Here is a 118,665-nt window from a genome sequence, read left to right as displayed (position 1 = left end):
TTCACATTTAAAATGTTTACATTTCACAGAATCAAAGTTTATAAAACATTATGTATATAAAATGGCATCTTCATACTAGTGAACAAATAGCAATTGATAAATGCATTTCATTTTTGGATGGCAAGTGCACATTGTCAAGAAGTTATGTAATTATAAATATATTTACTTACTCTTTGAACCATGAGTTTTACACACCTGAGGCTTAATGTTCACATACTGAACTTCACTGACTTGGTGGTTTGTGGACAGGTCATCAGAGTCATTTACATAAATTTGCTTGGCAGTGAGGGTTCTGAGTAAATTGACAAACTTTTTAAACCATCAAATGATAATCGATTCTGAAAACTACAATAGTAGTTTGCTAATATTGTGTTGTCAGCGAATAACTTAACTTTTATATTAGAAGAGAAAATCTAGCGATAAATGAACTAGACTTCAGAAATTTTCAGTACACAAAGAGGAGCTCCCTGCGCAAGTTTCTCCTAACCTCTTTTTAAGAATTGCTATTCCAGTTGAAAATGTGTCAAATAGCATGTCGGGATAAGGAAACAACTGAGGTCCCCTGGTCTAGATTACAGCATTTGGTGCTTAATCTTCTAGTGCTTGAACAATTTGTGAGAATAAGAAGGATAATAAATCCTCAACTCAGAAGAATATTTATACCCCCATTTAACTTTCCAATGAAATGGAAATGAGTCCTTTCAAAGTCTAGAAGGCTGAACTGTTGGCAGTTCATTCCTGTTCATCTTATCCTGATTTGGGGAAGAACTGGAGAGGATTTTGCTCTTTTTTTTTTTTTTAACCCACAATCCCTAGTGATTAAACAGCAAAGAGTTGATAACCTTCCCGAGGTGAAGAAGGAATGTCCGTTGACTGTAAGTACCTCCTAATACTTTATCCTCAAGCTCTCCCCTCTGCTGAAAGGTAAAGAAATCGGTTCAGGATGGTTCATGCATCCTGCAAATGCCAAAAGGCAATTTGAAGCAGTTCTGTTGAGCAGCATTTCCTTACTTTTCTTCACAATTACATTTGGTCTCCTGTTTAACCTCACTGAAAAGGATTTGTGTATTCGTTTTAGACATAACAAGATTCACGTTAAATTAAGAACAAATAATTAGGAATTTGTAGTAAAGAAAATTAACCCTGTTGAAGGCAAAGAGAAGCAAAGAACAAAGAGAAATAAAATAATAGAAATCCAAATATCACTAGTTATGGCAACGTAAGTACCATAAACTTAGCAGTTTAAGAACTATATGTAGTGTTTACAAATACACTTCTTAAACATAATGATGTAATAGTTGAAAGTAAATTAATGAAAAAATATAAGAAAATGCCAATCAAAAGAAACTTATTAATCAGATTAAGTTGCCTTTACAGTGCGGAAAAAAAGGGGGAGTATTGGTATACAGAGTTTTAATAATGGTAGAGCAATTCACCAGAAATGTAACTCTGAAACAACAGCCTCTAAATATATAAAGCGATTTGACAACTACGAAAAGAGGCCCACAATATCATTGATAACTGGTAGTAGGCCCACAAAAGTATAAACAGAAATGAATAGAACTTTAAAACCTAGATCTAATATAATTATATGAACTATCACTCAGCTATTGGGTAAAACTATTTTACATAAATATGTAATATTTAGTAAACATGACACTATAGCCAAAAGAAATTCCGTATGCTTGAATTGAAAAAAAATGAACTTATAGAAAAGTCAAATCCTGTTGAAAATCAGAACATACTTCTACTTGAATGACAATATAAACCTGCTTTTAATGGCAGCTGTACCCCTTAAACCTCAATCTCTTTTGGACCTAGTCTTTCTCTCATTGCAGTACGTGAGCATGCACATAATAAGCACTCAGCAATCTTTAAGTCAATGAACCTGCATATAAAGTGCAACTTGGTAACTTGCAGCTGAAGCACTAATTTAGAATTTTATACAGGCATACCTCATTTTACTGTTTTTTTTACAAATTGAAGCTTTATGGCAACCGTGTGTTGTCACAGGATGGTAGGTATTTTTTAGCAATCAAGTATTTTTTACATAAGGTATGTATGTATTTTTTTGACTTAATGGTATTGCACACTTAACAGACTACAGTATAGGGTAAACATAACTTTATTTTTATTTATTCATTTATTTAATTTATTTATTTTATTTCTGCACCAAGCATGGCATTCAGGATCTTAGTTCCCAGACCAGGGATCAAACCCGTGCCCCCTGCAGTGGATGCATGAGTCTTAACCACTGAACTGCTGGGGAAGTCCCAAAGATAACTTACAGGCACTGGAAAATCAAAAAATGTGTGAAACTCACTTTGTCATATTCACTTTATTACCATGGTGTGAAACTGAACCTGCAACATCTCTGAGGTATGCCTGTATGCTTTAATGCATATACTTAAAATGATGTAAAAGATGTAATGACTTAAGAATACCAGTAAAAAGGTAGATAACAGCAAAATGAACCTGAAGAAAACTAAAGGTAAAGAAGGAAATAAGAGCTGAAATCAATAGTAAATGGAATAAAGAATCAAAACCTGTATCTGAAAATTATATATATATATATATATTTTTTTTTTTTTTTTTTTTTTTTTTTTTTTGGGTACGTGGGCCTCTCACTGTTGTGGCCTCTCCCGTTGCGGAGCACAGGCTCCGGACGCGCAGGCTCAGTGGCCATGGCTCACAGGCCCAGCCGCTCCGCGGCCTGTGGGAGCTTCCCGGACCGGGGCACAAACCCATGTCCCTTGCATCGGCAGGTGGACTCTCAACCACTGTGCTACCAGGGAAGCCCTGAAAATAATATTTTTAAAAACAGACAAGCCTCTACCAAAGTTAATCAAGGAAAGCAAACATAAGCATTAAAGAGATTGATTTTGAGTTAAAAATCTACCCATAATCCCACTTACAATCCCATCAGAAAGAATACAATACCTAGAAATAAAACCTACCTAAGGTAGTAAAAGACCTGAACTCAGAAAACTATAAAACACTGATGAAATAAACTGAGGACAAAACAAACAGATGGAAAGGGATAATATGTTCATGGACTGGAAGAATTAATATAATTTAAGTGACCATACTACTCAGGGTAATCTACAGATTCAATGCCATCCATATCAAATAGCAAGGGCATTTTTCACAGAACTAGAACAAATAATTTTCAAATTTATATGGAAACACAAAAAACCCCGAATAGCCAAAGCAATCTTGAGAAAGAACAAACTTGGAGGTAGTGCAGTCACTGATTTCAAACTGTACCACAAAGCTACAGTAATCAGGGGAACAGAGTACAGAGCCCAGGAAAGAACCAATATTGTAAAAATGACTATACTACCCAAAGCAATCTACAGATTCAGTGCAATCCCTATCAAATTACCAATGGCATTTTTTCACAGAATTAGAACAAAAAATTTTACAATTTGTAAGGAAACACAAAAGACCCCGAATAGCCAAAGCAGTCTTGAGAAAGAAAAACGGAGCTGGAGGAATCAGGCTCCCTGACTTCAGGCTATATTACAAAGCTACAGTAATCAAGACAGTATGGTAATGGTACAAAAACAAATATAGATCAATGGAACAGGATAGAAAGCCCAGAGATAAACGCATGCACCTATGGTCACCTAATCTATAACAAAGGAGGCAAGAATATACAATGGAGAAAAGTTTCTTCAATAAGTGGTGCTGGGAAAACTGGATAGCTACATGTAAAAGAATGAAATCAGAATACTCCCTAACGCCATGTACAAAAATAAACTCAAAATGGATTAAAGACCGAAATGTAAGGCCAGACACTATAAAACCCTTAGAGGAAAACATAGGCGGAACACTCTTTGACATAAATAGCAGCAAGATCTTTTTTGACCCACCTCCTAGAGAAATGAAAATAACAAAAGTAAACAAGTGGGACCTAGTGAAACTTAAAAGCTTTTGCACAGCAAAGAAAACCATGAACAAGACACACAACCCTCAGAATGGGAGAACCCTCAGAATGGGAGAAAATATTTGCAAACGAAGCAACTGACAAGGGATTAATCTCCAAAACATACAAACAGCTCATACAGCTCAATATTAAAAAACAACCCAATCAAAAAATGGGCAGAAGATCTAAATACACATTTCTCCAAAGAAGACATACAGATGGCCAATAGGCACATGAAAAGATGCTCAACATCACAAAGTATTAGAGAAATGCAAATCAAAACTACAATAAGGTAGCAACCTCACACCAGTCAGAATGGCCATTATAAAAAAACGCTACAAATAACAAATGCTAGAGAGGGTGTGGAGAACAGTTGCACTGTTGGTGGGAATGTAAATTGGTATAGCCACTATGGAAAACAGAATAGAGGTTCCTTAAAAAACTTAAGAGTTACCATATAATCCAGCAATGCCACACTGGGTAGATAAATGAAAAATATGAAAACACTAATTTGAACAGATACATGCACCCCAATGTTCCTAACAGCATTATTTACAATTGCCAAGATATGGAAATAACCTGAATGTCCATTAACAGATGAATGAATAAAGAAGATGTGGTGTATATATACAATGGAAAACTACTCAGCCATAAAAAAGAAATGTTGCATTTGCAACAACCTGGATGGACTTGGAGGGTATTATGCTAAGTGAAATAACTGAGAAAAAGACAAATACTGTATGATATCACTTACAAGTAGAATCTAAAAACTAAACTAGTGAATGTAACAAAAAAGAAACAGACTCACAAATATAGAGAACGACCTAGTAGTTATCATGAAGAGACTGAAGGGTGGAGGGGCAAGTTATGGGTTGGGGATTAAGAGGTACAAACTAACTACTATGGATAAAATAAACAAACTACAGGAACATATTGTGTAACACAGGAAATATAGCCAATATTTTATAATAACTATAAATGGAGTATAACCTTTAAAATTATGAATCACTGTTGTATATCTCAAACATATAATATTGGACAGCAACTATACCTCAAATAAATAAAAATTTTAAAAGGTAACATACTCATTGTAAAAATACTGTAAAAACAGGAAAATACAAAGATTAAAAGATAAATCAACGTTTTGGGGAAAAAAAAAGGACCTCTGTGAGAGGTCTCTATATAATCTACATAGAAAAAATTATAAAACATTACTGAGACATTATAGTAGACCTAAATGAAGAAAAATACCATGTTCAAAGATTGGAAGACTTGATCTTGTTAATGACAGTTCTCCCAAAATTGCTACATAGACTCAATACAGTTCCAATTTCAATGCAATGCAAGTCTAGTCAAAATCTCAGCAGGTGTCTTTTGGAGAATGACAAGCTAATATTTATATTGAAATGCAAAAGGCCAAGAACTGCAGACACTCTTAGAGAAAAATAAAAACAGGGTATTGGCTACAGCATTATACATATAAAGCTATTAAGCTATAGTTAAAGTAGCGTAATATTGGTGCAGGAATGCAATGGAACAGAATAGAGGGCCCACAAAAAGACCATTCATTTGGTGACAGTGTAGAACATTGGACAAAGGTCAGACTATCACTAAAAGGTACAGGGGAAAGTTGTCATCCACATGGGGGAAAACACAACTAACTACTATGTCACAGTATAAAGAAGAATCAAATCCAAGTAGACTAAAGACTTAGCTGTGAAAGTCAAAACTACAGGTTTGTTCATTTAACTGAGGTATAATTAAAATGCAACACTGTATTCGTTTCCAGTGTACAACTTCATGATTCAATATTTGTATCAAAGCTTTTTAGAAGGCAGAGATCACCTACCTCCCCACAGATACACCAGAAATACAACTACACGTGGAACAACTACTACAGAACACCTACTGAATGCTGGCAGAAGATCTCAGACCTCCCAAAAGGCAAGAAACCCCCCACGTACCTGGGTAGGGTAAAAGAAAAAACAAGAAACAGAGACAAAAGGATAGGGATGGGACCTGCACCTCCGGAAGGGAGCCGTGAAGGAGGAAAGGTTCCCACACACTAGGAAGCCCCTTCGCGGGCGGAGACTGTGGGTGGCGGAGCGGGAAAGCTTCGGAGCCGCGAAGGAGAGCACAGCAACAGGGGTGCGGAGGGAAAAGCGGTGAGATTCCCGCACAGAGGATCGGTGCCGACCGGCACTCACCAGCCTGAGGGGCTTGTCTGCTCACCCTCCGGGGCACGCGGGGTTGGGAGCTGAGGCTCGGGCTTCGGTCGGAGCGCCGAGAGACGACTGGGGTTGGCAGCGTGAACACAGCTTGCAGGGGGTTAGTGTGCCATAGCTGGCCGGGAGGGAGTCCAGGAAAAAGTCTGGACCTGCCGAAGAGGCAAGAGACTTTTTCTTCCCTCTTTGTTTCCTGGTGCGCGAGGAGAGGGGATTACGAAGGCTGCTTAAAGGAGCTCCAGGGACGGGGGCGAGCCACGGCTAAAAGCGCGGACCCCAGAGACAGGCAAGAGACGCTAAGGCTCCTGCTGCCGCCACCAAGAAGCCTGTGTGCGAGCACAGGTCACTATCCACACCCCCCTTCCGGGGAGCCTGTGCAGCCCACCACTGCCAGGGTCCCGGGATCCAGGGACAACTTCCCCGGGGGGAACACACAGCGCGCCTCAGGCTGGTGCAACATCACGCCGGCCTCTGCCGCCACAGGCTCGCCCCGCACTCCGTGCCCCTCCCCCCCCCCCCCCCCCCCCCCCCCCCCCGGCCTGAGTGAGCCAGAGCTCCCGAATCAGCTGCTCCTTTAACCCCATCCTGTCTGAGCAAGGAGCAGACGCTCTCCAGCGAACTACACGCAGAGGCGGGGCCAAATCCAAAGCTGAGCCGCTGGGAGCTGTGAGAACAAAGAAAAGAAAGGGAAATCTCTCCCAGCAGCCTCAGAAGCAGCGGATTAAAGCTCCAAAATTAACTTAATGGAAACTGCATCTGTGGAATACATGAACAGACAATGAATCATCCCAAATTGAGGAGGTGGACTTTGAGAGCAAGATTTATGATTTTTTCCCCTTTTCCTTTTTTTGTGAGTGTGTATGTGTATGCTTCTGTGTGAGATTTTGTCTGTATAGCTTTGCTTCTACCATTTGTCCTAGGGCTCTATCTGTCCGTTTTTTTTTTTTTTTTTAATATTTTTTTTTATTTTAATAACTTTATTATATTTTATCTTACTTTATTTTATTTTACTTTATATTCTTTCTTTTTTTCCTTCCTTCCCTCCTTCCTTCCTTCCTCCCCCCCTCCCTGCCTGCTTGCTTGCTTTATTTCTTTCTTTACTTCTTTCTTTCTACTTCTACTAATTCTTTCTTTCTACTTTTTCTTCCTTTTATTCTGAGCCATGTGCATGAAAGGCTCTTGGTGCTGCAGCCAGGAGTCAGTGCTGTGCCTCTGAGGTGGGAGAGCCAACTTCAGGACACTGGTCCACAAGAGACCTCCCAGCTCCACATAATATCAAATGGCGAAAATCTCCCAGAGATCTCCATCTCAACACCAGCACCCAGCTTCACTCAACGACCAGCAAGCTACAGTGCTGAACATCCTATGCCAAACAACTAGCAAGACAGGAACACAACCCCACCAATTAGCAAAGGCTGCCTAAAGTCATAATAAGGACACAGACACCCCAAAGCACACCACCAGACATGGACCTGCCCACCAGAAAGACAAGATCCAGCCTCATCCACCAGAACACAGGCCCTAGTCCCCTCCACCAGGAAGCCTACACAACCCACTGAACCAACCTTAGCCACTGGGGACAGACATCAAAAACAACAGGAACTACGAACATGCAGCCTGCAAAAAGGAGACCCCAAACACAGTAAGATAAACAAAATGAGAAGACAGAAAAATACACAGCAGATGAAGGAGCAAGATAAAAACCCACCAGACCTAACAAATGAACAGGAAATAGGCAGTCTACCTGAAAAAGAATACAGAACAATGATAGTAAAGGTGATCCAAAATCTTGGAAATAGAATAGACAAAATGCAAGAAACATTGAACAAGGACCTAGAGGAACTAAAGATGAAACAAGCAACGATGAACAATACAATAAATGAAATTATAAATACTGTAGATGGGATCAATAGCAGAATACCTGAGGCAGAGGAATGGATAAGTGACCTGGAAGACAAAATAGTGGAAATAACTACTGCAGAGCAGAATAAACAAAAAAGAATGAAAAGACCTGAGGACAGTCTCAGAGACCTCTGGGACAACATTAAACGCACCAACATTCGAATTATAGGGGATCCAGAAGAAGAAGAGAAAAAGAAAGGGATTGAGAAGATATTTGAAGAGATTATAGTTGAAAACTTCCCTAATATGGGAAAGGAAATAGTTAATGAAGTCCAGGAAGCACAGAGAGTCCCATACAGGATCAATCCAAGGAGAAACACGCCGAGACACATATTAATCAAACAGTCAAAAATTAAATACAAAGAAAGCATATTAAAAGCAGCAAGGGAAAAACAACAAATAACACACAAGGGAATCCCCATAAGGTTAACAGCTGATCTTTCAGCAGAAACTCTGCAAGCCAGAAGGGACTGGCAGGACATACTTAAAGTGATGAAGGAGAGAAACCTGCAACCAAGATTACTCTACCCAGCAAGGATCTCATTCAGATTTGATGGAGAAATTAAAACCTTTACAGACAAGCAAAAGCTGAGAGAGTTGAGCACCACCAAACCAGCTTTACAACAAATGCTAAAGGAACTTCGCTAGGCAAGAAACATAAGAGAAGGAAAAGACCTACAATAACAAACCCAAAACAATTAAGAAAATGGGAGTAGGAACATACATATCGATAATTACCTTAAATGTAAATGGACTAAATGCTCCCACCAAAAGACACAGATTAGCTGAATGGATACAAAAACAAGACCCATATATATGCTGTCTACAAGAGACCCACTTCAGACCTAGAGACACATACAGACTGAAAGTAAGGGGATGGAAAAAGATATTCCATGCAAATGGAAACCAAAAGAAAGCTGGAGTAGCGATTCTCATATCAAACAAAATAGACTTTAAAATAAGGACTATTAAAAGGGACAAAGAAGGACACTACATAATGATCAAGGGATCGATCCAAGAAGAATATATAACAATTGTAAATATTTATGCACCCAACATAGGAGCACCTCAATACATAAGGCAAATACTAACAGCCATAAAAGGGGAAATCAACAGTAACACATTCATAGTAAGGGACTTTAACACCCCACTTTCACCAATGCACAGATCATCCAAAATGAAAATAAATAAGGAAACACAAGCTTTAAATGATACATTAAACAAGATAAACTTAATTGATATTTATAGGACATTCCATCCAAAAACAATAGAATACACATTTTTTTCAAGTGCTCATGGAACAATCTCCAGGATAGATCATATCTTGGGTCACAAATCAAGCCTTGGTAAATTTAAGAAAATTGAAATTGTATCAAGTATCTTTTCTGACCACAATGCTATGAGACTAGATATCAATTACAGGAAAAGACCTGTAAAAAATACAAACACATGGAGGCTAAACAATACACTACTTAATAACAAAGTGATCACTGAAGAAATCAAAGAGGAAATAAAAAAATACCTAGAAACAAATGATAATGGAGACACGACGACCCAAAACCTATGGGATGCAGCAAAAGCAGTTCTAAGAGGGAAGTTTATAGCAATACAATCCTACCTTAAGAAACAGGAAACATCTCGAATAAACAACCTAACCTTGCCCCTAAAGCAATTAGAGAAATAAGAACAAAAAATGCCCAAAGTTGGCAGAAGGAAAGAAATCATAAAAATCAGATCAGAAATAAATGAAAAAGAAATGAAGGAAACGATAGCAAAGATCATTAAAACTAGAAACTGGTTCTTTGAGAAGATAAACAAAATTGATAAACCATTAGCCAGACTCATCAAGAAAAAAAGGGAGAAGACTCAAATCAATAGAATTAGAAATGAAAAAGGAGAAGTAACAACTGACACTGCAGAAATACAAAAGATCATGAGAGATTACTACAAGCAACTCTATGCCAATAAAATGGACAACCTGGAAGAAATGGACAAATTCTTAGAAAAGCACAACCTGCCAAGACTGAATCAGGAAAAAATAGAAAATATGAACAGACAAATCACAAGCACTGAAATTGAAACTGTGATTAAAAATCTTCCAAGCAACAAAAGCCCGGGACCAGATGGCTTCACAGGTGAATTCTATCAAACTTTTAGAGAAGAGCTGACACCTATCCTTCTCAAACTCTTGCAAAATATAGCAGAGGGAGGAACACTCCCAAACTCATTCTACAAGGCCACCATCACCCTGATACCAAAAGCAGACAAGGATATCACAAAGAAAGAAAACTACAGGCCAATATCACTGATGAAAATAGATGCAAAAATCCTCAACAGAATACTAGCAAACAGAATCCAACAGCACATTAAAAGGATCACACACCATGATCAAGTGGGGTTTATTCCAGGAATGCAAGGATTCTTCAATATACATAAATCAACCAACGTGATACACATTATTAACAAACTGAAGGAGAAAAACCATATGACCATCTCAATAGATGCAGAGAAAGCTTTCGACAAAATTCAACACCCATTTATGGTAAAAACCCTGCAGAAAGCAGGCATAGAGGGAACTTTCCTCAACATAATAAAGGCCATATATGACAAACCCACAGCCAACATCGTTCTCAATGGTGAAACACTGAAAGCATTTCCAATAAGATCAGGAATAAGACAAGGTTGCCCACTCTCTCCACTCTTATTCAACATAGTTTTGGAAGTTTTAGCCACAGCAATCAGAGAAGAAAAGGAGATAAGAGGAATCCAAATCGGAAAAGAAGAAGTAAAGCTGTCACTGTTTGAAGATGATATGATACTATACATAGAGAATCCTAAAGATGCTACCAGAAAACTACTAGAGCTAATCAATTAATTTGGTAAAGTAGCAGGATACAAAACTAATGCACAGAAATTTCTGGCAGTCCTATACACTAATGATGAAACATCTGAAAGTGAAATCAAGAAAACACTACCATTTACCATTGCAACAAAAAGAATAAAATATCTAGGAATAAACCTACCTAAGGAGACAAAAAGCCTGTATGCAGAAAATTATGACACTGATGAAAGAAATTAAAGATGATACAAATAGATGGAGAGATATATACCATGTTCTTGGATTGGAAGAATCAACATTGTGAAAATGACTCTACTACCCAAAGCAATCTACAGATTCAATGCAATCCCTATGAAACTACCACTGGCATTTTTCACAGAAGTAGAACAAAAAATTTCACAATATGTATGGAAACACAAAAGACCCCGAATAGCCAAAGCAATCTTGAGAACGAAAAATGGAGCTGGAGGAATCAGGCTCCCTGACTTCAGACTATACTACAAAGCTACAGTAATCAAGACAGTATAGTCCTGGCACAAAAACAGAAAAATAGATCAATGGAACAGGATAGAAAGCCCAGAGATAAACCCACACACATATGGTCATCTTACCTTTGATAAAGGAGGCAGGAATGTACAGTGGAGAAAGGACAGCCTCTTCAATAAGTGGTGCTGGGAAAACTGGACGGGTACATGTAAAAGTATGAGATTAGATCACTCCCTAACACCATACACAAAAATAAGCTCAAAATGGATTAAAGACCTAAATCTAAGGCCAGAAACTATCAGACTCTTAGAGGAAAACATAGGCAGAACACTCTATGACATAAATCACAGCAAGATCCTTTTTGACCCACCTCCTACAGAAATGGAAATAAAAACAAAAATAAACAAATGGGACCTAATGAAACTTAAAAGCTTTTGCACAGCAAAGGAAACCATAAACAAGACCAAAAGACAACCATCAGAATGAGAGATAATATTTGCAAATGAAGCAACTGACAAAGGATTAATCTCCAAAATTTATAAGCAGCTCATGCAGCTCAATAACAAAAAAACAAACAACCCAATCCAAAAATGGGCAGAAGACCTAAATAGACATTTCTCCAAAGAAGATATACAGACTGCCAGCAAACACATGAAAGAATGCTCAACATCATTAATCGTTAGAGAAATGCAAATCAAAATGAGATATCATCTCACACCAGTCAGAATGGCCATCATCAAAAAATCTAGAAACAATAAATGCTGGAGAGGGTGTGGAGAAAAGGGAACACTCTTGCACTGCTGGTGGGAATGTGAATTGGTACAGCCACTATGGAGAACAGTATGGACGTTCCTTAAAAAACTGCAAATAGAACTACCATATGACCCAGCAAACCCACTACTGGGCATATACCCTGAGAAAACCATAATTCAAAGAGTCATGTACCAAAATGTTCATGGCAGCTCTATTTACAATAGTCCAGAAATGGAAACAACCTAAGTGTCCATCAACGGATGAATGGGTAAAGAAGATGTGGCACATATATACAATGGAATATTACTCAGCCATAAAAAGAAACAAAATTGAGCTATTTGTAATGAGGTGGATGGACCTAGAGTCTGTCATACAGAGTGAAGTAAGTCAGAAAGAGTAAGACAAATACCGTATGCTAACACATATGGAATTTAAGAAAAAAAAATTTCATGAAGAACCTAGGGGTAAGACAGGAATAAAGACACAGACCTACTAGAGAATGGACTTGAGGATATAGGAAGGGGGAAGGGTAAGCTGTGACAAAGCGAGAGAGTGGCATGGACATATATACACTACCAAACGTAAAATAGATAGCTAGTGGGAAGCAGCCGCATAGCACAGGGAGATCACCTCGGTGCTTTGGGACCGCCTAGAGGGGTGGGAGGGTGGGAGGGAGGGAGACGCAAGAGGGAAGTGATATGGGAACATATGTATATGTATAACTGATTCACTTTGTTATAAAACAGAAACTAACACACCATTGTAAACCAATTATACTCCAATAAAGATGTAAAAAAAAAAATTGGAGGAAGATGGAATTATGAAGTTGCGTGAAAAATGGCAGAAGGTAGTAGAACAAAACGGTGAATATGTTGTTCAATAACGTTCCTGGTGAAAATAAAAAATGTCTTTTATTTTTACTTAAAAACTGAAGGAATGGGACTTCCCTGGTGGCACAGTGGTTGGGAGTCCGCCTGCCAATGCAGGAGACACGGGTTCGGTCCCTGGTCCGGGAATATCCCACATGCCCCGGAGCAACTAAGCCCTTGTGCCACAACTGCTGAGCCTGCGCTCTAGAGCCCAAGAGCCACAGCTACTGAAGCCCGTGCGCCTGGAGCCTGTGCTCCGCAGCAAGAGAGGCCATGGTGATGAGACGCCTGTGCACCACAATGAGGAGTAGCTCCCACTCGCCGCAGCTAGAGAAAGCCTGCGTGCAGCAACGAAGACCCAATGCAGCCAAAAATAAAATAAATTTATTTTAAAAAAAAAGAACAAAGGAACTTTTTGGTCAGCCCAATAATATGCTTAAGATCCTTTCTTTTTGTGAATCTATTGTAAGGTTTTGATTGGTGATTACTCTGGATTTCAAGAATGCCGACCCATAACGATATCTGCTTGCTTTACACTGATAGTCATACAAGTTAAACACATTCTAAAATATCTACATTTTTGTACTCCCCTCCCTCATATTTTTTTTTATTTTAATGTCCTATTTTACGTTTTCATGATTATCTTTTAGTGCTACTTGTAGTTATAATGTTTTACAAAAATTATTTGAGGGCTTCCCTGGTGGTGCAGTGGTTGAGAGTCCGCCTGCCGATGCAGGGGACGCGGGTTCGTGCCCCGGTCCGCGAAGATCCCACATGCCATGGAGCAGCTAGGCCCGTGAGCCATGGACGCTGAACCTGTGCGTCCGGAGCCTGTGCTCCGCAACGGGAGAGGCCACAACAGTGAGAGGCCTGCGTACCACAAAAAATAATAATAATAAAATAAAATAAAATACTTTGGAATAAGCCTGATCAAGGAGGTGAAAGAACTATATGCTGAGAACTACAAAACACTGATGAAGGAAACTGAAGATGATTTAAGCAAATGGAAAGCCATCCCATGCTCTTGGAAGAATTAATATTGTTAAAATGGCCATACTACCCAAAGCAATATACAGATTTAATGTCATCCCTATCAAATTACCCATGACATTTTTCACAGAACTAGAACAAATAATCCTAAAATTTATATGGAACCATAAAAGAACCAGAATTGACAAAGCAATCCTAAGGAAAAAGAACAAAGCAAGAGGCATACCTTTCCCAGACTTCAGACAATACTACAATTAGCTACAGTAATCAAAACAGCATGGTATTGTCAGAAAAAAAGACATATGGATCAATGAAACAGAATAGAGAGCCCAGAAATAAACCTACACACCTACAGTCAATTAATCTTGCCAATTAACAATCTTGCCAATACAATGGAGAAAAGACAGTCTCTTCAGCAACTGGTGTTGGGAAAGCTGGACAGCCTCATGTAAATCAATGAAATTAGAACACTCCCTCACACCATATATAAAAATAAACTCAAAATGGTTTGAAGACTTAAATATAAGTCGTAACACCATAAAATTCCTACAAGAGAACACAGCAAAACATTCTCTGACATAAACCATACCAATGTTTTCTTAGATCAGTCTACCAAGGCAATAGAAATAAAAGCAAAAATAAACAAACAGGACCTAATAAAACATAAGCTTTTGCACAGCAAAGGAAACAGTAAACAAAATGAAAAGACAACCTATAGACTGGGAGAAAATATTGGCAAGTGATGCAAACAACAAGGGGTTAATCTCCAAAATATACAAACAGCTCATTCAACTCAATAACAACAACAAAATCCATTTTAAAAATGGGCAGAAGACCTAAATAGACATTTCTTCAAAGAAGACATACAGATGGACAATAGGTACATGAAAAAATGTTCAACATCACTAATTATTAGAGAAATGCAAATCAAAACAACAATGAGGTATCACCTAATACTGGTCAGAATGTCCATCAGTAAAAAGTCTACAAATAATAAATACTGCAGAGAGTGTGGAGAAAAGGGAACCCTCCTACACTGTTGGTGCGAATGTAAATTGGTGCAGCCACCATGGAGGCTCCCCAAAAAACTAAAAATAGAGTTGCTATGTGATCCAGAAATCCCATTCTGTGGCATATATCCAGACAAAGCTCTAATTCAAAAAAATACATGCACCCCAATGTTCATAGCAGCACTACTTACAAGAGCCAAGACATGTGAACAACCTAAATGTCCATCGACAGATGAATGGATAAAGAAGATGTGGTATACATATACAATGGAATACTACTCAGCCATAAAAAAGAATGAAATAATGCCATTTGCAGCTACATGGATGGACCTAGAGATTATCATACCAAGTGAAATAAGTCAGAAAAAGAAAGATAATAGCATATGATATCACATATATGGAATCTAAAATATGACACAAATGAACTTATCTATGAAACAGAAACAGACTCACAGTCATAGAGAACAGACTTGGGGTTGCCCAGGAGGAGGGTGAGTAGGGGAGGGATGGATTGGGGGTTTGGGACTAGGAGATGCAAACCATTATATACAGAATGGATAAACAACAGGTCTATTGTACAGCACTGGGAACTATATTCAATATCCTGTAATAAACCATAATGGAAAAGAAAAAAAATAAAATAATTAAGTAAATAAAATCATCTAAACCTCCCCCTCAGGAAACTAGAAAAAAAAAAAAAGAGCAAGTTAAATCAAAAGTAAGCAAAAAAAAAAGAAACAATAAGAATCAGCAAAATCCAAGGTTCATTGCAGCACTATTTACAATAGCCAGGACATGGAAGCAACCTAAGTGTCCACCGACAGATGAATGGATAAAGAAGATGTGGTGCATATACACAATGGAATATTACCCAGCCATAAAAAGAAACAAAATTGAGTTATTTGTAGTGAGGTGAATAGACCTAGAGTCTGTCATACAGAGTGAAGCAAGGAAGAAAAAGAAAAACAAATACCGTATGCTAATACATATATATGGAATCTAGAAAAAAAAATGGTTCTGATGAACCTAGGGACAGGACAGGAATAAAGACAAAGACGTAGAGAATGGACTTGAGGACACGGGAGGGGGAAGGGTAAGCTGGGACAAAGTAAGAGAGTAGCACTGACATATATACACTACCAAATGTAAAATAGATAGCTAGTGGGAAGCAGCTGCATGGCACAGGGAGATCAGCTCAGTGCTTTGCAACCACCTAGAGAGGTGGAATAAGGAGGGTGGGAGGGAGACGTAAGAGGGAGGGGATATGGGGATATACATATGTATATAGCTGATTCACTTTGTTATAGAGCAGAAACTAACACAACACTGTAAAGCAATTATACTCCAATAAAGATATTTTTAAAAAAAGAATTAGAGAAATCAATGAAATTGAAAACAGTAAATCAATAGAGAAAAATCAACAAAACCAAAAGCTAGTTCTTTGAAAAGATCAAAAAATTCATATGAGTCTAGCCAGGCTAACTAAGAAAAAAAGAGAGAAGTTACAAATTACTAATATCAGAAATGATAGAGAGGACATGACTACAGATCCCATGGACATGAAAAGGATAATAAAGGAATACTTTGAACAACTCTACACCCACAAATTTCATAACCTAGAAGAAATGGACCAATTTCTGTAACACATAATCTGCCAAAACTCACGCAAAAAGAAACAGACAATGTTTAGGCCTATATCTATTAAAGAAATTGAATCAATAATGGATAACCTTCCAAAACAGAAAGCACCAGGCCCAGATGTGTTCACTGGTGAATTCTATCAAACTTTTAAGGAAGAAATTATACCAATTCTCTACAATCTCCTTCAGAAGACAGAAGCAGAGGGAATACTTCCTAACTCATTCTCTTAGGTCAGCATTACCATAACACCAAACCCAGTTGACAACATTACAAGGAAAGAAACTACAGACCAATATCTCTCATTAACACAGATGCAAAAATCCTCAACAAAATATTAGCGAATTGAATTAAAAAGTTATATAAAAAGAATTATACACCATGACCAAGTGAGATTCAACACTCAAAATTTAATTAATGTAATTAATCACATCAACAGGATAAAAAGAAAATCACATGATCATATCAATAAATGCAGAGAAAGTATTTGACAAAATCCAACACCCACTGATGATAAAAACTCTCAATAAACTAGCAGTAGAGGAGATCTTCCTTAACTTGATAAAGAATATCTATAAAAAACCTACAGGGACTTCCCTGGTGGTCCAGTGGTTAAGACTCCACACTCCCAATGCAAGGGGTGTAGGTTCGATCCCTGGTTAGGGAACTAAGATCCCACATACCGCGTGGCGTGGCCAAAAAAAGAAAACAAAATTTAAGAAAAAAACCTACAGCTAACATCATACTTAGTGGTGAGAAACTAGAAGCATTTCCACTAATATCAGAAACAAGGCAAGTATGCCCCCTCCCATAATGCCTTTTCAACATCATACTGGAAGTACTAGCTACTGCAATAAAATAAGAAAAGGAAAGAACACATGTACAGGTTTGGAAGGAAGACATAACTGTCTTTGGTCACAGATTATTCTATCACCTATGTAGGAAACCAAACAACAACAACAAAAAACCTTCCTGGAACTAATAAGTGATTATAGCAAGGTTGTAGGATATATGGTTTATATACAAAAGTCAATTGCTTTCCTATATACCAGCACTGAACAAGTGCAATTTGAAATTTAAAATACAATGCAATTTACAGTAGCATCCCCAAAATGAAATACTTAGGTGTAAATCTAACGAAATATGTACAAGATCTATATGAGGAATACAACAAATCTATGATGAAAGAAATCAAAGAAGAACTAGATAAATGGAGAGATATTCTGTGATCATGGATAGGAAGGCTCAATATTGTCAAGATGTCAGTTTTTCCTAACTTTGATCTACAGATTCAATGCAATCCCAACTGAAATCCCAGCAAGTTATTTTATGGCTATCAACAAGCTGACTCTAAAGTATATACTGAAAGGCAAAAGACCCAGCATAGCCAGTGCAATATTGAAGGAGAACAAAGTTGGAGGACCGATACTACTAAGGGTATTGAGTCATATAAATCTACTGTAATCAAGACAGTGTGGTATTGGTGAAAGAAAAGACAAATAGATCAATGGGAAAGAATAGAGAGCCCAGAAATAGATGCACAGAAATACAGTCAATTAATCATTGACAAAGGAGCAAAGGCAACAGAATGAAGCAAAGATAGTTTTTTCAACAAATGGTGATAAAAAAACTGGTTATCCACATGCAAAAAAATGAGTCTATACACAGCCTTTACAGCCTTCACAAAAATTAACTCAAAGTGGATCACAAACCTAAAAATAAAACTATAAAACTCCTAGAAGATAACACAGGAGAAAACTAAGATTACCTTGGGTATGACAATGGCTTTTTAGATACAACACCAAGACACAATCCATGAAGCAAATAATTGATAAGCTGGACTTCTTTAAAATGAAAAACGTTTGCTCTTCCGAAAGACATCTCAAGATAATGAGAGACATGCCACAGACTGGGAGGATGTTGCAAAAGAAACAATGATAAAAGACTGTTATCTAAAATACAAAGAACTCTTAAAACTCAACCATAAGAAAACAAACAACACGATTAAAAAACCAAAGCAAAGAGTTCAATCCATATCTCACCAAAGAAGACAGACATACAGATGGCAAATAAACATATGAAAAGATGTCCTACATCATGTATCATCAGGGAAATGCAAATTAAAACAAGATGCAACTACACAGCTATTAGAATTTCTAGGCTAAAATCCAGAACAATGATAACATCAAATGCTGGTGAGGATGTGGAACAGGAATACTAATTCATTGCTAGTAGGAATGAAAAGTGGTACAGCCACTTTGGAAGACAGTTTAGAAGTTTCTTACAAAACTAAAATACACTCTTACCATAAGATCCAGCAATTGCTTTCCTTGGTATTTATATTGAAAGGAGCTGAAAACATGTCCACAGAAAATCCTGCAAGTGGACATTTATAGCAGTTTTACTCATAATTGCCAAAACTTGGAAGCAACTCAGATGTCCTTCAATAGGTAAATGGATAAATAAACTGTAATATATCCAGACCACGGAACATTATTCAGCGCTAAAAGAAGTGAGCTATCAAGCCATGAAAAGGCATGGAGGAAACTTAAATGCGTATTACTAAGTGAAAGAAGCTAATCTTTAAAGGCTACATTCTATATGATTCCAACTATTCAACATTCTGGAAAATTCAAAACGATGAAGAAAGTAAAAAGATCACTGGTTGCTGGGGTGGGGTGAGGGGGGTGAACAGAAGGAGCACAGAGGATTTTTAGGGCAGTGAAAATACTATAATGATGGATATATGTCATTATACATTTGTCCAAACCCATAGAATATACAACATCACGAGTGAATCCAAAGGTGAACTATGGACTTTGCATGATTATGATGAGTCAAGTAGGTTCATCCTTATTAAAAATGTACCTTTCTGGTGAGTGATGTTGATAATGGGGGAAGCTATGCATGTTTGAGAGGAGGGAGTATATGGGAACTCTCAGTACCTTCCACTAAGTTTTCCTGTGAACCTATGACTGCTCTAAAACATTCTTTTCTTTTTATGTCGATATAATCCCTGATACTAACAGAATAAAGGATAAACACCACAACCTCCACCCCCCCCCCAAAAAAAAACCCCACAATGACAGCAAATTACAGGAACTTCTGAAAGTTTAACAGCAAAAGCAAGTCTAATTGGAAGACTGGACTCTGGAACCAACCGCTCAAGCATTGTAATATATAACCCTAAAGGAAGGATTTCCAGGAACGAAGGGAAAAGTTGACTTTTCTCTGAACAGCTTTTATACAGCTTGCAGGTAGACAAACTTACGTAAACCTGATATATCCATTAATGTAGAAGAAAAGAGCTTTCCATTTAGAAACTGACCTAAGTTTGTGGAGTAGTTCTCAGTTTGTTACATATCCTTGCTGAATATCACCATCTTCTCATCTGCATAAAGTGTATCATACCAACCTCAGAGGTCTTTTTTTGTTGTTATTTCTGAGATATACATTTTAAAGTAATAACAAGAATTATGACATAACATTATACAAGAACATAAGATTTTTATAAATTTCTAAAACTTTCAGGTCTTTTTTTTTTTGCGGTACGCGGGCCTCTCACTGTTGTGGCCTCTCCCGTTGCGGAGTACAGGCTCCGGACGCGCAGGCTCAGCGGCCATGGCTCACGGGCCCAGCCACTCCGCGGCATGAGGGATCTTCCCGGATCGGGGCCCGAACCCGTTGCGAGCAGGCAGACTCCCAACCACTGCGCCACCAGAGAAGCCCGTCGGAGGTCTTTTTTGATCAATACATTATCGCACGTGTGTGAGAACTCTCAAATGTGTTATTCTACAAATGGCATTATAATTAATAGAAATTTACCAAAATAAATAATGGAGTCAATTTTCTTAAAGCACCGTATCCATTCATTACAGATATGAAAAACTGTAGTAAGCACAGAGGTGTAAACGGGTGGTTAAGTCAAGTACTGACTTTTTTCCCCTATGCTGCTCCGTCAAGTTTAAGCATTTGGAATTCAAAAATTGTTTTAAACCCTTTACAGAATTGGAAGAAGTAGCTTTTCAGACCGTGAAGTGAGTAACTGACCAGTTGTGAATATCTCATATCTTAAGCTACCTTTTTTATCCGTCTTGCGCGGATCTTCCAAGAGCCGAACTGCCAACGCTCCCAACCAAGTTCTAGGCTGCAGAAGCACTTCCGGTCCTCGGCCCGGAGGCGAGCGGATAAGGAGCCTGCCACGCATGCGCGCCCAGGAGCAGCTTCTGCTGATCGCCCCGCCTCCTTACGTCCCCTCCAACCTCGCTAGAACGGCAACCGGCGGGAGTTTTTCAAAATGGGAGCGCGGAGGCGCCGCCCAGGCCTCGGAAGGTGCCCGGGACACCTTTCGGTGGCTGTGGTGTCGTCGCCGGGAGCGGCGGCCTAGAGAGCCGAGCCTGATGGACGCCAAGACACGCTGCCTACTTGGAGCGCTGCCTCGAAAGGACTGCGTAAAGGGAGTTAATCCAGGGAGCACGGACCGCGGCCTGGAAATATGGCGACCTGCATCGGGGAGAAGATCGAGGTGAAAAGACTCGGCAGTCCTCAGTAGGGCGGTTGGGAGTCGGAGTGCCGGGACTCGTCGAGACCCTGGCAGGAAGGGGATAGAGCGCAGCTAACGGCTGCAGGTTGGACGCCGGAGTGCTTTGGGAGGGTCCCAACCGCCGGGGGCCCGGCTGTTTGAGGGCGGAGCGGCCCGCCCCTCTGAGACGCGGGGATGGTGGGACAGGTGTGTTGCTCGCGGCCCCGCCCTTCTGTCCCTAGACACCGCGGCTTCAGGTCAGCGATCCCGCCGGAGCTGCCGCGCTAGAGCAGGGCAAGGCTATCTTCCCCTTCTCCAAGGGGATGGCGGTTACCTCCGGCGGGAGTTGCGGCGGGATTCCGTTCAGGGTCTTAGCTCTCGGGGGCAGGCTGGGGGTGGGACGAGGATGCTGAGGCTACGCTGAGGCTGAGGAACCAGACCATTAGGGTGCTCTATCCAGAGACCAGCCTGGAAGCTCAGAGACCCGCAAGGCGTCAACATGCTGTCCACCCCAGACACCTGCTGTATCGAGGTGTGATACCTGCTTGAATTTTGAATGCAAATAATCCTCCCGATCCATTTTAGCCTCTTTTTTCCAGCCCCTTCCTATTTTTTCTTCCTTTCTGCGTCGAAAATCATTACACATATTCTTTAATTTTAACTTTTAAGGATTTTAAAGTTGGAAATCTGCTTGGTAAAGGATCATTTGCTGGTGTCTATAGAGCTGAGTCCATTCACACTGGTTTGGAAGTTGCAATCAAAATGGTAAGAATATGTTAATCAGTTTCTCACTTCTACTTTGCAAGTAACTAGAGAGGTTTGCTACTTGAGATGTTAGAAACTCCTTACCTGCCAGCCTTTTCTTTATGCTGTAAAAAACCCATTGCTTGGGCAGAAGACAGTAGTTCCAACAGTTAAACTTAAGGATCTCTTAGGAGATCCTTAACCATGCTTAAATAAGTGTTCTGTCTTTACTCATGTTCATTAGATTTGGTATCTGTTCTAATTATATGTACTTAGAGTAATTGGTAGCAGTAAAAGAACAAACAATTTGTTTATAATAAGAAGAATACACTGTGCATAGTTCTGTATTACACTGTAAAAAGCTAAAATACTATTCTTGATTGTTAGAAGTCAGTCTAATAGGGGTAACATAAGGAAATTAAGAAACACCTAAACCAGTAGGAAAAGGGAAGATTTGTTTTAAAGCTTTGCTAAATTTTATTTGTTGTTATTATCATAGATATGATGGTTGAGCTATTAAATTCTTTAAGTTGGTAGAGTGTATTAGAATGCATTGGGCAAGTTTATTGAATGTCCACCCTGTCAAGCACTTTGCTAGGTGCATGGGGAAAATAGACAACGAAATAAATTGATCTCAAAAAGAAGATAAAAGGACTTCAGAATATTTTATAGTATACTTTCTCTTTTCAAAGTTAACATGACAACTTCACATTTGAAAGTCTATCATCAACATTTAAACCTCTCATGTTATTTTTAGATAGATAAGAAAGCCATGTACAAAGCTGGAATGGTACAGAGAGTCCAAAATGAGGTGAAAATACATTGCCAATTGAAACATCCTTCTATCTTGGAGGTAAGATACAAATTTTATAAAAGTGGCCAAGGGCATTGAATTTTTCTGTATTATAATTTATTATGCCCTTTTACATTTCAGCTGTATAACTATTTTGAAGATAACAATTATGTGTACCTAGTATTAGAAATGTGCCATAATGGAGAAATGAACAGGTATCTAAAAAACAGAAGAAAACCATTCTCAGAAAATGAAGGTAGGCTGTGCTTCTTTTTTTTCTTTCTTTCATTTTTCTTAAAAAAAATTGTTTTTGGAAAATACAAATTTTACTCTTTGTAGTTTTGAAGAATGTACTGTTTTATAATATTTAGTAAAACTGTTTCAATTATTACTTTGGGCTATAAAAAGAGATTTTTCCCCCCCAAATTAAGAAAGTTGTTAATTCATATAAATAATTCAGGCATTACAGAAATAAAGTAGAAGAAGAAATTTGCTATCCATCTTTTGCCAAAACAACATTTTAAATTAAGTCATTGGTCACAGTTGAATGTGTATCTTTTCAAATTTAGAAAAAGCTTTTTAGGATGCTGTTGATGACTATAAAGTAGTTTCTAAGTCAAACACAGTACCTGTTGAAACCATTTATTTTAGAAAATGTCAAAAACTTAAGACAGTAATATAATGAGCCCCTATGAACTTACCACTGAGCTTCCAAAACTATCAACTCATTGTTTCATCTGTACCCTTCTTATTCCCCCAATTCCTCAGAGTATATTGAAGCAAATCATAGACATCTTTTTATCTTTAAACAATGCAGACTTTAAAAAAAAAACAAAAAACGTAAGCACAAAGTCACTATCACACCTAATAATTCCTTACTGTCAAACACATTGTCAGTTTCAGCTTCCCTAGTTTCTTATAAGTAACTTTTTTTACAGTTCAGATCAGGATCAAGTAAGGTCCGTATATCATCACACAAATGATTGTTTTCAAATTATCTTACCCTGCTAACTGACATTGCAGGCTAAGATTGAAAGCTAAGAAAGGTGGTTGCTGATAGGCTTTTTGTCCATTTGATCTATATTTAACCCATTTGGAAAACAATTTGGTCATATGTGTTAAGAGTTAAGGAAATGTTCATATCCTTAGACTGAAAATAAGAACATAATACATAATAAGAAAATAAATTCATATACATATTGATGATGAGTACTGCATTTTTCATAATACTGTATAATAGTAAGGCCTTCTTAAATAAGACAACTTGCAAAAGATAGGAAGGAAATGAATTACCAATTTGACTAATTAAAATTAAGAATGTGTATGACGAAGGATACTGTCAACAAATTTAAAAGTTAAAGATAGGAAGAAAATATTTGTATAACAAATGGCTGTCCAATTAATATTTAAAATATAAGGCATGCCTTAAAAGAAAAGATAATTGTATAGGAAAATGGACAGGGGATGTAAGCAGACTGTTCACAGAAGAGAAAGTATAATTGGCCAATAAACATACGAAAAGATGCTCAAAATCAGTAGTAATCATAAGAATGCCAACTAAAATAACGAGTACCATATTTTTACCCATTGGATTGAGACTACCTAATTTCAACAAGGATATGCTTGAAAATAACAGCCTTTTGGAGGGCGATTGGCAAGGTATTAAAATACTAAATTTTATCTTTGAACCCAGTGATTCTACTTCTTGAATTTACCATAATGAAGCACCCCATTTATATGCACAAGAAAACAAGCATGTACAAGAATGTTTATTGCTATATTTTTTTATAATCTTGAAATGACCCAAATATTAATCAATAGCAATTTAATAAGATGGAGATCTATGTGTACTGACATAGAAATATTTCCAAGAAATATTGTGAAGTGGCAAAAAAAAGTAATAAACTATATTTTTATACCATTTTTATATTTTAAAAACATTACAGTGTATTTCTATGGATTTAAGTGTACATAAGCACATGGAAGAAAAGTTTAAAAGAATATATATAAACTGTTAATAGTGACTACTTTTTAGGAGGGTTTGGGAGGACATCAAAGGAAATTCAGCTTGCTTTTCTTTTTTCTCTTTTTTACAATTTGAATTATTTATGAATTGTTTATAAATATTTTCTCTTTCTATGGACTTCTGGTTACCCTAGTTAACTCTGGTCACTCCCAGTTCCTAATAAAATTAAGCTTCCCTTAACTGTATTTAGAAAACTCATTAGTTGGAAAGGACAGAGTTTAAAAGGAGTGCCTAGTTGTCTTAATAGGAATTATTAAAGAATATTATGAAATTATCAGAGTGGTATTTTGGCTGGTAAAACTAAGCTACAAACCAGTTTACTAATTGTCATACTGGCATATGTACTTGGGTTTCATAATGTATTCTAAATACTGAATCTTCAGATTTTCTAAATTGTAAGTTTTAATTTTTGCATTCTAATAGCTCGACACTTCATGCACCAGATCATCACAGGAATGCTGTATCTCCATTCTCATGGTATATTACACCGGGACCTCACACTTTCTAACCTCTTACTTACGCATAATATGAACATCAAGATCGCTGATTTTGGGCTGGCCACTCAATTGAAAATGCCACACGAAAAGCACTATACTTTATGTGGAACTCCTAATTACATTTCCCCAGAAATTGCAACTCGAAGTGCACATGGACTTGAATCTGATATTTGGTCCTTGGGCTGTATGTTTTATACGTTACTTATTGGAAGACCACCTTTTGACACTGACACCATCAAGAACACGTTAAATAAAGTTGTATTGGCAGATTATGAAATGCCAACTTTTTTGTCAAGAGAAGCCAAGGACCTTATTCACCAGTTACTTCGTAGAAATCCAGCAGATCGTTTAAGTCTGTCTTCAGTATTAGACCATCCTTTTATGTCCCGAAATTCTTCAACAAAAAGTAAAGATTTAGGAAATGTAGAAGACTCGATTGATAGTGGACATGCCACAATTTCTACTGCAATTACGGCTTCTTCCAGTACCAGTATGAGTGGTAGTTTATTTGACAGAAGAAGACTTTTGATTGACCAGCCACTCCCAAATAAAATGACTATATTTCCAAAGAATAAAAATTCAAGTGATTTTTCTTCAGGAGATGGAAGCAGCCTTTATACTCAGTGGGGAAATCAAGAACAAGAAACCAGTAATAGTGGAAGGGGAAGAGCAATCCAAGAGGCAGAAGAAAGGCCACATTCTCGATACCTTCGTAGAGCCCATTCCTCTGATAGATCTGGCATCTCTAATAGTCAGTCACGAGTGAAAACGTATACAATGGAACGATGTTACTCAGCAGAAATGCTTTCAAAATCCAAAAGATCAGGAGTAGATGAAAATGAAGAAAGATACTCATCCACAAACAGCAATGCTAATATTCTTCACTTCTTTAAAGAAAAGACATCCAATGGTTCTGGATCTTTTGAAAGACCTGATAACAATCAAGCACTGTAAGAATAATTCTATCAAAAAGCATTTTACTTTTCAATAAACATTGTATTAGCACAAACATGAAGCTGCATCTAACTAAGGGTGACCTTTTTTCTAACCTTGTCAGATATTCCTGGGGCACTTTTAACTATGACTTCTGTTTTTTAATAGGAAGAGAATCAGAATGATGATTTTGAATTGTGGTTAAGAATCTCTTAAAATGAGTGTATCTGCTCATGAATGTATTTGTAGTATGTGTTTAATACTTGGGAATTTCTAGTGTCATTTTAAATTTTATATGAAGCAGGTCTCCAGTGCAATGTATCATATATTAAACATGTCTGATTCCTAAAGTACTCTTAACAGTAACTGTACACACACACACACACACACACACACACACACAAATAGAGAAAGAGAAGTTGACCCTAAGTGATGAGTAATCATATTGACTGCTTCTCACATGAAGGCAAGTTTTTAGTGACTAGTGTTTTTCTTTTTCTGATCTTTGATTTTTACGTTTAAATTAAAAGAGGACAGTAGCCATATAGAAATGTTGTCACAGTGCCATGGGCATTTTGGCATGGGAATTTAGCTTCATAGACACAATTTAGTTATGCAAATGTTGGGTTCTACAGTTAATGTAAAAATTTTTAGGTATTCATATCAGAAGAGCGCTCCCTTTTTTAGTGTTTTTTTATCTTAAAAGGTTTCTACCTTTTAATTTTTTATTAGTTTATGGGAAATTTTTTTTCTTTGTTTAGCTCCAATCATCTTTGTCCAAAAAATGGAAAAACTCCTTTTCCATTTCCAGACCAGACAGCTCAGACTGAAATGATGCAACAGTGGTTTGGGAATCTGCAAATAAATGGTGAGTTTTTAATGGACTATTTAATAAAAAGTTAATGACTTGGCCACTTACCAAGCATTGCAGTTTTCTATTTGGGTTTTCTTAAGAAAATAGTACATTTTCAATAAACTGTTACAATAATAGTAATAATTACTGTTAACACAGTTTGAGTACTATATCAGCCACTGTCCTTAATGCTTAACATGTATTATTAACTTATTAATAATTCTCACAAAAACCATATGAGGAAGATACTATCATTAGCCCTGTCTTACAAATGAGGAAATAGTAGTACGCAAAGGTTAATTTGCCAAGCTGCACTGTCCATAAATACAAGAGAGAGGAGTCTAACCCAAGCAGTCTGGCTCAGAGACTTTACTCTTAACCCCTCCTCTCTTGCAGCCTCTCTGTAATAAGTACCTACTATCAGTGCCTATAAAATAATCAAAAGATGGTTGACTTTATTTTTAAGTAGAAGGTGATGTGGACCATCATAGTGTACCAATGGGACCTCACATACACTAAAATACACAGCTACTAAAACCTAAATACTTTTAAACAGCTTTCATCCAAGTCATTATTTATAGATACAGAGTTTGAAAGTTAAACATTTCTCATTATTGAACATGACATTCACAGAAGGTGGGTTGGAAAATAATGATGGAAGAAAGAGAATAAAAAAGAAACATGGAGAGGAGGAGAGAATTTTTTACTAAGTATCATGTTACCTCAGACAAGTGCGTAATATGGCTGTAATTTAAGCAGAGAGTTGTTATGTCACCTCAAGAGTCTATTTTTTTCATGTATATTATTTTCAAGGGCCCAAAAGAGAATTAATCTTCTCATGTGTACTTGTTAAAGATGATAATTCAAGTTTATGTTTTTTAAAACTACAGAACTGCCATGTGCTTAATCTTACACTTAACCTTCTATTGTGTTTATAGATACTTTTATTTGGTAAACATGGACATATCTGAAGTAACTTTGTTTATAATACTCTAGTAGTGCTGCTACAATTTTAAAGTATATTATTTGATGTAGGATATTTTCTGTCATAATGGGAGTTATGGAGGGAGGCACTTAAAAGTTATTTAAGGGGAAAGCTGAGATAAGATTTTTATAGTTTAGCATTGAAAAATTGCCTTACAAAGTTTTATATAGTCTAATCATTTTAAGGGCTTTAAAAAAAATAATGTTCCCATGTGAACGCTAAAACTATATAAAATTTAAATGGATAGAGTTCAAGAACTGTTTTAGAAATGTGGGTACAAATACATTTATAATATTAAGTATTAATAATAAACCTATTTCATATATTTTAGAGTGTTTTGGTTTTAGTTGCATATTTTGTAAGTAAAGATGAAATAGTCCGTAGCTTAAAGAGAGTGAATTTACATGTTATGTAGAATGATTACCTGGGAACTCCTCTCAAATCTATTATTTGTTGCAGCATTGGCAGTTGCTTTAGTATTAGTAGGTGACCCTAGGTGACTAGTTTTTGCTTTGATTGAAACATTAATTTCATATTAATATCTTTTCTTTCTTAGTCTTAGACTAAAGGTATTCCTTTGCAGTCTGGCTTAAAATGTCCTTTTAAAGTCACTATTTTATTATGCCATATCTTTTTGTTGTTTTCTTTTTTGGCCGAGCCGTGCAGCTTGTGGTATCTTATTTCCCCAACCAGGGATTGAACCTGGGCCCTTGGCAGTGAAAGCGCCAAATCCTAACCACTAGACCACCAGGGAATTCCCTTATGCCGTATCTTAAACTGAAAAATTACAAGCTTTTTTTTAAAACTAGATTTCTTTTGTTCCTCAGGAAAAAAGAATGCTATTGTAACCAGCATGACATTGTTTTGTGTAGACTTGACTTCTTAATTATTCACTAAATTGCTTTATTCTATGTATATTATAGCTCATTTAAGAGAAACTACTGAGTGCAACAGCATTAGCCCAAACAGAGATTTCCAGGGCCATCCAGATTTGCAGGACACATCAGGAAATGCCTGGACTGATATAAGAGCCAAAAAGAGCCCTGATGCTTCTGATAATGCGCATTCTGCAAAACAGTTGAATACCATGAAATATATGACTGCATTTCACAGTAAACCTGAGATAAGTCAACAAGAATCTACTTTTGGCTTAGATCCTTCTTCCGAACAAAGCAAGACGAGGGGTGTGGAGCCACCATTGGGTTATCAGAAACATACATTACGAAGCATTACATCTCCTTTGACTGCTTACAGGTTAAAACCAATCAGACAGAAAACGAAGAAGGCTGTGGTATGTCTATTATTTTTCTAAATCACTGGATGATATTTTCCTTGAGTATATGGTTTCTGGTATCAAACATAATAATATCTTTTCAGTTCCCTATAATGTCCCTGTATTTTTGATACGTACTTGATAAACTCACTTAAAAGAGACTGGGTATTTATGGAAAAATAGCTATTGTTTCCTTCTGGGTACTTTAAGAATGGTGAATTGATAGTAATTTTTGAATTTTGAATTATTGATAATGAAAAACATTTAAAAGTAATACTGGCTAAATACTGTGTTAAATATTATCCACAATCCTAATAACTAAGTTAATATTTAATACTATCTTTTGCTTTTGTTTTCATTGTTTCTACATTTAATCTAGTCTCAAAAAGATAAACTAGAAAATATCACTTTTTTTAACATCTGAAACTATTTAAAGAAAAGGAGTATGCACAAAATTAAGTATAGCATTTTTTTAAAATATCATGTGTGCATTGGGAATGGTGATTTTGATTTTTTAATTCTGTCTTCATCCTGTTTGTCCCTGTTTTCCCTTTCACCCAGTCTTGCCTTTATTTGGCGTGCTATTGTCTTTTCAAGCCCTTAAATTCTCCACCCTACCTTCTGCTTTCTTTCTGTTCACTGGTTATCATTTCACACTTCATTATACCTTCTTTCCTTTGCTCCTTATGTTTCACAGTTGTGCTGAAATACACCTGTGGTCTAGACAATTGTAGTGAAGCGGCTATTTGATTTTTACTTTAATTTTTGTTTCTGCCATGGTTAAGTACTTTTCTCTTAACTAATATGTATGTCAGAACTGTTCTGGTAAATAAGAGAATTGTTACTGATTTTAGTTTTGTTTTTTTTTTAGGTGAGCATACTTGATTCAGAGGAGGTATGTGTGGAGCTTCTAAAGGAGTATGCATCTCAAGAATATGTGAAAGAAGTTCTTCATATATCTAGTGATGGAAATATGGTAATGTGGATTTCCTTTATTATCTTGCAGCTTCATCACTTAAGCATTTATCATTCCATTCGTTCTATAATGATATTTAAAAAACAATTTTTAGTCGCTTTTCCTGATATGATAGTATCTCTGGAATTCAAAAACTAAAATAGTATACTACATACCTTTAAATAAATTAGTGTGGTGTAAAAAATAATTATAACCAGGAACAAAATCTAAACTTTAGGCTTAAGTTTAAAAAGCAAAAAAATTACTTTTAGAGAACATTTAGCATTTTCAATAAAAATAATATACATGTGAGCTCTTTTTATAATTTTAGTAACAAAATATAGTGCTCTAACTTAATGGCATATAATCAGAATTCTTAAAAATTTTTTGCCAGATCACTATTTATTATCCAAATGACGGAAGAGGTTTTCCTCTTGCAGATAGACCGCCCTCACCTACTGACAACATCAGTAGGTACAGTTTTGACAATTTACCAGGTATGTAAATTTACCAGGGAATAAGTTTAGATAATGGATTTATATATACATAAACTCTATACTGTGGGTATCATAAATTGTAAATATTTTGGCTTCAGTTGGGATGCAGGTTATGTTCTTATAACTTTATATCTGGTGAGATGTGCTATACCTTACTAATCCAATATTTAGTCATATTCTGTTATAATGGTATTTTATTGTTTACTTAAGTAAAAACTAACTCTAGAATATTAGTCATGTGTCACACAAATTTAATTTGTACACTTGTATAGTTACAGTTTGTCTAGAATCATGTTAAAAATTCAACATGAAGTATCTGGTTTTTGACTTTTGAAATCATTACTGTGCTACATAATGATCACTTGTAATTGTGGTTAACCAAATTTGGCTCCCGGTTTAGCTTCTGGATATTATGAATTGGGAAATTAACTACTGAGTAGTAAGACTTCCCTAAGGTAACTTAGAAGCAAATAAGAGAACCTATCTAATCTAACTCTGTTAGAAATTAAGACACATAGACAAGACTATCAAATATTATAAATGACCATAGTTACAGGGAACTGCTAAAATTTACTACTCTATGTTTTACTAATATAAAAAGTGCTACATTTCTTTTCCTAAAGTCATTTGGTTCTGATATCTCAGGTAGAACTCTTTTCATTTCATTTATTAAAACTTTCCTGGAGTCATTATCTTACTTTTAATAAGGAGTCAGTGATTCAAAGTAAGAGATTTTTAAAATAATCATGAGACTGGGACTTCCCTGGCGGTCCAGTGGTTAAGACTTCACCTTCCAACGCAGGGGGTGCGGGTTCTATCTCCTGGTCGAGGAGCTAAGATCTCATATGCCTCATGGCCAAAAAACCAAAACAGAACAGAAGCAATGTTGCAACGAATTCAATAAAGACTTTAAAAATGGTCCACATCAAAAAAATCTTTAATAAATAATCATGATACTAATCATCAGATTTTGTTATATACTTCTTAGGAATTTTATTATACTGTCTTTAGTTTTCATTAAAATAGTAGGCTTACATCTCTAAAATATTTTTATTTGGGTAATGGAACTGTTAACTTTGGGTAATGGGATTCTTAACTTTCAACTTGAATTTTTGAGGAAGAGTAGAAATAAATGTTAGACTGTTATGGAATTTATGTCAACACTTTATTCCCTAATGTTAGGTAACTTTTTTGTTTTCTCTCCTTAGAAAAGTACTGGCGAAAATATCAATATGCTTCCAGATTTGTGCAGCTTGTAAGATCTAAATCTCCCAAAATCACTTATTTTACAAGATATGCTAAATGTGTTTTGATGGAGAATTCCCCTGGTGCTGATTTTGAGGTTTGGTTTTATGATGGTAAGTGCCATTTAGAAATGGTAATTTTTTTCCCTTTAGTTTGTAACTTAGTAGTTGTGGGGTTTTTTGTTTTTTTGTTTTTTGTAAACTCAACACAATGAGATTTATATATTTTATTTATGGCTGCGCTGCATGGCTTGCGGGGTCTCAGTTCCCCGACCAGGGATTGAACCCAGGCCACAGCAGTGAAAGCTCTGAATCCTAACCACTAGACCACCAGGGAACTCCCCAACACAGCGAGGTGTGTGTGTGTGTGTGTGTGTGTGTGTGTGTGTGTGTATCCATACATAAAAATTACACAGCACAGTATACGATATGTCAAATGTTAATCAAAATTTATATATACTTGCTTGTAAACAATTTATTTTCTAATACGTATATTAATTCTCTTTCCCCTTTTGGCTCCAGTTTAACAACATTCTGATTGATATTATTAAAAAAAACATGAAATAAATAATATTCTGTTTCTTACTAGAAATTTAAACGGACACATACCAAATTTTTAGGATAATAAATATCACAAAAGGATAAGGTTGAACCAGAGAATTTTATTTTCTAAATCTATAAAGATGTTTACTTTTTAATCTGTAAAGTTTCCTTCTTTAAGGGACACATAGTACATACACTCACACAGTACACATAATTATAGCTGTCCTTCACTTATGTTTTTGTATGAGAGTAGTGGTTTTTTAAAAATATAAAAGTATCAAACTTAAGCCAGTTATATGTGGAAAAGAAAAATGGCCTATATTTTTTGAATACTACTTTGAGAGCCTCATTTTATTAATGGCCAATAAGTGAATATAAATGTTACCTTGATCTGGGAGTCATTATGTACTGGGTATGATAATGAATATAAATCTAGTAATATTTAAAGAAATAATAAAGGGTTTTCTGCTTAATTTTTAAGGAGCAAAGATACACAAAACAGAAGATTTAATTCAGGTGATCGAAAAGACTGGCAAATCTTACACCTTAAAAGGTGAAAGTGAAGTTAATAGCTTGAAAGAGGAAATAAAAATATATATGAACCATGCTAATGAGGTATGTACCGACTTTTAGTAGGTTTTTTCTTACCAATTAATAATAATACAAATGACATAGATGAAGTAATGACAGAAAGCACTCTTTTGAAATAGGGCCACCGTATTTGTTTAGCACTGGAATCCATAATTTCAGAAGAGGAAAAGAAAAGTGGAAGTGCTCCCTTTTTCCCAATAATTGTAGGAAGGTAAATGTTTGAAAATTTATTAAATATGGCTAAAATGTGTAGAAATTTTTTTTTAAAAAACAGTTTAATGTTTACATTATGAACATTCTTTTGTTTTCTATAAATTGAAAGCTTTAAAAGAATGTATTTGACATATCTTTCTCCTTCAGAAAACCTAGTAGTACTAGTTCACCTAAGGCCTTAACACCTCCTCCTTCTGTGGATCCAAACTACCCAATGAGAGAGACACCATCTCTGAATAGAATGATCATAAATAGTGCAACTTCTCCAAAACAGGCACCAATACTTAATCCTTCTGTAAGTAAATATATGTCACTTCTGTACTTTAAACTCTTCAATGATTGCCTAATGTCCTTGATATCAAACTAAAACACCCTACTGTGGCCTTACTATCACCTACCTACTTTTCCAGTCTCATCCTGAGCTACCCCACACTCTCTGTGCCTAGTTCCTTGATTAAGCCAAACTCTCAGGGCCTTTTCACATGCTCTTCACTTGACCTGGAACTCTTTTCCTGAACGTCTTAATGGCTAATTCTTTCTCATCTTTCAGGACTCAGTTTAAATATTACCTCAGCAAGGCCTAACCTGACTCCTCTGGGAAAAAGCTAAATATATTAACATATATATTGTTTTATTTTTACTAGTAAAATATCATTAACTGCCTTAATATCCATGATAGAATCATGGTTAAACAAACTTATATTTTTACTCAATGAACTATCATGCCAATAAAAACTATATAGCAATGTAATAAAATGCAAGATTAAAGAAATAGATCTGTTTGTGTATATGGGTATGTGTGTATTCACACACACAAACATACATACTATAATTGAAGCTATGAAAAATTATACCTTGGGAAAAAAAGACAAAAGAAATCTACCAAAATCAAAACAGTAGTTCTGTGATTTTTTTCCCTATTTTATACTTTTCCAATTTTCTGTAATGTGATTGTATTTTTTTTAATTTTTGTCTTTTAAAAATTAATTTAAGATAATGAAAATCTGGTCATCATCTACTTTTGCTGAAGTTGGCTTATTAGAATGCTAAGGAATAATATCTTTCTTTCTTTTATTGTTTGTAGATGGTTACAAATGAAGGACTTGGCCTTGCAGGTGCAGCTTCTGGAACTAACAGCTCTCCTAGTAGTCTAAAAGATTGTCTCCCTAAATCAGCACAACTTTTCAAGTCTGTTTTTGTGAAAAATGTCGGTTGGGCTACACAGGTGAGAAGTTAGATTTCTCTTTGCAAGACAGTTTTTACACTTTTTGCATTGATTATATCATTAATAATTTTCACATTTTTTTATTTGTATACAGATGGAAAGCTCTAGATATTGTTGGTAACAAATTGCCTGCTAGGGCCTAGGTGACCTGTTCTTGCCATTTTTTTTTTAATTAATTAATTTATTTTTGGCTGTGTTGGGTCTTCATTTCTGTGTGAGGGCTTTCTCTAGTTGTGGCAAGCGGGGGCCACTCTTCATCGCGATGCGTGGGCCCCTCACTATCGCGGCCTCTCTTGTTGCGGAGCACAGACTCCAGACGCACAGGCTCAGTAGTTGTGGCTCACGGGCCTAGTTGCTCCACGGCATGTGGGATCTTCCCAGACCAGGGCTCGAACCCGTGTCCCCAGCAGTGGCAGGCAGATATTCAACCACTGCGCCACCAGGAGAGCCCTTGCCATTTGTTTTTAAAGTAGAGGTCATGATGATGGCTAAACATTAGGATTTGAGAATGCCCAGGGCATCGTGGGAAAGTATTTGTAATCTATATTAATAGAGTAATTTTTATTTGGCAGAAAAGAATTTTTGCATTTAAAAATTAGGTCTACATTGAGTTTCAAACTTAAAGAATTTTATGTAGGTGTAAACTTAGATTTGTATATTTTCTGAAAGCTTGAACTTTGGAGATGTTTGAGCACAGCACATGTAATTTTTACTTACCAGTGAAGTAAAATATAGCCTAGTTCTTTATGGGGGGTAGGAAATATCGGGAAGGGAACTCAGCATTTGTTGAGTACATGCCATGTGGTACCATGTTTTCCACATACATTGTCTCATTTCCCAGAATAAAACCTAGTAAAGTTGATGCTATCTCCTTTCATAGATAGTAAAATTATGGCTCATAATGGATGGTTGACTTGCACATTCCTACTAGTTAGTTTGCAGAATCTGGATGTAAACCCAGGTCTGTTTGATTCCAGTGTCCATGTCTTCTCTGTACTCTGTTTGGAGTGGCACATTGTAAACATCAGTGACTAAAGAAACCAGTTTCAAAAGCAAAGATGTAACATTCTCAAGCAGAATAGAAATTCTTTTGGCCTAAGAACAAAGAATAGAGGGAAATTCTAATTTAAGAAAGTGTTGCTTGGTTATTTCCTAAATCTCTTCTTGGTTAGAAATACTATGGGAAAGGAAAAAAAAAAAGGTTGCTCAGATATCCTAGTGGAAACGAATGGGAAACAGGATTTATGTAGAATAATTTTAATTTATGATGCCCTATCCATTAAAGGAATAATCTGAAAAAGAGACTAATATTCTCAAATGTTACTACCATCACAGCCCCAAATTTGTAGTTACCTGAAGGGTTGTTTTGTTTTCTTTTTAAACTATATGAAAATCCTTTTAAACATGAGTACCTTTTAAGAACTTCATATCCTCTGTAGTAATTTTGCTTGCTTATTACTTTTCTAGTTAACTAGTGGAGCTGTGTGGGTTCAGTTTAATGATGGGTCCCAGTTGGTCGTGCAAGCAGGAGTATCTTCTATTAGTTATACATCTCCAGATGGTCAAGCAACTAGGTAAGTTCTTAAAATACTGGTTGAGATTCAGCTCTTTGCTCTAATTTTGTTTTATCTATATGATGAAATAAATGACTTAATAAAGTTACTGTTTTCATGTTGACAAAGTTCATATTATTATTTAAACTGTTAAATATTCATAGCAGCTCATATAGTCTAATGCATATTTTATGAGTATTTACAGGAATGCAGGGTAATTGGTATGGATTATCCACTCCAAGTGGTTAGACTCCTTTAGCCTTCTTATTCCTTCAGTCTAACTAGGTTGGCCCTTTTCATAAGTAATGGACTTCTAAGTTCAAATATACTTAGACAATTTACATAAAAGAACATAGAAACAAGGAAGCTTTCTTTTAAAAGGTAACCAGATTATTTTTCCCAAGTGAAAGGCTGTATCCCCTGATCTAATGTAAAGTGATTAATGTTAAAAGACTTTTTTGAATGTATATATTCATTCTAAATGAGGATGTATGCCAGGCTAATAAGTATGCTAACAAGGAGGATCTGGGAATAGTAACAATAAGCAGTAGTTTGGTCTCCATATTTCAAACCATAACTTACTGAAAAGAGGTAGGGTGCCGACAGTGCCAGTACAAACACGCTACTTTATGAAAAGTGCATATTGTAGAGAAAATACTTGGTACAAATATAACTTGTGGATATCTACCAACTGCTTTTGTGTGTATATATGCAGTACCATCATTTAAAGAACTCATAAAGTGAGAGGTTTTGTTAAATCAGCTCTTTCAAATGATCCAGAAAGTGGAAAGGTACAGATATAAAATGGGTAGAACCCATGTTCAGAAGATAAAAGTTCAGATTTTACTTGATATGGTCATTTGGAAATTTTTAATATTTAATAGAAATGTATTTATAATGTGTTTAGCTTAGTATTTTCTTTAAATTAGGGTCTTCAATTTAATGAAGAATCCAGATTTTCAGCTTGCTTTAGAAATTATAAAGTCTGTTCAAGTTTTTTGACCTAATTTTCTTTTTATTATTTAAATACATTTAGAAATTGGTCTATTTTAAAAGGAAACAGGGACTTCCCTGGCGGTCCAGTGGTTAAGACTTCACCTTCCAATGCAGGGAGCTGTAGGTTCAATCCCTGGTCGGGGAGCTGGGATCTCACATACCTCGCAGCCAAAGAATAAAAACATAAAACAGAAGCAGTGTTGTAGCAAATTCAATAAAGACTTTTAAAAAATGGTCCTCTTTAAAAAATAAGTAAAGGAAACAAATTGAGTATGCTTAATTTAAGTATCTAATAATTTTGTATGATCTCTCTGAAGTGCCTTTGCCATTGAAGAATTACTGAAAAATATAATGTGACTTTTGGTACTCTTACAAACCAAGTGACTAAGTTATAATTTTATCTTTTTCTCTTTTGCTTCACTTAGGTATGGAGAAAATGAAAAATTACCAGAATACATCAGACAGAAATTACAGTGTCTTTCTTCCATCCTTTTGATGTTTTCTAATCCAACTCCTAGTCTTCATTGATTAAAGCTCCTTTTAGATATATATATGTTTAATAAATAACGTTTTTGTTGGCTTTCAAGTAAAGTGACTTTTTTCATTTTAAAAAACTTCTTCAGAAAGCCTTTCTATAAAAGAGAATTTTAATCTATACCATAACAGATGTATTCTAATGAGAGAACAAAGCAGAATGAAACTTGAGTCACTTACAAAATGTGGTCGTAGACTAAAATAGGACACCTAACTTTGCTCTTAGAACATATACTCCTAAAATTACTGTGTTGACATATTTGTATTGAACAATCTTTTAAAGCAAAAATATAAATGGTGTGTGGTATATTTGTGCTTTTATTTTTTTCCCTACTTCTTAGACATGTTAAGAATCATGGACAAAACGTGCTGGAGTTTCTGAATTTTGAACATGTAAATAATGTGTATTTATGTTACAAGTAACATATGTAAACATGTATATTTGTTTTATATTTATTTTTGTAGCACTAGTTTGTGATGAAACATTTCTGAAAATGCATTTTATTAAAAAATAATAAATACAGTGTTACTTTATCTTTTGATTTATTTAATTAAATACTTAATTTAGGGACTTCCCTGGTGGTGCAGTGGTTAAGAACCCACCTGCCAATGCAGGGGACATGGGGTTCAATCCCTGGTCCATGAAGATCCCACATGCTGCGGAGCAATTAAGCCCGTTCACCACAACTACTGAGCCTGCGCTCTAGAGCCCACAAGCCACAACTACTGAGCCCACGTGCTGCAACTGCTGAAGCCTGCACGCCTAGAGCCCGTGCTCTGCAACGAGAGAAGCCACCGCAATGAGAGGCCTGCACACCGCAACGAGTAGTAGCCCCCGCTTGCTGCAACTAGAGAAAGCCTGCGTGCAGCAATGAAGACCCAACGCAGCCAAAAGTTTTTTTTAAAAAAGAAAAATATATAATTTAAAATAATTTACATAGTAAACTCATTTTTAGTTTTTTTGCCTGTTTAAGACCCAATTAAATTTTTTTAATTAATTTTTCAAATGGTAAGTACATTGTTTCTCTACCTTTATCTGAAAATATCTGTATATTTTAATGATAAACATTTTAACACTGAAGACCTCAACAATGCAATTAACTAACATGAGGAAAAAGAATATTTGATAGTGGGACAGCAATTCTTAATGAAATACTCAAGGTAAAATAGGAATAGAATGAAACTACTTAAATATAAAGACTGTTAATGCTTCCTGCTGATTTTTATAATCAGAGAAATATTGGAGCCAATTCCATTAAATAGTCAGGAATACCCAATGTCACAATTATTCAGCATTGTTTTGGAGGTTGTTACCTACAGCAGTGAGAAGAAAAATAATAATTTGTAACATAAGTTGCACAGTTAATAAGAAAAAGACAACCCAATAAAAAAATAGGCAAAAGATATGAACAGATAATTCACAAAGGAGAAAATCCATATAATGAATCAAAATCCATATAATATACTCAACCACAACTGTAGTTGGAGAAATACAAGATTAAAACAAAAATCATTCCCCTTTATGAAAGATTCGTAAAAAATAATAATAGTGGTACAATGAGCAGGGCTTTCTCAGGTGGTGTTGATTACGGTGTAAATGATAAAGCAATTTGGCAATATCTATTAGAATTATTTTAATACATAGGTAATCCAACTTTGAGGAGGAAAATTATGTAAACCCTTCTCTTAGGGATAAAAATATGATTAGAGGGCTTCCCTGGTGGCGCAGTGGTTGAGGGTCCGCCTGCCGATGCAGGGGACGCGGGTTCGTGCCCCGGTCTGGGAGGATCCCGCGTGCCGCGGAGCGGCTGGGCCCGTGGGCCATGGCCGCTGAGCCTGCGCGTCCGGAGCCTGTCCTCCGCAACGGGAGAGGCCACAACGGTGAGAGGCCCGCGTAACGCATAAAAAAAAAAAAAAAAAAAAAAAAAAAAATATGATTAGAGGAAAGAATTTCCTCTTAAAAATGGAAATAATTAAAGGAAGTCCTAGCTTAATTTTGAAAGCTAAAGACTCAAATACATTTTGCTTTGACAGAATTTAGGTGTATTTTTTTTATCATCTCCTTAATAAGTCTTAATGTGTCTATGTTTCAGGTATTTCTCTTATATATACTATACAGCTGAGTTTTTTCAATCCAATGTAATAAGCTCTGTAGTCTACTTTGTTTACATTTATTATCATTTCTGATTTATTTTCACTGTTTGTCATTACAGTTCTATTGCATTTACTTCCCATCTTATTCTGTGTTTTCTACTAACCATACTTCTTTGCTTTTATTTTCCTTTCCTCCCTTCTTTCACGTTGAATTTCCTTTTCATATGCATATTTAAATTTTCTTTCAGCAGATTTTTCTTGAATTAAAGTTTTTAGAATTTGTTCTGTTTCATTGCTTTTGGTTTTCTTCTTCAAGGACTTCTGCTATATGTATGTTAAATCACCTGTGCCTAATTTTTATATCCATCACTTTCTCCACATCATTTTTTTCTCTTTAATTTTCCTCCATCTTTAATTTCCCTTAAGAAGTTATCTATGGCATCTTATTTACTCTTGTGTTCCTTCTAATTTGTTCTTCATATCTGAAATTATTTTTTAAGTTTTGTATTCTTTCCTGAGCTCGGCCAGCAATATTTTCATACCTTCCTATTATCTTCTCTAGTTCATTGGGAAATTTTCCCATTTCTCAGTTTTTCAAATTACAATGTTATTTTTTAATCTTTCCATTACTTCATAATTTCTTTCATCTCATTTTATAACACATTCTGTTTTTATCTGTTTTATGGGCATATCTGTCTGGCATGCCTTTGTTGTCTATGACAACATTAGTTCAACTGCACTTTTCCTGTTTCTCCTCAGTACTTATTCCAGTAAATGGCATCTGCATCACTAGCTGTTCATGTCAGAATCCTGGAACTCATTCTTAACACCTTCTTTTACCTCATCTAATCACCAGTTAATCCAAGTCTACCTCTAAAATATATTTTACATGCTTTAAATTCCCAATTCCACTGTCAGTTCCCTAATTCAAGTCACCAGCATCACTCATCTGAACTACTGCAATAGCCTCCTGCTCGTCTCTAAACATCTATGCCTCCTATATGAGTCAGGGTTTTTACTTGCAAACATCAAAATCTAACCTAGTTAGTTTACACAGAGAATATATTTATTAAAGGATATCAGCTCACAGACCTTCGAGGAGGGAAAGAGATTCAGGCTTTGCAGCTAAAAACAATGGCTGAATCATAACGTAGGAGCTTCCCCAGAAGAAGACATCCTAACAACGCTGCTCAGCACAGATCCCACAGCCATGCTGATGAAGCTAGGGGACTAGGTTCTGGGAGCTCTGACGGCTTTCTCGAGAATTTAGCCACTGACCTTGCTCCCTCACTAAAGTAAGTTTTGCTTATGTTGCTCACTTCCTCCTTTTGCTCAGTTCCTTATGAAGTTTCACATTGGAGGAGTGTACTGGCAGAGCCAGAAACACAAGCTCATGGCCTGGCTGCAAAGGTAGAGAGAACAAATGCATTTTGGCTTCTATCTAAAAGGAGAGGCTCAATGTGAGAAATTCTCCAAATGTAGAAGGGTCTGCAGGAAGTGAAGAGTGGTCACATACATGATAAATGTCCTCCACATCCATTCCAATTCATACTTCACACTGCAGCCAGCTCATTCTAAAATACACAGCTGATTATGTTATTAACTTACGTTAAATTAATTGTGGAAATTTAAAAACAGAAGTACAGATATACCAGGATAAGGAACCTCCATGTGTCTCCCACCCAACTTCAACAAATATTTTGCCAATCCTGTTACATCTCTCTTACTGATATCCTTCCCCCACTGGAGTATTTTGAGGCAAATCCCAGAAATCATATAATTTCTATCATAAACTCTTTAGTACCTTTAACAGATAAGGAGCTTTTAAAAGCATAACCAATAACACACATCTCAGAATTTACAGTAATTCCTTAATATTTAATGGTAAGTCCAGTTTCAAATTTCTCCAGTTACCTCAAAAATACCCTTTTACATTTGACTTAAAACAAGATCCAAAATAAGATCTATATAATGCATTTGATTTATATATCTCTGAAGTTTCTTTTCATCTATGACTGCTGATCTCTCAACTTTTATTTTTTCCACGGCATTTTTTTTTTTTAATTTTAAGAAACTGGACCATTTGTCTATAGAATATATCATCTTCTGGGCTTAGATGATTACTTCCTAGAGGTGGCTTTTAGTTGTATCTTTCGTATTTCCTATAAACTGGTAGTTTACATCTACAGGCTTGATTAGATTCTGACTCAATGTTTTTCGGCAGGAACGCTTTCATAGGTGGTGCTGAGTACTTGCTGCATCAAATCAGGAGGCACGTAACGCTTACCCACTTTTAATGATGTTAAAAGTGGTCAGTGCGTTCAGGTGTTGGCTTCATCCATCCTTTGGAAAGTTCCTCAATAATCTTCCACCTCACTAGTTTTATCATTCACTGATGAATGGTGCCCATATCTATAATATTATTTCACTAAAGGATGCTAGATGGGGGTTTTTCTAATTCTATTATTCCCTTGTATTTATTAGCTTGGATTATTCTATAGGAAATAACTTTCCCTCATCAATATTTTATTACCCTGAAGTTTAGATACAGGAAAGGCAGAAGAGAAGCTTAAGTCTTTATTTCCTGGTTTTTAGAGTAAAGAGTTAAAGCCCTAGCAACCTCCAAAGGTGACCAGTGTGTTTCTTACTTTTAATATCATTATGAACTCACAGATTTTCACACATTTGATGTGTTTAAATTGGCTGCAGTTATTATTCTTCTCAATGCTTTAATTGTCCCATTTTTGGCTAGTATAAGTCCCTTTATTTGATTCCTGGGTCCTTTTGGCAAGACAAGCCACAAAATGGAGAATGCCTAAAAATAAAGTCAAACAGAGGTACACAATGAAATGTATCACCTCACGCTTGTTAAAATGGCTATCAAAAAGATACAAATAACAACTGTTTGCAAGTATGTAGAGAAAGGGAACCCTCATGTCCTGTTGATAGGAATGTAAATTGGTGTAGCCACCATGGAAAACAGTATAGAGGGTCCTCAAAAAATTAAGAACTACCATGTGATCCAGCAATTCCACTTCTGGGTATATATCCAAAGAAGATGAAGGCAGGATCTCAAAGAGATATCTGCACTCTCATGTTCATTGCAGCATTATTCACAACAGCCAAGATATGATGCACAACCTAGGTGTCCATCAACAGATGAATGGATAAGGAAAATGTAAGTAAGTGTGTGTGTATGAATATTACTCGGCCATAAGAAAGGAGACCCTGCCATTTGTGACAAGATGGATGGACCCTGAGGGCATTATGCTAAGTGAAGTAAGTCAGAAAGAAAGGGACAAATACTATATGATATGACTTGTATGTGGAATCTAAAAGAGACAAACTATTAGAGGCAGAGAGTGGAATGACAGTTGCCAGTGGCTAGGCCATGAAGGAAATGGGGAGATGTTGGTCAAAGAGTATAAACTTCCTGTTATAAGATGAATAAGTTCTAGGGATCTATTGTACAGCATGGTGATTATAGTTAATAACACTGTATTATATACTTAAAAGTTGCTAAGAGAGTAGATAGATCTTAAATGTTCGCACCACGAAAAAAGAAACAGTAATTATGTGATATGATGGAGGTGTTACCTAAAGCTATGGTGGTTATCATTTTGCAATACGTAAGTATCAAATCAATATGTTGTACACCTTAAACGTATACAATGTCATATGTCAATTATATGTCAATAAAGCTGGAAAAAAACAAATGACAAAGGGAAAAGATAACCATCTACAAACCAAGGCGAGGCCTCAGAAAAAAACCAACCCTGCTGACAACTTGATCTCAAGCCTTCTAGCTTCCAGAACTATGAAAAATAAATTTTTGTTATTCAAGCCACCCCCCCCAAAAAAGGTACAACAAACAACATAAAGTGCAAATTATAGTGTTTACTCTTAGATTTGAAATATTTATAACTTAGAGTAGGAAACATTTGGAAAAGTATTTAGAAATATTTTTGCATTTTTGGATAATACTGATTATCCATATAGATAGTTCTGTACTAGTCCCTTTTAGCAGCATTCAACTTATGTGAGGTAGTGAAGTGTACATAATGTGATTTAGCCAATTTCTAGTAAACTCGGTAAACTGTTAGATTACAGCTATTTTACCTCAGATTTATTAGCCTGCCTATATTGGGGCTGTCGGGCTTATCCAAATTTAAAATTCTGCAGTTCTGAGTAGCTATGCAGACACAGATTGAAAACCATTGGGTCTTCCCTACCACTACTGAGAGAGAAAAAATAAATAAGGTAATAGTTTTTCTCTAGAATTTAAGGGAATTAGAAAATGCCAATAATTTTAAGTTTGCTGTTCAGTATATGTATACAATAACATATATCTGGCTTATGTTTCTAAAGTGAATTATTTATTAGGACTTGAAAGAAAAAAGTAGTTATCTGTACTACAGGTAGCAAAATCCATCTTAATCTCTTAATCCTTTTTATTGCTCAAATATGAGCATTATTCATACATATCCATTAACTTAGGGGTTAATTAGTAAGATCCTGAACTAAAATAAGACGGAAAGTGTAGTATTAAAAATCATGACTTATAGAAGCTAAGGGAAGATGGCAGGCATGGTAAGTATAAAATTTAAGTCATGATTTTACTTCATAAGGAAAACTTTATAATAACAGAAAATGCATTTTTTAATAAATAAAAAGGAGATAGCTGTGAATAAAAGTACCTCTATTAGGTAAAAGATTTCTATAATTTCATTCTATTACAGGTAATTCATACAGAACTCTCCTTATGATTTCACTGCATATTCTCTTGTTATTTTAATGACGCCTCTGCAGTTTGACTTGAGTATAACTTCACATTTATAGACCACTGTCTATTCACTCATGACTTTATGCCACCCCCCAAAAAATGTCATATGAAGACTATTTCTTTTTTGAGATAAGGAAACTATGATCCAGAATTTTTATATTATCTTGCTATTCATAATTACACACAGAATTTCCTATTTTATTCAATATATGTTCTTGTTATTCAACATATGCAATATCTACAACCTGACTTTAGGAAACTGACTCTTAGCAATCATCTAGCAGAGCCTTAAAAGAGAAAGTTCCACACAGCAAGTACTTTCCACCACAGTCTTAGCTAGGTTATTCTTGAATCCTTCCATGCCTTACAGAAAAAGCAATGAGTCTTCTGTAAACCACACCCAGGAGTGTGATGGTGAGCACCACCATTCCACACACCAGGCTGAAAGCCCATCGTGGACCCCAGGCAGCGTACACTTGGCTGATGAAGACAGGTCCAAGGATCCGTGCTGCACTTCCAGACGCTGTTAACCAGCCCATGTACACACCCTGTTGGGGGAGAAGCAAACTGATACTCAGGTGTAGTTATTTTAAAAGCAAGGATGATGCTAATATTACCAAACTATGACAAACACAAAAATCACTTCCTCTGTTATTTTTAAATTAAAGTACCTCTCTATAAATACAGCAAATAATGAGCAATAAACTTATCTGATATACTGTTTAGGAAAATAAAAGTGTAAAAGAACGAACACTGTCTGCTGAAATGATTCATAAATTTACTTTTTAAGGCTACCATTTATTCTGTACTTGCTATTTTCCAGACACTGTGTCAGGTGCTCCACATATATTGTTTCCAACATTCACAAATTTCTATGATTGGTATTATCCCCACTTAACAAATGTGGAAGCTAAAGCTCAGAAAATTCAAGTAACTTATCCAAGAGATATGAAGCCCTGTTTGGCTGACTCCACTGTAGTAATTTCCACTATACCACAATGTCACTGCTCCAACTACTGTATCCAAAACTATAGCCCATACAATATACCCAAGAACGTGCAATGCAGCATTACTTTTAATATCCTCCAATTGTAAATAACCTGTCAAGCGTGGATTAAGTAAATAAACTATGGTACATTTAATAAATGGAATGCTAAACAGTTGCTTAAAAGAATATGGTCTTATACAGAATAAGATCTTATAACAAGAATAACATCTCTATACACATTGACATGGAAAGAAGACCACGGTATATTAAGGGGAAAAAAAAATCCAAGGTGTAAAAAAGGTATATATACATGAGATATAATTCATTTTATCTTTTTTTAAAAAGGCATGAGGGTGGATATGTTTGAAAAGGCATAAAAAATATCATGACGTGTACAAATGAAGTAAATAGTGGTTGACTTTAGTGTGATGGAGGTAAGGAGAGCCTTCCTTTTCTGCTATATACATTTCAAATTACTTGAATTTTGTTACAACCATCATATATTGTTTTTGTAATTAATATGCTTTTATTCTTGATTTTGAAAATGTGAAAATATAACTTTATAGATTAAAAAACCCAGAAATTACCAAATGTTTTACCTATTTTTATAGCTTTAATACACTGATGTTAAAATATTTTTCTTTGCTTTATTTCAATAAACATTAATTTCTACCTTGAAAATGTAAAACTATCAATTTAATTTTTATAAAGAACAAGATACTATTTTCATTTTGTTGCCATTTAAATAACTGGTACTAAAAAGAAAAGTCAGAAGTAAAACCTGGAAATAAGCTAAATATATAATAATAGGAAAATGACTAAATAAATGATGGTACATACATAAGATGGAATATGTCTCCATTAAAAATAATTCCCTAAAAGAAAATTAAATGTCATGGGAGAATATTTACAGCGTATTGTTGTATTTCTTTAAAAAAGCAGATTACACGGACTTCCCTGGTAGCACAGTGGTTAAGAATCTGCCTGCCAATGCAGGGGACACGGGTTCGAGCCCTGGTCCCGGAAGATCCGACGTGCCGCGGAGCAACTAAGCCCATGCGCTGCAACTACTGAGCCTGCGCTCTAAAGCCTGTGAGCCACGACTACTGGGCCCATGCGCCTAGATCCCATGTTCCACAACAGGAGAAGCCACCCAGTGAGAAGCCCACACACCAAAACCAAGAGTAGCCCCCACTCGCAGCAACCAGAGAAAGCCCACGCAACAAAGACCCAACACAGCCAAAAACAAAACAAAGAAATACAGAATGGTCACAAAAAATGTGAGTGCTTACAAGTATACCTCACGCAATTGCAGTTTCATGCTAGCTGACTCACCTGAGGTTTTGGCCCCAGAATTTTTGAATATAATGTATATGACATAACATTGCAGGATGGATAGCCTATTCCAATTAGCACAGCTGATGTGAGGAACTGGGCCAGATGGATCATGGGGGTGTAGAGGCACCAGGCTTGTTCAACTGGGCAACCAGTTGGTCCTTCATTGTGATCTTCTCTTGGAATCTTCCAAAGAGTAATAATTATTTCTCCAAATGTGGCATTAGGGATTGAATTATTATGTAAATCTGTAAGAACAAAATCAGTACAGTGTATTACTTGTTAATTTAAATGAATAACAGGGGCTAACATTATAGAATTATGTATAGCTATACCTTCCCACTGTATTTTGGGAAACTGATGTCCCCAAGGTAACAAGATAAAGAAGCCAACCCATACAACAATGAGTCCTCCCAGCAGAATAGCACGCTCGCCAACCCTGTTAAAGGAGAGAAACTGTTACTAAAAAATGAAACATTGTATTATAACATAGCTTCATTACTTTTAGAATTTTTAAGACTATAAATAAAATAATATCTTGATACTTTTAGTGATATACTAATTAAAACGAATGCAAAATATAATTTCCCACTAAAAGGAACCAGGACTCCTCTGAAAACTGGCTGATATCAGGTCTGGGACAGAAAATATACAAGATGAGCCTGGACATCTTATCATAACAGGAAGAACAGAAATTACCAGTGACTACTAGGTTATGATTACAAGGACTCAGAGGGAATTCCCTGGAGGTCCAGTGGTTAGGGCTGTGAGCTTCTACTGTAGGGGGCACGGGTTCAATCCCTGGTCGGGGAACTAAGATCCTGCAGACCTCACGGCGTGGCCCCCCACCAAAAAAAAGGACTCAGAGCCAATTTGAGGAAGCTGGCTAAGAATATGACAACGTGAACACCAAAAAGAACAGTAATGACAATGGCTTGAAACACATCACAATGTTATTTATAAATTCATACTATATTAAAATAAAATACTCTTGGTTATTTTTAGAGGATGTTAGGGAACCCACTCAGTATTTTAAAAATCAGTTAATAAAAGAAAAGGATCACCCTATCTCTCCTACAAAAACTGTACCTCAGGATAACCAAATAGGTAGTGATGGAAAAGTTCTCTTTATAGAAAGTGTTCCAGCAAATAAATAAAGGAATGATAGAATTAAAATACCAGCATTTTACACTGATCTATTAATAAATTAATGGATCTAAGGAATGGTCAATGGCCACTTACATCATAAAAAGAGATAAACAAAACTTTACATTTCTCCTGATGTAAGCACATACCACCACCTATAAAACATTCTTGCCAAAAAACTGAACTCAAATCTCATCAAGCTTCTAGATCTAAGTACCAATTTTCAAGAAATATAGTAAACACAGGAAAATATTAAAAAACAAACAAAGACACCACAGGGATTTATTCAACAAGATCCAAAATGTGGGAAACTATAGGGCAAACATCTTGGTTGCTTCAATTTGTAAGGGAGAAAAAGAGAGAGATGGAAGAGATGGTAAAGAAACTTATAGATTAAAAGAGACTTAAGAAACGTAAGAGCCTGAGTCAAGTGAGTAAGCTGTGAAATAAAACAATATAAAACAAAACAAATTTTTTTAAAAATTTGAGACAGTGGAGAAAATTTGAATACTCCCTGGATATCTGATGATATTTAGAAATCACTGTTAATTTTTTTAGATGTGATAAATGCTGTCATCATTAACTTTTAGAGATACATACTGAAATATTTATGGAAGACATGAAATGATGTCTAACATCAGCTTCAAAATAATCCAGATGTAGGGGATAGGCAGTGTGGAGTAGGTGGAGGTATAGATGAATCAAGATTGTCCAAGGTTATAACTGTTGAAGCTAGGCAATAGATATTAAACATTCAGTACATGATTCTCTCTGTACCTTTGTATATGTTTGAAATTTTCCATAACAAACAATGAAATATACAGGGACTTCCCTGGTGGCACAATGGTTGGGAATTCAATCCCTGGTCCAGGAGGATCCCACATGATGTGGAGCAGCTGAACCCGTGAGCCACAACTGCTGAGCCTGCGTGCCACAACTGCTGAGCCTGCGTGCCACAACTACTGAAGCCCATGCGCCTGGAGCCCTTGCTCTGCAACGGGAGAGGCCACTGCAATGAGAGGCCCGTACACCGTGGCAAGGAGTGGCCCCCACTCGCTGCAACTGGAGAGAGCCTGCATGCAGTGACGAGGACCCAATGCAGCCAAGAATGAATGGATTAATTAATTTTTAAAATAAAATATGCAGACAAGAGCAAAGATTCCTAAAACAAAACAAACAAACCCAACACCTCCCATTACCCTCAGAATACCTACAAGGCTTCACATCTTTCCAACCTGATCTTCTCCCATTTGCCATTTCTCTCATTCTTCTCTGGCCAAAACAGCCTTTCTGCTTGTTCCTTAAACGTACGAAGCACAGTCTTCTGGGGCAAGAGAGTTTCAGGCCACTGCATGGCTGTTCTCTGACTTCACTGAGGTCTCTGCTTGGATGTAACTTCCGTTTGAGCTGCCCTCCATGAGCAGTCAATCAAAACAACACTTCCCCTCTCTCCCAACCCTGCCTTGCCACTTTTTATTCTCTTCCTCTGCTCTATTCTTCATAGTACTTCCCATGACCTGATTTCACATTTGTGTTTATTGGCTTTCCCTCCAGTAGAATACAAGCTCTTTGAAGGACATGAAATTGGATCATCTGTAAGAATGCCTATCAGCAGGACCACTCTACTTCTGTAGCAAGATGTAATGCATGTACTATTATTTAACTTTGAATATGAATCTATGTCTATGTCTATATCTTGGCCCCTCTACTTGGCTCTATAAGGATAGGAATCTTCGTAGTATTCCCCATAACACCTAACCCTACACACCGACTCAATATTTGTTAATTGATTTTAGAACTTTATTAAAGTTCTAAAGTATTGTTAAAATATTTTAGGAATAATTAAATCATTAGAACTGTCTAAATTTATCAACTAATGTTCCACTCCAGACTATATGAATGAACTTAATTTTATACAAGTATTTTTCTTAGTGTGCTCTTTACAGTTATACTTTTACAAAATGCTTCTTTTAAAAAGTGTTCTGTGATCAAAGTTACAAAAAACTTTGCGAAATGCTACGTACTCTTGTCATTAAGGTGATATAGTATATATACTGAAGATTTAGAAGTTTTAGAGTAAAGAAGTTTGGTGATTTTAACCAGAATTTTCCACACTTAACCATTAATCTTTCACAGCAGAACAATGTTTTATGAAATACGCTTATAGAAATACTTTAAATAAAACATAATATACAAAAGATACGTTAGAAGACAATTATTCACTTTGTAAAATATCTTGCTTTACCAAAGAATATACTACATGGTACAGAAATATGCTCCCTTAATAAATTTAAAATCTGTTTGCAAACATTCAAGGACTAAAACTCATGCATAATGACAGAAAAGCTTTATATTACTTTACTAATATATTCATTTACATCATTAGCTCCGTTTCATGTTTCACTTTAAAAAAAAAAAAAGACTTGAAATAAAACCAAAGACAAATAACCTACTTTTTGGAAAGTAATTTTATCCCCATGAAAATAATAACTGCCTCAACTCCAAGAGCAGCAAGTATTATGCCATCATATAACACAGCTTGTTCTCTGGTCCAGGCATACATATCCATTGTTAATGGAGTAACAATTCTAAGAAAAATAAAAAAGAAATTATTCTTCTTTTATTTCAATCGTAGGCATTGTTATTTAAAGTTGAAATAGTAAGATTTAATAATGATACCAACACATTCAAGAATCTGCATCCCTTTTAACAATGACACCAGATCTACAGAAACAAAAATTTTAAGACATTTTAAGTACATTTTGTTGTAACATGCACAAGCTACTAAGTTTGGCTGTTTGCATTTTTATTTTTTAATATTTACTGTAATTATATAAGTAACATGTCCAACACTGCAAAAAGTTTGAAAAACAGGAAAAGGAAACAAACCAACCATAATTCCTACCATTCTAATATAATTAAAAAATCATGGTTGTGTTTTGATTTAAACTGGTCTCTTTTCAATGAAATAATGTTACTATGATTAAGTTATTAACTTACTATGATTAAGTTATTAGAAACTTCTGGGATTTTTTTTTCTCTTCTCTGTCTCTTTCATACCTATCTTTGAATGTACATATTTTTCTCCCTACCTCCGAATGCTGCTCTTCCTTTATATGACTATCTGTCTCCTTCCTTGCCAAGCTTCTTTTCCTACTTTCTGTCTCCTTCTGTTAACTGGCTAAAAAAGGAATTTCAAAATATTCATTCTTTTAAAAAAAATCACCATCTTTAATTTTAAAATCAGATGAGCTGCTTTGGAAGATAGTTCACTCATTTCTCAATAAGTGAAACATAGAATTATCATATGATCCACTTCCTGGTATATACCCAAAAGAACTGAAAGCAGGGACTCAGATACTTGTACACTAATGTTCATAGTAGTATTATTTACAATAGCCAAAAGATGGAAATAACCCACATTTCCACTGACAGATGAATGGATAAACAAAATTGGTATATAAATAACAGTGGAATATTATTCAGCCATAAAAAGGTATAAAATTCTGACACATGCTACAATATGGATGAACCTTGAAAACATCATGCCAAGTGAAACATACAAGACAAAAAATGACAAAAGATGCATGATTCCACTCGTATGAAGTACCTAAAATAGGCAAATTCATAAAGAAAGAAAGGCGAATAGAGGAAACCAGGGGCTGGGTGAGGGGGAATGGGACTTAGTGATAAATGGGTGTAGCACTTCTGTTTGGGATGATAAAAAGGTTCTGGAAACGGGTGGTGGTAATGGTTGCACAACACTGTGAATGTATTTAATGCCACTGAATTGTGCAATTAAAAGTAATTAAAATGGTACATCTGAAACAAATACATTATTATATACAAATCTGGCCTCAATAAAAACAAAAGAAAATATGGCAGAAAAGCTCTAAGAATCATAGCAGACTACAAGTTTAATACATGTCAAATAACATGGTTCAAAAATGGGAAATAAATATACAAGAGAATAAATTATATCCTTTAAATTGAAAAAAAAAGTTAAAATAGTAAGTTTATGTTATGTATATTTACCATAATAAAATAAATACCCCCAAAATCAGATGAGCTAAAAATTCCATGTATCTCAATAATTAAAAAAAAAAAATCAAGTATATCTAGCATAAAATGTACTGGCATAAAAATGTAACAATATATCAAAAAGTGAAAAAACAAATTGTCAAATGATAATATCACATATTCTTGTTGGTTTAAAGACACACACACACACACACACACACACCCACACCCCTTAATACTTACAGTTGTATAGAAAAAAATGTTTCAAAACAACACACACTGAAGTATTAGCAGTGGTTACCTCCAGGGAAAGAAGTGGATGTGGAAATACAGTTGTAGTGTTTGGAATATTTACAAGAATATACTATTTTAATAATGGAAAAGTATTTTAAAAATTAAAAAGCCATATGACAAGGGACGTCCCTGGTGGTCCAGTGGGTAGAACTCTGCATACCCAACACAGGGGGCCCGGGTTCAATCCCTGGTTAGGGAACTAGATCCCGCAGGCATGCTGCAACTTTTAAGAGTTCGCATGCTGCAACTAAGAGTGCACATGTCGCAACTAAGAAGTCCGTATGCTGCATCTAAAAAGATCCCACATGCTGCAACTAAGACCCAGTACGACCAAAATAAATAAATAAATAAATATTTTTAAAAATAAATAAATATACTTTTTTAAAAGCCATATGGTAACTAACAGTCAACAAAGCCTACACGAGGCACAGATTTTGTAATATACTAGCTTTCTTCAGGATCAGAGCTTAAACAGAGTTAAAATTTCTAGACTGAACCCAACATATATAAGTAGGGTGCTGCAGGACAGAAGGGAGTGGCAGGATATATTTAAAGTGATGAAAGGGAAAAACTTACAACCAAGATTACTCTACCCAGCAAGGATCTCATTCAGATTCAACAGAGAAATCAAAAGCTTTACAGACAAGCAAAAGCTAAGAGAATTCAACACCACCAAACCAGCTCTACAACAAATTCTAAAGAAACTTCTCAAGGAGGGAAACACAAGAGAAGAAAAAGACCCACAAAAACAAACCCAAAACAATTAAGAAAATGGTAATAGGAGCATACATATCGATAATTACCTTGAATGTAAATGGATTAAATGCTCCAACCAAAAGACAAAGACTGGCTGAATGGATACAAAAACAAGACCCATATATAAGCTGTCTACAAGAGGCCCACTTCAGGGATTTTCCTGGTGGCACAATGGTTAAGAATCTGCCTGCCAACACAGGGGACAGGGGTTCGATCCCTGGTCCGGGAAGATCCCACATATTGCTAAGCAACTAAGCCCGTGACCCACAACTACTGAGCCTGCAAGCCACAACTACTGAGCCCGCATGCCACAACTACTGAGGCCCATGTGCCTAGAGCCCGTGCTCCACAACAAGAGAAGCCACTGCAATGAGAAGCCCACACACCACAATGAAGAATAGCCCTCGCTCGCCACAACTAGAGAAAGCCCAAGCGCAGCAACAAAGACCCAACACAGCCAAAAATAAATTAATTAATTAAAATAATAAAAAAGAGAAGACCCACTTCAGACCTAGGGACACATACAGACTGAAAGTGAGGAGACAGAAAAAGATGTGCCATGCAAATGGAAATCAAAAGAAAGCTGGAGTAGCAAGACTCATATCGGATAAAATAGACTTTAAAATAAAGACTGTTAAAAGAGATAAGGAAGGACACTACATAATGATCAATGGATCAATCCAAGAAGAGGATATAACAATTAAAAATATTTATGCACCCAGCATAGGAGCACCTCAATACATAAGGCAAATGCTAACAGCCATAAAAGGGGAAATCGACAGTAACACAATAATAGTGGGGGACTTTAACACCCCACTTACACCAACAGACAGATCATCCAGACAGAAAATAAATAAGGAAATACAAGCTTTAAATGACACAACAGACCAGATAGATTTAATTGATATTTATAGGACAGCCCACCCAAAAGCGGCAGAATACACTTTCTTCTCAAGTGCACACGGAACATTCTCCAGGATAGATCACATCTTGGATCACAAAACAAGCCTCGGAAAATTTAAGAAAACTGAAATCATATGAAGCATCTTTTCCAACCACAACGCTATGTGATTAGAAATCAATTACAGGAAAAAAACTGTAAAAAACAAACACATGGAGGGTAAACAATACACTACTAAATGACCAAGAGATCACTGAAGAAATCAAAGTGGAAATTTTTTAAAATACATAGAAACAAATAACAATGAAAACATGACAACCCAAAACTCATGGGATGCAGCAAATACAGTTCTAAGAGGGAAGTTTATAGTAATTCAATCTCACCTCAGGAAACAAGAAAAATCTCAAATACACAATCTAAACTTACACCTAAAGCAACTAGAGAAAGAAGAACAAAAAACACCAAAGTTAGTAGAAAGAAAGAAATCATAAAGATCAGAATAGAAATAAATGAAATAGAAATGAAGAAAACAATAGCAAAGATCAATAAAACTAAAAGTTGGTTCCTTGAGAACAGAAACAAAATTGATAAACCTTTAGCCAGACTCAAAAAGAAAAAAGGGAGAGTATTCAAATCAGTAACATTAGAAATGAAAAAGGAGAAATTACAACTGACACCACAGAAATACAATGGCTCAGAAGAGACTACTTCAAGCAACTATATGCCAATAAAATGGACAACCTGGAAGAAATGGACAAATTCATAGAAAGGTACAACATTCCAAGACTGATTCAAGAAGAATTAAAAAATATAAACAGATGAATCACAAGTAATGAAATTCAAACTGTAATTATAAAGCTTGCAGCAAATAAAAGTCCAGAACCAGACGGCTTCACAGGCAAATTCTATCAAACATTTAGAGAAGAGCTAACATCTATCCTTCTCAAACTCTTCCAAAAAATTGCAGAGGAAGGAACACTCGTTCTACAAGGCCACAATCACCCTGATACTGAAACCAGACAAAGATAACACCAAACAAGGAAATTACAGACCAATATCACTGATGAACATAGACGCAAAAATCCTAAACAAAATTCTAGCAAACAGAAACCAACAACACATTAAAAGGATCACACACCACGATCAAGTGGGATTTATCCCAGGGATGCAAGGATTCTTCAATATATGAAATCAATCAATGTGATACACCATATTAACAAATTAAAGAATAAAAACCATATGATCATATCTCAATAGATGCAGAAAAAGCTTTTGACAAAATTCAATACCCATTTATGATAAAAACTCTCCAGAAAGTGGGCATAGAGGGAACCTATCTCAACATAATAAGGGCCATATATGACAAACCCACAGCAAACATCATTCTCAATGGTGAAAAACAAAGCATTTCCTCTAAGATCAGGAACAAGACAAGGATGTCCACTCTCACCACTAATATTCATCATAGTTTTGGAAGTCCTAGCCACGGCAATCAGAGAACAAAAAGAAATAAAAGCAATACAAATTGGAAAAGAAGTAAAACTGTCACCGTTTGCAGATGACATGATACTATACATAGGTAATCCTAAAGATTCCACCAGAAAACTACTAGAGCTAATCAATGAATTTGGTAAAGTTGCAGGATAAAAATTAAAGCAGAGAAATCTCTTACATTCCTATACACTAAGAATGAAAAATCAGAAAGAGAAATTAAGGAAACAATCTCATTTACCATTGCAACAAAAAAGAATAAGATACCGAGGAATCAACCTACCTAAGGAGGCAAAAGACCTGTACTCAGAAAACTATAAAACACTGATGAAAGAAATCAAAGATGACACAACAGATGGAGAGATATACCATGTTCTTGGATGTGAAGAATCAACCCTGTAAAAATGACTATACTACCCAAAGCAATCTACAGATTCAACTCATTCCCTATCAAATTACCAATGGCATTTTTCACAGAATTAGAACAAAAAATTTTACAATTTATATGGAAACATAAAAGACCCCGAATAGCCAAAGCAATCCTGAGAAAGAAAAACGGAGCTGGAGGAATCAGGCTCCCTGACTTCAGACTATACTACAAAGCTACAGTAATCAAGACAGTATGGTACTGGCACAAAAACAGAAAAATAGATCAATGGAACAGGATAGAAAGCCCAGAGATAAACCCACACACCTATGGTCACCTAATCTATGATAAATGAGGCAAGAATATATACAAGGGTGAAAAGACAGTCTCTTCAATAAGTGGTGCTGGGTAAACGGGATCTCTACAAGTAAAAGAACAAAATTAGAACATTCTCTGACACTATACACAAAAATAAACTCAAAATGGATTAAAAACCTAAATATAAGACCAGACACTATAAAATTCTTAGAGGAAAACATAGAACACTCTATAACATAAATCACAGCAATATCTTTTTGGATCCACCTCCTAGAGTAATGAAAATAAAAACAAAAATAAACAAATGAGACCTAATTAAATTTAAAAGGTTTTGTACAGCAAAGGAAACCATAAACAAAATGAAAAGACAACCCACGGAATGGGAGAAAATATTTGCAAACAAAGTGACGACCAACAAGGGATTAGTCTCCAAAATATACAAACAGCTCATGCAGCTCAATATCAAAAAAAAAAAAACCCAATCAAAAAATGGGAAGAAGATCTAAATAGACATTTCTCCAAAGAAGACATACAGATGGCCAAGAGGCACTTGAAAAGATGCTCAACATCACTAATCATTAGAGAAATGCATATCAAAACTACAATGAGCTATCACCTCACACTGGTCAGAATGGCCATCATCAAAAAATCTACAAACAATAAATGCTGGAGAGGGTGTGGAGAAAAGGGAACCCTCTTGCACTGTTGGTGGGAATGTAAATTGATACAGCCACTATGGAGAACAGTATGGACGTTCATTAAAAAACTAAAAATAGAGCTACCATATGACACTGCAGTCCCACTCCTGGGCATATATCTGGAGAAAACCATAATTCAAAGAGACACATGTACTCCAGTGTTCACTGCAGCACTATTTACAATAGCCAGGACATGGAAACAACCTAAATGTCCATCAACAGATGAAAGGATAAAGAAGATGTGGTACATATATACATGGAATATTACTCAGCCATAAAAAATTGGGTCATTTGTAGAGATGTGGATGGACCCAGAGTATGTCATACAGAGTAAAGTAAATCAGAAAGGTAAAAACAAATATAGTATATTAACACAAATATGTGGAATCTAGAAAAATGGTACAGATGAACGTATCTTCAGGGCAGGAATTGAGACGCAGATGTAGAGAACGGATATGTGGACATGGTGGGGAAGGGGAGGGTGGGATGAATTGGGAGATTAGGATTGACATATATATGCTACCATGTGTAAAACAGATAGCTAGTGGAACCTGCTGTATATAGCACAGGGAGCTCAGCTCAATGCTCTGTGATGATCTAGGTGGGTGGGATCGTGGGGGAAGTGGGAGGGACGCCCCAGAGAGAGGGGATGTATGTATACATATAGCTGATTCACTTCGTTGTACAGCAAAAACTAACACAATACTGTAAAGCAACTATACTCCAATTAAAAAACAAAAAAAGCCATATGATAACTAATGGTCAACAAAGCCTACACAAGGCAGAGATTCTGCAATATACTACGTTTTTTCAGGATCAGGGCTTAAACAGAGTTAAAATTTCTAGACTGAACCCAACATACATATGTAGGGAGCTATATAGCTTAAAGTAAATTAAATTAATACACAAAGTTTTATAAGCATATTTATTACAAAACTCAGAAGAAAGGGAGAAAGACTAGTGAAACAGATTCCCTTATAAGGAAGGAAGATAAGGCAGTAAGATTACAGGCAGAGAATTAACTACATTCAAGTTAAAGGCAAAAAATTTATATATGCTTTTTACATCATAAGAAAAATATGCCTTACATAAGGATTTTGAGAACATCTATATTCCTGATTAATATTGCATTAAGAAATACAGGTTATTTACACAATCAGATTTAGATGAAAACAGAAAATAACTTACGTTTCAAAAAGGGCAAAGATAAACAGAATCACAAAAAACAGAACATTCGTGGCCACAACAGCAACTTGATCAATATTTCCTTGGGGGACCTGAACTTCATCTGTACTTGCTGTAGTAAACAGAAGAAAAATTATATTACCTACACAACTAATTTTTCTTATGACACTAAAACAGTGTAAAATTATATGTAGCAAATTCAATGACTAAACATTTAAAATCATTTTTTTAGGCTTTCAAAGCAATTTAAAAATTAACAATTTACATAACAGAAATAACTTTTAAATGGCATTTAAAATTAAAGTGAATTTTCTTCCCAGGACATACACTTCAATTCTGTTACCTACAGGAAATACTCAGATTTTCTATTCGGCATCTCTCAATCAAAAACAGAAATGTATGTCCATAGAATTCTATAAAATGATCTCATACTAAATACTAAATTTGCTTTAAATTTCAGTTGCAGATTTTTTTCTACCTTACCTAAATTTTAAAGTTACACGGATTTCATGAAGACCTCAAATAGTTTATTAAATAGGTTCTCAGTTCTATGATTCACCTCAATGGATATATATTTTGAATTTCAACAGTATGTAGAATTACTATTAGTAAATATCCTTATTTTTTAACCACAATTTTTTTTAAGTTCTTACGTTATCATTTATATGTTTTGCAAAGAACTACCAAGATTTGATGGTGGTTTTATAAATTAGGAAGGCAAATGAGTTAAGATGTTCACTTATCTTGAACTATATAGTTAAGTAACACACTCAATATAAGCTATATCTGATGTAATTGAGAAATGTGAAGCCATATATGTTGATACATGTATGTATACACATCCATCATGCTACTTTATAATTTACCCACTTATTCAGAGTAAACCAGGTAAGTAATACAAGAATGTATTTATGTTATCTTTAAGTGTATGTGTGGCAGAAGTGGGGGCAGGGGGTGATTTTCCTAAGACACAATAAATTTCTATAATTTTTTCATAATAGTGCCTGACTTTATATCTCAGGATTCCTGAGGAGGAGTTCTTCCTCCAATAATAAGTGAGATTTGAAAATAGTCTGCTATAGTTGGGGGCAATTAAGCACCTTGGACACTTGACATAGGGTTATGACCTCCCTTTCACACAAAGAAAAGCAGTCACACCTTTGTCCAGTTCCTTTTCTGGGGTAGACTCTGGTCCCTGTGGGCCTCAAATTATTTTGGATAGACCTCCCTGATTCTCAATCACCATCTAGAAGCCAGTCTTTACTCCTTTGAATCAAATATCAACATTGCCCCAAGTTAGACTGGAGTTTACTTTTCTGCAGCCTCCAACCAGTGCTAGCTTTAGTGGGGAGACTCAGAAATGTTGCATCCTAAACTGTGGGAACTGACTAGGTATCCTAATTATAAGAATTTTAATAAAACACTGCATATTGATTAAAAAACTGTAATTGGAAATTAAATCCTATCCCATGATAACATCTTTAATAATAGGAACAACTTGATGTTTTATCTAAACATTTACTGAAATTTAAAAATGATCTTTGTTTTATAAAAATTATTTTGAAGGACCTAGAAATCTTATGAAAGAAAATAGATCTCTCCTTTTAAAACTCCGATTTGTGCTTTAGAGCAGTGTTGTCCAATAGAACTCTGACGTGATGGAAATGTTCTTTCTTTCTACTGTCCAGTACAGCTGGCTGTTAGTCACATATACCCATTAACTAAGCACTTGACATGTAGCTAGTGTGGGAGTTCCCTGGAGGTCCGGTGGCTAGGACTCGGCGCTTTCACTGATGTGGCCCGGGTTCAATCCCTGGTTAGGGAACTAAGATCCTGCAAGCCACGCCACACAGCCAAAAAAAAAAAAAAAAAAAATGTAGCTAGTGAGATAGTGAGAATGAGGAATTTCTTAAATGTAATTAAGTTTAAACAGCCAAATATGACTAGTGGCTACCACATTTGACAATGTAGCTGTATGTCTTTGCTACTCAAAGTGTGGTTCATAGACCAGCAGCATCAGTTCCCATAGGAGCTTGTTATAAATGTAGATTCTCCCTCTCCAGGCCTACTGAAACAGACTCTGCATTTTAACAAGGTTCCCAGGTGTTTTCTAAGCATATTAAAGTCAATAAAGCAAGGATCTATATGGTTATCCCCTTCAACTTATGAAAGATTTCTTGTGCATCTTCCCTTTCTCAGCCCCTCAACCTCACCCTCTTTAACTCGCTCATTCTCTTTACCTTTAAAGAGGTAGAGAGATAGGTCTGTTAAGTTAGCATCCTATCTTACACCTTTTCAAAACAGTAGCTTAAACCCACTGCCGGCACTTCCTCACCACTCATTGTTCCTTTTTTTCTTTCTTTTTATTTTGAAAACTTTCAAACACATCCTTATCCATCTATGCCCTAGATTCAACAATATTTTGCCACACTTGATTCATCTACCCCTTCCTTTCCTCCTTTCTCTCACTCTCTCTTTGTTGCTGTAGTGTTTTTCACTGGATGATTCCCAAATTTCTATCTCTAGCTTTGATCTCTACTGCCAGAATTACAGATGCCTCTGGAATTTTTTAGTTGTTCTAGGGTAGCATTATATTTGGTTTAAACCAAATTGAAATCACCTTATCTTTTCAGCCAGTGTCCCTTCTTATATTCTCCTTCTCTCATTCTTTCAATTGTCTAGAATCAAAACCCAGCAGACATCTTCAACAACCCCCTCCATTCCTTAATATTCCCTATCCAACCTGTCAGAATCTTTTTTTTTGTCTTCAAAAGCTCATATCTCATCCCTTCTCCATTCTCAGTTAGTGCTGTAGTTCAGGCCTTTACATATCTGGATTAGCCTCACTTGCAATCTATCGTCATACTTCTCCTTTGTTCAAAATTTGCTATAGCTCCTCACCACTCTGCTCTCCACCCGACTACTTTTAACTTTATCTTCCACCAGTTTTGTTGTAAAAATTAAATAAAATGTCTATCAAAGAACTTGGTAAAAATTAACAGTGTCTTTTCCAAAACTTTATAAACTCCTTGAGGACAAGGACTAAATTGCATTCTTTTGCATGGGGGGACAATCCTCAAGGAGGACATAACTAGGAGTACTTAAATAATAGTTTATTTAGTAAAATATACCTACTTATCAGACTGGGTACCTATTTATAAGTCAGAGAAAGATATGAAAGATGAAAATGGGTATTTGTAGAGTATACCAAAAGAATAAAAATACAAAAGAGAAACCATACTTATTCCCATGATTAAGTGAATAAAGAAATACTTGAAACAGAAAGATACATTTGGTAGCAATAATACTGAAACCATTCCAAAATCTCAAGGATTTTAGGATATTGGCTTTTTGGAAACAAGATGAAGTGATTTTTAGCAATGGTCTTAACCTTACCAATTGTGCACACCAAGTCACTGATATAGGCATGCCTTTAAAAAAAATCAACTTAGCTAACTTTCAACTTTGAAGATCTTCCCCAATTACCCATTGTACTATCCTCAGAGACAAAATTCAAGTGAATATCAAAGAGACAGAATCATTAGAAACACTTTGTAATATTATAGTAATTTAGTCAAACAGGTCAATAGTACCTTCTTCAAAATTAATATTTTTACACTGTCGTCCTGAGTCATCCACACGATGTTCTCTTAAAAGAAAAACATAAATATTGTATCCATGAAAGGCTTAGTATAATAGATAATAGTTTAAATTTATTACTAGCTTTCTATTTTTTCACATTCTGGTATAGTTTCTTTTACTGTCTTCTGAGTAATGAAATTATTATGATATATAACCGATAAAATTTTTAAAATACAAGTTACAATTATTATTATATAATCATATAAAATGAAAAAACCCTCAATTCATCCAAAAGCACACATGAGCTGCCTTAATCAGTATTTGAAGTTTTCCAATGATTTTTAACATGAGTTATAAACATTTTGGACTCTTGGATAAAACACTCCAAAGAAATATAAAGTAACAAAACTTCTGCAGTTTTATAAAATTTTTTCTAATATATAAAAGAGATACACATTATGAGTAACTTTTGTATCTAAGGTTGAACCTAATCATTAATCTACTTAAAATGTTGCTTTCATGCCATTTCCCCTACTTAGAAATCTATCATTAGTAGACCAAGACCAAACCTTGAATCTTTAAAGACCTTATAATCTGTTCTTATTCATCATCTATTATTTTAGTTGTCAGTACCACATGCGTTAGCTGATAAGAAAATATGAACACAACTAGACATCAAAAACCAAATAAAGACATCATAGAAATAATAATTCTCCAACAATGATAATGCTTATTTAATTTCACAATCTACAAGAGTAGTTTTATCATTTCTATCTAATTACCTTAATACAGTAAGAATCAGAATAATATTTAAAATTCCCAGGAAGGCGCCAAGTAAAACTGGTGCTGTGTACATGTTTATCTGCAGCTTAATGGTATCCCATGTCATGCCCTTTTCTCCAATGAGTGCGAAACAAGTCTGAAAAACTTATTAAAATAAAATGTATACAGATTAATTATTATATGGGAGGCACAGGCTAAAATAAATGTGAGAAATATTTACCACAGAATTGGAAGTAATAGATGGAATCATCCATCTGCATCAGACATCTCAACAGGGGCAAGAAAATTGGTTCTTGGTGGGGAGAGGCAAAACATTTACTCTTTTTCTGTATAAAGCACAGATATGCATACAGTACATAAAACACATACAATATAGGTCTGTGGTATTAAAATTTCATGGGATGGAGTGATTAGGAAAGAAATGTCTAAAAAGCCTCCTTAGGGAGACAATAACATAAAAAATGGGTGAGAAGCACTGATGTACAGGCATTCACAAGGGATTATACCTAACATAACTTGCCAGTATTTTCTTTTTTTAAAATACATCTCTGTATGAAATTTAAGTTATACAATTTCTTCCATAAGTAAATTATTAAAGTTTAATCAATTTCATTATAAGAAACTGTCACTTTTTTTTTTTTTTTGCGGTACGCGGGCCTCTTACTGTTGTGGCCTCTCCCGTTGCAGAGCACAGGCTCCAGACACGCAGGCTCAGCAGCCATGGCTCACGGGCCCAGCCGCTCCGCGGCATGTGGGATCTTCCCAGACCGGGGCACGAACCCGCGTCCCCTGCATCAGCAGGCGGACTCTCAACCACTGCGCCACCAGGAAAGCCCGAAACTGTCACATTTTGACTCAATATTTTAAAATATTACTGTGTATATGGTACTTAAATTATATATATTTAATACCACTTTCAATTTGGATCTGTGGCAAAAATCAGATTGGGTAAGTATTGGTTTGCTCTCCTGATTTAGATTCTATATCTCGTTCTGCCAGGACTTTACATGTAACCTTAGAGTGAGGATTAAGTAAAATACTGCACCTAAAGCACTTAGAACAGCATCTAGCATATGGTTAAGCACTCAATAAATGTTTGTGCTTATTGATGTGTTTATTATTGGAAAAGTCATCTAATCTTTTCAGGCCTACATTTACTCATCTTTAATATAAAATGTTTTAGTGAATAATCTTTTTTTAAAATTTTTATTTACTTATTTATTTATTTTTGGCTGCGTTGGGTCTTCATTGCTGCCAGCGGGCTTTCTCTAATTGAGGCGAGCGTGGGTTTCTCATTGCGGTGGCTTCTCTTGTTGAGGAGCGTGGGCTCCAGGGGCGCAGGCTTCAGTAGTTGTAGCACACGGGCTTAGTTGCTCTGCAGCATGTGGGATCTTCCCAGACCAGGGCTCAAACCCGTGTCCCCTGCATTGGCAGGCAGATCCTTAACCACTACACCACCAGGGAAGCCCCGTGAATAATCTTTAAAATAGATGGCCAAAATATTTACTGAGAACCTAAGCCTATACCAGGTACTGTGCTAGAAACTGAGGGTAGAGTGGTAAGCTTAAAAAGACCCAGACTATGCCCTCATGCATATAGTAAGGCAATAGGTTCAATTGTTCTAGATTTCTGCTTATATTTTATTCCAGAACACTGAACTAAAATACTAGATTCTGGTGAATGATGAATTAGGCTTTCTTCTGTTGAAGCAAAGTAATGGAAACTGGAGGTTGGGGTGTTAATGATGAAGTAAACTGAGCTGGATTCAAATTGATTCTATTTATAACTGCAATCTTAAAAGCATGGGCCAATTATATGGTTTTTCAAAGTTATGCTAGGCATAAAAAATTAATTTCTCTACTCATTTAGCAGAAAATTAATCGGCCTTAGGGAAATATTAAATCTCATTAATATATTTTTATATTCATTAAACTATGAAAGCTTGGAAAGAAGAAGAGACTAGTAAATCTTTTTTAAACTCTTTCATTTTCTTCAACCTTAGAAAAGTCTTAAAGGTATGGGCAAAAAGGGGAAAAAACCTCCTATAACTTTCCTCAAATCCTTCAATTAAAAGAATTTTGTTTCTCATAAACAGGAAAAAAAAAGCAAACTCTTGCTGAGATGTCAAGCTAAATGATTATCTGACAGAACGTATACTTTGGAATCAGACAGTGAGGTTTGAATCTCATATTTCCCATTTAATATCAGGGTGACCCTGGATAAGTTACTTAGATTCTCTGTGCCTTGGTGTCCTAATCTGTACAGTGGGACTAATAACATTTGATTTAGGGAACATGAGTTAACACATATAAAGAGCCTAGCCTCACTGCTAGATCAAAAAATATCAGTTTCCCTCCCTTTGCCTTCAGCTATGAGGTTTTATACTTGAATTGCATCTAACATTTGAACCTCAAAAGTTTTCCCAATTCAAATCCAAGTAATGATAAGTGAAGAACACCTACCTGGACCTAGAATAAAACCTAATGCTTGACATGCACTTGTGTTTGCCATGGAACTTGTTCTTTCCTGAAGAGAGGTAGCACCAGCAATATATGATCTAATAACAGCTACATTTCCTAAGAAAAGACACAATAATACAAAGTAAAAGAAAATATTCTCCAGTTTATAAAAATTCGACTTAATTTGGCTCTATACAGAAGAAGAAATATTAATCTACAACATAGTTACTGCTTCCTCTTTATGATTATACAAGGCATGTATAGTGAACAAATGTATCAATTAATGGAAAATATTACTTTTAGTATTGTGAAAACACAGTTAAAGATGTGAATGAATGAAAAAATGGCATACAGGAAACTTAAACTTTTTTCATCATTAAATACCGAGAAAGCATTGAGTGAATGGAGTCCTACTAATTGCTACATTGTTTTAAAAGAAATATGCTACACACTCTACATGTTTATAAAAAAAAAATCCTAAAAATCTGCTGAGCATTTATGTTGAAGAGACTCTGCTAGGGGCTAGAGAATATTTTCAAAAGTCATAGATTGCCTCTAATTACACTAAGTTTACTAGCTAGTTGGTGATAAGGGATGAAAACAGTATATAAGCAAATGCCAGAGACATGTTGGAGAAGCAGTAGTGTAGCCTAAGAAAGCTTCATGGAAGAGGTGGAACTTGAACTGAATCTTGAAGGATGAAGAATCATGGGAACAGAAGAGAGAAACGATAGGTAATGGGAACATCATGAGCAAAGGCAAAATGATAGGAAAGATATTTGCAATGAGACATCTGTATGTTGAATGTCGTATAGGAGATTGAGAAGAGGTGACCCTAGATGAGAGAAGACCATAAATGTCAGGATGAATGTGAGTCCAACACAACCAAAAATATACATGCATGCATATTACCTGCTCCAAATCCCACCAATCCACGAGCAACCAACATGTAGTATTTATTATGAGAAGCTGGAACCTGGACATATGCATAGAGGCAGTTGGCTGCCACCGAAATGAAAATGGAAACAGTAAGAGGCTCTTTTCTTGGTCGATAGTTAGACCACAAACCAAATATAGGTGAAGCTACCATTTGGCCAAGGCTAAAAGAAGCAATAACCCAGCCCAAAAAACTTGCATCAGCAGTGTGATCAATCTGCAGAAAAAAGTACAATGCTTTAAGAATTGTTATCCGAGAAAAGTAAAGTTAAAAATCCAAATACATTTTTTCTGACCAGGTAACATTTCTTATTAAAAAAATAAAAACAATAATTCTAACACATAAGTTTTATAACACCATTACTTACAGTAAGGAATTCAAACTTCTGACATTACAATTAAATGTGTTAACAATTCACTATACACAAGGAAAAATGTTTAGGAAACTTCATCTTTTAGAACAATTATAGAAATTCTGTCATAAAAATCTTGTTAAAAAAATCACATTATATACCTAACAATAACATCATAAAAATAATACGCCATCCTTTAATTCTTGTAAAGTAAATACAGTTATTTACCTTATGCTACTCTATAAACTAAACAACCATTAGCACTGTGAATCTATTTTTTTTAACTGGGCACAATAATCAAATGCTTAAAGACAATAATAAAATTTCTCTCATTAAACCTACTACTAATTCTTCCTTTCAGCATAGACAATCCAGGATTCTACCAAAGAGGATTTATATATCATTAATACTGAGGTTAAAACCAAATGATTACAACTCAGAAAATACTTTCAGAAAACAGAAAATTTTAGCTTACAAAAGGGACTATGGAATAAATCAACAGATGGGGTTTTTTAAAATATGGTAGGTTATATAATAATTTGGAAAAATAAAAGCCATTAAATTTTAGGACATAAGTTTAAACATATATAGGTTAAGTGGTAGAACAACTTAATAAGGAAAACCATGGCCTTTTCTCTTCCAAAGATATTTTTAAAAAGCTTAAAATGAAGATATTTAGGTACATTTCTGTTTGTGTGGGATGAGAAATAAGAGTGAATAAGTATAATGACGTCATGTCATATAAATTTAAAAATTAATTTTCAAAAAAGCAATGAAAACAATTTTAATATTATATGTCTAGTGGTTTGAAAGCAAAAGGATAAAAGTGTCTTCTCAGGATATCAATTGATCATAATAGTCAAGTGTCCATTTCATGGACAGAAGTGAGCTGACTCTTGAAGATGGCTCTAACAATTTTAACAACATTTGCTATTTTTATTGGATACTATTCTTTACAATGACTGGAAAACTGGAATCTGCTAGAATTGTAACAGGAAAGTAAAATGGTTTGGAAGATACAGGTTCTATGCTACAACAGAAGGTATCAGTTCAGTAATTGAACTGTTATCTGTGCTCCTGTGTGTTTCTCTCTCTCTTATAGTAATAACAGCATGTTGTTTCCAATCCTCTGGCCATCTCTAATGATCTCTATCATATTGTTTTCAGGATAAAGTCTAAACTACTTATTATGTAAAACTAGCTCACAAGCTGGTCATTGTCTCTCCTCTCTAACTTCATCTCTCTGCATGCTCCCTCCCCCCAGTTCTAACTTCCAGCCACACAGAACTTTTTGAAGTTTCCAAAATGAGTCAAGCTCTTTGTTTCCAGGCCTTTGCACAGGATCCTCTACTGCCCCTTCTATCAGGAATGCCTTTCCAAACTCCTACTCCGTGGCCCAGACTGCCCCTTCTAGTGACCAGTTTCTGTAGGCCTTCCAAACTCAGCTCAGATATAACTGCTTTTGGGAAATCTTCCAGGATCTCTTTAGTCTGGATCAGCAACATCTCCCTAACCCCCATGTCTGTCTGTCTGTGTCAATCTGTGTGTATGTCTCTCTCTCCCCGAACCCCCACTCCTTCTGTCTCTCTCTGCCTCTCTGCCTCTCTCCCTCTCCCTCTAGCTCCCTCTCCCCTGTGAACACGCACACACACTCACATATCAAGCTCTTAAGACTTTTACCCACTCATATTGTATGGTCATTATCTGTAAACTTGTTTGGTTTTGCACACCTCAGTGAAAGTTAGATCCATTTCTTCTCTTAAAAAAAAAGCCCACAGTGCGCTGTACTGAATTTCAAAACATTCTTCTCTAAACATGTTAATAATATTGACAAAGTTCTAGAACTCTTAATGCTTCGCTATGGGAGCTGAGATGTGTTCCAAGCCTCCTCAACTATTTACTTATAGATTATTGCTTATTCATCCAATTAACAGTCACTAAGGCCTTCTCTGCGACAAAACCTGTGCGAGGCTATATGAATACAAATTGAATAAACACAGTTCTTGCCATCAAGGAGTTTCCAAACCAGGTTCTACTTAATTGATTCTGAAAAATCCTACATTTTTGAGTAGCTGAGGAAAAAAACCAGCATGCTTTAATTCTTTATCTGTCAAATGGGGGTAACTTCACAGAGTTGTTATGAGAATTATTTAAGCCAAGACATGTATAGTGCCTAGGGTCATGTCTGCCTATAGTATGCACTAAATGAATGTTACCTATATATAAAAAATTAATATTTCTTGGTATTTTGTTTTTACTGATATGTCAGTTTTATTATTACATTTTATTGTAACATGCATGAGTAGTCCCACTATGTCCCTGGGCCTACAGATAACCTATCATTCCAAATCAAAATCTGGGTTTAAGAATATGAGTTTTCCTGGAAATCAATCACAACTCTGGGCAACACAGGCTACGGAATCACTGGGCTGATAGCTGTCTATCAGCCAGGGCCAGAAGCACAAGTCAGCGATTCACAGCAGTGCCAAATTCCTTTCAGACAGATAACTTACTGTTTGGGGGTTTTAGAGGGGTGGTTGGGCCTAGCTTTTTATCTTTCTCACAGATGACTTTTAAGCTAAGTAATATTTGGTAACATATTATCGTAAAAGAGATAGTAGCCTTCAATTAAAAATGAAAATTTTGATAAACAGCAATGACCTACTGTATAGCACAGGGAACTATATTCAGTAGCTTGTAAAAACCTATAATGGAAATGAATCAGAAAAAGAATGTGTGTGTGTGTGTGTGTGTGTGTGTGTGTGTGTGTATAACTGAATCACTTTGCTATACACCTGAAACATTGTAAATCAACTATACTTCAATAAAATAAATAAACAAATAACATTTAAAAAAAAGAATGAAAAATCTTAAGACAGTAGGTAACATAGCACTGTAGAGTCAGATTTTGGTTTCAGATAGGCTTGATTCTACCATTTTCTAGCTGTGTGATCTTGGGCAAGCTACCTAACTTCTCTAGTCTGAGTTTCTTTATCTGTTAAACAGGAGTGATAATGACCATCTCACAGAGTTGTTATGAAGATTAAAAGATGATTTAGATGAAAGATTTAGTATTGTGCCTGGCACACAATGAGCTATAATATTATTATGAAATAACTTGAGAAAATTAACTCACAAGGTTTTTGGTGGAAATGTTATGCTTGTTTTGCCAAAGAACTAGTGATATGTTCATGTGCTCTCAATAAATTTACCTTTGAAGAGATTACAAATATCTGGAGAAAGGAGTGTACCTTTTCAAAATTCAACTTATTATGCTGAGTAGACCTAATTTTGTAAATACCTTTCTTTTGAAAATTTTGAGGTTAAACAAACTAGATACAGGGACCATAGAAATCAAGAGTTTTTATACATGGAAATACATATTTTAGCACAGAAGATATTGCTCCAGAATTGTTAAATACTCTGTTCCAATTCTAATAATTCTGCCAGTATGGAAAGAATTTTTAGTGTCATGAGTAATGACTTCATGTAAAATAAATTTTTAATTAGTTTAAATTAATTTTCAAAATGGCAGTGAAAATGTGGCACTAAATCACTAAAAAGTAAAATATGTATTTTTTTCCTATATTTCTTTTAAAAGATAGCATAAGAAAATAGTATTTTTAAGTTAAAAATTATAAAAACTGGGCTTCCCTGGTGGCACAGTGGTTGAGAGTCCGCCTGCCGATGCAGGGGACACAAGTTCGTGCCCCGGTCCGGGAAGATCCCACATGCCGCAGAGCAGCTGGGCCCATGAGCCATGGCCACTGAGCCTGCGCGTCCGGAGCCTGTGCTCTGCAACGGGAGAGGCCACAACAGTGAGAGGCCCGCGTACCGCAAAAAAAAAAAAAAAAAAAAAAAAAATTATAAAAACTAAAAAATCTAAAATGAAATATAAGATGTCAATAAATTTCTTATAAAATAGGTATAATTTTTAAACGCTGTTACAACACTCAATAAGTATTAATGATAAAGGGATATGGAAGCACATAGGAAAACCTTCTAATGCAAACTGGGGTGAGGGACAGTAAGGAAAGGCTTTTCAGAGGAGGTGACATTGGATCAAAGCCTTGAAGAATTAATAAAAAATAGTGGAGAAGAAGGGGAGGAAGGGAATGGCAGAGGAAAGGAGAGATGGAGGGAAGGAAAGCACTCCAGAAAAAAAAGGAGGAAAAAGTGTAAAGATCTGAGGACCTTAGGTTCATCCAAGTACATGATATAATAAATTACTGGCTATAGATCTAATATTGGCCAAGGCTCAGGATCTAGGCTGAAACACACACACACACACACTCTCCCTCTCTCTCTCTCTCTCCTCTGGAGAAAACCAAAATATAAGGGGCAAGTTGATAAAGAAAAATACACAAAATAATTTAAGAATAAAGAGTTAAGAGTAATGTCATGGAAGCTAAGAGAGAGTTTCAAGAAGCAAAGAGAGGACAACAATGTCAAACACTACCCAAATGTCACCTAAAGTAAGGACTGAAAACTATCTACTATTTGGTGAGCGATTAAGTCATTGGAGACCTCATCAAGAGCAGTTGCAGGGTAGCAGAGGAGTTAATCAGATTGTAGCAGGTTAAGGAGTGAAGAGGAGTTAGGAAGCACAGAGGAACTCCTTCAAGAACCTTAACTGAAATATTATTATAGATTAATTATGTCTCTACCTTAAATACTGATTTTTAATAAATTCATTACTGGAATTTTAAGACAGAACTGACAGTTATATGTCAAATATATTTTTTAAAAAGGTAGAATTGACAGGACTTGATCATCAACTGATGATCAATTGATGTTAGAGTACCCACCAAACTTGCATCTTCTTGTCACTCCCTCCTTCCCATGTAGTAACCACAGCATCAAAATACACGTATTGTCTATTCTTTTCACAATGTCACCTGACAACCCAAATTATTCTATCAGAAAGCATCAAGTTATTCCATAGCAATATCATTTATACATTATAGGAATTCAGACTATGTCTAGCTTAGTTTCCTTTTTATTAGGGAAGGGGTATGGATGGGATGGGGAAGTGGCTAATAAGTAGATGACCATACATCTACATTTGCCTGCGATTGTCTGGATATAATCCTATTTTCCTGCTAACGCACTCTTTTCACTTCAAGAGTGCTCTGGTTTGCACAATCAAGCATACAGTCACCTTACTTATAAGCCTCTTTTGAAGAATTATCTCAAGTTATTTTAGTAAAGATTAACTCAGAATACCAAAGAGATTCTCTAGAAAACTCTTAACTACATAAGAGTTATTACTACTACAGCTACATAAGAGACGAATAAAATGCACAAACCTTTTGGAGATATGGCCATATTGACATTATCACAATAGAAAATCCTGTGAAGAGGCAAATTCTGTTATTTATACTTATAATAATTTCATCACTATAGATACAAATTTTTGAACTATAGCATGGATTTTAAAACATTCTGAATTTACAAATTTATAACCACAAATGTCTAATTTATTAAGCAATGGAGTTTTATTTATCAGAAGGAAAATAAATATTAAAGGCTGGAAAACATATATATAATAATAGTCCCTCACCACAATTAACATAATAAAAGCAGAGGACCTATTTCTCCTTATTCACGTGTCTTTACTGTAAATGAAAATTACTGGAACTTCCCTGGTGGCAGAGTGTTTAAGAATCTGCCTGCCAATGCAGGGGACACGGGTTTGAGTCCTGGTCTGGAAGGATCCCACATGCCATGGAGCAACTAAGCCCGTGCGCCACAACTACTGAGCCTGCGCTCTAGAGCCCACGAGCCACAACTACTGAAACCTGTGCACCTAGAGCCCACGCTCCGCAGCAAGAGAAGCCACCGTAATGAGAAACCCGTGCACTGCAACGAAGAGTAGCCCCTGCTCACCGCAACTAGAGAAAGCCCATGCACAGAAACGAAGAACCAACGCAGCCAAAAATAAATAAATTTATTTTTAAAAAAAAGAAAAGAAAATTACTGAAAGCTTTGTTAAGTTTTTATAGCAGAAATGAATGGAGGTAAGGCTACTTTGTTATAGAGGAATTGCTAGACTTCTAATCTGTGTTGTTTGGGAGAGATAATTCACTGTAGGGAGGACTAAGAAGAAGGAAAATGATCTTTAAAGGGGGCAGTGGCTATAAAGAACCAGAATTTCTCAAGATGGGCATACCTTAAAAGAAAATTATCTCTGCTAGCTTTTATTGCTTGAGAACTGTAATGATAAACTCCAATGTTATTTGTCGATTTTAAATATTAGGCACATCCAATCACAATTCTATCAAGGCTATTTTTAAAAAAAACAGCTCTATTAAGATTGAATTCACAATGAATTCACCCATTTAAAGTGTACAATTCAATGGTTCTTAGCGTGCCAGATATGTGCAACCATGACTACAGTCAATTTTAGAATATTTTAGTCACCTCAAAAAGAAATCCTGGACCCTTTAGCTATACTCTTCTATCCTCTATCATTTCCCCAACAGCCCTAAGCAACCACTAATCTACTTTCAGTCTCTATAGATTTTCCTATTCTGGACCTTCATATGAATAGAACCACACAATACGTGGTCTTTTGTGTCTGGCTTCTTTCTTTGCATAATGCTTTCAAGGTTCATCTATGTTGTTGCAGTATCAGTACTACATTCCTTTTTAAAAGTCTGTTTTAAAAAATAATTTAATTATTAGTTTCATCTTAGTGTATTTTGAATTAACACATTGACTTGATGAAAAGAATCAACTAATGTTTGAAAATAAGACTACTAGCTCACAATCAAGAAGCTTGTAAACAGGTAAAATGTTTCACATGCCAATTAAAATCTAAAGTTAAAAAAATTTTTGTTGTTAAATTTGAAATTATTACTTACATTTTAGATAAATGAGTACAAAAATTAGAAATGCTTTAAATAAAAAAACAATCTGTTGCAGAGATTGTTACCTACACAACATTCATTTGCCCCCTTCCTCCTCTCTGATAGAATCCTGGTTGTATTGAGGTATCCATCACTCCTCCACAAAGCCACAGGCTTTAGAGGACACTGTGTCCACTCCAAATTCCAGAGGGTAGATCCTGATTAGATCTCACTATCCCAGCTGATGATGGGTTTAGAAATTAACAGGTAACCCAATTCTGACCAGTGAGAAATAAGGGGAGGTCTACTTTGGGACCTCCCAGAAACGACTCCTCCTCTCTTTGGAAGTTTAAAAAATAAGTCCCTTTCAATCAATAAAAATTACTGTGGAAGGATGTGGCACGTGGAACTGCTGCTGCATCCCTCCTATAGCCTAAGAATGAAGGCAATATGCAGAAGAGAGCAAAACCAAAAAACTTATTCAGAAGCAGAGCCAGTGAACTTCACCTGGAGTTGTCCCACTATGGATATCTCATAAGAAAATACAAATTACTGTTCAAGCCAATTTGAATCAACATTTTTTCCTGATATTTGTAGAAAGCATAATAATAGATATACAATCCAAAAAACTGTTGAAAATACCCTTTATTTTGTACTTTTCTTTAGTTTTAGCTTTATTTAAAGTCTATTTTTGCTCAATGTTGAATCATAAAGAAGATTGGCAAGAGAGAGAGAACAAGAGGGTGACCTGGGATAAATGGAAAGGATATGGAAAACAACTTAGTCAAATGACCTTCACTAAATCCATCTCAGGAAAGAAACCATTTGTAAAATTAATGCCTATGGACTTAGAGTCCACGATTGGAAAAAAAATTGATTCCCTAAAACATTCCTTTATAAACTATCACAGTATTGAGAATTCCTATATATTTTCATTCCTTACCATTTTTAACATAATTACAGTTCTTAATATTAAAAATTTTTTTCCTCATAAAGGTTAACTTTTTCAGTAAATATATTTTCAGAAATAATGTTAATAGGTTAAAATAAGCTATACAGATTAATATTCTTGGACTTTACTATTGGTATGTGTCAATATAAAAGTTAAATGAGGTTCGCAGGCAACAAAAGTAAAAAGCAAATCCATTAAACTACATCAAAATTTAAAACTTCTGTGAATAAAAGGGCACAATCAGCAGAGTGAAAAGAAGAGTCACGGAATGGTTGAAAATATTTGCAAATCATATATCTGATCAGGGATTAATATTCAGAATATATAAAGAACTACAACTCAACAACAAAAAACAACCTTATTTAAAAAATGGGCAAAGGACTCGAACAGACATTTCTTCAAAGAAAATATACAAATGGTCAATATGCATGTGAAAAGATGCCTAACGTGAGTAAGGAGAGTAAGTGAGTAAGGAGATACAAACCAAAGTCACAATAAGCTACTACCCGATTAGAATGACTATTGTCAAATAAACATAAAATAAGAGTTGGTGAGGATGTGGAAAAATCTGAACCCTGACTGTTGATTAGAATGTAAAATGCAGCAGCAGCTATGGAAAAAAGTATAGCAGTTCCTCAAAAAGTTAAAAATAGAATTATCATATGATATAGCAATTCCACTTCTGGATATATACCCAAAAGAACTGAAAGCAGGATGTTAAAGAGATATTTGCACACCCATGTTCACAGCAGCTATTTGTAAGAAACAAGATATGGAATCAACCCAAATGTTCATCAACCGATAAATGGATAAACAAAATGTGGTATACTGAAGGGGACCAGAACATTCTACCCCAAAATATGCTGCTTTGGCATATTGATTATTTTGAGCTGAAGGCAACTAACGAACAGCAGACACAGAAGGGCTTTCTGTCTTCCCCCTTTCTGCCTAAAAACTCGGCATAAATTTCCCCTGAGAAATGTGCTCTTCCAGTACCAGGAAGAAGAAAATATTCTTATCACTGCAGATGGAGCATCAATGCTGAGATGAGTCTGCACAAACAAACCTTACTCAAATAACCCTCATCCTCCATTAGTTTCCCCCATGTATTTCCTAGTCACTTTCCCACAATTTACCATCCCTAGAAAGCTAACCCCTTTTCTTTGTCTAGTCACCTCTCCACAATTAGAGACCCTTGTTAAAATAGTATATAAGTCCCTGAGTCTAACCCTTTCTTTGGGGTTTTCACTTTTCTATGAAGCCCCGTATCTCACATAAAAATATTAACATCAAATAAATTTTTATGCTTTTCTCCTGTTGATCTGCCTTTTGTCAGTTTAATTTGCAGGCCCCAAATTAAAAACCTTTCCTTTACTTTCTTAGCTATAAAACCTAAGAAAGTAAAGGAAAAGTTTTCCCTCTCCTACAATTTATACAACAGACTATTATTCAGCCTTAAAAAGGAAGGAAATTCTGACACATGCTACAACATGGATGAACCTTGAGGACATTACGCTAAATGAAATAAATTAATCACAAAATTAAAAATACTGTATGATTTCATTTATATGAACTATCTAGAGTAGCCAAGTTCATAGAAACAGAAAGCAAAATGATGGTTAATGGTGGTTGAGGGAAGGGGAAATGAGTTGTTGTTTAATGGGTATAGAGTTTCAATTTTGCAAGATAAAAAAGTTCTGGAGATTGGTTATACAACCATGTAGAGATATTTAACAACTCTGATCTTAGAAATGGTTAAGATGGTACATTTTATGTTATGTGGTTTTTACCATAATAAAAAAATAATTTTTAATTAAATGACATTAAAATATGATATTTTATCTAAATTTTTAAAATTATGTATAATTTCTAATACTTACCTACACTGCTAAGAAACATAGTAAGATACAGAATCCTAATTGATCTCCATCGGCTCTTATAATGCTCCTCAGTTTCTATAATATCCCATTCTCTAGGTATAAAGAAGAAAAATGTAGTATAAAGTTATCTCAGTACATGCAAATCTTTCTGTGGCATAATTTTATTTTCTCTCTCCTAAAGTCATGAAAATGATATGACAGAGGTATAGTTTACTAATATTGGTTTTTACTATACTAATTCATCTATAAATATTATATCTTTTAATTTCCATGGATTATATTTATGGATCACTGTGCATAGGAAGTTGGGAGACATGAGGCAGCTTAAAAAGGCAAAACATTTTGTGAACCAATTATTTTGCTATTGTTGGCATGCTATAAACTTATGAATCAAGCATGTTTAAATTTGCTAAACTGACAAAATGAATAAAGTATATCAAAATAAATAAAATAAACTAGCTACAACCATTAGATCTCCTACAGGTGGGATATACAACTAGTAACTATTAAACGATAATAACTCTCATCATTATGACATGCTCTACTCGATGACAGCAAATTAACTTTGCTGTAGGAAGCTATTTTAGTTGGGTACTTTCAGCAAAATTAATATAAAAGTGACACCAGGAAGGTTTGATATGACCTAAGACATTCATAGCCCTGGAACCTCCTGAAACATTTGCCTTTGCTCCAACACAGGTTACCAGACAAGCTCTGTTAGTGGACCAAAGAGAGACCAAGGCCCCTCCAGACTGGACTGACCTTTCATTATCACCCTTGACCTGGATTAAGGGCAAGTATGTTAACCACGTAGCCTACCTCTGTCAGGTGATAACATTAGCATGTGTACCCATTACATTTTCACATATGCACACAAAAAGAGTTAACAAATTTACCCTAATATAAGCATTATATGTTTTCAAATAATTAAAACAAGCACAACAGACAAAATGCCATCTTATGTTCCAACATTATTTTCTAAAATAGACTTAGTACTGTTAGTCTTCAAAAAAGAAACTATGTTTTTTTTAAATGTGACATGACTGGCAATGTTAGAGAGGGAATGAAGAAGAGAAATAACATTTATTAGATCTATTATGTGCCAGATATATCAGTTCCTGATATAATATATATGAAGTGCTTAACACTGTATATGCTGTTCCACAAAAATACTGTAATGTCGCGTACCTGAAAAATAGCAGAACCCCAGATGCTCGTATTTGCAAATCAATATATTGAAATTTGGAATACATAATGCAGATACAGGAAGTCCCCTACACACGAACCTTCAAGTTGCAAACTTTCAAAGATGCGAATATGCATTCGCATGTCCAATCACATAAGTTAGTTCACGTGTCTGGCAAACATTGTCACATGTGTGCATCCTCTAAAAGTGGTTGTGCTTTTGTGTACTTTACTGTACAGTACTGTATAGAGTACAGTAGAACAGTATCTTTATTTCAAGCCCAGGATGTCCAGAAGCAAGCGTAAAAGCAGCGGTGATGTGTCTGGTACCGCTAAGAAGTGCCAAGTGATAACGACAGAAACAGAAGTGAAAATAATTGAGAGAGTGGAGCGAGGCAAAAAGATGGTTGACGTCGCTCATTCTTATAACATTAATCGTTCAACCATCAGCACGATTCTAAGAACATGGACGAGATCATGGAATACATGAAGCCTGATGTGCCAATGATGTCGACAATAATATCAAAGAAGTGTGGAAAAATGATGGAGATGGAGAAAGTTCTCAGGGTGTAGATGCAGGATCAGTATCAGTGTTGAGTCCCACTCAGATTAATGCTGATTCAAGTGGAAGCCAAAAGACTTTATGAAGACTTGAAGAAGAAATACGGTGAAGAATCAAAGGGCGCATCTTTTAATGCCAGCCATGGCTGGTTTCATCAGTTCAATGCTACAGCCAACCTTCACAACGTAAAAGTAAGCGGCGAGGCAGCGAGTGCAGATACGGTAGCTGCCTGGGAATTTCCTGAAACGCTTTGAGAAATTATTGATGAAGGCACATACTCACCCAAGCAGGTTTTTAAAGTGGATGAGACAAGACTGTACTGGAAGAGAATGCCAGACCAAAGTTACATCAGTAAGGAGGAAAAGTCAATGGCAGGCTATAGAGCAGCAAAGGATAAGCTAACTCTGTTGTCTGGTGGAAAAATATGACTATAGGCTGTATAGTACATGATATTTTGAATTAGTAGTGTATTTCTAGCTCTGGTAACAGTGACATAGCTGTGTAAAAGAATGTCTATGTTTTGGGGAGATGGAGGCTGCAGACTAAAATGTTTAGGATAAAGTGCCATAATGTCTGCAACCTACTTTTGGGTAGTCTGGCAAAAGAGGGGTGGTTGTGTGTGTGTATGTGTGTGTGTGTGTAGAAAGATTTGAGCAGTGTGGAGAAGGCTAACAATGACAGGGTAATCAGGTATTTATTGCACTGTTTTTTCAATTTTTCTACGGATTTAAAATGTTTCAAAATAAAAATTTTACTTTTCCTTCTTTTTTAAAATAAATTTATTTATCTATTTATGTATGTATTTATTTTTGGCTGTGTTGGGTCTTTGTTGCTGTGTGCGGGCTTTCTCTAGTTGCGGTGGGGGGGGTTACTCTTTGTTGCAGTGCACGGGCTTCTCATTGTCGTGGCTTCTCTTGTTGTGGAGCACGGGCTCTAGGCACGCAGGCTTCAGTAGTTATGGCACATGGGCTCAGTAGTTGTGGCTTGCGGGCTCTAGAGCTCAGGCTCAGTAGTTGTGGCACACAGGCTTAGTTGCTCCACGGCATGTGGGATCTTCCCAGGCCAGGGATCGAACCTGTGGAGGTTTCCCTGGTGGTGCAGTGGTTAAGACTCCGCCTGCCAATGAAGGGGACACAGGTTCGATCCCTGGTCCGGGAAGATCCCACATGCCGTGGAGCAACTAAGCCCGTGCGCCACAACTACTGAGCCTGCATGCTGCAACTACTGAAGCCCGCGTGCCTAAAGCCCATGCTCTGCAACAAGAAAAGCCACTGCAATAAGAAGCCTGCACACTGCAATGAAGAGTAGCCCACGCTCTCCACAACTAGAGAAAGCCCATGCACAGCAATGAAGATCCAACACAGCCAAAAAAAAATAAAAATTAAAAAAAAAAGTATAACTTTGGTGAAGAAATGTATCTTTCTTCTTTGTTGGAGATAGTAGGAACATAGGAGAATATAACTGTCCTTCAATCAAGTTACCATTTTTATTACATTCCAACGTGATTTGTTTAACATTTTGATTCCTTTCTATTATCATTGCTGTATTCTGGTATTAGTTCTCCATTTGAGATTCTCCTTCAAGTAAAGTTGCAATGCTAAAGGGTTTTGTCCTGTCCAAAATTTTCATTACAAACTATAACTCAAATGATAGCATGGGGCTTCCCTGGTGGCGCAGTGGTTGAGAATCTGCCTGCTAATGCAGGGGACACGGGTTCGAGCCCTGGTCTGGGAAGATCCCACATGCCACGGAGCAACTAGGCCCGTGAGCCACAACTACTGAGCCTGCGCGTCTGGAGCCTGTGCTCCGCAACAAGAGAGGCCGCGATAGTGAGAGGCCCGCGCACCGCGATGAAGAGTGGCCCCTGCTTGCCACAACTAGAGAAAGCCGTCGCACAGAAACGAAGACCCAACACAGCCAAAAATAAAATAAATAAATAAATAATAATTTTTAAAAAAATGATAGCATGTTTATCAAAGTTGCGACTCAAAAACTATGAGGAATACACATGGATTTACTGAGGGGAAAAATAAAATTGTACTTTTACCAGAGAGAACATCTGTGAACTACTGAACAGAAAAAAGATCCCATATTGAAAGAGGATAAGAGAAAGCAGTGTGTGGTCACTGACAAAATAGTGTAATGGTATAAAAGTTATAGAAATTAAAAGACAGAAATAAATTGAGAATGTCCTATAAAAGTATCTTGTATACAACCATAAGTTCTAGTAATATTTGTTTTACAGAGACTAGGCTAACGTTGCAAAGAAAAATTTTAAGCACCTATAATACTTTAGGATATTCTAAGAGAGGGATCAGCAAACTACAGTCTAATAGGCCAAATCTGGCCTACCACATGTTTTTGTGTAGCCCATGAGCTAAGAACGGTTTTTACAGTTGAATATTTGTAATCAATTTCATGACAGAAAACATTAACTTTGACAATAACATTGACAATGAACAATAACATTCATTATTAGACTTGTATTACAAAAAATTGTACTCATTTATTATTACATTTTAAATTTCATTACTACAAAATTTTGTGGAAATTTATTTTCTTTCTTGTTATCTAAGTATCTATATAATAACTTTGATTTTGCCTCCTGGCCTGCAAAGCCTAAAATATTTACCATATGGGCCTTTACAGGAAAAGTCTGCCAACCCATGTCTCTTAAATTCTATGGATAAGGTCAGTGGGGATTCCTGAGGACTTGATGAAAGGCTGAGGTTGGTGGTGAACTAGGCTCATCTTTTTGCAATTTACTCAAAGTGAACAGGGCTTGCCAGTTAGTTTTACATATGTTCCCTTTACTAGGGAATCTACGTTTTTAAAGACAGTACACTTATTGAATTATTCTCAAAATACTCCCTTTTTATTTTAAAAATGCTAAATCTAGAAATTAAATTCAGATAGGCAGAACATCTGAATTTAAATGGACCCTAATGAGCATCAATTACTTGAACAAAAGAGAAAGAAAAAAAATCCCCTTTTAAAGTAGGTTTATTTGGACAAAGTGACAGAATGTACCATAAGAATACATCTAACCATAACTCAAGGATCCTGAAATCTATCTGGAAAACAACCAAGAATTAGGAGGAAGCAAAAACAATGCTGAGAAATCCAAAAATCACAAAGTCCATGTACTCAAGCTCATGCACTTGATTAATACGAGAGACCTTTAGCTTTCGGTCAGAGCTTCCATGTTCTAACTCCCTACAATTCTATTAAGCTTAGATACATGATTTCAAAGCCACAGCAAACTAGAAGTCCCAAAGAAAAGTTGGGAGAAGTTTGCAGACAGCAACAAAAATAGAGGCTGCCAACAGATAACAAAAACATGATGAGGAATAGTCTGCCAGAAACAGAATAGGCTGAAAAATGAAAAATAGATGTGAAAAGTATAGCACTGTAGAACAAATCAGTATAGCAGCACATAGTCCCAAATGCTTTATTAGGCCCGGAGGATGTCACTCTTATCACAATATATTTCAGCAGTGACATTAATTTTAATGATCTCAAGATAAAATGTAAACAAAATTACATTCCATATATTCCATTTAGTAAAGCAGGGACCTGACAAATACATTTTCCAAAGGGTTTCAAACAAAGTGATTTTTAAAAAAGGTTTGGTGCTCATACACAGAAATAAACTCAAAGGATTAAGGACCTAAATGTAAGGTTGGATACTACTGTATAAAACTCTTAGAGGAAAATATAGGCAGAATACTCTCTGACGTAAATCACAGGAAGATCTTTTTCTACCATCTCCTAGAGTAATGAAAATAAAAACAAAAATAAACAAATGAGACCTAATTAAACTTAAAAGCTTTTGCACAACAAAAGAAACCATAAACAAAATGAAAAGACAGCCCTCAGAATGGGAGAAAATATTTGCAAACGAAGCATCTGACAAGGGAATAATCTCCAAAATATACCAACTGCACATGCAGCTCAATATCAAAAAAACCCACAAACACCCCAATCAAAACCTGGGCAGAAGACCTAAACAGACATTTCTCCAAAGAAAGCATACAGATGGCCAAAAAATACATGAAAAGATGGTCAACATCATTAATTATTAGAGAAACTACAATGAGGTATCACCTCACACTGGTCAGAATGGCCATGAACAAAAATTCTACAAACGATAAATGCTGGAGAGAGTGTGGAGAAAAGAGAACCCTCCTACACAGTTGGTGGGAATGTAAATTGGTACAGCCACTATGGAGAACAGTATGGAGGTTCCTTAAAAAACTAAAAATAGAGCTATTACATGATCCATAAATCCCACTCCTAGGCATACATCCAGAGAAAACCATAATTCGAAATGATGCATGCACCCCGATGTTCACTGCAGCACTATTTACAACAGCCAGGACATGGAAGCAACCTCAATGTCCATCGACAGAGAAAAGGATAAAGAAGACGTGGAACATATATACAATGGAATATTACTCAGCCATAAAAAGAAGGAAACAGTACCACTTGCAGAGACGTGGACAGATCTAGAGATTGTCATACAGAGTGAAGTAAGTCAGAAAGAGAAAAACAAATATCATGATATCACTTATATGTGGAATCTAGAAAAATGGTAGAGATGAACCTATTTGCAAAGCAGAAATAGAGTCTCAGATGTAGAGAACAAACTTATGGTTGGGGAGGCAGTGGGATGAATTGGGATGTTGGGACTGACATATCTCCACATATATACAGCTGTCACAGACAGCTGAAGTTTACCTGGGAATTTAGTTAATTTACTGTAATAATTATATATGTTTAAAATAATACTTAACTTCGTTTTCCTAAAGGTTTAAATACATAACTGCAGAGTAAGAAACAAACTAACAACTCCAGGGTCAAAATAACCAGAATAATAAGGGGCAAAATACACTTCATCCCTTAAATGCTTAAAAATTAGTCTTTATTTATACATTTGACATAGGACAAAGGGGAGCTCATCTTAGGTTTACTTGCAAAAAAGTATCAAGAAGTTATCAGGCAATTAGTTAAGTGAATACTGAGACCGGTACATTCAAGTCTCGAATAAAACTGTGTGAAACGTATAATCAGTTCTGTAAAGGGCCAAACGCAGAGGCTTGGTTGCTGCATCAGTGTTGGTGTAAAGGTACAAGAGGCAATTTCCGTTTCTTCAACACTTTCAACAGAACCCGCCGGCTCAGGGCGCCCCGCGGAAGTGAAAGCGCATCTCCAAGTCTCGCGCAACCTGCCGCCGGCTCCCGCCACCCTGACACCCCTCCTTCGGCCCACAAAGCCTGATGCAGGGAAAGGGACCAGTCCCAATAGCGCAAGAGGGTCAGAAGGCCTTCTCCCAACATCCGCTCACCTGCTTCCGGGTATGCTGTGGCCTAAGAGCGGCTCCTGCTCAGCCTCTGCTCCCAAGCTCGCCATAATTACTGCTCCCACAAGGCTTGGGGCCAACTCTCGCGATACCTCCTGCTCCCTCCCATTCCAGGCGGCCTGAAGCTGTCAAAACAGGCCAGCAAGTGCGCGTGCACGCCCAGAGACCAGAGTGGGCGGAGCACCCCAGGTCAGAGGCGGGGGCCCGCGGGAGGAGGGGCGGTGCCGAGAGGATGATGAGTGTTAAGGGCGGGGCCCTAAGTCCTTATCCTCCTCCAGGGTACTCGCCTCTCCGCCTCCAGGAACAAGGCGCGGAAGAGCCGGGGAGGGTTCAGGGGCGTGTCCAAACAGCCACCCCGCCCAGGGTTCGTCCTCCTCCCCAGCTTTCCTGTCAGCTCGCCGTCGCTTCTCAGTTCCTGGAGAGGCTGCTGTAGCTGCGTTTGGGGCTCAGAAAGGAGACGAGTCCCGACAGGCTAGAGAGCCGCGGTGTTCGGAGTCTTGGCCAGCTGGACAGCAGGCGCCCACCAAGCGGCCACTGAGTAAGTAGACGGTCCCAGCCGCGCTTCCCAAGCCTCTTGCCGCGCTTGCCTACGTGCCAGTAGGCAGGACTGAGAGCGCAAGGCTTGGCGGGAGATGCGGGGGTCCCGGGCCGAGTGAGGTGGGCAGGCGGGCTGTCCCTTCTCCCTGTGGAAGGTGGAGGTGGCTACGCGCTGTGGTTTTCTTGCTCGGCTAACTACAAAGGCACCTTACCCGTAGTGCCTTATTAGGACCTGGGATGAAGATGATCCTCAAATTCGAACCCACCGCCGCTTGCGTGGACTGAGAGCTTCCGCCGTGCAAGATGCCACTCAGCAGAGCCTGCTGCTGTAACCTGGGGGTTAGAAAAGCCACAGCACCAGTTTGACAATGACCAGATCTTTTCATCACAAGGAAAATGACATTTTTAGAAAATATGTTCTGGGTTGTTTTTGTTTGTTTTCAGTAGATCTTGGTGCTGCTCCTTTCCTGGTGCTTACATATTAACGTCTTACCCCTACAAGCAGGCTTGTAAGCTAATTGGTAGCAGTAGTCATGTGTGTCACAATTACTGTTTTATTAGCACTAGATACATTCTTATGTGATTTCATTTGATCACAACTGTCCTATGACAGGTAAAGCAGACACGTTTCTATTTTACAGAGAACTAAGGCTTAGAAAAGTTAATAACTTACCCAGAATCACTCAGTGTGAAAGTATCAGTTGAGACTCAAATTCAGTTGTTTTCGATCAATATTTAGGAGCACTTATCCTATGCCAGGCACTATACTGGTTATATGTTGTATGGTATATGACATCACTCTGATCTTTGTCTTGTTTGTGACCTTGTGTGTATCCTGTTTGACACATTCCACTGGTGAACAGCTAAACTTGAAGTGTGTTTTCTACTAGTTCAGAATTATCTTCTGAATCCAGACCTGACATTGTATACTTGGATTCAGTCTTGCAAATTTGTTTGTAACAGCTCACAAAAGCATATCAGATTCCTGTGATTGTTTCCAAGAAGGTACATGGGTAAAATTAGTATTTTTTTGTCATAATGTTGCTTTACTGTATCTTCAGCTTCTTTTTAATCTCTGGAGTCTAGCACAGAGTATGGCATATATATATATGTATATTTGGTAAAGGAACTTTTAACCAGTATTGCACCAAGCAGAATGGTTACTAAATAAATATATGTTGAATGAACACTTATTGAATTACCTCATTTCATCCCTACAACAATCCTCTGAGGTGGGATTGTCTCAAGCATACAAGGAAATTGAAAGTATGGAGATTAAGTAATGTGCCTAGGGTCACACCTCCAATTAGCAACAGAGCTAGAATCTAAGAAACACAGGACTCCTGACTGTAAAGCCTGTGCTTTTCACCACCAGCCTTCCTATGAAAAGAATGTCAACATTCTTTCCCCGTATCTCTTAAAATATTTCAAAACAAGTAATCAATTTTTATATAAATGAAATAATTTGCTATTATGTATTAGGCCAGCTATTATTCCCCCTTTATAGTTTAATGTGGCTTATTCAAGCCACTTTCACACTGCTCGTGAAGAACCCAGGTCTTCTGACACTGCTATTTTCCATTGTTGCCTCCAAGTGATGACTTCAGATGGCAGAAGTACATGGGATGAATGCATGTACAACTGGTGAAATCTAAATAAGCTCTGTGTATTGTACCAATAAAAAAAAAGGAACAAATCATTTCTTAGAAACATACAACATCCACAGTAAACATTAAAAAAATTTGTTTAAAAACCTAATTATTTCTTTTAAAGCCCATGGAAAAGAAGAACTAAATTTGAAAAGAGATTCGATTATTTGCTAAATGTTTCACATAAGCATATGAGACAGTCCACCTGTGGTATTTCCTTAGATGACTGCTTAGAATAGAATAGATAGATAGACAGCTAGAATAGATACCTCTCCAAACAAATAAACAAAGTTCCTGTTTTCTTATTCTTCTCCAAATTAAGATGGAAAGGAATTAAATTTGTTGAGGTAGGGTAATAGATTTTAATAGTGGATATCGGTGTATCTAAACCCTAATGTAAGTTGCTACTTAAACTTGCATTGAAAATAAGTGATTTAAAAGTGAAGTTATAAGATAAAAATTAGGTCTGCATTTTTGTGGAGTAAAGTTCTTGTACATGGTGGTATTTTTTTAATTTCATATATGCCTTTGAGATATGTATCAACTATATGAGGATAAAAGTCCAGAAACAATTAGTGTTGCACTTAAATGCTTAAGTACTTGAGTGATAGGCGATAAAAGTACTAGATGGCATAAATAGACATTGAGTGTCATTTTAGCAATAGAGCTAATTTCCAAGAAAGACTTTTCATTCCTTGGCACTATACTAGAACTTCTATATTTGTTTCACTTTGTTTTTCTTTTTTGCATTGTCTATATAAAAGTATAGATGACAATTGTGTCAGTTTGGCTTGATACACACTGCAAAAGTGGGTCCTGTTTCTGCAGAAGCTCACTGGTGCCAGTTCAGCTTAATGTGGGGACTTTAAAAAGTATCTGATGTGGCTCCAGATGGGGCTCCCTCTTGGTATATTGGAGTTATCTTTACCCTGGGCTTGGATTATAATCTGTTCATGGTGGCACTGGATAGTAGTTAGCCCTGCCTAGAAAGACCTACATGTTTAGAGCATCCCAGAAAACCTGGTATTATATATCATTCTTGGGGCTGAAATGGAATTTAAGAAGATCCGTGTAACCCAGAACGAAGATTATCATAAGCTATGTGTGTGTTTGATTTGCTTTCTGTTCATGATTGGTCAGTTGTTTACTGTCAGGTAAATGTAGCAAGGAAAATGCTGGCTCTAGATTTGGAGTGCTGACTTTTATGGCCTATATTACATGAAATTAAAGTGATTCAGCATCTTTCCTAGTATAGGTTTGAAAATTAGAAATGCCTAAACGATTTAGGCACCTAATAAATATAGAACTTTACAAAATACTTGAAGAGTTCATTTTTCTCAGGTCTTTTCCTGTTCTCTGGCAACTTTGTACTTTTGCATGTTTGTCTTAGCTTGTTTATCTATTACCACCCCAGAAGAATACTGTGTAGAAAAATGGGTTGTCTCATGAATAGTTTAGTACTTTTCTTCTTACTGTAAAACATGAGTGTTGGGATTTTGTTGTTTTTTACACTAACATGGAATATGCATATTGCTTTTGAAGCCGTGGATGTTACAAGGGAAGATATTAGCCCCCCATTCTTTTCCTACCACTGTAGAGAAAATAAGTAGTCTATAATACTTGCAAAAGATAATGAAGTCCTATGTTGTAATGACATGCCATTGTTCTCCTGCAGTTTAATAAATGTACATGAAAATGTATCAGTGCTATTTTTTGAACAATTCCAGAAAGACCCAAGTGAAACAGGAGGGAAGGGGGCAGAGCACAACCTTTAAAAGAATGACAGAGCCTGAGGACATGACATAAACTGATTAGAACCAAATAGGTCCAAGATGGCAGACTAGTCGACTTCCACTAGACCTTAAGCCTTAGGATACGCTCATTTTACACATCAGCAAGCTAAATGACACACCCACAGGCACCATGACAGTTCCAAGGCCGACCATAAAGGTCAAAAAGTAGGTAGGGGCCCACTTTCTGGAAATCCCCACCCCTTCCCCAAAATAGCTGGAATACTCCTCCCACTCACTAGCCTAAGGAATTACCTACCCTTATAAAAACTGACAACCCCATACCCTGGTGCCTTTCTCACCTTCTGAGATGGCCCACACTCTGTGGATTGTGTTTCTCTCTAAATAAATCCACTTTTTACCTTTCACTTTGTCTCTCCCTGAATTCTTTCTGCAATGAGACATCAAGAACCTGAGCTTCATTAAGTCCTGAGACCAGGTGTGTGATCTCAGTTAAAAGACTGTGGGTTCGAGTCCCAGTCTGGGTTTTGGCTGGGTTCAAGCCCTGGCCCATGGGTTCAAGTCCCAATCTGAGTTGCACAGTTTCACAAAGAGTAAAAAATTAAAATCATCATTCATCACTCGGAATTTTTCCTTATGCTCTAGAACCCCCCCTGAATAGAGTTGCATATCTTAATATATAAAAAGAGTTGGTCTCTTATTTGAAATACAGAACACTGATTCAGAATTTTGCTATTTGGGTAAAGAATAAACTGTTCCATTTCTACCACAGCTGGGTATACTCAATTGAACTCTATTGAGTTAATCTATGGGTGATATTAATCACCCATAGATTAACACTACAGGAGTCAGTGCAGATCCCACCAGTTAAAGTTTCAGTTCTCCAGATGCCATTGCTTCTGATGCCAGCCAGATTTTGACTGACTTGGCTACAGATTTGGGGCTTCCTGTAACCTCCTTGGATCAATAATTTGCTAGAACAACTCAGAAGAACTAAGTAGGGCTTCCCTGGTGGCGCAGTGGTTGAGAGTCCGCCTGCCAATGCAGCGGACATGGGTTTGTGCCCCGGTCCGGGAGGATCCCACATGACGCGGAGTGGCTGGGCCCGTGAGCCCAGCGCGTCCGGAGCCTGTGCTCTGCGGCGGGAGAGGCCACAGCAGTGAGGGGCCCACGTACCACAAAAAAAAAAAAATATATTGATCACGCTTTGTGCCAGGCTGACGAAATGGTGGGGCAGGTACTTGGTGCAGTTGGAGCTTTACCTGAGGTCTTCACAGAATTGGAAATTTCCTATTTCCTGCTTAGACGCCTTCTAGGTGTACTCACTGAAGGAGACAAGAAAGCAGCAAAAGTGCAAAAGCTGTCTAAGAATGAAGTACTTATGGTGAACATAGGATCCCTGTCGACAGAAGGAAGAGTTAGTGCAGTCAAGGCTGATTTGGGCAAAATCGTTTTGACTAATCCTGTGTGCACAGAAGCAGGAGAAAAAATTGCCCTTAGCCGAAGAGTTAAGAAACACTGGCGTTTAATTGGTGGGGGTCAAATAAGAAGAGGAGTGACAATCAAGCCAACAGTAGATGATGACTGAAGAATTAAATAACAGATTTGGATGAAGTCGGAATTTCTCTTAACAACCTAGGGGTATATTTTCAAAGCAATAGTGAGGAATTAATTTCATAGCTCATTACCTTAGGAGTAGCTGTAAGGATATTCTCATTTTTTGGTGATGAAAATTTAACCTCTAGTACTAAAATAGGGTCTACAATAAATGTAAAAATTGGTGTAATGTTAGATTGAATCTACATTTTACCAGAAATTAATCATTCCCAAATAATGTCTAATTTATACATCAGTGCAGGTTTGAAAGGAAACTGCTACAATCAGCCTTTGCTGTAGCACACATACCACTGAACCTGTTTGAAATAAAATTTTTCTTCTTAAAAAAAAAAAGTACACAGATTTCCTCAGCTTTCACAATCAGTTATAGAGCTATCATTTAAGGATTAGAGATATTAGTATACTTAAAGTTATAAAGATAAGCAGTAAAAAAATATCAACTAAAATTGGGTGGTGGGGAGAAGGGATCAAATATATCTCATTAGTTATCACCAGGAGTTAATAAATATTATATAGAACATGGAAATACAGGTTTGAGTATTAAATAGAGTTATAAGGATAATCAATAATAATGTTGCTATTATTAGTAAGTATAGCACTTAAATTTGCAAAGTGCTGTTTAAGTGCTTCAAGTATAGTAACTCATTTATTTCTCATACCAATCTGAGGTAAGTACTGTCATTATCCCTGTTTTACAGATGGATTACAGAAAGGATAAGTGACTTGCTCAAAGTCACATAGTAAAGGATTCAACCAAGGGAGTTTGCCTCTAGAGTATATGCTTTTAGCTGTTATGATATATTGCATCTTAAATGTATCATTTTCAAATGTACATACACTCAAATGTAAAACAAATATGAATGATAAAAAAACTGAAGTCAATAAAACAAAAAAAAAGAAAAATTATCATAATAACAAAAAATATAAATAGGTTAAACTCACCCATTAATAGAAAAAATGAGGTAGGCCTGTATATCCTGTAATTGAAAGAGCTTTGCAGATATTTATAAATAATCAGGGTGAGGAAGAAATGTCAAAAAATACAAATACTGTAGTTGATCTCTTCTGTGTTTAAAGAAACACACCAGGACTTCCCTGGTGGTCCAGTGGTAAAGAATCCGCCTTGCAATGCAGGGGGCGTGGGTTCGATCCCTGGTCAGGGAACTAAGATCCCACATGCCTCAGGGCAACTAAGCCCAGGTGCCACAACTACTGAGCTCGCGCACCTCAACTAAAGCTTGCATGCTGCAAACTACAGAACCCACGTGCCCTGGAACCTGCGCGCCACAACTAGAGAAGAGAAAACCCCAAACCCGCATGCTGCAACTAGAGAGAAACCCGCACACCACAATGAAGACCCTGCACGCTTCAACAAAGATCCCGCGTGCCGCAAATAAGAGCCAACACAGCCAAAAATAAATAAATCTTTTAAAAAATAAAATCGCTAAAAAAACCGCACACACACCAAAATCCCTAAAATATGTGTATGTATATAAATGGATAGAACAAGGGGTCACAAGAGTACAGCATTAACAGCAGTTACCTTTTGGAAAGAGAGGAAGCTTAGCAGAAATGAAGAGAGACTTTTTAGCTTTACTCTGTATTTTTTTTTTTCCTGCAGTATGCGGGCCTCTCACTGTTGTGGCCTCTCCCGTTGCGGAGCACAGGCTCCGCAACGCTCAGACTCAGCGGCCACGGCTCACGGGCCCAGCCGCTCTGTGGCATGTGGGATCTTCCCGGACCGGGGCACGAACCTGTGTCCCCTACATCGGCAGGCAGACTCAACCACTGCGCCACCAGGGAAGCCCATACAGTGAACATTTTTTAACTAGAAAATGAAGAAGAGAATATGTGATCAATGTCACTTGCCTTTCGTCTTGTATAAATTATCTGTTCCTGTGCTTTATTCACTAACTAGATAGTTTTTAACAAATTTCGTTGGAACATAGTACATGAATAGACTTCAGAACTTATATGATTTTTATGAGATTTGCAGTTTAAAGATTTGGCAGCTCTTTTTTGTCATGTAGGTCTTGGTTTAAATGTTACCTCTTTGGTTAAGTGAGGCTTTTTTTGACCATCAGAGGAGCCCTCTGGTCTTTATCATGTTGTCTTGTTATATTATGATAATAATGTTGTCATCATCTAGTCTTGCTTACTTTTTTCCTAAAAATAATTTGTTTTCTTTCCCTGAAGTATAAGATCCATGAGAGGAAGAACGTGCCTTGATCATCTTGTAGCACAGGACCTAAAATAAATCTTGGCATATAGTAAGCACTTAATAAATACTGTTGCATGAATGAAAAAAGTAATACTCATTCTTAAAAATTCAGAAACTTACATTTAGGCCATCCAATAATGGCTGAGCTATGGTGAACTGATTAATGATAATTCATAGGAATCTAGTAATCAGAATACCAGTTTATTTATAGTAGTAGATATGAATAGTGTAATAAACAGAGCTGGATATGCGTTATGGGTTTTTTCCTAGCATTATTATGCAAGAAGCAAATTTAATCAAGAATAAAAAATGAATAACACGTGGAAATTGGGGAAAAAGAGAGGTGGGCAGTTTTTAAAAATACTAGATACTATACTCTGGCTACTGATTGTATTGCCTAACACAGGGGTCCCCAACCCCTGGGCTGCGAACCGGTACTGGTCTGAAGCCTGTTAGGAACCAGGCCGCACAGCAGGAGGTGAGCGGCGGGCCAGTGAGCAAAGCTTCATCTGCCGCTCCCCATCGCTCACAGTACCACCTGAACCATTTCTCCCGCTGTCCGTGTGTGGAGAAACTCTCTTCCACGAACCCGGTCGCTGGTGCCAAAAAGGTTGAGGACCGCTGGCCTGACAAGTATATTATCGAGTAAATGTTTATTCTTGGTCCTGAGAATCGTAAGAGGCAGTATGAATGATTTGGTTTTGCTGGTCCAGTCATAAAAATAATAAAGTGCCAGTCCGATTGATGGTGGATTAGATCGTACACTTATGCAAACAAAGAAGAGCATTAAGTTAAAGTTGTAGTTTGTTACAAATCAAAGAGTAAAAATATGACATAAATGGTGGTTCCCCAAAAAGCATTCAAAGTAATAGATAAGCCCTTATTAAAGCTCACTGATGGAGCTGCAAATTTCCATTTTCCATTTTTCTAAGTAGAATAAACCCTGAACCTGAATCAGGTTTTGCCTGGAAATCAAAACTACACCATTCAGTTTGAAAAGACAGAGGCAGATATTTTTTTAAAACTTTAGAAATGTTTGGGAAAGGTAGATAAGTGGTACATAAGTAGTAGCACTGATTAATTACTACTTTTCATGCACTGTAGAGTAGAAGACAGGCAGTGTAGTATAGCAGATCTTCAGCCATGTGCCTGAGGTTCAGTCTTAGGTCTGCCCCCCACTTGTTGTGTGACCTTAAGTAAATCATATCCTCTCTGTGCCTCAGTTTCCTTGTCTTGGGGTACTATATCTTCATAAGATTGTTGGGAGGTTTAAGCAAGAACGTACGTGTGTGTGTGTGTGTGTGTGTGTGTGTGTGTGTGTGTGTGTGTGTAGTTTTTAAATGGTGCCTGGCAGATAAAATAGTACTACATAGGTATTAGCCACTCCTATTCAACAAATATTGAATATTTACTGTCAGTCACTGTACTGAGGATGGGAAGGTCCTGCCCTAGAGGAATTCAGAGTTTACTGTAGCTCAGGGCTCTACTTCTTCTCTACTTTTATCCGAGTTCTTTTTCCTGTATCTTGTATCTTATTTCCAAGAGAATACATTCAAAGTTCTAGTTTAATCTCATTTTAAAATTTTCCCCCAGTTTTATTGAGATATAATTGATAATGTTGTATTATTTTAAAGTATACCACATAATGACCTGATATATGTATATACTGTGATGTGTTTACCACAATAAGTTTAGTTAACATCCATCACCTCACATAGTTACAGTTTTTTTTCTTGTAATGAGTACTTTTAAGATCTCTAAGATAAATAAGTCGTGGGGATATAATGTACAGCATGGTAACTATAGTTAACAATACTGTGTTGTGTATTTAAAAGTTGCCAAGAGAGTAGGTCAATGTTTAATTTTTACCTGATATTTGTAGAGGTGGTTAAAAGTTGACCTGCCGAGTAAAATAAAATGTTTTAAAGTCATTTAAATTTTTGTTTTATAGATGTTTGTTTGCTACTAATGGGTGTGAGCAAGTTAGATATTCTATATCGGAGACTTCTCCTTACAAAACTTTTTATCAGAGGATGGGGAAGGCCAGAGGATCTCAAAAGGTAAGCATTTTTTCTGAATGCCTCTTCTAAATTTGTTGTTTTAGTAAACATTTGAAACTTCATTTCAGTTACAAAGTCCTTTAAACATAAAGTGATTGGTAAATTAAGCATTAACTATATAAAAAAGAAATTATTTCCTTTTCTCTTTTATCTAATTATTGCTCTTAAGTTTTAACCCATATAATCATAAATTGAACTATTTTAAAAGTAATTCAGACTTAAAAATAAAGAGCTCTCAGACATAGATTTTTAACTTTGGTAATTTTTTATCCATTACAGATTTCAGGGACTAAACTTTCTTGGGTAACTTGAATTTGTAATGACTGTAAAACTGTGATATAGTGTAGCTCATGGAAGTATTTGAACTTGTGAAAAATAATTTTAGGGATTTGTGCCTTTAATTTTGAGTCTTGAATATGTTAATTACTTTTGGAGCAATGATATTTCTCATGTTTTTTCTGAGACAAAATGTCAAGCTTGAAAAAAACCAAAGCCTAATTTTTTCTTTAATTATTAAAATTAAATTTTAACATAGTTTATGAACTGGACTTGCTAATTTTTAATTACTTTTCATCAGTCTCAATATAATGGGAATACTGAAGTTTTTTCTTTTTTTCCCCCCTTCCCATAATAGACTCTTTGAATTCAGAAAGATTATTGGAAATCGAGAAAGATGTCAGAATCTGGTTTCAAGTGATTATCCAATATACATCGATAAGGTATTCAGATGAAAGAAATGCAATTATAGAAATTCAGGTTTTATATACTGTGTGGCAAGAGTGGGCTGAATGTTGGAGTATAATAACAATAAACTCTAAAACATGAGTACAATATAGATTTTTCATTTAATATTTTTAAAATGCTGTTATGTACCCTAACTGAATGCTTATAGTAACTATATACATGTTTATATGGGAGCATATATTTAATACTTAACTAAATACAAGAAAATATTTAGGGATGGATCTTTTTGAGCCTCATCTTTTATCTTTAGGCTCAAGAGAGTTAAATTATTCAACATTCAGAAGAATTACAAGTAATACAGGGAAGTACTCTACTGAGAGAATCAGCACATGAGAAGTTACTAGCAAAACAACTGTTAAATAACATCAGGGAAATGTTATGGGATATAGTTAATTGCTGAGAGAAGGGTAGAAAGAAAATGCTATAAAATTAGAGAATATGAGAAAATATATTTGAAATAATTTTGTTTTTAAGCAGCCATGTTTTCCTGTAAAACACTTCTAGGCTTATGTAATTGGATACTTGAAGCGCTGTAGGGGAGGGCCTGCAGCTGGGTAGGCTTCGCATCCCTCATGGCCTTCAACCACAGTAACTCTACTTTCGTCGCTTTTATATATTGGATGCCTTTAGCAGATTTCATTTTTCAAAAGACTTTCACTGCTAAAAACAGGATCTTATAAATTGGAAATCCCTCCTCTATACCACATAGCTGTTCCTTTTGTATCTTCTGGATTTAGAACATTTCTCCCTCAAATTTTGCTAAATATTTCCATTTTCTCTGTTTTTTTCCTATTAAAAAATCATAGGCTTGAACAAATTTAAAACATACCAAGTAAAGATCAAAACTCTAATTTATGCCACTTTCCACCTCCTAATTCCATTTTCCTCCCAAGGAGGAATTACTGTTAGGATTTTAGAATGCTTTCTTACAGATAACCTTCTTCTCCCCCACCTTCTCTCTCTTGCTCTCTCACTCTCAGTTTTTAAAGATTGAGATATAATTCAAATACAGAAAAATTACCCTTTTAAAATGTACAATTCAGTGTTGTTGTTTTTTATTATTACATTCCCAAGATGTGCAACTATCACTATCTAATTCCAGAACATTTTTATTGCCCCCAGAAGAAACCCTGTACCCATTAGCTGTCACCTCCCACTTCCCCAGCCTCCCACCTTCTGATAATCACTCATCTGTTGTCTCTGTGGATTCACCCATTCTGGACATTACATATAAATGGAATCATCCAACATGTGGCCTTTTGTTTCTGGCTTATTTCATTTAGCAAAATTTTAAGGTTCATCCATGTTGTACCATGTACCACCGCTTCATTCTTTTTTTTTTTTTTTTTCGCTTCATTCTTTTTTATGGCTAAATAATATCCCATTGTGTATATGTACAACATTTTGTTTATCCATTATTCAGTTGATGGGCATTTGAGTTTCTGCTTTTTTTTTTGGCTCCATTGGGTCTTAGTTGCGGCACATTGGATCTTCGTTGAGGCATGTGGGATCTTTTGTTGTGGCATGAGGGCTTCTCTCTAGTTGTGGCATGCGGGTTTTCTCTTCTCTAGTTGTGGCACGCAGGCTCCAGGGCGCGTGGGCTCTGTAGTTGTGGCTCCAGAGTGCGTGGGCTCTGTAGTTTGCGGCACCCGGGCTTCTCTCTAGTTGAGGTGTGCAAGCTCAGTAGTTGTGGGCGCACAGGTTTAGTTGCCCTGCGGCATGTGGGATCTTAGTTCCCTGACCAGGGATCGAATCTACGTCCCCTGCATTGGAAGGCAGAGTCTTTACCACTGGACCACTAGGGAAGTCCCGAGTTGTTTCTGTTTTTTAACTGTTATGAATAATAATGCTATGAATATTCATGTACTAGTGTTCTTGTGGATATATTTTTTTCACTTCCCTTGGGTATATATCTAGGAGTGGAATTGCTCAGTCACATGGTAACTGTATGCTTAAATTTTTAACAAACTGTCAACTGTTTTCCAAAGTGCACCATTTTACTTTTCCACAAGCAGTGTATAATGCTTTCAATTTCTCCACGTTCTTACTAATATTTCTACTTGCCCTAGCCTTCCTAGTGGGTGTGAAGTATATTTTATTGTGATTTTGATATGTCTTTCCCTAATGACTGTGATGTTGAGCATCCTTTCATGTACTTATTGGCCATTTGTTTATCTTCTTTTGAGAAATATCTGTGAAACCCTTGCCCATTTTTAATTGGGTTATTCCTCTTTTTAGTGTTGAGTTGTAGCTTGCTTAATTTTAAAATCTGTCTTATATATGGCTCTGAAAGTGTTTTTTTCTTACCAAATTGCCATTTATCCCAACACTATTTGTTGAATTATTATTCCCTTTCACATTAGTTTGTGCTGCCTCCTTTGTCAAATAATTCTTCTAAAATAGATAAAAGAAAACTTTAAAACTGTAGGAGGGGGCTTGCCTGGTGGCGCAGTGGTTGAGAGTCCGCCTACTGATGCAGGGGATGCGGGTTCGTGCCCAGGTCCGCGAAGATCCCACATGCCGCAGAGCCTGCGCGTCCGGAGCCTGTGCTCCGCAACGGGAGAGGCCACAACAGTGAGAGGCCCGCGTAAGGCAAAAGAAAAAAAAAAAACAAAAACAAAAACTGTAGGAGGCACAAAGATGACCAAAATGTAAACACTTCCTGGATTAAAAATTTCGTATTATACACGTTAGGTCTCCTTACCGTTTTCAAAAAATGCAATGCAATCCTAATTAAAATATTCCGTTTAGAGCCAAGGTCCATAAAAGGATCCTAAAATTATTTTGGGAAGAACTCAAATATATATTTGGGAAGTACAGTCAGATCAGGAATACTTGAAAAGGAAGAGTGGTAAGTAAAAACGATCTCAGTCATATATCAATGGGTATTGTAAGGCACAGTATGATCAGCACAGCCTGACACTGGTTTAGAAATAAATGATATGCTAATGAGACCTGATAAATGATTGAAAATAATTTGTAAAATTATTTTCCAAAAAATAATTTTACAAAAAATTTATGGAAAGTTACTTCATGATAAAGTAGTATTTTAAGTCATTTGCAAAGAAAGTGTGGATTATTTAATAAATGATGCTGAAACAACTGGTTAGTATTTGTGTTTTTTTTTTTTTTTTTTTTTTTTTTTTTGCGTTATGCGGGCCTCTCAATGTTGTGGCCTCTCCCGTTGCGGAGCACAGGCTCCGGACGCGCAGGCTCAGCGGCCATGGCTCACGGGCCTAGCCGCTCCGCGGCATGTGGGATCTTCCCGGACCAGGGCACGAACTCGTGTCCCCTGCATCGGCAGGCGGACTCTCAACCACTGCGCCACCAGGGAAGCCCCAGTATTTGTGTTTTTTAAAGAGGTTGATATATTTAGCTTCTAAAAATACAGTTTTTTGTTTCTGGTTTTAATGAAAATATGTGATGCTTTACTGCTAGTTTAATTTTGACTATTGGCCTGATAAAGATTTTTTTATTTAAAAAAATAACTATTTGAGGTGGAAAAAAAAACTTAGGTGTTGAATATTAGTAAATGCCTTTGCTACATATGTAACTATCACATTTCTCCTTATTTAATGTGTTGACGTGACTCATTTCATCAATAGGTTACCTGAAAACAAGCCATTCTAACATATATAATGTCAACCCTTATTTGATTGTGGTAAATTATAATTTGTTTGTAAATTGTTTTTATATTTATATTGTTGAATTCTTGTAACAAATCTTTTATTTTGTTATTGTATGTCATTGTACAAATAAGGTTTACTTATAGTTTGTTTTCCCAAGTAGACTCAAGTAGAGAACATAGAAGGAAATGAAGTGTGTGTAGGAGCCTTTAGAAAGCAGAATGGGGCAAAAGGATACTTAGTAGGCACTAAAAAAAGTTACAATTGAATGGAACTTCTAAACAGAAAACATCTATGATAGACCTAGATACCACTGTCCTTGTGTATGCATCTTGGTTTTGCTTTTTTTTAGATTGAAGAGCAGTCAGACTGTAAGATCCTAGATGGACACTTTGTTTCCCCCATGGCCCACTATGTGCCTGATATCATGCCAGTTGAATCTGTTATTGCAAGGTAAGTATTTTTATTCAGAAAGTTAAAGTAGTAGGTTGTTTACATTCACTTATACAATTACAATAATATCAATGCCATGTTATTTCAAATTACTTATTATTAATTGCAGTAATTATTTAGCATTTTTCCATTAAATGTGGGGTGGGACGGAGTAAAAATACAGAGCTTTAGTATACATTTGAACTTAAGTTGTTATCAGCTTAATCTTCAAAATTTCAAGAAGCAAGACAGTGCTGGGAATGCTAAATGAAGCAGAGTTGTTAACGTTGGTAGTTTTGATTATGAGACTGAAAATTAAGAGTTAGTTTTCATGAGCACAAAACAGATATAATCATTAAACCATCCTAAATTTTCTTGTCTATGTTCTATTCAACAATTTATTGACAATAGATAAGTAGTGATATTTTCCCTTGCCCAGGCAAAGTAAGCTCAGAATTCAGGTTTATGTTGCCTGAGAACACAACCGCCTAAGGTCAAACCTTGAGCTGGCAGAGTGCAGTGTTCTACTGTGATAATAATTCCAAAATGTCAACTGCTAAGGAAATTGAAAGGAGAAGTAAATCAGTTTGGGAAGATAAAAAAGTTCTGAAGATGGATGGTGGTAGTGATTGCATAACAATGTAAGTGTACTTAATGTCACTGAACTGTACACTTAAAAATGGTAAAAATGGTAAATTTTATGTTATATACATTTTACTACAATGATAAAAAAAGAAGTCATATAGGAAAAAACATTAAATGAGAGGACCAAGATACTACGATAAGAAGATGAGAAATAGAGAAGACTATGTTTTTTTCTGCTGTGGTTTGCTTTTACCTCCAAACATAAAAGTTTTAATAAATCAAATCCTGTTATACACTCCAAGTTGAAAAAAAGATAACATGAACTATATTATTGATATGAACAGCTTGTACAGCCAAGCATTATTCCTACAAGGAGAAGTGGAGCTATCTAAAGAATTATTTTTCTAGGACTTAATCATATATATTGATGTCCTTAAAAATAAGAAAATTTCAAAAAAAAAAATAAGAAAATTTCTTTATTCATATATAAAGTTGTGGTATTGAATAAGGTAAAAATGATTGCAATAAATTCTGTGCTTATATTGTAATTGAATTTTTAATACCATTACACCAAGCAAATTTACAGTATCTTTGTTGCCAGTTGGGCAAACATTAGTTTAATCAGTCAATTACAGTTTTTTTCTACCAAAACATACGTTTATGTTTATTACATTCCCATAACCATTATAACAGAATTTTAATGCATTTTAATAAATAAATGATAATGAAAATTCATCAGTGCCTGAAAACTCAGATTTTTTTAAACTACTAAATGATCATGGTATTTTAAATACACAATTCTACATTGCTAATATCTATTGAAGTAGAATTTATAGATGAATAATCATGCCATAAAGCACCTGTACTTTCATCCAACAGGACATGGAAAACAGCAAGTCAATTACAGTTTGAATGTCAAAATTCTGAATGACCTTTTCTCCCAAATAATTTAATTATGAAACTTTTAAGAATTCAAAGTTTGTATTAAAAGGCTTTTAGTTTCACTGATGTCTTTTATTTTAAATAGGTTCCAATTTATTGTGCCTAAAGAATGGAACAGCAAATATAGACCCGTATGCATTCATCTTGCTGGAACAGGAGATCATGTAAGACTTTATAATAACATCTTAATTCCTAATTTGTTGTTACTCTCCTTAACAGATGTGGTTATTATATTTTTTAATTTAATTTAATTTTAATTTTATATTAGACTACAGTTGATTTACAATATTGTGTTAGTTTCAGGTGTACAGCAAACTGATTCAGTTATACATGTACATATACCCATTCTTTTGTAGATTCTTTTCCCATATAGGTTATTACAGAATATTGAGTAGAGTTCCCGATGCTATACAGCAGGTCCTTGTTGTTTACCTATTTTATATATAGTAGTGTGTATGTGTTAATCCCACACTCCTAATTTATTTATTATATTCTTTAAGTACATCATCTTTTCTTTCCTCAGCATTACTGGAGACGACGAACACTAATGGCTCGTCCTATGATTAAAGAAGCCCGAATGGCTTCTTTGCTGTTAGAAAACCCTTATTATATCCTTTTGTGATACCTAGAAATCTTTTCTCTTATTTATTTATTTATAGATTTAGTCATCAAAAGGAATGATAGTAACCAGCTTTTCTAAACCAGTTAAATTTAGTCAGTTCAGAAAATGCTTAAGAATTAAGGAGCAAGAATGAAAAGAAGTGAAAAATTGTTTCATGCCTTTTTAAAAGGCAATTTAAGGATTTTGCTTCTGTTGTATAATGAAGATAAACCACTCTTCTGTTTCTTTTGAGATTTATACTGGATTTTAATATTAATAAGTCAAGTGTTTGACTTATTAAGGAAACCCTCATGTTTTAAATACATTTACATTTAAGTATCAGTTGAGGTTTAGAACAGTTCTTAACTTAATTTTCAAGATTATGTCAGACTATTCCCAGAAGAAGAAATGAAACTGATGCGCAGATATAAAGAAATGTTCAGCGTTGCTGGTAATAAGAGAAATGTAAAGTTAAAAGAGCAGTTACAAAAGATTTAAAAAATAAAACACAGTAGTCATAAGGCTATTGTGAAATGGGCACTGTTATTACTGATGACTGTGAAAATCAGTTCAACCCTTTGGGAAAGCATTTTTACTATATGCATCAGAAACCTTTAAAAATCTCACATCCCAAAAAAAAAAAAAAAAAAAAAATCTCACATCCCTTGACATTTTGATTCTGGGAAGTTTATTCTAAGGATAAAATATTAAGAAAAGGGAAAATGATAGAAAAGAGGAAATATATTTAATAGCTTATAACTTATAATAGTAAAACATTAGAAATAGCTTAAATGTCTAACAATAGAAAAATGGTTAAGTAAATTGTGGTTCATAGCATTGGAATGTTGTACAGTTGGTTGTGTTATGTTTATTACTTTACTACCTGTATGACCTTGAACCTGTTAGTTAACCTTTTAGTACCTCAACTTTTCCTTGGTAAATGGGAATAATCTCTTAGGTTATTCAGAGTATTAGAATAGTTAATACTGGTAAATAATAAGGATGCAGTAAATTTTAACAGTTATTATTTTAAAAGTTTACAGTAATGAATGGAAAGTATTTATAATGCAAAAAGAGGATATAAAACTCTATGGTATGGCATAGGTATGCAAAAAACCTAAAATAGAAAATCCATTATTTTCTATTTAGAAACTGTGCCTAAGGGAAAATTTTGGAAAGAAATACAAAAAATATTAATATGGTTGTCTGTAGATAAAATAGTTTTTCTTCTAACATGATTTTCTGAATTTTCTAGATTTTTTTATAAGTGAAAAAAGAAACCAATGAACTTCATTTTAAAATTAAGTTGGGGATTACACAACCCTGCTGAATTACTAAAAATATTGAATTGTACACTTTAGATGGGTGAATTGTATGGTATGTGATTATGTCTCAATGAAGCTTTTTAAAAAAAGAAAAATAATTAAGTTGAAAAACCTGAGAACTCCTAAACAGCCTATTTGGAAAATAGTTATTTCAGCATTAAATTGTCTTCAAGTTTAACTATTTTGCTTAAGTTAATGTGTTTTGAGACACAGTGTGTTTAATTATTTAAAAACTTTCTCTTTGACCCACATTCTTAAATGGCTGCAGAAAACCCAAGGACCAAATGTAAGTATGTGTTATCTTCATTTTCCAGTCTTTATACTGAATTTTCAGCCATCTTAAAATTTTTGATAGCCTAACCATTTTTTCTGAAAAACAGAATTCTGGGCCCCTTGCATTCTTGTGGTACCTGGATCTTTGCATATAATTATTCTACATGGTTGTATAATAAATAACCATTGACAAAATGAATTTTTGTACACTTTGGCAAGGTTTCATATAGGAGCTAACTATGTATGTCTTTATGTGAATTAAATTAAAAAAAATAGATTATAGGGACTTCCCTGGCAGTTCAGTGGTTAAGACTTTGCCTTCCAATGCAGGGGGTGTGGGTTCCATCCCTGGTCAAGGAGCTAAGATCCCACATGCCTCGCAGCCAAAAACAAAAGAAAACAAAACAAAACATAAAACAGAAGCAATATTGTAACAAATTCAATAAAGACTTAAAAAAATAGATTGTAACTTGGTCACTTTAGTAATAAAATCATATTTTTTATAATTATATAAGAATAGTTCTGGATTCTAAAAATATATATTTAAGTGCTTCTTATAAAGAAATGTACTTATGTAAAATCAGTTTCTAAAACAGAAAGTTTCAATTGAATTGGTGTGTATTTAAATTAATCAAAACATGTATTATAAAAATGTTCTAACATTATATTCATAAATTATGTATTTTGTGAAAATAAGCAACATTTAAGATTTCAGTAATACATGAACCTAGTATTATTTGAATTCTTTTACATTGCTATTTATTTTATTTTTTGTTGTTGTTGCCTTGTTTCTTTTATTAAGATTTTAATTTTATTTGAGTATAATTGATTTACAACATTGTGTTAGTTTCTGCTGTACAGCAAAGTGAGTCAGTTATACAAATACATCTATTCACTATTTTTTAGATTCTCTTCTCACATAGGTTATCACAGAATATTGAGTAGAGTTTGCTGTGCTATACAGTAAGTCCTTGTTGGTTATCTATCTTTTTTTCTTAATTTAAATTTATTTATTTTTTTATTTTTGGCTGTGTTGGGTCTTCGTTGCTGCACATGGGCTTTCTCTAGTTGTGGCAAGTGGGGGCTGCTCTTCGTTGCAGTACACGGGCTTCTCATTGCGGTGGCTTCTCTTGTTGCAGAGCACGGGCTCTAGGCTCGTGGGCTCTAGAGTGCAGGCTCAGTAGTTGTGGCACACGGGCCTAGTTGCTCCGTGGCATGTGGGATCTTCCCAGACCAGGGCTCAAACCTGTGTCCCCTGCATTGGCAGGTGGATTCTTAACCTCTACGCCACCACGGAAGCCCTGGCAGGCTGATTCTTAACCACTGAACCACCAGGGAAGTCCCGGTTATCTATCTTATATATAGTAGTATGTGTATGTTCATCGCAAGCTCCTGATTTATCCCTCCCGCCACATTTCCACTTTGGTAACTGTAAGTGTGTTTTTGATATCTGTAAGTCTGTTTCTGTTTTGTAAATAAGTTTATTTGTATCTTTTTTTAAATTAGATTCCACATATGATTGATACCATATGCTATTTGTCTTTCTCGGTATGACTTACTTCACTTAGTATGATAATCTTGAGGTCCATCCATGTTGCTCCAAATGGCATTATTTCATTTTTATGGCTGAGTAATATTCCATTGTATAGATAGATAGATAGATATACCACATCTTCTTTATCCACTCCTCTGTTGATGGACATTTAGGTTGCTTCCATGTCTTAGCTATTGTAAATAGTGCTGCAGTGAACATTGGGGTGTATGTATCCTTTCAGATTATGGTTTTCTCTGGATATGCCCAGGAGTGGAATTGCTGGATCATATGGTAGTTCTATTTTAAGTTTTTTAAGGAACCTCCATACTGTTCTCCATAGAGGTTGTACCAATTTACATTCCCACCAACAGTGTAGGTGGGTTCCCTTTTCTCCACACCCTCTCCAGCATTTATTGTTTGTAGACTTTTTGCTGATGGCCATTCTGACTGGTGCGAGGTGATACCTCACTGCAGATTTGATTTGCATTTTTCTAATTATTAGTGATGTTGAGCATCTTATCATGTGCTTTTTGGCCATCTGTATGTCTTCTTTGGAGGAATGACTATTTAGATCTTTTGCCCATTTTTTGATTGGGTTGTTTGTTTTTTTGACACAGAGCTGTAAGAGCCGTTTGTGTATTCTGGAGATTAATCCCTTGTCAGTTGCTTTGTTTGCAAATATTATCTCCCATTCTGTGGGTTGTCTTTTTGTTTTGTTTATGGTTTCCTTTGCTGTGGAAAAGCTTTTGAGTTTAATTAGGTCCCATTTGTTTATTTTTGTTTTTATTTCCATTACTCTAGGAGATGATAGAAAAAGATATTGCTGTGATTTATGTCAGAGTGTTCTGCCTATGTTTTCCTCCAAGAGTTTTATAGTACCTTTAGTCTTACATTTAGGTCTTACATTTAGGTCTTTAATCCATTTTGAGTTTATTTTGGTGTATGGTGTTAGAGAATGTTCTAATTTCATTCTTTTACATGTAGCTGTCCAGTTTTTCCAGCACCACTTATTGAAGAGACTGTCTTTTCTCCATTGTATATTCTTGCCTCCCTTGTCATAGATTAAATGACCATAGGTGCATGAGTTTATTTCTGGACTTTCTATCCTATTCCATTGATCTATATTTCTGTTTTTGTGCCAGTACCATACTGTTTTGATTACTGTAGCTTTGTAGTATAGCTACAGTATACTACAGGAATCAGCTGGAGTCTGCTTCCTCCAGCTCCATTTGTCTTTCTCAAGATTGCTTTAGCTATTTGGGGTCTTTTGTGTTTCCATATAAATTAAAAAAAATTTTGCTCTAGTTCTGTGAAAAATGCCTAGTATTAGGTGAATTATTTTACTCTGCTTTAAAAAAATGTGCTTTATGTTCTATTGTAATTATTTTTTTCTTAGAAGGGACAACTATAAATTTTCCTTATATCAATCACGGTAATTTAATGAAAAATTGACAGTATAGAAATATTATTTTCTCATACATATTTTAACAGTTTTAAGTTATATCAAGTAAATAAGACATTCTTTTCTGGACTTCAAAATAGTTTGGTAGTTGAAACTCAAGGAAAATTATATGTTGTAGAGCAGATACAGCTTTTTTTTTTTTTAATTTATTTTTGGCTGCGTTGGGTCTTCCTTGCTGTGCGCAGGCTTTCTCTAGTTGCAGCGAGCGGGGGCTACTCTTCGTTGTGGTGTGTGGGCTTCTCATTGCGGTGGCTTCTCTTGTGGAGCACAGGCTCTAGGCACGCAGGCTTCAGTAGTTGTGGCTCACGGGCTCTAGAGCACAGGCTCAGTAGTTGTGGCGCATGGGTTTAGTTGCTCCGCAGCATGTGGGATCTTCCTGGACCAGGGCTCGAACCCATGTCCCCTGCATTGGCAGGCAGATTCTTAACCACTGTACCACCAGAGAAGTCCCTAGATACAGCTTTTTTAAAAAATAAGTTTTAGGTGATTAATATGCAGAACAATGTTAGCAGCATTCCAATTCCATCCATTTATTCCATTGTTTTACTTAGCTATCTGGTCCTTTAAAGGAAAAACATGTATTCTGGCTGCCTGTTGTAAATTTGCATATATTATAATGTAAATACATAAAATAAATAATTTTCTCTTTTGTTTTGTGAGGCTAGAAGGTCCAGCTTAAAAAACGTGTCTGATCTTTTTGTGATGGGAGGAGCTCTTGTTTTAGAATCTGCAGCTCTCTTGCACTGGCTAGAGAGGGAGGGTTATGGACCTCTAGGAATGACCGGAATATCCATGGGAGGACACGTAAGCATTTTCATTTTAACTGATATTTAATTGTGGTTATGTTAATAAAATCTAGGGAATCAAGCAAGGTAATGGATTTATGGCACATCCTCCTCTGTGGGAGTCTCATAGTGTACGCATGCCAGAGAAAATTGCAGCCTTGAACCATTGCCCAGTCTCCTTACCTGTGGGCTGTGAGCACTGAAAGGGGTTGTACAGTGTGGGAGGTGGGGGGAAGATCTAGGGAATCTATTTATTTAAAAATTCACTTTAGGTATAGAATTAATTTTAGTTTTGGTAAAAGCAGAAACAGATTCTAAATTTTCATTCCAATTATGAAGTAACGATATTTTTTGTATGATTCATGTAAACACTGATTATACTACTTACTCCACAGCTATATCTCAGGTGTTAGATTTAATATTTTATTAAAAGTTGATTATAAACTTAACTTCAAGTGTCAACTATAAATGCCTTATTTTGCTGTTAAATTGGTGAAGATAACTAATTTGGAAAACACTTTCCCTTTATCTCTTCTCTCCATCAACCTGTTTTACCTTTGCTTTCTAGAGTGTACTAAAACAGCCCCTAATTGGTTTCTCTGTCTAGTCTTTTCACTCCTTAACCTTATTCTTAAGGCTTTTTCTCCACACTGTTAACTAGAGTGGTCTTCCTAAATCTGATCTCTGCTCTCTCCTGCCTAAAACCTTCCACAGGTTTTGCTATTGAACTGGACACTAGCAATGCCAGTTGCTGGCACCCATCTAGTGCCCCCTCATTCCCTTTCACCTGGCCAAATAAGAGCTTGTCCTCCCGCTTCCAGATTAGAGCTTACTTCCTGTGAGAAACTCTTCCAGATTCCCAGCCTTATCCCAGACTATACTTCGTTTCTCAATAACACGTACTTATTTCATTTTACTGTGATTACTTGTCTAGCAGTCTGTTTTCTCTATAAAGCAATTGATTCAGTGAGGGCCAGGAACATGCTCTGGTTCATTTTCTGGACATATTAGTCATACAGTACATTAAAATATATATATTGTGTAAGTCATTTGAATTATAAAATTAAGTGTAAAACCTTACTCAAATTCAAAACAACTACCAAAGAGTGAAACTAATAAGATTAGCTTCAAAAACTCAAATTCAAAACAACTAAAGACAATGAAACTAAAGAGTGGGAAAGGATTTCTTTTCCTAACTAGTAGTGTTTCCATTGTTATGACCTAGGTCGGGGTGTTATAACTGTCAGCTGGACTACTACCTATAAACTGGTTTCCCTACCTCAAATCTCCCCCTCTCTAATCAATGTTATAAAATACTATTTAGCTTCATTGAATCACTTGACAATAACACTCCTTTGCTCAGGTCTCTTTATTAATCCCCCATTATCTACAGAACAAAGCGACCTCTAATCTGATCCTGATCGATCTTCCTAGCCCTACCTATCTCCCCTACCCCCCATTGGTCACATGTGCCCTACTGACCAGCGTAACTGAAATATATTGGCTTGTTTCCCTACCAGACCCTGTGTTTCTCACCATTTTGCCTTTGATTATACTGTCTCCTTTATATGGAAGACCACACCCCATCTCTCATTTCACCTAAAAGACTCAACCATTTCATGAAGCCTTCTCTGATTCCTCTAGCCAAAAATAACATTTCCCTTCTCTAAACATATTACATCATCTTATATCAGTTTATATCAGTTATACTCTGCTTTGTAGTTCACCAAATTCTTGACATCTTTCAGTCAACCTCGAAAGCCTGAGATTTTATGGTTGAGATTTTGCTCTGAGCAGGTCACTTACATAATGAGTGTGCTTAGCCTACTGCCCAGCATCTACATCCCAGCATGTTTGCTCTATATTTATCAGTAGAAAGTAGCTTTCTGTGATGGGTCTTAAGGTACTTAAAATTTCCTAATACATTTTATTGCTTTTTTAGGGGGCAGTTATATGTCATTGTTGAGTTTTATGGTTTGGGGAATTTGGAGAGTTTGCTAGACATTCTCATGAGTGTTTAAGAGACTTTGTGTTCATGTCTTATCTCATCAGCTACTATACAAAGTACTTCTTAATATTAAATATTTTTCATTTTGGTGAATGTAAACTTTAAACTGAATCTCTCTGTAATCATGTTACAGATGGCTTCCTTAGCAGTATCCAGCTGGCCTAAGCCCATGCCACTGATTCCATGTCTGTCTTGGTCCACAGCATCTGGGGTCTTCACTACGGTAATTTAATTGCAATTAATGTTTAGATAATTATATATAATTAACGGTAATTGTTTGTAGAGTTCCAAAATCACCCCCAGGCTTGGTGATTCACTGGAAGGAATCGCAGGACTCAGTATATAGCTGTACTCACAACTAAAACTTATTGCAGCAAAATGATACACTACAAAATCAATCAAGGGAAAAGGCACACAAGGCAAAGTCCAGAGGAAACCAGGCATAAACTTCCAGTGGAGTCTCTCATGTTGTATTTAATTCCCTCAGCAATGAGTTATGACAATATATGCAAAGTGTTGTCCATCCGTGAAGCTCATTTGAGCCTAGGAGTCCAGGGTTTATATCAGGGGTCAGTCGCTTAGGCACCCTCTGCCTAGCATGTACTAAATTCCAGAAGGAAATCAGGTGTTCAGTAGAAACTACATTGTTTGTATAAGCAGTTTAGGCACAGTGACCCACTTTATCATTTTGGAAGTTTTATATCAGGGTAAAGAACTGTTTACTAGTCAAGTTACCAGACTCTAGGCAAGGGCCAACCTCACAAGCAGGCTTGTTTAAAGATAGGAAATCTCAAGTCTGCTTTGTTAATTTTTTCTGCACAGTAATAATAATAAAAACTATTGGACAACATGCTTTATACGTGTGATTTGATCTTAATTTAGTTTGTTATTTCAGGGCGTGCTAAGTAAATCGATTAATTGGAGGGAGCTAGAAAAGCAGTATTATACACAGACAGTTTATGAAGAAGAAATTATTCACATGCTTGAATATTGTGGAGTAAGTATTTTTAACTTCTGCAGAACATTGTGGGGGAAATGTTGATCATGTTTAATGATTCAGATTTTTAAAAAGAATTGCAGTTTTGTTTTGGTTTTTTAACATATATAACTTTTTTTTTGTGACCGCTCCACATGACTTGTGAGATTTTAGTTCCCCAGCCAGGGATTGAACCCAGCCCTCAGCAATGAGAGCACGGAGTCCTAACCACTGGACTGCCAGGGAATTCCCTGAATTGCAGATTTTTAAAAAGCCGTACTATTTTTTACTTAATAAAATTCTTCATTTAAAAATAAAATATAGAAAATCATGCAAAGCAAGTGCATAGCTTACTACATTTATTAAATGGCTAACACATTTGAATAGAACTTGACCACCCAGCTCAGAACTTAGCACCCAACCTACAAACCACTTTCATGTGTCCTAATCAGAAGACCTTTCTCCCCCTACTATTTAGTTATCATTATCCTGATTTTTATAGTGATTACTTCCTTCTGTCAAATATGCATCCCTGGACACTTCAGTTCTTTTATTTTATGGGTCTTTTAAGTGTCTTTTAATCTATAAGTTCCCTTTCATCCTTTTCTTTTCCTTATAATTTATCTATTGAAGAACTTGGGCTATTTACCTGTAGAGTTTCTCACAGTCTAGATTTTTGTTTGCATTCATTTGGTACACTTTAGCATTTTTGCCTGCAAATTGGCAACTAGGTCTAGAGGCTTGATTAAACTCAGTTTAGTAAGAGTATAGGAAGCAGATAATGTCTGGCTACTCATTTTGTGGTGTAAGCAGCTGTTGATGCTTAATGTCTGTGTCTATTATATTGAGTGTTGCAAAATGCTGATACTCTAATTCTATACTCTTTTTTCATTTATTAATTGGAATACTTTGATTTTAAAAAAAGCCACTTCCCTTATCAATTATTTGGTTACCTCATAGTTCATTACATATACCTTAATTTACCAATTATCAGGGAAATGAGTTGGTTCTCTATTATTCTCCTAAGGTGACCAATTCTTTTCAGAAATGTTTTTTTCTTTTCATGAATTTTTAAATTTTGCACATTCAGTTTAAAAGTTACAGAGAACCTCAAGAAACCTCAGGGAAAAATACTCTTTCTACTATCAACGAGGACTTTTTATTTGTAATTCCATCAAAATAAAACTCACTCTTGTAGGGGACTTCTCTGGCAGTCCAGAGGTTAGGACTCTGCATGCCCACTGCAGGCGCACGGGTTTGACCCCTGGTCTGGAAGAAGATCCAGCCTGCAGTGCAGCTTGGTCGGGGAAGGGGGAGAGGGAGGAGGCGGTGGGGGGGCGGGGCGCGGGGGGGGGCGGTGGGGGGAGGGGAAGGGGGAGGGGGAAGGGAGGCGGGGTGGGGCTCACTTTTGTAAAATAGGTCTATTTTGCGGAGCCTCAAAGGGCAGTTAATTACTTGCCTAAGAACTTTATTACAAAATAGCTCTCCCTGTTAGCTAGTTCCTGTGTCCCACTATACATATAATCAGAAAGATACTTATATTTGAGAGCTTATGAGAAAACCTAACATGCATTTTTTAAGGGAGGTTCATAAATTTTGGCTGTCTGAAATGACAGTGTATTCTTCTCCAGCCCTTTCTCTCTGTGACTCTTGGTGATTGTATACAAGAGTGCTTTTGTCTTAGTTAGAACTAGTTCACAGTTATGAATATTCAAGAAATATCAAGCCAGCTTCCTTTTTTTTTATTTTAAAAACTGTGTTTTCCCAATCAAAAGAAATTAAATTTGTTGATGTACTGCTCTGAATAATTCTAGGATGCTTTGATCTTCCATTTCCTGATGTTACTAAACTTCCTTTCCTTCCTTTTTATATTTCTGTGATCTGGATAGCTTTAGTGATTTGTTCTGCTAACCAGGTTGTTGTGGTTTGTTTGTTTTCCCTTGCCTTCAACCCATTTTTCGTTCTTTTATTTTTTAAATAGGTTGTATGGTCATATAGTTAAAGCATCAAAAAGCATAAAAAGAAATATAGTAAAACGATTCCTACCCTTGTTCCCAGTTTGCCTAGGTCCTATCTCTGTCAACAAATAACCCACTATATTATTTAGTATTTCAAGGAATTTTTCAAACTGAAAGAAATCTCAACTTTTCTCTCTTCCCTTTTCTTATGGACAATACACAAATGTTTCCTTTTTCTTTTTCACTGCTGCATAACAGCCTATTATATGGACAGATGTGCCATGATTTATTAACCAGTATCCTGTTGATGGGCATTTATGTTGCTTCTCATCCTTCACTATTAACAAACAGTTCTGCAATGAGTAGCATTGTACATACATCAGTTCACAAGTGCAAATTCCTAGAAATGTTGTTGCTGAGTAGAAGGGTATAAGCAGTTGTAATCTTAGATTTTGTCTAATTCTAGTTGTGTGAATTTACACTACCAGCAGGAACATGTGTGTCTGTTTCCCCATAAGTTCACAAATTCAGTGTGTTATCAGACTTACATGGTTTTTTGGTCAACCAGACAGGGAAATTTGGTATAGTTTTTATTTAATTTACTTAAGTAGGGACTTCCCTGGCGGTGCCGTCCAGTAGTTAGGACTCCACGCTTCTACTGCAGGGGGCATGGGTTCAATCCCTGGTCATGGAACTAAGATCCTGCATCCCTCAGCAAAAAAAAATTACTTAAGGATAAGTGAAATTGAACATGTTTATAAGTTTTTTGTTTTTAATTTATTTATTTTTGGCTGCATTGGGTCTTCGTTGCTGTGTGCGGGCTTTCTCTAGTTGCGGCGAGTGGGGGCTACTGTTTGCTGTGGTGTACGGGCTTCTCATTGCAGTGGCTTCTCTTTTGGGGAGCTTGGGCTCTAGGTGCACGGGCTTCAGTAGCTGTAGCACACGGGCTCAGTAGTTGTGGGTCTTGGTCTCTAGAGCACAGGCTCAGTAGTTGTGGTGGCGCACGGGCTTAGTTGCTCTGCAGCATGTGGAGTCCTCCCAGACCAGGGCTCGAACCCATGTCCCCTGCATTGGCAGGTGGATTCTTAACCATTGCACCACCAGGGATGTCCAACCTTGATAATTTTTAATTTTTCTTAGTTCAGCCTGAGAAAGGGATTTGGGGTAGCTGGTGTATTACTGCCAGGATGCACTCATAAGAATTTTAGAAGTTCTAAGGTTAAAGCAAATCATGGATTTCAAAACTTTGGCAATAAAAAACATGACACAGGCGGGAATTCCCTGGAGGTCCAGTGGTTAGGACTCCGTGCTTCCACTGCTGGGGACCCAGGTTCAATCCCTGGTCAGGGAATTGAGATCCTGCAAGCTGCAAGGTGCAGCCAAAACAAAACAAAACACATGTCACAGGCTAAATGATAGTCTTTACTATTTAGTAAGAAACATTCAGCAATAAAGTATCATTTATCTTCATTCTCAGTTAAGTTTTGACATCTCTTTTCTCTTTTTGTTTTTATTATGGTAAAATATACACAATATAAAATTTACCATTTTAACCATTTTTAAGTGTACAGTTCAGTAGTATTAAGTATGTTTACATTGTTGTGCAGCCATCACCACCATCCATCTCCAGAACTTTTTCATCTCCCTAAACTGAAACTCTGTACCCATTAAACAAAACTCTATTCACCCCTCTTCCCATCCCCTGGCAACTACCATTCTACTTTCTATCTGTATGAATTTGAGTACTCTAGGTGCCTCATAAAAATGGAATCATACAATATTGTCCTTTTGTGTCTGGCTTATTCATTTTGCATAATGTCTTCAAAGTTCATCCATGATGTAGCATGTGTCAGAATTTCATTCCCTTTTAAGACTGAATAATAATCTGTTGTATGTATATACTACATTTTGTTTATCCACTGATGGATGTTTGTTTTTTCTCTGTTTTAACAAGGTTGTTAAATAAAATCCTATTTTATATTAAATGACATTTTCTTTTCTTTCATATAATCAGACAGATTCTTTCAAAATGGGACAAGAGTTCCTGAAACACTTCCCTAGCAGTGCAGACAAGCTAACTAACCTTAACCTGGTTTCTAGAACTTTAAATTTAGATATGGTGGACCAAGTTGTGTCCCAAAAAGCTGCTGAGTGCCATAAATCTAGTAAAACATCTATCAGTGCCACATCAAAAGGACTCTTGTTGCAAGATACCTCTAGGATGGGATGCTTCAATCAAACACTTTCAACCAACAAAAGTAGTTATACACGCTGTAATCCTCAGTCATACCACCTACTCAGTAAAGAACAAAGAAGAAACACTCTTCAGAAAGAATCTTTAATATTTATGAAAGGAGTTATGGATGAATGTACTCATGTAGCAAATTTCTCAGGTATTAATTTTTATATGAAATTGAGAATATTTGCTGATGATATGTAAAATATATGAAATATTTTTAAGGATGCTTTACAAGATAATTTCATATTTTCAAGAATATATTTATTGTTGGCTCTACAATGTGTTTTCTAAGATAAGTTGGTTATGTAAATGTATCATATTTAAATTTTATCCATGAAAATCTAAGATCATTTTATTAGTTCTTTAAAAACATTGGGTTTTGTATCTTCTTTAGAATATTCATCTCAATTTTGTATTAGATAATAATAATCAGAAGTTTAATAATCAGAAGTTTTAGTTCGGCAAATGTTTTACTTATTGCATTGTATGGTGTATTTAATTTTCCAATATGATTACTAGTATTTATATAAAATTCTTAGAGCTTCTTAAAAGTATATATGTTACATCTTAAAAAAATCCTGTACCTAGTTCCAGTTGACCCAAGCCTCATCATAGTGGTTCAAGCCAAAGAAGATGCCTATATTCCACGAACAGGAGTTCGAAGTCTACAAGAAATTTGGCCTGGTTGTGAAATCCGATATCTAGAAGGGGGTCATATTAGTGCTTATCTTTTTAAACAAGGACTCTTCAGGTAAGATGATTGGTCTAACAGGTGCCTATTTATTTGTTGTTTGTTTTGGGGACTTTTTTGGCTCAACAAATAAAAAGATTGGGTATTTTTATTATACATTTTAGCCCTCTTATTTCCTTCCTGCCTCTCACAATTCTCACACTGTGATACTGTTTCCTATCTTGTCTTTTTATTTTCTTTTCCTTCTAGAGAACTAGGAAATAGCATATGATAGGCATGCTTTGTTGTGTGGTTTTACCCTCTTGAAATATTAATAGCCAGGTGTTTTAGGGTGTAGGGAGGAACATTAGCGTTTGCAAAACTCGCTTTAGCTCATCATGAACTTTTCACTCCACTGTGATGTTCTTCTCTCAGAATGACCTGAGTATCTGTGGAATAATCTAGCAGTGTTTTTCAGTAGCAGGTGAATATTGAACCCTAAAAGAAAAGTGAAATACTGGTTTTATTTTTAATAACCTTGTATGACTCTGGTATTTGATAAAATTTATAAAGACTTTTTGCTATTATTCTAGTTTTTTGATAATTCTGTTTTATTTCTACTTCTATTCAGATTTGATTGTAACAGGTATCATTGGAATATTTATCATTAATGGTTAAATTAGTTCACACGAAGTGCTTAGGCCAGTGCCCTGTGCAGTGTTCCAAAACTGCCAGCTGGATAGTGGTATAATAGAAGAATGCGTGTGCTGTATGTTTGACATGTTTTAGTTCTTTTTAACCTAAGGAATAATTCTTTGTATGTTGTTGCTTATGTAGTTCAGTTTATAGATATCACCTTTTTGAGGTACAGTCTAATTCTCCAAGTCTGTAATGTCCTCAAGAATATAGTAACCCTTTCTTTTTATAGTATGATCTTTTAAAAAATACTCATGTATCAAGCATTTGAGTCCCTGTTAGTTGGTGAGTGAGCAGACTACTTATCCAGTACTCAAGTGACCCTCTGGCACAGCAAAACTAAGACAAAAACAAACGAAAATTGTGAGTACTTAGTGTTGCTAGGGTTGCTCAAGAGTCTAAAGTTCTGTTATACATGTGAATGCAGGGAGCGCACATGCTTGTTTTAGTAAATCGTTGTCAAATTTCTTTTACTCTTTTATGTATCTACGTGGGAGTGTGGCTGAGAGGCATTAGGAAGAATAGAAGTCAGCAGTAAAAACTCATAAGTGCTAATCTGAAGGCTTCATTTGAGAAAGAGATAAATGTTAGCTATCAACATGTGCCAGGTACTAGAGCAATTGCTTCATATGTTATTTTTAATATCACCTTTACACAGAAACACAGGAAACAAAAAAGATTAAATAACATGCTCTGGTGGAGTAACTGCTAAGCCATTTGGCCTCTCCTACTCCCCACTAGTCACTTCAAAACCTAACAAAGTTTAGGGCTTCCCTGGTGGCGCAGTGGTTGAGAGTCTGCCTGCCGATGCAGGGGACATGGGTTCATGCCCCAGTCCGGGAAGATCCCACGTGCTACAGAGCGGCTGGGCCTGTGAGCCATGGCCGCTGATCCTGCGTGTCCAGAGCCTGTGCTACGCAACGGGAGAGGCCACAACAGTGAGAGGCCTGCGTACCGCAAAAAAAAAAAAAAAAAATGACATTGGAGTAGTAGAATTTTACAAATTCAGGCTTTTCATTCCCCAGATTTAAAAATAAAACAAACCAATCCTTTATGTGCTCTAATAATTTGGGTTAAGTTATTTAGAACTGATTGATAATACAAGTGAATAAGAGACTATTCAGATGATTTAAAATGCATATGTATATCTTTACTAACGCTCCTCATACCATGTACACAAGCCCAGATTGCAACCTTAGACCTCATTTTATAGATTTTTGAGCCAAATACACACAAACATTATACAAAGCTTTGTCTTTCCAACAAATTGGAAATCACAGTCTGTAGCAGGTGCCAGTTTTAAAGTTAATATCTTTTTAAGGATGTGGGGAAATGCTTAGTCAAACAAGTATAACACAGGATTAATATGATCTGTTATCATTTAAACTGGGTGAAAATACAGACATAAGCATTTTTTTAAAAAAGCTTGTAGGAAAAGATTAAATGTAGCTATCTTAGAGTGATGGGATTATGACTTTTTTCCCTTTTTCTGAATTTTCTACAATGAAAATGTATTTGACAATAGGGAAAAAAAATAAGCCTTAAAAATAATATCTTATGAACCTGGGCCAGATGAGTTTGACTCTTCCTTTCCAGTTAAAATACTACAATACCTAGTGGAGTTAATGTAGGAAACAAAGGCTTTTTTTTTTTTTTTTTGCGGTACGCGGGCCTCTCACTGTTGTGGCCTCTCCCGTTGCGGAGCACAGGCTCTGGACGCGCAGGCTCAGCGGCCATAGCTCACGGTCCCAGCCGCTCCGCGGCATGTGGGATCCTCCGGGACCGGGGCACGAACCCGTGTTCCCTGCATCGGCAGGCGGACTCTCAACCATTGCGCCACCAGGGAAGCCCCGGAAACTAAGGCTTTTATAAGGCTTTTAAGTTCAGTTGCTATATCATAACCTATGCAGTAGATTGAATATTACATTTGAAAAGTTCTATAGCCAGTTAATTTTCAACAAGTAACAGAATAAAAAGAAACCAGTTCCTTTTCATTTTATCATTTCATATTTTATACATAAATGTATACATATATAAATTTAAAGGCACAAAAAAGTGCTTCATGGGACAAGATGGCATTTATGAACCATCGGTTGGAAGTACATTTGAAGTTTTCCAGTGATGGTGAAGTTACATGGATCCAAACACTCAGCCTCACGTACCTGCCTCTTCCACAGCTATTGATATTTGGAGAGGAGGTCAGCTTGCAAGACACGGGTTATTTGGAAATAACTTATAGTAAAAACACTGTCTGTCCCCCTTTTTTTGCTAATTACTTGTAGTTTTTCTTTCATATTTAATTTTAGGCGCGCCATCTATGATGCATTTGAACGCTTCCTCCGTAAATACGCTAACTAATGGGATCACGTATGTAACCAGTGCAGCCATCATGTTTCTTATGGAAGGAGTTTGATCCTTTGATGATGTGAAGAACAAGCAGACAGCACTATATATCTAATTGCTGTCAATTTGGTCTGGAATTCAGTGTTACAGATCAGTCAACTATAATCTTTAAATACATTTGAATAATTGTAAACCAATATTTGGATGAAATAATGCTGAACTACTTTGTACTATTTGTGGGAATCCCATAAAATCAATATCTAGTCTGTTGTTACTATTTATGTAAACTTTACATTTTAACTTATGAATAATTTATTAATTTAAAACAAATTTATTCATAGAAACCCTATTGGTTTTTAAAGAACTGCTAAGTCCAACTTAGTTTGTAATATGTCACCCTATATTGTATATATGACCTTACATGACATTTCTATTATTGATTTGATTCGAGAAACATGTTTATTTCTTTTACGGATCCACAGTGAATTTATAATCTTATTTTCAACTTTAATTTTCTGCCATGGATACTTATCATGTGTAAAATCAGTTTTAACTTTGAATACTAAAAAATCCTTTTTGCTTTCTACTTAAGTACTTTTAATAATTAAATTGAATGTGAGAATGCAGATAAGATGCATAAGACTTGGCTAAACTTTAAAACTTTGCCAAATATTAGGTTAGAAAAAAATGCCAAACATTTTTCCGCTACTTGAAAAGATTCAATTCATGAACACTGAAATAATGAAAGACCTATTGCGTTAATTAATAACTGTTTGTTAACATTTTCTTGTATACATACTCTGAATTTGCTAAACATCTAACTTTAGGCCAAGTACTTAACAGCTTTGGTTTTTTAATTTCAGAAATTAATGGCCACATATGAAATTGATCTGTCCGTATAAACTTTATTTTACGAAAAAGATATAATAACTAGTACTTTTTAAAAATATTATATGGCTACACTTGGTGCTTTCTTTTTACTTTATTTTACTTTTAAACTTTTTTGGCTGCACCGCACGGCCTGTGGGATCTTAGTTCCCCAACCAGGGATTGAACCCGGGCCCTCAGCGAGAGTGCAGAGTCCTAACCACTGGACCGCCAGGGAATTCCTGGTGCTTTCTTTTTATGTTAAACTTCTCAAGCCAAGAACTAAAATGTTTTTAAAAGTAGAAAATATTTGGGGTTTAGAAAAAATATATTTGAGTTTTATTTTTTTGAAATGTGTGTTGTCTGTGGGTTATTTTAAAATATGTATTCCTAGTCTAGTAAGGATATTTGAATTGTAAGATGCCTTTGTAGCTTTTTAAAGGAGATTTTATTTGGCCCTCTAATGCCTCCATCACCTTAATTTTTAAAAACTATTTTTAAATGATTAATGTGAAGTCACTGATGGCATACAGTGTTGTAAATTCTGTAAAACTACTTTGACATAACAAACAAACATAGTTACAGCCATTTGAGCTATAGCAATTTTACATGTTCAGATTAGAACCTTTACTTTTCACTAAAAGTATGAAATCTACTAAAGTTCTCCAACAAAATACCCTTTAAAGATAAAGTAAACCTTGTTGTTAGCTGAATTACAAGTATTTTCTTATGTATTTAGTGAGGTGATTGCTTTCTGAGCAATGGCTTTAGTGAAACCAGTACTTTATTTTTCACATAAATATTTCCAACTAAGCAATAATGTACTATGGTATGTAACTTTCTATTGGTAAAAGAATGAAATTTCATTTCAGTTTAATTAATTCTTAGGCATAACTAATTTCTCCCAAATAAATGTGAAAGAGGTGTTTTTAACATTTCTTCTCTTATCCAGATGTTCTAAGAATATATGCACACAACTACCAAAAGAAGTGCTGTCTGCCATTTTGAAGATTGGGTACATAAATTGCTAGAAATTCATTTAGCCCAGAGTTGCAAACTGGCAATCAGTACAGGACAGCTTGTCCCACAGTTGTTTTATTCAGTGTGCATAATACCTCCAGCAAAATTTTTGAATTCGAGAAGTCTTTAGACTGGATATGCATTCCCCAGTTTGCCATAATCCACCAGACTCCAAGCTCTTGTATTAGACTACTTCACTACTTTGTGTTTCCCACTGAGCCCTGAAGACATCTGAGCCTGACACCCCGACTTAGATCTGTGGTTAAAAAACATTTCTGAATTTCATGATTTGATAATGTTGTAAGTACTATTAAATCATTTTAGCATATGCATTTTAGATTGTTTCTTATGAATGTAAATTTTAAGGTGGTGCTTTCTTTTATAAAGATTATTGAATTATTGACTCTGTAACTGAAATTTTAAAAATAATTTCCAAATATTTTTTACTTCACAATAAAAGTCTTAAAAATTAATTACTTGTTATGTTCAAGACGTATTATTCTAAACGCAGAAAACCCATGTCACATTTGATTAATATAGCCAAACTTGAACTAAGTGTATGTTCCTTCTTAGTAATATTATGACCCAAACAACGTAAGGCAAATATAAGCAAAGGAGTCTCTAGCAAAACAGTATTCAGTATCTACAACAAGAGCCAAATTTCCCCCCAAAATGTGTGATGTCAGGGAAACCAGCATTCTGACAGACCAATCTAAATGTTGTGTAACTCACTATTAGATATTATTACATTTACACTAGTAAATGTACTGCAAACAATTAAAATTTAGAGATAAGAACTATAGGACTGGGAATAGGGGTCCTGAGCAGAGGCTGCTGTAGAAACTC

General features: G+C 36.0%; 3 protein-coding genes and 1 non-coding gene across 10 annotated transcripts; 3 read left to right on the top strand and 1 right to left on the bottom strand.

Annotated features, from left to right (window-relative positions):
- Positions 1 to 20,899: 20,899 nt before the first annotated feature.
- On the top strand, positions 20,900 to 38,150 carry PLK4 (polo like kinase 4). Of its 2 annotated transcripts, none has more exons than XM_032632134.1 (16): positions 20,900 to 21,165; positions 21,832 to 21,927; positions 22,664 to 22,759; positions 22,841 to 22,955; positions 25,149 to 26,172; positions 26,917 to 27,023; positions 29,148 to 29,284; positions 30,138 to 30,242; positions 30,616 to 30,718; positions 31,927 to 32,076; positions 32,987 to 33,120; positions 33,216 to 33,307; positions 33,457 to 33,604; positions 34,394 to 34,534; positions 36,002 to 36,108; positions 37,509 to 38,138. In XM_032632134.1, exons 1-16 carry the CDS (start codon positions 21,136 to 21,138, stop codon positions 37,609 to 37,611), a joined length of 2,688 nt encoding a protein of 895 aa, XP_032488025.1. In that variant the 5' UTR covers positions 20,900 to 21,135; the 3' UTR covers positions 37,612 to 38,138. The 2 variants fall into 2 exon arrangements, with proteins under 2 accessions (XP_032488025.1, XP_032488024.1); XM_032632133.1 differs by having other exon boundaries at positions 20,914 to 21,165; positions 28,917 to 29,284; positions 37,509 to 38,150.
- Positions 38,151 to 43,588: 5,438 nt separating this feature from the next.
- On the bottom strand, positions 43,589 to 83,077 carry MFSD8 (major facilitator superfamily domain containing 8). Of its 3 annotated transcripts, XM_032632135.1 has the most exons (12): positions 82,884 to 83,077; positions 75,790 to 75,881; positions 71,416 to 71,459; positions 65,730 to 65,970; positions 64,821 to 64,934; positions 62,358 to 62,502; positions 61,587 to 61,642; positions 57,997 to 58,105; positions 50,417 to 50,551; positions 47,153 to 47,256; positions 46,818 to 47,065; positions 43,589 to 45,042 (listed from the first exon to the last, which is right to left on the bottom strand). In XM_032632135.1, exons 1-12 carry the CDS (start codon positions 82,946 to 82,948, stop codon positions 44,836 to 44,838), a joined length of 1,560 nt encoding a protein of 519 aa, XP_032488026.1. In that variant the 5' UTR covers positions 82,949 to 83,077; the 3' UTR covers positions 43,589 to 44,835. The 3 variants fall into 3 exon arrangements, with proteins under 3 accessions (XP_032488026.1, XP_032488027.1, XP_032488028.1); XM_032632136.1 differs by lacking the exons at positions 61,587 to 61,642; positions 62,358 to 62,502; XM_032632137.1 differs by lacking the exons at positions 65,730 to 65,970; positions 71,416 to 71,459.
- Positions 83,078 to 83,163: 86 nt separating this feature from the next.
- ABHD18 (abhydrolase domain containing 18) lies at positions 83,164 to 118,292 on the top strand. Of its 4 annotated transcripts, none has more exons than XR_004349926.1 (13): positions 83,164 to 83,436; positions 92,625 to 92,733; positions 93,368 to 93,452; positions 97,456 to 97,556; positions 99,148 to 99,226; positions 99,586 to 99,670; positions 101,247 to 101,274; positions 104,923 to 105,061; positions 107,184 to 107,273; positions 107,946 to 108,047; positions 111,999 to 112,377; positions 112,812 to 114,197; positions 115,896 to 118,292. XR_004349926.1 is itself a non-coding variant. In XM_032632139.1 (13 exons), exons 2-13 carry the CDS (start codon positions 92,642 to 92,644, stop codon positions 115,945 to 115,947), a joined length of 1,395 nt encoding a protein of 464 aa, XP_032488030.1. In that variant the 5' UTR covers positions 83,255 to 83,436; positions 92,625 to 92,641; the 3' UTR covers positions 115,948 to 118,292. The 4 variants fall into 4 exon arrangements, 3 of the variants coding, with proteins under 3 accessions (XP_032488030.1, XP_032488031.1, XP_032488032.1); XM_032632139.1 differs by having other exon boundaries at positions 83,255 to 83,436; positions 112,812 to 112,974; XM_032632140.1 differs by lacking the exon at positions 107,946 to 108,047 and having other exon boundaries at positions 83,278 to 83,436; positions 112,812 to 112,974.
- Positions 105,125 to 105,261, top strand: LOC116754832. Its single transcript, XR_004350169.1, has one exon. It is a non-coding gene; the product is annotated as a small nucleolar RNA SNORA42/SNORA80 family (small nucleolar RNA).
- Positions 118,293 to 118,665: the final 373 nt, after the last annotated feature.

This window comes from Phocoena sinus, chromosome 5, assembly GCF_008692025.1.
Source record: "Phocoena sinus isolate mPhoSin1 chromosome 5, mPhoSin1.pri, whole genome shotgun sequence".
In the NCBI taxonomy this organism is placed as follows: domain Eukaryota; kingdom Metazoa; phylum Chordata; class Mammalia; order Artiodactyla; family Phocoenidae; genus Phocoena; species Phocoena sinus.
Note: the sequence above shows the minus strand (reverse complement) of the source record. Positions and strands in the feature narration are given on the sequence as shown.

Bases quoted from the DNA above. Each gene is read 5' to 3' on its own strand.
- ABHD18 (XM_032632139.1), top strand. From the start codon at position 92,642: ATGGGTGTGAGCAAGTTAGATATTCTATATCGGAGACTTCTCCTTACA. The intron at 108,048-111,998 runs GTAAGTATTTTT...TCATATAATCAG, and splicing joins ACATGCTTGAATATTGTGGA to ACAGATTCTTTCAAAATGGG. The intron at 112,378-112,811 runs GTATTAATTTTT...TCCTGTACCTAG, and splicing joins TCATGTAGCAAATTTCTCAG to TTCCAGTTGACCCAAGCCTC.
- PLK4 (XM_032632133.1), top strand. From the start codon at position 21,136: ATGGCGACCTGCATCGGGGAGAAGATCGAG. The intron at 33,121-33,215 runs GTATGTACCGAC...CTTTTGAAATAG, and splicing joins ATATGAACCATGCTAATGAG to GGCCACCGTATTTGTTTAGC. The intron at 36,109-37,508 runs GTAAGTTCTTAA...TGCTTCACTTAG, and splicing joins CCAGATGGTCAAGCAACTAG to GTATGGAGAAAATGAAAAAT.
- MFSD8 (XM_032632135.1), bottom strand. From the start codon at position 82,948: ATGGCGAGCTTGGGAGCAGAGGCTGAGCAGGAGCCGCTCTTAGGCCAC. The intron at 75,882-82,883 runs GTGAGCGGATGT...CTTTATACCTAG, and splicing joins CACAGCATACCCGGAAGCAG to AGAATGGGATATTATAGAAA. The intron at 47,066-47,152 runs GTATAGCTATAC...TTGTTCTTACAG, and splicing joins TCCCAAAATACAGTGGGAAG to ATTTACATAATAATTCAATC.